The sequence below is a fragment of the Mirounga angustirostris genome, unplaced genomic scaffold (assembly GCF_029215605.1).
Source record: "Mirounga angustirostris isolate CCGP_5_RB_7025 unplaced genomic scaffold, mMirAng1.0.hap1 SCAF_8, whole genome shotgun sequence".
Classification (NCBI taxonomy): domain Eukaryota; kingdom Metazoa; phylum Chordata; class Mammalia; order Carnivora; family Phocidae; genus Mirounga; species Mirounga angustirostris.
The window spans coordinates 90,398,775-90,526,982 of NW_026991716.1; the positions used below are offsets into that span (position 1 = coordinate 90,398,775).

Consider the following 128,208-nt stretch of genomic DNA (forward strand, 5'->3'; position numbering starts at 1 on the left):
AATTGCCTTCCAAAGAATTTGTACCAATTTATACTCCAGGGTAACATTTCTGATCAATACAGATTCTTTAAAGCATATTCCAATGCTGTCATTAGCCAAGAAGCTAACACAAATGAGGGAAGCAGGATGGGGTAAGAAGACAGTAGACTGAAGAGCATGAATATTCAGTCACTGAAAGAAGTGGCTTCTCCTCAATTGCAGCCAACTATGCCTTCTAGGAATCAGTGCCCAATACTGTTAGTGTCTTGATCTCTCAAAAGCCTAAAATCTAGACTTCTGCATGAAACCTACAGATTTTTTTTTTTTAAAGATTTTATTTATTTATTTGAGAGAGAGAGAATGAGAGAGAGCACATGAGAGAGGGGAGGGTCAGAGGGAGAAGCAGACGCCCTGCCGAGCAGGGAGCCCCGATGCGGGACTCGATCCAGGGACTCCAAGATCATGACCTGAGCCGAAGGCAGTCGCTTAACCAACTGAGCCACCCAGGTGCCCGAAACCTACAGATTTTTTAAATGTTGACAACTCATTTTAGATTTTTAGAATTGGCACGACAAACAAAACTGTGAGTGGAAATCATCTACTGGGCCTCCAAATTGTGACCTACACTTTAAAGCTTTCATTTCTGCCCCCATATCCAACCAACAAAGACTGTCATGGCTGTAGGCTGCGTTTAGCCTACGGTTTTAAAGCTGGGATTTCCTTAGATTCATTTTATTTCTGGACAAACTAGAAGATTTTATGAACTACATCGTCACTATTCCCTCAAACTATGGGAACAATTTAATCTACTCTTGCCCCGATGTTTTTATTAATGTTTCCTACATTATGGTCCTTTGCCCTATACTTTTATTCCTTTAGAGTGCTGCGTTCCTGTTTTCTCCATTATATGGAATCACTACATGTTTTAAGGGCAGAGTCATTTTCCTATGAGCGTAATCTTTTACCCAAAGGGGATAAAAATCTCTAGTCATTTTTCTGTACTACTTTGCATTCAACATATCCATCTACCTACAGAAGAAATTGTGGGAATAGAGTATATTAAAAAGACTTGCTGCCTCTCACTTAAATAGTATTTTTAATCTATAAAAAATATATTAACTACATGCTTATAGTTAAATAAAGACAACATAAAAAATAAACCCTGAAGTTGCTAAATCTGTATCAAAAAATATTCAAATTCAGGGGTAAAATACCATGAAATTTTTAATATTTTATTATCTCTTCTATATAAATACTTGCAAAAGGACCAATCTGACAAAGCCCAATGCACTGCACGATTATAAACAGAAATGTTTGTAAACATTAAAATTATAAGCAATATATGAGGTCAGTTACCTATCTGAAAATTCAGAAGGCAACAATCTCTTATACAAATGAATTTTGAAAATCAAATTTTAAAAACTATTAGCTTCATTTATTGTAAATATGCATGAGTCTTAATTTTAAAGCTGTCATTTTTAAAGAATTCCTAGTTTTAATATTAATTTGTTCAGAAATTTTTATACATAATATATAAATATAAATACATATTCTATATAAGTAAATATATGATATATAATATATAAATATAAATATAGATATACCTGCAATAACAAAAGAAGACCAAAAGACATGTATTAAAGAAGCTTTATAATGCAACAAAGCTTTCAATATATATTGAAAATATGAAAGCTACTCATAGGAAAAAATCTGCATGAATCATTTTACCAACATTGATGCCACTGTGTGTACTTTTAGTTTCCAAAGGCAAAGTCCTAGACATTACAAGTTCCTCTGTTAGCACTTCTAAATAAGTGAGTGTTCCTACTTCCCCTTAAAAGGTATACTGTAACAACTCAAGTGTGTCCTTTCAAAAGAAAACTGATTAGGTCACCCTAAAATTTAAAAACCCAAAGCTCTACATTAGGCACATGTCATTTATCTCAACATTCTAATCATGAAAAATAAACAAGAATAAAAAATTACATATTTAAATTGTAATGTGCACATTGGATTACTTCTTCAAATGTGTTATCAGAACTCACAGATAAAACAAAAGTAATAAAAAGATTGTGTTAAAATATTACATTTAATTTTACCTAAAATATAAATTAAAATAAGGCATAAGAAAAACTTTGAGACCACAATACATATATGGAAAACTGACCACTGAAAGATGCAAATAATTCATACAATATAAGCTTTAATATATAAATTAAATGTCATTTCATCAGCTGTTAGTCACATCAGTCTAAACTTTACCTTATATATTAAAATATTAAAAAGCTAAAAAACATCATTGCAATATAGATTCAATATGGGAAAATACATATTTGTGGCTTTTATACACAATCTAAATTAATCCATTCTATACAATAGTTTTCCAAAATATAAACGGCACTTTACATGCAACAGAACATACCAGGCTGGGTGTCCTAATATAATTTAATATAGAGAAAATAAAGAGAAAACACCTTTTTAACAAGACAGTTACACAGTGGAGGTGGAATGTAGAATAAGATTTTGCCTTAACACAATCTTGGGTAAGAGTAAAGAAATATGAAAAAGGACAATTTCTACTACTTTCAATTAGCATTTTTTAAATTGAAGAATACTGTGATTTTATATTTTCTAACTGTATCACAAACAGAAAACATGGAAGGTAGGGGAGAAAGCATGATCCCCTTTATGAATTTTAAACATCAGCCCTGCCGCCTATGGGCTGCATTTAGGCTCCTTTCCTGTTGACAGTTTCCTAAATTATTTCTGCCACTCTTGAGTTGCGCATCAGTAATCAGATGAATTTCCCAGACTTCTTTATGCCATTGTGTAACCATAGCTGCCACAATGTAATGCCACAAGAAGTCTGTCCTTGAGTATTTCTTTACTTGGGTATTCAGGTAACTTGAGCATGTTGATGCTTTAAAAGACAAATATACCACCATTAAATGGGAAATCTATGAAATTTCTGATTGTTTTGTCTAGCAGTGAAAACACTACTCAAAATTAACATAAAACCACCCTCTCAAATTTGCATTCAAATTGGAAAACCCTGAAGTAGTATTTAAAAAGAAAAAAGAAAAAAAAAAACAAAAAACTGCTGCATTGCAGTTTCCTTTAGCATGCAAATGTAGTGGAATAAAATAAGTTCCTTTCAGCCTAAAATAAATAAGCAATAAGGGAATTTAGTTTGAAGTGATGGTGTAACTCAGTGATACTTATGACAGTGTAACTTCAGTGATACTTGAACTACATTCAATTAAATTATAGGTAGTTTCCTCAAATATTTTCCCTACCAAAAAAGGGACAGGCAAGGGATTATGTTGCTACTTATTTATCAGTGATTCCAAAATGCTGCAAACAGGTTACTGTTGAGGTTTTCCTCTCAATGCAGCAGTCGTCAGACCTTTAATCTTTCAAAATTAATCAAGACACTTCACAATGCATTTAAATAAACAATTTAACATACCATGTGCTTGAAGTTGGTAGGAGATTTGGGGTATATGGCACAGCAGCAATTGTAAAGTTCTGCAATCCACTTCCACCCATGATATTAGCAAATCCACCATGTGGGACCCTGGAACTAAGAGTTCATATCTTAGTTGTAATCATGAAACAAAAATCTTTGTGATAGATAAAATATATTCAACTCTAGGGCACTGACAAGGTGACATTTTTGGTTCTGCAAAACTCCAGCTCATTATTAAAAGATACTTTGTGGCCAGTTAGCAAGTTTCCATGGAGACTCTCCTCCACACTTTTTTTTTTCTTTTTTTTTTAAGATTTTATTTATTTGACAGAGAGAGCACAAGCAGAGGGAGAGAGAGGGAGAAGCAGGTTCCCTGCTGAGCAAGGAGCCCGATGTGGGACTCGATCCCAGGACCCTGGGATCATGACCTGGGCCGAAGGCAGCCGCTTAACCGACTGAGCCACCCAGGCGTTCCTCTCCTCCACATTTCTATAAGCCATACTGTGCTTTCAATTGGCCATTGCACATACCTCTATTATTGCACATAGCATACTGCATGTACAATTGTTTTCTTCTATGTGTCTCTCCCTACTCAACTGGGACTAATTTGAGGACCTAAATGTGTGTCATATCTGTATTTGTACCCCTGGGGTTAGCAAAATGACTGGCATCTAACATTCATTCATTAGATATCTGCCAAATACATGAATGTTTGCTTGATTAATTCAAGCAATATAGAGGCTCATAGACATAATCCAAACAATTTCCTACATGTGAAAAATATCTAGGGTCTGATGGGGTTCAGGGCAGGCCATCCCCAAATATGCCACTTAGGCATACTAATTATTTCAAATTAAAGTTACTTAAAAACAACCAGTGCAAAAAGGACACTTTAACCTTCCTCTGTCTCCTTGAAAGCAGGAAATAAATCTCCCATGTGAAAGGTACTCTCCCTGTACCAGAAGGTAAAGAAACATCCTATGACCAGAGATAGGGAATTCAGGGCTGAGAAGGCTATAGAAACAAACCTCATTACTTCTTCACCAATTTACTATCCTAAGCATAAACTTCTTTGTCTTTTCAATTCTTCAAAAATGTATTGTCTCTTTGTCTAAAAGGTGTAAACCCTACTTACTTTGGTCACTTCTCTGAGACTCATATTTCTATAAGCTCCAAAACATATGGATTAAATTTGTTTTCTACCTGTTAATCTGTCCATGTGAATTTAATTCTTAGACCAAGAAGAATAACTTTAAAAGGAAAATTTTTCCTCCCCAACAGGTCACAGGGTTTTTGTTTTGTTTTGTTTTTCACTGTGGGAAAACTAGAATATTCTTTGTATTTCTGTTCCAAAGATTCACAATATCAGATGTATTTCTTTTTTAATGTCACCTAACATAAACATGACAAGACCACATTCAAATTCGAAAACCCCAACAAAATGCATAAAGAGTACTAGAAAATTTAATCTTGGGTACATGGCTACAGAGAATATAATTGCAACTTCCTAAATTCTATTGTTCACATTTGAAAGACATTATTTCAAATTAGCTTTTGTATGTATCATGATTAAACAAACTGATCCTGTAAAACATTTTGTTTTTAAACTGAGATGCTATGGTGTTTTTTAAATAAGAATGATGACCAAAAAAAAAAAAAAAATTTAATGTATAGGTACTAAAGGTATACTCAGAAGTCTGACTAGTATTAGAAATGTCTTCTAACATAGTATTCTTAGTACAAAGCATAATTTAGTTCATTTAAAAAAAAAAAAAAACTGTTGAACCTTAAATAGCCAAAACAATCTTGAAAAAAGAAGAATAAAGTTAGAGGTTTCACAGTTCCTGATTTCAAAACTTAAACTACAAAGCTATGGTTATGAGAACAATGTAGCACTGGCATAAAGACAGATATACAGAAATGGAATAGAATATCCCAAATAAATTCTTGCATATATGGCCAAATGATTTTCAACTACAGTCCTAACATTCAATGGAGACAGTGTGTGCAGGGGGAGAGGGAAAGGGAGAGGAAGAGAGAATCTCAAGCGCACTCCCCGCTGAGCATGGAGTCCAACATGGGCTCTCAATCTCACAACCCTGAGATCATGACCTGAGCCAAAATCACGTTGGATGCTTAACCGACTGAGCCACCCAGGCACCCCTAGGATGACCATTTTAAAGAAAAAATACAAAAATTAAAAAAACAAAAAACAAACAAACAAACAAAAAACAGAACACAGTAAGTATTGGAAAGGGTATGTAGAAACTGGAACGCTTATGCATTGCTGGTGGGAATGTAAAATTTACATCAGCTGTGGAAAACTGTATGGCTGTTTCTCAAAAAACAAACACAGAATTAGAGTATATAGCCCAAAGAATTGAAAACAGAGACTAAAAAAGATTATTTGTACATCCATGTTCATAGCAGCATTATCCACAAAAGCCAAAAGGCAGAAGCAACTCAAGTGATCATACACGGATGAAGGAATAAGCAAAATGTGGTATATACATAGAGTGGGTTATTATTTATCCTTAAAAAAGGAAAGAAATTCTGACATATGCTATAATGTGGATGAACCTTGAGGACACTAGGCTGAGTGAAATAAGCCAGTCACAAAATGACAAATGATGTATGGTTCCATTTATATGAAGTACCTAGAGTAGTCAAATTCATAGAGACAGAAAATAGAATGCTGGTTGCCTAGGGCTGGGGGGAGGGAGTATGAAGAGTTAGTGTTTAATTGGTAGAGTTTCAGCTGCAGAAGATAAAAAGGTTTGGGAGCTGGATAGCGGTGATGGTTGCACAACAATGTGGATGTGCTTAATGTCACAGAACTGTACTTAAAAATGGTTAAAACGTTAAATGTTATGTACTTTCTGCCACATACACTATAAAAACTGTGGAAAAATGGACCAAAATTTTCTGTTTAAAATTATAAATGATGGGAGCTTGGGTGGCTCAGTCGTTAAGCATCTGCCTTCAGCTCAGGTCATGATCCCGGGGTCCTGGGATCGAGTCCCACATCGGGCTCCCTGCTCGGAAAGAAGCCTGCTTCTCCCTCTCCCGCTCCCCCTGCTTGTGTTCCCTCTCTCGCAGTGTCTCTGTCAAATAAATAAATAAATCTTTAAAAAATATAAAATCATAAATGATATCTACACATTCACAGGGGGAAAAAATAACAATCCAATATAAATAAATCTCTAAAAAAGAGCAGTTTTCTTTTATAGCTGGGAAGTTGTTTGGTTGCTCTTAAATGCTTTACTGATGAAATGCCTGAACTTACCTTAGAAATCCAAGTGAATATTAAAAGTCTTGTTAATAAACACTAATTGCATGAGCAATTCCTACCTAGGGCAAAAGAATAGCTAAAGAAGATCTGGACATGTGTGTAAACTGAAATAAAATTCAACATTAGTCTATGCCTATTAAAAAGGCAACCAAAAATGAAAAGGGATAAAAAGCCAAGCCGTTCTGAATTTCCTGTAGAGGTAGAATTTAAAAGTAAGTACACCACTTTATCAGGATAAGATGAGAAAATGAGACTTGATACCGATTCTTACACAAATTAAATACAGTATTTCAACATCTGAATGATCAATCTAATGTTTTTCATGTCACCAAATTTTGAAAAATAAGCTTAAAAATCTAAAGATTTCCCAATTTTAAGATCTAAATTAAAATTATACTGTAAACTGATATTCACAAACAATCTCTGAAACTTTATTCCTCTTCTTCTAAACTACAAACAAATATGACTCGGCTCCGTACTTGAATAATCAGTGAATCTTAAGATCATGGCTCATCAAGCTTAAGTATGTATGAGAAAAATAAATGAAATGGTCTTTGGTTGAATATTATGACACTTGGATTATACAATGTAAAATTACACTCAATAAAAAGACATACTTCTATTTTATACACAAAGAAATCATCAAGTCTGATCTTCATTGTTCTTAAGGGGTAACGAAACAATAGCGTAGTAAGTCATTTAATTAAGATGGTCTTATAGACCAACAAAATAATGTTACACCATAAAACACTTAAAAATTACTTTTGGCATTGATTCTTGGTTCTAATAACTGGAACACATTTGACTTTTCAGTAAGGTTGCACTAAACTATGGACACAGAGTAAGGCAGATTTTAATATCTAAATATAAACAGATAATCAGAATTTTCCAGAAAGTGCTGTTGAAAAAAAAAATACAAACTAAGTTCAGAATGGCAAATACTATACCTACACTTAAGCCTAATTAATCGAAAGTTAAGGTTTAAAAAGACTTAAAATTTACTCAGTCTGAATTCAAAACAAGGGCTCTGTAGACTTAAGTGTTGAAAGGTGGCTTCTTTGGCATGATGGGAAAGCTTAGCTCTGTGTTGTTCCCCTCAGCTTCCTTGGCTTCTATTTTTTACTCACATCCCTCACACCTCAGTTTAATTAAGGATTCACAAGCTACACTTCATGTCCAGTTAAATAATAAACAGTGCAATTCTTTTCAGTACTGCTAACAATGACTATATGATTGACCTGGGAGAGGCACTCTGTATTACTAATACAAGAGCTTTTTATTCTACAAGAGCAGCAACTTAACAGACATTTTTAGTACTAGAGAACTTGAGTAATTGTAATTGTTATCTGCACTTTAAAAGACTCATACCAACCAAATCATGGTGGTGGGGATACAATAACCCATTAATTGGTGTTTAGATATAAATCATTTAGAAAATAGTAAGAGCCCTACCTCAATACATAAACCAAAATAAAATCCAGATGGCTTAAAAATTGGAAAGTAAAAACAGGAACTATAAAAAGTTAACAGAAAAAAAATGTAGATAAACATATAATCTTGGGAGTGGGCAAGGATTTATAAAAACCACAAAGAAAAGTACTGATACTCAACTTACAAAATTAATACTTTGATTTTATAAATTTTATAAAGTAAATTTATAATTGAAAATACATGGAAATCTGCATATTTAACTTAATGAAGTTAAAAGGCAAATGATAAACTGGGAAAATTATTTGCAGAGTTAATGTCCCACATAAATAACATTTAGAACTGAATTTTTTAAAATGACAATGGGGCACCTGGGTGGCTCAGTCATTTAAGCATCTGGCTCTTGATTTCAGCTCACGTCATGATCTCTGGGTCATGAGATCAAGCCCTGTGTCTGACTCCATGCTCAGCGGGGAGTCAGCTTGGGATTCTCTCCTTCTCCCTCTTCCTCTCCACCCGCCCCTCCTCTGGCTCTCTCTCTCAAATAAATAAATCTTTAAAAATAAATAAATGACAATAGAATGCATAAAAATTAAGACAGGCAATAAAAATAAAAATAAATATATAAGAATTATATAAATAAAAAATTATATAAAAATAGAAATGAGGGCGCCTGGGTGGCTCAGTCAGTTAAGCATCTGCCTTCGGCTCAGGTCATGATCCCAGCGTCCTGGGATCAAGTCCACATCGGGCTCCCTGCTCGGCAGGAAGCCTGCTTCTCCCTCTGCCCCTCCTCCCTGCTTGTGCTCTCGCTGTCTCTTATGCTCTCTCTCAAATAAGTAAAATCTTCAAAAAAAAAAAAAAAGAAAGAAAAGAAAAAGAGATGATTACATCCTGTACTGATGGGAGTAAAAGGAATAGGCTCTCTCATTCCCTGTTGATATGAGTACTGGTATCTTTCTGAAGGGTAAATGAACAATATGTATCAGGTTATAACAATTTATATACTTTCGTATCCAAAAATTTCCCTCCTAAGAATTTTTGCTATATAAATAATCAAACTAGCCCACAAGTGTATAAGTGCAAGAATTCCTTATTTGTTTAGCATTATTTATAAGCAGGAAAATTTAGCAATGAAGGACAATATCAATGAAGGAAGGTCCATAAACTGAAGAATAGGTAGCCATGAAAAAATCAGATCTATAAATGGAACAATTTTTAGTAATATGTGGCTAAATTCAAAAGTTATAAAAGAGGAACAATGTTTTTAAAAAGTAGAAATTTAGGGCACTTGGCTGGCTCAGTTGGAGAGGCATGAGACTCTTGTTCAGGTCATAAGTTTGAGCCCCAGGTTGGATGTAGAGATTACTTAAATAAACTTAAAAAAAGAAAGTAAAAAAATTTATGTATGTGGGAAAAATTCTGGAATCTCAGACACTTGAGATTAGAAGTGATTTTTTTATTGAAATTGTCTAATCCTCCTACATAGAATATATAATTTTTAATTCTTTTCATTAAATTACCCAAATCTCTGGGTATTTCTTGGCATTAAGAAGCCAAAAAAAACAACACAACACTAAAACAAGGTTTTCTTTCATATCTTTAGCCTATAATCTGTGAATATTCATGTTCTCTCTTCTTTTTTAAGATTTTATTTTTAAGTAATCTCTACACCCAACATGGGGCTCAAACTTACAACCTCAAGATCAAGAGTCTTATGCTTTCCCAACTGAGCTAGTCAGGTACCCTAAATGAATATTCATGTTTTATTTATTGTTTAAATTTAGATTATAGTGTGATACCAACTATTTTTCTAATTATGTAGCTAAAGGACTTAGAAAATAAAGCAAAATGTTAAATTATTATCTCTGAATAGTGGAATTACTTAATGAATTTTCATTTTCTTCTATCTATATTCTTCATTTTCCAAATTTTCTATAATGGCTATGGACTACTTTTAAGATAAGAAAATACTGGACTTTAAATTACATATATATTTTATTAGGGCGCCTGGGTGGCTCAGTCGTTAAACGTCTGCCTTCGGCTCAGGTCATGATCCCAGGGTCCTGGGATCGAGTCCCGCATCGGGCTCCCTGCTCAGCAGGGAGCCTGCTTCTCCCTCTCCCACTCTGCCTGCTTGTGTTCCCTCTCTCACTGTCTCTCTCTGTCAAATAAATAAATAAAATCTTTAGAAAATAAATAAATAAATAAATAAATAAATAAATAACATATATATTTTATAGAGAAATACACTCACAATTATGTTTTTAAAATAGAAAAAATAGACAAGTAAATACACAAATTGTTTATAATAGTTATTGCTGGCAGGGAGTGGTGTTCCTTATTTGTTTTAATTTTATGTGTGTTCCAACTTTCCTAGAAGAACCATGTACATTTATAATGGAACAAATGAACTATATTTCCATAAAGAGGAGGGCACAGATGAAATTCTAAGATGCTAAGAATGAAAATCAGATTTTTTTTAAACATCTTTCAGAAATGTAACTTAAAGGAGGTTAAAATCATCTAGTTTCCTAGTATCTGTGATATTTAATCAGTCCAAAAGTAGACTTTTCAAAGATATGTGGTATCACAAATTATTTTTTAGGCCATGAATCTTGAAATTTTAAAATCTGGTAAGAGGGCCGCTTTGGTGGCTCAGTTGTTAAGCTTCCGACTCTTGGTTTCTGCTCAGGTTATGGTCACAGTCAGGGTTGTGGGATCAAGCCCCACATCAGGCTCTGCACTCAGCACAGAGTATGCTTGGGATCCTTTTCCTCTCCTTCTGCCCCCCGCAATAAATAAATAAAATCTTTTAAAAAATTGGTAAGAACTGGAGAAAAACAGCTGAGTACGGATATTATAGATGTCATGCGTGCGTGTGTGTGTCCAGCAACACACAAATATTAAAAATTTGGCACTACCATTGATTTACCTACAGAATGAAAAGATTACCAAATTATAAAATACAATATATATGCTGATTGTCCTGATTGGAACAGTTTTTTTTTTATACAGTAATATACATTAAATAAACATTTGAGCACTACCACAGATTTTATCGTTAATGGCTAAATAAATCTTTAATACCTAAAAAATGGAAAGGGAGGTGGAAACTGACAATTCCAAGTAATAATGCATTTTGGTTGTTTAAGCCATCAAAACTGCAACACATTAAATTCTTTCCACCTTAGCATAAAAACACTTCTTACCTGCCAGTAACAAACTGCAAGAGAAGAACTCTCTCCTCTGGAGTAATGTCTTCCACAACTTCCCAGAACCACTAACAACAACAAAAAAACTGTAATTGTAGACAGAGTAATTGTAGACTTCTTAATACCCAAGAAATATGTAATATTCATAAACATATTTTATTCTATGAAACTCATTTATCAAAAATGCTTTCATACAAAGCTTTCATATGCAATATTCCCAGGAGAAGAATTTAGGGGAAAATTTCACTTTGTTAATTAATGTAGGTTTTCATCCAATAGTGCTGAAAAGCTTATAAAATTAAATGGCAAACTTAACTTCATTCTAAGCTCTGGAGAGATTTTACCTGAATAACTGGATCTTCTCTTTCATAGCCACTTGTGTATTCTGTATTTCTTATCCAATCACTCACATCAATTTCTGGCATGCCAGAAAGCAGTAGCTCCTTTGGGGAAGAAGAAAAGTATTTCATTAATCTTCATCAGGAAAAAAAAGCTATTACAATAAAACAGTAAATTTGCCTTAATTAGAAACTAATCCCATGTAAAACTGATTTATTTTTGTGACAGTTTCTGCATGTCATCAATAACAAGAACTTTTCATATTGATAATCTCAAATATTGCTGAGATGTGGAAATGTCTCCACACGATACAATTTCATTAAAACATGAGACAAATAAACACATGCAACAAGTTTACATTTGCAACAATTTTATGAATGTTATTATATTTGGTTTATGTTTAATTGTATGAATTTGTTAAATTCTAAAGAGACCACATATGCTCAACATATGAAAATGATAACAAAGACCTGAATAAGTCCTGGGTTAATAAGCAAAGGAAAAAATCATCAAGAAACTCTAGTCACTAGGAAAAAGAAGTAATATAATAAAAAGAGGTAATATAATAAAAATGGTTGTTTAAAAAAAAAAAAACAACAGATTCAGGCCTTTCAAGAACTCTATTTTGGAATGATTTGGATCCTCTAAAGCCAAAATTCCCCAGTGTGAGAAAAAAATGCAATTTCCTAATGACTTTTGGTAGTCTTTTTTTTATTAATGTGAAGATCATCAAACACAGTATTAATCAAATAAATAAAAATGAAATTAAGAATGTCAAAAATACTTACCATTATGTTTTCCAAGAGAAAAGAGAACATGGAAAGAGCTTGTCCAGATGGCTCAAATGAGCCCATATCTCACGACTGGATGTGTTTACACAGACAGATAAGGCAATGACCATACTACACTTAACCAAATACTGACAAGCCAGATCAGAAGAGTTTGGTGTCACAGACACAGATACAGTGTGGTTCAAAATCACGTCTCCTACAACAACTACTCATGCATACACCTGACTAGTACAGAAGTGTGCTCTGAAGAAAATTAATGAAGGCTAGTAAGAGGCTCTGACAACTCTTGTAGTTTCTAAGATCTATTCAGAGTCTACAAGGTTCTCCCTTTTCCAACATATCTGAAGCTGGATTTTCTTCATTTAGTTCAAGCAAACAACATATTACAACTGATTATACGTAGAAGGAGATATGAGAACCTACTTGTCTTCTATTAAGTAGATATTAAACCTACAAAAATGTAAAATACCACTCTTCTCACTATTTTTAGCTTTATCCTGGAAAATGCAATTTTCAATCTTTAAATGCTATTCATATTAATATGTAATGGATTGTTATTTCTACATTAAGTAAATATTTTACATTTTTGTTTTAATTTCAAATGCAATATATATCAATATAACCCACATGAACAAAAACGTTTGTTGTAAGGGTGTCCTAAAGCCAAAAAGTTTGAGAACTGCTGGCCTACGGTATATTTTAATCCTCCTTTCCATAGTATTATAAAATACCTTTACTAGATGGACATTCTGATTGTCTCCATTTAATAATCCAAATATATTCTCCACCATTCTTTGCACTATTCTGAGCCTCAGGAGACCAATTCTTGCAGACTGGCTTTCTTGCCTATCAGCTTTAGGTTGGGCTCCATCACTGGGAAACAGGCAGGATTCTGGAGGTGAGGATATTTCCTGCTCCCACTTTGCTTCAGCACATCTTTGCAGTAGCCATGTATCCTCAACTATAGCTATTATCAGATTCCCCCTCATTGGTATTTCAGGCTCTCACTGGGTCCTCGCAATACAATAGCCCCCCACTCTTACCCACAATTTCGCTTTCTGTGGTCTCAGTTACCACAGTCAACTGTGGTCCAGAAGCAGATGATCCTCCTTCTGACATACCGTCAGAAAGTTAATAGTAGCCTAACGCTAGGTCATGATATAGGCTATGTCATTCCCCTCACATCATCTCATCACATAGACATTTTATCTGACATCATCAGAACGAGGGTGAGTACCACACAATAAGATATTTTGAGAAACCATATTCATATAACTTTATTATAGTACATCGTTATAATTGTTATAAATATTATCAGTTTTTATTATTATTGTTGTTAATCTCTTACTATGCCTAATTTGTAAATTAAACTTACCCTAGGTATGCATATTTAGGAAAAAACATAGTATATACAACATTCAGTACTATCCATGGTTTCAGGCATCTACTGGGGGTGTTGGAACAGATTCCCTCTTGATAAGGGAGCACTACTGTAATTCCTCCACCTGTTTCTTCAATTCTACGGATGATAAAGCTTTCCACAATTGCTAGTCTCTGGATGCCTCCCTATACTCTTGTTATTCTTAACACTGCCACACCTCTGTAATAGCCCCTTTGTTAAAGTTTCGATCTGAGCCATCTGGGGAAATTCTGTTCCCTGGCAAGACACTGATACAGATCTGCCTAAAGGGAGTAAGGGATGAATTTTACACATTTCTTACAAGCCATGAGAGTTTGTTTAATCCTCTTCCCTTCTAGACTGAAGATAAGCTTTTAATAATATTAAGTATGCTTTCATTATTAATAATTATGAATAAAAATGACTGAGACTATATTCTCTCAAGAAATTTGAAGCATTTCATGAATATCATATTATTATGATTTTTGTGAAGAGGATGAAAGATCTTTATTATCCCACTTAACACCTGGGCAAAAAAAAAAAAAAAAATTATTAAACTGACTAAAAACAAGTAGATAAAATGGAATTCCACAATCAAAAGAACATACAGCAAGAAGATTTCAAGTCCCAATCAATAATTGTTTTTTAAAAATATGACAAAATAAATGAATTAGTCTGCTGGCAATGGCTATAACATATAAATCCCATGCGAATGGCCAGCAATGGAACCATGCAAATGTTCATAGCCATTAGCTTACCCAGTATTCATAGGGCTCAGTGTGTTAATACCAGATGCACATCTAGCTTAGATGCCTGTGCCAACTTTTTAAAAAAGTTTCCTATCCTAATGTAGCACAGCCCTTTCCTATGAAAGACATAAAGTCATACAAAAGGTTCTAAAACCAAGTCCCATTTATAACTTATGCCTCTGAGAGACAGTTTGGCAATACTGATGAAGACAGACCAGGCTCTAGGTCACAGAACATGGGTTCCCAGTCTGGCTCTAACACATACTCTATGAACAGGAGGAAGTTCTGTACCTTTTTTGGATTAGTTTTCCTCATCTATAAAATGAGAAAATTATACCTACATCAGAGGTCTGTTGTAAAAATTTTAAAAGTTAATAAATATAAAGTGCTTGGCAAATACTGCGTTTTTAATAATAATTTTCATCACTGCATAAATCAGGATTATGCTGACAACACTGCTTTTCCCAAATAATCCCTCCATCTCAATCAGCTCAACGTAGTAAAGCCAGAGTCTAAGAAAGATGAGGAATCCTGACCTAACTTCTAATAAAACCACAACCGAAGACTTAACTGTAGCAAACCTAAATATGAAAGATAAAAGAATAAAGAAAGCTTTTAGAAGAAAACATGGGGAAACACCTTCATGACCTTGGAATAAGAAACAGGTTCTAAAACACAAAAAAGGACACAAAAAAGATCCATTCATTAAAAAAAGAAAAAACAGGGGCGCCTGGGTGGCTCAGTTGGTTAAGCGACTGCCTTCGGCTCAGGTCATGATCCTAGAGTCCCGGGATGGAGTCCCGCATCAGGCTCCCTGCTCGGCAAGGAGCCTGCTTCTCCCTCTAACCCTCCCCCCTCTCATGTACTCTCTCTCTCTCATTCTCGCTCTCTCAAATAAATAAATCTTTAAAAAAAGAAAAAACAAGTAATAAACTGAACTGTGTTAAAACTAAAAACTTTTATTCACTAAAAGATAACAGAGCAGAAAATATTCACAATATATAAATAATAAACACTCCTATAAAGAATCCTATAAATCAGTAACAAAAAAACAGAAAACACAATAGAAAAATGGACAAATTACTTGAGCAAACACTTTAAAAAAAGAGTACAAGTGGCCAATGAACACATAAACACACTAGGGAAATGAAACACCACTACTGATCCACAAAAATGGTAAAAATGAAAAAGAAAATATCAAGTGGTAGTGAAGATATGGAATACCCAGAACTCTCATACCTATTGGTGGGAATATAAACTGACACACCACTTAAACTATTTGCAAATATCTATTATAATACAATAAATGTACACTCTATGTCCCAGCAATTCCACTTCAAGAATGCATACATATATCCTTCTAAAGACATGTACTAGAATGTTTGTAATAGCATTATTTCAAATAACCTGAAGCTGAAAAGTACCCACCAAATGTTCATCAACAATAGAACAGACCTCTCTCTCTACATATATATATACATACACACATACACTGACAAAATGAAATACTATAATACAATAAAAATGAACAAATTATAACTTCATCAATAATACGTATGATTCTCACAAAAAGTTGAGCTAAGGAAGGCAGATCTATTCTAGGTGACTATTCCACTTACATTACGTTCAAAAATGGGAAACCTAATCTATGGTATTTTTAGAACTCACAAGGGGAAGCCCGGGTGGCTTAGTCCATTAAGCATTGGACTCTTGTTTTTGGATCAGGTCAAGATCTCAGGGTCATTAGATGGAGCCCCACATTGGGCTCCGTACTCAGCAGGGAGTCTGCTGGAGATTCTCTCTCTCCCTCTGCCCCTCCCCATTCTCAGGTTCTCTCTAAAAAATAAATAAATAAAATCTTAAAGAAAAAATAGACTGATGAATCACTGAACTCTACCTCTGAAACTAATAATACACTATGTGTTAATTAACTGAATTTAAATAAATGTAAAAACAAGAAAAATAAAATAATGTTAATGGAAAAAAAAAAGTCTGAAGAGCAGTTCCCCATGAAGAGGGATAGTGACTGGAAAACGACAGGAGTGGACATCTGGGGTGCTAGGATTTCTCTGTTTCTTGATCTGGGTGCTGGTTTTAGGGGTGTAGTCAGTCTGTAAAAATTCATCAAACTATACATTTATGATGTATATACTTTTCTCTACATACATTGTAAATCGATATCATAAAACCTAGCAGTATCAGTAAATTAGGAGGCAAAGTTTTTGTCAATTATTACATTGTTGCTATCTGTTATTTTACACAAAGGTCCAGAAAATAATGTAAAATTCTCTGTTTTGAACGTCACAAGGCCAATTTAATGTAAGTATAGTACAGGAAAAAGTCAGCTTTCAATCATGTTTAATAATAGTTCATAAGTACTCCTCCATTTTTAAATGCTAAAAATAACTTATTGCTATGCAAAAACTAGACAAGTCTATACTAAACAAAACCATTAATCTTAAACCTAAAAATACAAGCAAAAAAAAAAAAACCCTCAAAACTGACATTTAATGAAACTAAGTCACAATGGACTTCAAAATTAACTTGCAAATTTTATTCACTACTATACTAAGATATACTATGAATGATAAGCCAAAAATACTGGTATATTATGTAAAATTAAGAGGTATAAACCAGTGTACTTATTCATATAGTAAAGTGAAAAGCACAGGGTAAAACTAATTTTAAAGGAAAGAATAAAAACCAAAGGATACTTTTCCATTGATCTAAAATTTATTATTCTAAATTATAATTTTTTAAATAAAAAATTAGCTATACTCTATTTAAAACAGTGGGGGTGCCTGGGTCTGGGTGGCTCAGTCAGTTAAGCATCTGCCTTTGGCTCAGGTCACAATCCCAGGGTCCTGGGATTGAGCCCCACGTTGGGCTCCCTGCTCAGTGGGGAGTCTGCTTCTCCCTCTCTCTCTGCCTCTGCTCATGTGCTCTCTCTCAAATAAATAAATAAAATCTTTTTTAAAAAATACTGTGTTTAATTAAGGAGTTAGACAACTCAAGAGTTTGAAAATAATTTATTACCAATCATAAGAGAGAAAAGGGATATGAGGGAAAATGTAAACATAAAGCATATAAAATTAGAAATCCTGTGAGGTCATAGTAAAAGGCAGGCAAATTAAAAGTACAAAACACTTATTAGAAACTAGAGGCTGACAGAGGACTCCACATAGATTTAAAATGGAAAATGACAATTATATATATGGTAAATAAGAAGCTAGAGAAAATTAAACACAATTAAGAAAAAACCCCTAATTCTTCTTTTCGGAATGACAAGAAGTTAGTAAGTTATCATTATCTTGTACCTCATATGGTCAAATAAAAAATTCACAAGTACAGTTGATTCTTGCTTGAATAATGCAGGGGTTAGGGACTCTGACCCCATGCAGTCAAAATCCACGTGTAACATTTGAATTCCCCCAAAACTTAACTATTAATAGGCTACTGTTGGCCAGAGGCCTTACTGGTAACATAAACATATTTTGTATGTTATATGTATTACACATATCCTATTCTTAGAATAAGGTAGACTAGAGAAAAGAAAATATTATTAACAAAATCAAAAAGTGTCTGGGGTGGCTCGGTTGAGTATCTGACTTGGTTTGGGCTCAGGTCATGATCTCAGGATTGTGAGACTGAATGAACCCCGCTTTCGGCTCCACGCTTGGTGTGGAGTCTGCTTGAGATTCTTTCCCCTCTTCCTTCTCCCTCTCCCTCTGTTCCTCCCCAACTTGCATGCATGTGCCCGCTCTCTCTCTCAATAAATAAATCTTTAAAAAAAAAGAAAAAAAATCAAAAGAAAGAGAAAATTTACAGTGTTATACTGTAAAACATCCATGTTTAAGTTTGAACCCACACAGTTCAAACACGTGTTGTTCAAGGGTTAACTGTAATATGATTATTGCTTTTGAGAAGACTGGCCTTCAACATCTCCCATGTAAAATACTTTGAAAATGTATTCCATTTTTGTTTTCATTTCACACTAAGGAATTGTTACTCTGGTTATTAAGCTTAAGAGACGCACAATCACAAATCTTGTAAGAAATCTCTAAACATGAACATTAAACCATAATGTCTTATTATACATTATTTTATCATAGTACTCCAAAATTATTTCTGAATTATAGCAAATGGAGTTTTGTGTTGTTTTGTAACCACAAATGAACTGATGTTTTTCCTTACCAATTCATATTCATCAAAAAGCTGTATGAGGGAAGGTGGAATGAACATATGAAAGCCCTGTAAAAAAGCATTGATCTGAGGCTGAATGGCTCTTGTCATTCGAAGTTCAGTAACAAGTTGAACATACTCCGCCTATTAAAAAAAAAAAAAAAGTGATGATTTTTTTCAATTTCACATACTTAAGATATTGTTGATATGATCATTCCTCATTTAAGAGGTAAAGGTTTGGAATTAATTTGGCACCATCATTCAAATATCTCAGTAAACCCATAATCTACCAATCACTAACTACTTAGGCCAAAATCCTAGGAATCAATCACCCATGATTTTTCTCACACGCTGTATCAGTGAGTGCTATCAGAACTACCTCCAAAAAACATTCTCAATCCGACCCTGTCTCACCATCTCCACTACTACTACCCTGGTCCAAGCCATCATCATCACCTTCACCTGGATTACTGTAACATGTGGTGTCCCAGTTTCCATTTTTGTCTCTGTACTGCTTCTTCCATACCACCAAGTGATCTTTTAAATATATAAATATATATTTTACATACAATTTCATATATAATTCAGATCACATCACTCCTGCTCAAAACCCTACAGTGAGGGGTGCCTGGGTGGCTCAGTCACTTAAGCACCTCTCTCCCTCCCTAAAACAAAACAAAACAACTCTACATTGACTTAAGTAAAAAAACAAATTATAAGGCCCTAAATGATCCAGCCTTTCTTTGCGCTCTCATCTCACTTCTTTCTTCTCTCCCCCTTGTTCATTCTCTCTATTCCCCAAACATAAGCTTGTTCAGGCCTCAGTGTCTATACTTCCTCATGTCTCTGACTCAACTATCTCATTAGAATGTAACCTCTCTGCAGGCAAGGGCTCTGTTTTGTTTTCCAGTATATATTCCCAGCTCCTAAAAAACTGGCTGTCACTTTGTAAATGTTCAACAAATACTGGATGAATGCATACATTCAACAAGTGCATTTAATACAGACCTAGAACTTGATAAAATGGGTCACTTAAGCATAGTTATTTGATTCTGAATTAAGGTAAACTATTTTTACACGTCATTTTAAAATACATCATCACAGGGCGCCTGGGTGGCTCAGTTGGTTAAGCGACTGCCTTCGGCTCAGGTCATGATCCTGGAGTCCCGGGATCGAGTCCCGCATCGGGCTCCCTGCTCGGCAGGGAGTCTGCTTCTCCCTCTGACCCTCCTCCCTCTCATGCTCTCTCTCATTCTCTCTGTCTCAAATAAATAAATAAAATCTTTAAAAATAAATAAATAAATAAAATAAAATAAAATACATCATCACAGAAAATAGTGTCACTCAAAATTTAACTGGTAATAAAGAATATATTTTGGCTCAGACAAGAATCAATTATTATATTTATCAATCAACTCTATCAATTGTTATCATTTATATATTTTAAATTACATCTAAGTGAAATTTTGTGACTTAAAAGCAATAGTTTTTACTACCAGTAATCCAGGTGAAGGTGATGATGATGGCTTGGACCAGGGTAGTAATATACCTCCTAATATAGTTCTTACCTCCCAGGTATGAATGTTCTAAAGAGAGTAGAGAAAGCCAATTTTAGGTTCCTTCCTTTATTTTTTGAGGGGGCACTAATCTGAAACTCTGCCACCTCCCACTTTCTAACTCTACACCGGGGGGAAAAAACCCACAAGTACTGAGCTAGAAAGTTATATATAACCACTGGCTATGAATTCTCCATCCATGTCAAAGCTATAGAAGTGTCATGGTGGCTTCCCCATAGTTCTCCCCAAGCCCCACATAGCCCCTTGTGCAATCTAGCACAGGGAAAGCGGTCATCTCTGCTATTCAGTCTACTCCCACGCCCAAATCACACTCCCTACCACCCACAAGTTTTTCCTCCACTGTACAGGAATTATCAGTTACTACATTTAGGTAGTTACCAGAGAGAGGGAGACAAAAATGTGTGCCAAACAATCAAACAGAAACATAAACTAGATTTTCACATCCAAGAAATAATATATATAGCACACTTCCAAGTGATAACCAGCAGTGATTTCAATATTAGCACATCATTATCTTTTACTTTATGTCTGCTCTACCTAAACTTACTCAACTGCTACAATTTTTCTGCTCCACTTATTCACTACTGTTTAAGATGCTATATGAGACCCTATGTTCCCTTAGTAAGAACAGCTTTTTCCCAAAAGGTTTTGCTCTTAGAATCTTATGGTACTATTCAACAATCATTGTTCAAGACCTTAAATTATGAAGCATAAAAGTAAAAGATTTGCGGGCACCTGTGTGGCTCAGTTGGTTAAGCATCCAACTCTTGATTTCAGCCCAGGTCATGATCTCAGGGTTGTGAGATCTAGCCCTGTGTCGGGCTCCACACTGGGTGTGGAGCCTGCTTAAGATTCTCTCTCTCCCTCTCCCTTTGCCTCTGCCCCTCTCTGCCCTTCCCCCACCATTCAGATGTGCACACGTGCTCTCAAAAAAAAAAAAGGGTAAAATATTTGTGAATTGCTCAAAGTACACTTTACCAATTTTAATTGGCCATTGCATTCCGTATTTACCAGAGTAGTACACATTCTGTTTTCAATCAGTTAATTCCTATTACTTCCTCACACGTTCTCTTTTTAAAAATTAATTTCTACAAGTATACTAATCTTTCCTTCCATGTTCCCTTCTATTCTTCTAATATGGAATATTATTCTAATATTCTAAATGTTTTCCACATTTATTTCTATAACTTTGACCCATAGTCACTGTATACCAATTTGTGGAAATCAGCTCCTTCAAATACCAATTTCCATGTTAAGTTAATTTAAATGTAGATGAATTTTGGTCTAAATTATTTCTCAGAAAAATAATAAAATCCTAGCCATCACAAATCCTGCTGAGATGTTTAGTAAAATAAAGTTTTCCATGTAGCTGAAATATAACTGTAGTTAACAGAAGAAAATATAAACCAAGTGAGCTAAAATGTTTCCCTGCTTCCTTAAACACTATACATCCTCAAAGAGAGTAACACAAATTAACATTTTCTTGATGATACAATTATTACTATGAACATCCACTATTATTACACACTAACTTTTTGACTATTCATACTGTGCAGAAATATACTGGCTACATTCCCATTATACAGGCATCCAAGTGACTCACACCTCCCCACGCTTTATGCTCTGCGTAACTACATCAAGTATCTTACATGCTTTAATAAGGAAACAGTGGATATGCAGATGACAATCAGTCCACAAAACACCGGCATAAAGACTTGCACAATCAAACATTAAATATAAACCAAACCTAAACTATCATTTCCTTTTAAGTTATTACAAGAGATTGATATAACTTGGGTCAGGGGATCTTCTTTTATCCCTAATAGATGGCATATCCTAGGAGTCATGTCTGCTCCCACCTGAGTTTTATTGTCTATTCTTTGAAGGCATTAAATAATACCAGATGCCAAAAAATTAAATTGAAGAATTAATCATATTAAAGAATCTTAGTACTTGTACTGGTGAAGTAATTATGTTAATACATAGAAAGCTTTCAACTTAGAAAGCTTCAGCATAGAAACAACAACAGCAACAAAAAAGAGCCTCAGCAACTTTTTTCTGGCTTAACCTCTGACCCTTGTAACTGATATAAAATAGTTAAGTAAAACAGAAACTGCAAAGCGAAAAACATAAAAACACTGAGATTAAGAAGACTGAACTTTCAGGCGCCTGGGTGGCTCAGTCATTAAGTGTCTGCCTTCAGCTCAGGTCATGATCCCAGGGTCCTGGGATCGAGTCCCACATCGGGCTCCCTGCTCGGCGGGAAGCCTGCTTCTCCCTCTCCCACTCCCCCTGCTTGTGTTCCTGCTCTCGCTATCACTCTCTCTGTCAAATAAATAAATAAAATCTTTAAAAAAAAAAAAAAAAAAAGAAGACTGAACTTTCGGACAGTATGTTCCAGTTAAATTATATGTCTACATTTACAGAAACATTTTGTTTTAATAATCTCTAGTCTTCTGAATTTGTGGAATAAATATTCATCTCTCCGAAATCTTCCTTAAAATTTTAACTTCTCTTCAGGCTTTGAACCTAAATTATGTCTTCTTATAAGAAATGGTGGTGATATTGAATATAAATGCATTTTTAAGCTATTTTTCTTCTTGAAAATCTTTTCATTATTTCTTGAAAGATATCTAAATAAACCATATTTACTTAAATAATAGTTAACTTTTACTAGTGAAAACAAGAGTTTCTTTTTTTCCCTCCTCTAAGCAGAGGAATAAACTGGGCCACATTTGTAAAACAATTTGGAATAGTTATTTTTTTAGTAATTAACAGTCTAAATGGCATTATTATTGACATAATTCAATTTACTGTTTGAATATAAAAGCTTCTTTCCTGAGTTTATCCACTTATTACTGCTCTGGTATGTAAGAGTTCTCATTGAAAATTTTTCCACTGAGAACTCCAAAGGATAACCAGGTTTCTCTTGTAGGAATAAGCAGATATACCAAAAAGGCAAGAAACTATCTCATTTTCTCCATCCTCACTGCCTTTGTCTTATAAAATCCTCATGCATGCTCCCCAGACCAATACCACAGCCACCTATCAGTTCCCTGACTCCAGTATTGCCCCATTTCAATTCATTCTTCACACTGCAAGCTAAGTTTGTTTTTGTGTGTTTTTAAGAAACAGAATCCATTGATGGAACTTACCTCTATAACAGCTACAGTCATCCCTACAGTCTTCAGAATAATTTTCAAATTCTTAATTGTGGATACAGTCCTTCAGAATTTGGCCCCTGTCTACTCCCCTCATTTTTTACCACTCATTTACTTTGCAAGCTAAGATCTACAACTCTGATCTACCTGTGGTTCCCTGAATACATCATGCTCTGTCATCCTTAACTTCCTCTAAGCCCAGAACATTTCCTTTTCCCCCTCCTTACTCCTATCTGACCACTTAATGCTTGTCCTCTATAATTCAGCTTCCATACCACCTCCTCCATTCCTTGATACCCTGTCTTACCCACTCCTATTTCCCTCCCAGCCTGAATGAACTTCATGATTAGTACTACAAAAGTGTTAGCATTTAAAGCTCATGTAGCTTACTCTTCAGTTCTAGGAGATAGAACAGAAGATATAAGAAAATCTGTCACTTCTAACTCAAATTTTATGGTTCCATGATTCCAGCTTTCAGTCAAGAATAAAAAAAGAGGGGACACCTGGGTGGCTCAGTCGGTTAAGCGTCTGCCTTCAGCTCAGGTCATGATCCCAGGCACCTGGGATCGAGTCCTGCATCAGGCTCCCTACTCAGTGGGGAACCTGCTTCTCCCTCTGCCTGCCACTTTCCCTGCTTGTGTTCTCTCTCTCTGACAAATAAATATATAAAACCTTTAAAGAAAAAAAAGGAATAAAAAAGTGAAAAGTAAAAGCAAAACTTCTAAAGGAAGATGAAAATACTATTTAAATGTAAATGCTCAGCTCCTAGTAATTCAGCCATTTTCAAAAGTGAAACCAGAGTTTAGTTTTATTATTATTTTTTAAGATTTTTAAACAAATTGATAACAATATTAAATTTAAAAGAGCATTATATTTCAAATGTGGAATGTACATATATTCTTCTGCCTACATCATTTGTGTTTATTTAATGTACTCCTTTTTAAACAAAGGTATTTTCATCTATTTGGTTTCCCTCTATAATTACCAAAGCCTTGGATGGGAGACCAAAGCCTTTCCATAAAAATTAGGAATAAATGACTCCCCCACGTGGAGATCAGCTTACACAGATTTTCTCGTACTAACAAGCTTGGTAACTCATTTAAGCTTCAACATGCTTACAGATTTTGAAGTTGAACTCCAAACGTGACAATTTTAACTTTATACCTATAGAGATAAGTAAGTAAACGGCTAACCTTAACGTAACAAAAAAGTTCATGAAAGAAATGTATGTTAAAAAATAACAATATCTCTAAAAATTGAAAATTTTACTTGTAAACTGAATACTTTAACAGTCTTAAAGCAAGGGATCAATTTAAGATGCAGTTATGTTTCTACAGATTTTTATTTTTAAAAATTAATCAGGTTGCTTATTGAGTGAGCATTAATTGTTTAAACATCAACAATTTGATATACAATTATACTTGACTCAAAAAAAAAAAAAACAATTATACTCGACTCTTTCTGGTAATACTAGAAAATTATTCTGAAAAATGTTTACATCACAAAAATGAAAGCTGAGAAGAATTAACATATTAGTGATCAAGATCCTGCTTTTATTACCCAAAGCTAATCATTAAAAAAAAGGTTCAGCCTATAATCAACCAAACAATTAGTGACTATAGTTAAATAAAAATATTTAACTTAGAAGCAAAAGTTTCAGGCTCTCTAATATTACAATAGTAAGTATTCCAGTCTCAAACCGGACTCACAATGAAAGGTACACCCTCAATGGGTGTGTATACTCTTGATATTATTTACTATCTTCCTTCTTTCTAGATTTCATTTTAAGACACAAATGCCAAAGAACTAATAAAATGTCTTTTTAAAAATCTAAACAAAAACCATGTGATAATGGGAGGGAGAGCGTTAGGAGATACAAGTATAAATATAGCTATACATCATGCAATTGTTAATGGGTCTTTCCACTTTGTCATATAAAACATATCTGAGAGGGTGACAAGTCCATTCACCATAGTATTCACAGATAAGAATCATGTTTGAGTTTCTCTGGTGAAAAACAATCACCTTCTTATAAAAAAGACTCTATAGCTTCATTACCCTTAATTGAAAATAGGTCTCCAGTGTAAAATAATAAATGCACTATAGGGTGCACAATCTAATAATTAGAAGATTTTAAAAAGTATTTTCATTCACTGGCAAGCTTATATATGTTTTAAAAATAAAGCATTTTACTCTTTTCATCTTCTAGAGCTTAACATGACTCATTATATTAAAAATCAAGTAAGATCTTCCTTAACATGATTAATTTTGTGAAGGAAGAACATGAGACTTGAAACTAGGAGACCTGGGTTTTGGCCCCAGATTTACAATTCTTTAGGCTTCAGTGTCCTCATGTGTAAAATGAGAGGGCGAACTAAAAAACATCTAAGTATATATGTGCAAAAACAGCTTCTGATCTTATTTTCAAAAATTAAACTTCATGTTTTTTTTATATGTATAGTACCTAGAAGTCGCAAAAAATAAAACTATATAGCATAATATAACTTTCCAATACCCTGTACATATCTCATACTAAGAGCCTCTTTTTACAGAGCACTAGCCAATAAGAACTAACTTTTGTGTTGTGGTTTTCAGTTTGCAAAATCCTAGTAATGATTCTGTATGGGAGCTATTATTATCCCAATTCTACAGAATAGAAAACTGAGGCTCAAAGAGGTTAAAATGCAGCCAAGTCTCCTGGTCTTTAAAAAAAAAAAAAAAATCTGTATTTTACTAAATCAATGGACATTATTCCTTAAAGTTAGTTGCTTCTGAAGCTGTCTTGGAATTATAATACAACTAATGGAAAGGAAAAAGGTTTTAGTCTTGTTTAACCAGAAGTTGCTACTGGTAAATGACAGAAGTGGAGTTCCCACACAAGATTTCCTGACTCCCAATTTCCTACATATCAAAATATAACATAAAACTGAATTATATATTAAAATAACATATTTTTCAATAGTGACATTTAAAACATATGCCAAAATTTAAAACTAATATGTGCAGCTGTATGTCAATTATTTCTCAATAAAACTGGGGAAAAAAATTCACAAACAGAAGATAGAACAATAAATAAAAATAATCAAGTTATAAAGCTTAAAAAAAAAAAATCAAGTTCAGAGGTCTAACAGATTTACTGGATCCCAAAAGCATGTACAAAGTTTAACACAGGAAATTCTTCTTTTCTCTAGTGGAACTCTTAACATCGTACTTCAAAACATGAAACAGTGACTAATGCAAATATGATTTTGATGTAAACTTCTATATCTAATCTAATTTTTCAATAAAGAGATGCCCAATTTATACAATCGACTGAATTGTGCTTTAGGCTGCTTCAGGAACTGCCTCAGCTATCTAACACAATAATGAAATGACCCTTTCTAACTCAAAAGTTTGATACTTGATGTTTTAGTTAATTTAAATATTTTATCTGTTAAAAAATGTTACAAAACTCTGTAACAGCACAAGTTTTTCTAGCTAGTGTCAGGAGGCTAATCAGCAAACTATCAGGGCCAAGTTACAATGGCTAAGATAAATATTCAAATACTCACTTTATTATTCTGTGTCACAAGAATACTTCCACCCCCAGGTTTCAAAGGCACCTCTTCCATTGCTCCAAACACATCAGTTTCAACAGAAAAGGTTAGCTCTAGACCCAGATCACTAATGTCATTATCTAAAATCCACTGCAAATTTTTGGCATATTCTGGATCAATGGATGCCACATCTTGGTAATTTACAGGAATACCTAAAAATGCAAACATAGAGCAGTTATATTCTAAATGTTTCTGCCTTTCCTTGTTTGTTTAATGGTAAAATACTGCCCTCTACAGATATTCCATAAAACTGCAAAATATAGTCCAATTCACAGCATGATTTAAGTAGAGGCTAATTCCTGGATTTGAAAGTCTGTTAATTTAAACTTGTGGTTTTTTTCCACATTTTTATAATGTAATCTTTCTCTGAAATAGCTATACAGAAAAATTATATATACTTCAAAAAGTGCCAATTCACTTAGGTATATCCATATTAAAATGCACTCTTAGCATAAACATTACACACTAAAATGATAATTTTTTTAGCAAAAAAGTAGATTTTTTTTTCTCTACCTCATAGGCTCCCAAATGCCTTACATACACAGACAGTTTCCAATTGAAAGAAAAATTACCTCAATCAAAATGCCTCCACTTACCTATTTAGTTTTTCCTAAAGATTCTAAGAAAAACACTTCAAATAAGTGCCTCTGGAAATAACAACAGAGCCATACCAAGAATGTGCTTATAGAATGATCTTGTGAAGTAAATGTTGACAAGCTGCCTGTGGTTCAAAGCTAATCCCAAGATCTGTCCAGCAAACCGGAAATAGTTCAAGTGATCAGGATTTACATAGGAGTTGCTATTAGGCTGAAAAGTTGTTCCTATTAAAATAAATACAAAATAATTTATTTCTAAGAATCTAGATGCAGAAGAAAGATCGCTTCAATGCAGAAACTGAATTTGAAATTTTCACTATTTTTTGCTCTTTATGGAATAGAGCACTACAAGAGAATAACTAAAATTTTAAACGTACAACTGTTCATATACAACTTCAGCAAAACCAAGGTTACATTATGTATAAACTTCCACCAGAATGTTCTTTGTGAAATATATAACAGACAATGGAATTGTCAAAAGATAATCATTAATTCACACATACTTATGAGAGTAAGTCTTTGCAGAGAGAAAATTACTTTTAACTGAAAGTAGTTGGAAGATGTGTCAAAGAGATTCTGGAAATAATATATTAAAAGATAATATACATAACATGTTTTCCTCAGCAATGTAGAAATACTAGGCTGTGAATTAGGACAGGCATTGTTTCATTCATCTATACATGCCCAGTGCAGTATTTTCACTACTTTTTGCTCCTTATGGAATAGAGCACTACAAGAGAATAACTAATTTTAAATGTACAACTGTTCTTAAGTGATGAACTCGATGCCTTTTACCAATTATCAGAAAATCACCTAAATCCACAAGTCAACCAATTATTCCTCACAACAAATAATCAACTTTATTTTTCTTAAGATTTTATTTGAAAGAGAGAGGGAAAAGTGCACGTGCAAGCAGGGGGAGGGGCAGAGGGAGAGAAATAATCTCCAACAGACTCCCCACTGAGCCTAGGAGAGGCCAACTCAGGGCTCAATCTCACAACCTGAGATCATGACCTGAGCTGAAACCAAGAGTCTGGACACTTAACAAACTGGCCACCTAGGCACCTCACAAATAATCAACTTTCAATAAGCACCACTGAGGTATAAAAGTAAAAATGGCAAAGGCAATAGTTACCAATTACTGTCAAAACCTAGTATGATTCCACTTATATGAAAAAAGGTCCGGAAATAGTGGTGATGGTTACACAACACTGTCAATGTATTTAATGCCAGTGAATTGTATACTTTAAAGTGGTTAAAATAGTAAATATTATGTTATATATTTGATCACAATGAAAACAAACGTCTAAAAAAAATCTAGTGCAATGGAAAAACCTAATACCAAGACTTCAACTTTAAAGAACTTTTTGTACTGTTCTGTGATGATCACTAACTCCGAAGACAATTGTTATTCTTTCAACAAATATTTATTGAGCTCAAGCTATTTACTACTCTTCTAGGCACTTACACTAGAAGAAAGAATAAACTGCTAAATCTAATGAAATAGGATCCAAAAATAAAATAAAATAAAGGAAAAGTAGAAAGTTTTGAAAAATGAGATGTTTGATCATTTCGTATACATATTTTGACAATGATTCACTTTGTTCATTGAGGGTCTTTGATTTCTCACTGTTGGCACTAGACTACACTGCCATGACCAGTTTACTTAGATACAAGGTACAACTGTGGAAGCTTATGGTTGAACGACTTAAAAGGGCTACATGAAGCTAGTCATTCACTGTCAAGTACCTTTTGAGAATAATTCCCAGTCATGGGTAAGACTGGGTATTAAAAGTCACAGGAAAGTTTTGTGAGATGAAGAAAAACTTCAAGGACAAACATAATAATTCCAAAGATATAAATAATCTAAGAATAGTCACAAATATTTTTACCTATTAAAATAGTGAATGCTTAGGGCGCCTGGGTAGCTCAGTTGGTTAAGTGGCTGCCTTCGGCTCAGGTCATGATCTCAGGGTCCTGGGATCAAGCCCCGCATCGGGCTCCCTGCTCAGTGGGGAGTCAGCTTCTCCCTCTCCCTCTGCCCCTCTCCCTACGTGTGTGCACATGCTCACTCTCTCTCAAATAAATAAAATCTTTAAAAAATAATAATAAAATAAAATAGTGAATGCTTAGGGTTACTGATGAATCAATCAGCAAAGATTTTTGATGACCCAACTTTCCACCCCTAGGTCTGTAATTTATAATTCCTTTGCTAAGTACTTTCTGGGAAATCTAGGTTATTAAAAAGAACAGATAAGGAGAAATCAAAAACAAAAAATAAATAAGGAAACAAATAGGGAAAATAATAATAGTTTTTAATTTGAAAACTACTTAAAACAGAACACAAAGTTTAGGTTCTGTTTTAAGTTCAAAATAAATGTAACTGTGACACAGCTATTTTCATCACCTCAGAAAAATCCTAGTGAACAAGAAAATACCATTTTCCACATAATAATAGCTTCTAATAATTAGTTCTACTTTCTATATTTCTTAGGCACTAGGCTAAGCATTTTTTACATAACGGCTAATTGATTTCTCTCTTACCACATTACAAAACATACATTATCACCATTTCAAATGGAGAAACTGAGGTCCAGAAAGGTTACATTTATTGGCCCAAGATGACGACAACAAGAGGAACAGAGCCAGGACTCACATCCAGTGTAAGACCAAAGACCAAACTCTATGGTAAGCATCTTAATTTAATTAGAAAGCAAGTTTTAAAGAAATTATTATAGACATGAGGGCTACCCAAACATTTCCCACATTCAGGAATTTTTAATTCAAAATTTCAGCATAATTCCCTTCGTGTCAATTAAACATAAGAACAAGGAAATATTTCACCAAGATTTTAATTTATAAATACTGTAATCCCAAAGAGAAGGCTTACAAAAAGGACAAATCACAATCTTTATGATCTCTGTGCATTAGCATATGCTCTACTAATATATTCATAGTGTTAGGAATTACCTTGACTCATAATTGCACATCAAATCTGTTTTTCAGCTATGAAACTAAACAGACACAGAATAATGGACTATAAAGAAATGAAATAAATCTAAAATATAATGCTCTAATGCTAAATCTTGCTTCAAAGATTAGGCCTAACTAAACCCAGCACCTCATCAAACTTGTCATAAAAACAACAAAGACAACAAATTCACCTCAGAGCAAAAAAATCAGAAGTTCTAAATTAAAGCAGACAGTCCCATATCCCTAAGTAACTTCAAATACACCATGTGTGAATACATAGGTGCATACCTACAGCTCCCTAGCATCCCTGCAGCCCACCGCCCCGTTGCCTCTCTCCTAAAGTCATCCTTCTTATTCAATGGAGATTTGCCTGCCGGTTTGGTTGGAGATAATCAGAAAGTACAATTAATGATGCACTCTCTCCTTATAAAAAAAAAAAAGAAATTTAAACACTGGGAAAGAAAAGATCTTCAGGAAATAAAAGCAACTGTGTAAAGCATTTAAAAACTGAAATCCCGCCTTCACTTGTGTGTTTTTCTTAAGTTAGAGAACTGTCAAGTATTCTTCACACAGATGAGGCGGTAACCATTTCCATTCAGCCTACAATATCAAATTAGAATTGTGCAGGTCCAAATTACCATTTCAACAAATAGTTTATTTGTATTATAAGATAATAAGAGCTTTTTAGGTTTTAATCTTTTAAAAGGACTGAAAACTAAGTTACTATACATAGATTATAAGTTAAGATTTAACACCATGATTTCTAGACTGTTTTTTATATGACCAATAAATTTTAAGACTTGGAAACTCAAATAGGGTTAGCAAATTTTAATTTTTCCAAATAAGTATTTTTCTAAGTCCATCTACTAGCATTATTTCACAAAAGGAAATTTTAGCTCAAAAAAGTCTAAGGACAATGCTTAAAATTGTATAAATTTAGTTTTATTTTACAAAGGACTGATGAAAACTTCCGTGGAGCCAGCACTGGCCCTTGAGACAAATATTTGAGAACCAACTATCTAGAGGAAAGAATGCTAGACTGAATCAGGTTCCACTCATGATCCTACCACTCATTAACTGTGTTAACAAAACCTCTGAATTTCAACTTTCTTTTCTAGGAAATGGGACTATGCCACACCTAGCTCACACGATTACTGTGGGAATCAAAGGAGAAAATGCACTGCTGTAGTTGGAAACTATGAGAGCCACAGAGAAAGTCCTGTAGACTGTACAACTTACCGTCAGCTGACTGGGTGAACAATGCGTAATCAGGATTGACGATCTCATTAGACAGAATATCAAACCACTCACGCACAACACCTTGACCCTGAGTTCAAGAAAATAAAATTAAGCATCAACAGAAATACATGGGAAATTTTTTCTGAGTAATAACAAATTAAAATCATTTCAGATGTCTTCCCTTATCAGTTATGCAGCACACTGCATCCCCATCTTTCACACTGGGTGGCGCCCAGCACTGATCTTTATGCCCACCATGCCTTCTTCTCCGTGGAACCGCACAGCAATTCCTTGCTTCAGCTTTGCACAATTTGCTCTTGACACAACTTCACAGCTACTCCTGAAAATAGAATCTAAATATATAGCATTAGTTAATTTCATGTATGAAAACTTACAGTAACTACTATTTGGGGCCTCACACACATCAGTTTCTTAGACATACCTCTGTGAACCAGCAGGATATCATTTTCATTCACTGGCCTGTGCACCATGTCGGAATCTGGCTGTCCTGAATGCAAATGTTCATAGAACCACTCACAGCGATCTTTAAACGGCTAACCCAACAAAAAACGGTAAAATATGTTGGCAGTTACCTATCAGATTACTTCATGAGCCTGCTAATGCCCTTTCTACAAATAATCATTCTTAAACCTTTATTTATAATAAATAGTTCTAGATAATGTTCTGACATTTCAAAAACTATTCACAAAAAGGTAGATCTTAGCCGAAATACTTTGATTACAAAGAGTATATTTTTTAATTCCCATTTTAGCAGAAAAGACTTGATAAATCAGGTTATATCTAAACTTAATTATCAGATATGAATTGACACAATTTACTCCTAATTTCTTTTAAGCCCAACAATGCTTTTAAGAATGAATTTCCAGGGCGCCTGGGTGGCTCAGTTGGTTAAGGGACTGCCTTCGGCTCAGGTCATGGTCCTGGAGTCCCGGGATCGAGTCCCGCATCGGGCTCCCTGCTCGGCGGGGAGCCTGCTTCTCCCTCTGACCCTCCCCCCCTCATGTACTCTCTCTCATTCTCGCTCTCTCAAATAAATAAATAAATCTTTAAAAAAAAAAAAAAAAAAGAATGAATTTCCAAATCCAGAAAAATTACATTGCATGTTATATTTAATTTTTTGTGAAAATAGTCTTCTAGATCTAACTTTATTCTTTTTTTTTTTCTTTTGAGAGAGAAAGAGAGAGAGAGAAAGAGCATGTACGAGAGCTCCGGGAGAGGCAGAGGGAGGAGAGGGAATCTCAAGCAGACTCTGCACTGAGCCCAGAGCCTGACGCCGGGCTGAGCTCATGACCTGAGCTGAAATCAGGAATCGGACACTTAAAATTGATTGAGCCACCCAGGCACCCCTATCTAACTTTATTCTTATTTCTATCCTTTGAATATGTAGTGTAAACCTTGACAATTGGGGTATTTTTTCTTATTTTAATGTAAGTGCCTGACTGAAGCTTTGATTGCCAAGGCAACCACTTCAAAGAGGCATCTACTTCAAAGATGGCTATCTCAAATAAATGGAATGCCAGCCACATAACTTAATAAAGAGCCAGGCCACCTTCCCACAGGGAAGCTCCTCTGTTTTAGAAATCTTGGTTGATTTCTATAACTGACCATTTGGCCCACTTGTTGTTCTTCCTCTTCCCGTGCTTTAAATTCCCGCTCTTAATGTTTTAAATTCACCAACAGTGAGCTTGTGAAACCCTAGGCTCCCACCTCAACCCCAATAAAAGCAGAACCTCAGGCCCATGTGCGTTATCATGCTCGCACGCACACACTCGCCCACTCCCTCACCTCCACCATGTGTGCTGTGTAATACCCAGGTCCCATAAGTAATAAACCTTTATTTTTTTCAGTTTCCTTTACTGCTGAAGGGCATCTTGCAATCATAATAAGAACCACAAGGGCTGGTCTAGGCACAAGACCGGTTATCGAAAGGCTGAGACCAACACACAATTGGCATAGATGGCAGGACTGCATCTGTCAGGCCTTGCAATTAACCAAGGGGAATGTCTTTACCTGCAACCTGCCTACTAACTGCCAAACTCACCATCTGAGAAAGGAGCACCTTTAGCTGGGGGTCTGCCATGCTGCTCTGTGCTTTCACACATTGCTTCTGTCGTGTGTTGCCTGCAATATCCAACCTAAAAGGTCACAGCTGCCATAATAATTCAAGAATCTCCCCAGAGCAGCATGATCAAGGCCATATGATCTAATGAGATGATCAGACTACTAATTATAAAGGTCTTAATTGACTATCAATGTGTATAACGGACCTCCAAAGCCAAGGAGAGCAAGGGAGGGTGGATTAGACTGCAAGGCTACTGCCACTGCCAAGGAGGGTTCTGGGCCAAAGGTAGATAGAAATGATTCCTTAGGTGAGAAGGATTGGAAATTTCCACTTGCAACCACTGAGTCAAGTGGGTTGTGCCCAAATCACATGTCCTAACCCAGAAAAGAGAAATAGCCTTGCAAACAGAAGCCAATGGCACCACAGAGGGAACGTACAGCAGAGGCCTACAGTCTGTGTCACCACTTCACTCACTACCATTGCTACTTGTCCCCTGACCCAATAGGATACTATGGGTCCAATCCCTGGTGTGGTATGGCTAAAAAATTAATGGACAAATGTAAATGTCCTGAACAATCTAAGAACCCTGAGGAGGCACACCAGCTCCTTGATAAATGTAAAACCCCATGGGTGCTTCCTAGGTGTTACTCAATTATGCACACAAAAATGCCAAGGCTCTGGCTTATGCTCCAGAGGCCTAGGGACTTTTCCCAAGACCCCGTGTATATCATGCTACTGAAGGCAGACTCCAATCCAGGAGAGGTTTCCTGGGACATCCTGAAAAGTAAAGCAGCCACCTACAAAGAGGGCTGACAGTGATGTCATCCAAAATTTTCTGGTAACAACAATTTTCGAGTAAGATTAAGGCAACAGGATAAAAACAAGTAGTAGAAATTGAGATGAAAAGCTATACCTTAACTGAAATTCAAACCTTTCTTAAATATTTTATGCAGCAGGTAGGAGAGAGGGAACTAACTGGTTATTGCAGGTTTTCTTGGTTGTCTGGATCAGGCTTTTAATTGTTACACATGGCAGCTAAAATGCATCAACTAGCTACCATCTCTAAAGACCCTAAAATCCAAAACTTTCTTACAGATCCATCTGGACTATAATGCTCCTTCCTTCTGAGATAGCACATTTTCTAAGCCCCCTCAGCTTTCTACTGAATGGGGGCATAACTACAAGCACACCTCACGAGGTATTCCTGCTGCCAAGGGAAGAGCAGACCGGGTTATCGAGGCCTCTCCTGAGGAAGATGGAATTGGGAAGACAACGGTTGCTAAAGCCACTGATACTCATACCCGAGCCCTCTCTCTCCTCACTTGGATATACACTACCTGGCACTGTACTCATCCTTCCATCGCAGTGATCACTGCTAAGGCTCACAGAGGAAGCCCATCTCCTGCTGCACAAAATTCCCGCAGTCCAATGGGTACATCATTTCCATGACCACAGTGATCCAAATAACCCCTTCCAACCTGAAGAGGACTCATCTGACCTTGAGTCCAGAGAATTACTTTTACAAGGCACTCCCCCAATTACAGGGTGGCACTACTACATTTTATTGTGACCTCGGAAACCATCGTAAAAGCCCTAGAACTCCTAGGAGAAAACTTACATCCTTTCTCTGTCCCTTGAAGATGTAAATCCTTCAATGTCTTTGAAAAGTAAACACCCCAGGAGGTAACTAAAACTCTGCCCACGATTGCCTGAGACTAAAGGAAAAAGAGGGGAAAGAGGCCTTTTAAAATACAAAATGCTATAAAAAGCTCTTTTGCCCAAACTCTAGTCCACAGACTCCTTAAAGATTATTTGTTAAGGATAAATACAAATCTTCAAAGTCTTCTCCACAGGTATTAGTAAAAAGCTTTAGCCACTGGAGCAGGCAACCTTAACTTATTCTGTCTGCCAATTTGGATTCAGCTGTTATTTATACACTAGTGAGTTTTATATTGTTGTACCTGATTCATGACTAGAATGCTGGAATTGAAGCTACAGGTCTCTGTGTCTGTCTGCATATTTATGCATGTCTATGGATATGTTATATATGTGATTTTCTTCTCTCAACCTCCAGATGTACTGCCAAAATTAATCTGTAAAAGAACTCTATTTAATTGGCTTAAAAATAAGCACTTATGAATTAAATATTCCTAAAACTCAAAAATATTTAAGATTTTATTTATTAGAGAGAGAGAGAGAGAGAACAAGCAGGGGGAGGGGCAAAGGGAGAGAGAGAAGCTGACTCCCTGCTGAGCAGGGAGCCCAATGCGGGGCTTGATCCCAGGACCCTGGGATCATGACCTGAGCCAAAGCAGATGCTTAACCAACTGAGCCACCCAGGCGCCCCCAAAACTAACCCAAATTTTTACAAGTTCACATGATCTGGGATAATCTTTGGGAAGTAAAAGCTAGTTTAAATTTGGTGTAATTAAAAAAAGTAGGTCTTCAGATATATATATATATATTTAATATAATGCAGATTATATGTAACTAATATATATAATAATCTATAACATAATATTATACACATGTAATACATATTATACGTTAAATATAACAGATCATATTAATATAACTAATTATGCTAAATAAAATGCAGATAAAAAAACATATTCTACCAGGGTTTACTAGTCAAATAAATTCATGTTATCTCTATTACAAAATTTGTCAGCAGGAAAAACAACTTGGGATGATGCATGAAGTTTTTCATGGTCGTCTAAACATAATTGCTGTGATCAAGAGATTTAAATAAATGTTTAATGGTATAAGAGTTTCTAGGTGAACTTTTTAGCAATAATTATGTGTTATGATATGTCTACTTAAAACCAGTTTCTAAAATTTTTGTTAACTTCCAGCCCTAGAATTTTGCTAAGTTAAATGAAGGAAATTCATTGAATGTCTAAATCATTTCCAAATAAGATAAAATACTGAAACAGTAATTGCAAAACTAGTTGAAGTTTACCTACTTTTGATCACTTACCACAGAGGAACTAAAGATATTTGGGTCTGTTAGTACGCATGTCTTGTGACACACTGAAAAGCTGTACTATGAGGAAATGTATGTTGATAGAAATTATAAAATATGCTCATAAATTTGCCAGTGTAAAGAATGCTGGTGTCACAATTCACAAATTTTACTTTTTGCTTTTCGTTAGAAATTAAGGCTTCTAAGGGCTAAGAATTCTAATTAACATATGTAATTACAACTACTAAATATGGGAAACATCTCTGCATGCAAGGAAAGTAGCATGTGTCTTTAGCTAAGAGAAAGTATGAGGTATGAAGATGTATTTTTGTTAAGGGAAAAGAAAGTAAATTTGTCCTAAAGTAAAACTGGTTATTTCAAAATGGGAAAGAGAAAATAAAAGACAAAATGGTATAGAAAGTTGAGAAGAAAGAGAATTTTACCTTGTGTGGTTGAGTTAGCTAAAACAGAATCGTTGTTATAAGGGTTTGTTGTTTTTTTATAAACTTTAATATCAATACTATGCTTATATAATTTTCTTTCCTCTGCTAAAAGGACAACGTTTTCTTGGGAGTATTGGTCGGCTCTTGAAAACAGATTATGAAAGGTTTTGCCTTGGGGCACCTGGGTGGCTCAGTCATTTAAGCGTCGGCCTTCAGCTCAGGTCATGATCCCAGGGTCCTCGGATCAAGCCCCGCATCGGGCTCCCTGCTCAGCGGGGAAGTCAGCTTCTTCCTCTCCATCTGCCTCTACCTGCTCATGCTCTCTCTCTCTCTCTCAAATAAAAAAATAAAATCTTAAAAAAAAAAAAGAAAAAGGTTTTGCCTTATCTTTTAAGTAATCTAGCTAGAAAACAAAGATTCTGTGTTTTATCAAAATAATTAACCTGTGTTTCATATTGCTTTAACCAGGTCTTTGATTACTTAAAGCAAACTGAGTCTTCTCAATATTAGAGGAGCTGAATTTTGCTCAGAACTATGTAATCTGCTGTATATGCCTTTAAAATCTTTTGTCGCTTTAAGTAGATAATTAAGTATTGTTTCATAATTAATCTGTGATCCTATTTAGTCAAGTGTCCAAAATCCTCTGATGTTTTTGACTAAGTTCCCAAAATCAAATTCTAAATAAAATCTTTTTGACCTGGAAATAACTCTGGGATTTTCTAGAGAACCCTGGAACATCTCAAAAGATCTGTTCACTCTATAAAAAGAGAAACATTTAACTAATTAGGCTTATTTGATAGGCAAAATTATATGAGAAGCACTGTCAAATAAGAAACAATGCTAAACCTTCCTCATGGATATCTTTGTATGGATATGTGCTATTAATGTAAGTGTTCCAGAAATTCTATCAAATTCCTAAAAATTTGATACAAAATGTTATCAGTCATCATTCCAGTTATCATCTTAAAATGTGTGTCTAAGAAACAGTCAAATTTCCTTGTCAGCTGTGTTATAATTAACTCTCATCAGATCTTTAAACATGGGCATTTTTAAGTCTTTTATCATTTACAGACAGTTACTGTTTCACTCTGATGTTTTTGCACAAATGCTTCATCTTCAAGAAGATTCCTGGAAAGGACTCTGACAAGCCCAGGTTTCTGATAACTTTCAGATCATATACTGAACTGGGTAAGAAATGACAGAACTCTAAGGAAAAACTAGATTCATAAAACTGCTAACAGAAGATCAAGATCAAGAATCACTAGGACTGGATGAACTGATAAGAATGATTATAATTTTTTACGAGTTTTGTTCGAAACATTGCTGGTTCTTTAATCTTTTGTTTTCCAGATTTAAGGAAACTTTTTCTCTTAAGATAGCTATGACTTACAGCAATTTGGTAAAGTATACCTTTGTGAACCAAGATGAAACAATCACTTATTTCCCCCCCATCTGATCCCTCCAGAATCTGGAAACTCTCAGTGAGTATTCTTCTATTTTCATAGCAGTATAGTTATTTGCATAATTTCAATGGACAATCTGTTCTCCTTGTACCAGGACACAACTGGAAACACTGGTTACATTACCAAGGCTTTGAATGGAATGTCGTATTTGAGAGATATGCACAGATTCAGATATGACCAGACAGCTTAAAAAAAATAAGGCTGACTTTATGGAACCAATTAAGCCCCTTAGGAAAAATCAGTCTGGTACCTTATTTATAGGGTTCCCAGCAGCCTTACCAGGTGAGTGAGGAAGGTCACTTCCTGGCAGGCCCAGGAATATCAGAATATTTTAAGAACCTGAAAAAATGAGGAATTCACCCAAATCTATAGGTATTATAGATGAAGTCTGACATCAAGTCTTTAGTTTGGCTTCCTAGCCTTGAGCAGCTTTTAAAAAGTTCAATCTGAGACTCCTTATGAAAAATTCCAGCAAAGCTGACTTAAAAGAGTCTAGAGGATCAATCGCGATTCATGCTGCACGTACATAAATAAGCAGGCCAAGTTTAAAGAGACTGGACTTATTTTACAAACACTTTAGCCTTATTTTCCTTATCTCTGATAGAAATGAGGATGACTATATACAGAACAAATTATGTTTTGGTAATACACCTTTGTGGATATCAGATTTTAGTGCTTTTAATTGTGCTTGGGGTTTTGTTTTTTACCTGTAAACTAAACCAGATCATGAATTCTAGTTTCTTCCAGTATTTGGCTTCAACTCTCCAAACTAACACTTCCAATTTTTCTCTCACCCTTCTGACTTGGAATCAATGAGAACTTAAAAGTACCTTTTTCCTAAAGCCACAAGAGGTAGAATGAAACAACTCGATATAAACTTCAGAGAAATCATCACAACACCTCACAGACAGACAATCTTTGTCCCTGTTGCTGAGTGGGCAATAGCGAGTTTACCTGAACACCTGAGGGCATCAACAGAAAAATTCAAACTGCAAAGCTGCTTTGAGCCTAACATCTTGAAATCCTGCCCTCAGGATTCAGATTTAGTTTATAATTTACTCCGGCCATTAGCCTTTATTTTTCCTTTGTTTCCATAGAAATGCCTCTTATTAAATACCTGATTTCTCGCAAATACAGGCCTAACTTTGGGAATCCACTTGCAAGACCACCTCCTGAAATGAGATACAACTGTTTAATTAACTGACCTATTTTCATGGCTGGACCTTTCAAGTTTGGGACAATAGCTACAGACTGGATTTCAGACTACTACCTGTATAATTATTAAGTTTTGCTATTATAATTCTATTTAGGTGTGTACATTCCGGGTTACAACATGCCCTGCAACGGATTTGAGCATTTTTTTTTTTTTGAAGATTTTATTTATTTATTTGACAGAGAGAGAGAGAGAACAAGTAGGCAGAGAGGCAGGCAGAGGGAGAGGGAGAAGCAGGCTCCTCGCTGAGCAGGGAGCCCGATGTGGAGCTCGATCCCAGGACCCTGGGATCATGACCTGAGCTGAAGGCAGCGGCTTAACTGACTGAGCCACCCAGGTGCCCCGGACTTTGAGCATTATTATCAGCTACCCAGGCAGTTAAGGTCCTCACCATTGACTCTGATGCCTCAGAATGGGCTGTAAACACTGACAGTTGTTTGGGGTTTTTTTCTTTTCATAATGCAGGTGCCTGACTTAAACTTCGATTGCTGTGGCAGCCACTTAAAAATGGGCTATCTGGAGGAGGGAGATTGGGGCAGGGGTGGGGGGCAGGACACACTGCCAGCCACAAAACTAGATAAAGAGCCAGACCACCTCCCCACACTGAAGTTCCTTTGTTGTAGAGATGTTGGTTAATTTTAGTAACTAACCATTTGGGCCATTTGATTTTTCTTTCTCTTCCCATGCTTTAAATTCCTGCTCTTATTTTTAAATTCACCAATAAAGACTGAGCCCTCAAAACCCTAGGCCCCCACCTCAACCCCAATAAAAGCAGAACCCCCAGCTCAGGAGTGCTCACTCGCGCTCTTTCTCTCTACCCATGATCTCAGTGTGGCCCCAGGTATGCTGATTAATTTCCAGGTCCTGTAAGTAATAAACCTTTATATTTTCAAAGTCTCCTGATGGTTATTGTTGAAGTGTATCACTCAGAACCACAAGAGCTGGTCCAGCCACAACACTGGTTTTTGATAAGCTGAGAATGACACACAACAGAATACATATGGCAACTAGAAAGGAACAATTACCCTGTTTTCTTCCTTTCCTCCACCCTAAAAACTGAAAAATAGGATCTCCTGAACAGCAAAGAAGTCTCTATCTTTTGGTCATTTGACAGATAAGCAAACTGCAAGTGACTTGTAATTTTTATGATTAATCAGGAAGTACTACATGCCGAGTAAGTGCTAACACTGTTACTGCAGCTAACATAAGAGCTTTAAAATCTCAATTTCATTGTTAAAAACTAATACAGCTAAAGAGGTAAGACTAACAGAACAAACAATATGTATATAATATCAAGTTCTAAATGGTGAAGTACAGAGTTCCACTATTGTGGTATAGTGCACTAAGAATTTAGAGACTGGAGATAAGGAGAGTACAAAGCTTTCAGGAGGTCACAGTGTGAACCAGGACATTAAGCTGGGTAAGACTTGCTCAAGCAGGGAGAGAAGAGAGCACACCAGGCTAAGGGAGTCAAGGAAAAAGGCACATAAGGTAAAACTGTATCTCTCTGGAAGATGCAGTGAAGGTAACTGCCATAACCAGAGTCCTATTCCTACAGAGAACGAAGGGGCTTTGAAGCTTGATAAACATGGTTTGGAATCCTGGCTCTGTCACTACTAGGTTTGTGATCTTAGGGAAATTACTAAACCTCTCAGAACTTTAGTTTTCCCATCTATAAAATAAGAAAATTATTTCACGGGCTAACTGTAAGGATTAAATGAAATAATGCAAATACAGAACATAATAATCATAATTACAATCATTAATTAGCTAACAATTATTAAAGCAACTATAAGCCAGGTACTGTTTTCAGCACTTTACATGCATTTTCACACGTAATGCTCACAATACTATGAGAAAAAGGGCCTCGTATCATCCCCACTTCATAGAAGAGAAAAATGCAGTACCAAGAGGTTAAGTAACATGTGGAAATACTCAATACCCAGAATGCTCAATAAGTAGGTTTTCTTATTATCACTCAGAACAATGCTAAAATTATTTAACATGACAGAAAATGACAGGAAACTTATTCATAACCGTTGTAAGTTATTAAACTGTATCCTTTACAAAATGTGAACCAAGAAATAAAAGCAAATGTCATTTTTTAAAGTAATTCAAATGGAACATTAAAACGTACACAATGTTACCTTCAAAAGCTAGTTAAGACATGTAAGATCAAAACATCCACACCCATTTATATACACCTAAAAAGCCAAAGGGCATGTTTTTGTATGTAAACTTTCTGAGTACCTGCATTTCCATAAAATAATTCGCAAAACAAGACTGATCACAGAGGTTCCTCTTAATGCATTTGTACAGCAATACAAAATGTCTCTCCCTTTAACTACAGGCCACCTGAAAGCCACCAATAGAAGAAGAAATCAATCCCTTACCACAGGTAATTGTTTTTGTTCTTTTACACTTTGCTTTTTTGTGAACTGCTTCCAAGTTACAGAAAATTTCTAAGTATAATAGAGTACAAAGTATTTTTTCCTTGATATGAGAGTAAGCTGCCAACATGATGTCCAGTCACCCTTAAATACCTCAGTGTGTATTTCTTATAATCAAGAGAATTCTACATAAGCAGATACCACCAAAATCAAGAAATTAACCCTGATGCTTTACTATAGCTAATTCTTAGACCCCCGTGTCAAGCTTTGCCCGTTTCCTAATACTTCCTTCACAGTGTAAGAATGGCACTTAGTTGTCCTGTCTCTCACTCTGATACAATTCTTCAGTGTGTTCTTCATTTTCATGACCTTGACTGATACTTTTAAAAACTGTAGGTCAGTTATTGTGGAGAATGTCCCTCCACCTGAGTTAGTCTGACGTTCTTCTCATGATTAAATTCGGATATACATCTTTAGCAGGAATATCAAAGAAGTGATGCCATATTCTCCTCAGTGCATTCTATCAGCCAGCATGCTGATATGTCTGTTTCGGTCACTGCCAAGTTTTCCACTGTAGTTTTTCATCTTTGTAATTCTGAAGTATTCTGTGAGTAGATACTTTGAGACTGTAAACACACCCCACCCCTCATCAAACTTCCCATTTATTCATTAATTGTTTCAGTATAGTACGACTTATGGGTTCCAATTTTATTTATAGTATTTTGCCATCATAATTTATTTGGATGTTCAAATTGTTCAGCTTTGGCCAGTGGAGTCCATTCAAACTGGTTATGCGTCATGCTGACATAACCCTATCACTCTCCGAACAACTTATCATATCATAAGAGGTTCCAGGCTCATTTGTACTTACCCTGACCCGGCCCTGAAATTAGCCATTTCTCCGAAGAGCCCTGGTTAACTGAGAACAGGCCAAGAATTGGGTGCCAGATTTGCTATATCTTTCAATCCACCCTGAAAACTTTAGGTTCACACTGATATCTCCAATTCTAATCCAACAGCATGGTTCATTCTATTCTCCTCCATTCTGTAACTTCTTTCTCCAATACTGAGAAATCAGGCTCCCATAATAAGTATACTTCCTTACTTGATGAACTGCCGCACCCTGTATATAACCAATCTCCTGTCACTGATATGGACACATTACTGCATGGATGCCCTCTACCCTACTCGGGCTCTGTCAGTCTACCCTGAGCAACTGCCACCATCCTCTACACTGGACATCCGCCAAACGGTGCTCCAACTCACATACTCTACTACACAGACAACCTCCTTGACATACCCAAGCTCCAACCCCCACACTAGGCCACCACTATGCATGTGAACACCCTTCTCACCCTGGTCAGACAACAAAACCTCCTATGTGGGTAAAAAAAGGTGGATAGCTTAATGCAGATGCTTTTGCCTAATTGTTCAGGAAGGGAAGAGGAAAACAGAAGTGAAAAGCAGAGATAATATTAAGAATAACAAACTATCTCTTTCAAAAACTAAAAGCTTCTTTCACATATTATCTCATTTGCCCTAGAACGGAGTCACATAGTTTAGATTAAGAAAATGAATTTAAAAAACAGACACACTCTTAAATTCTGGTTCTCCCACTTGGTAGCTGAATGACTTAAACAAGTTGCTTAATCTCTTCAGTTAAAGAGTACCTATCTCACATGATTGCTATAAAAATAATCCATGTAAAGCAAATAAATTTATGGTAAGTGACCTAAAATTAGCATTTAATAAAGGTAAGTTACTATCTCTACCTTCTCGTTTACATTATCATTTTTAACAGATGCCAAAGGATATCTATACATGTGTATAATTTTATAAAAATTAGTTCTTAGTTTTAACTTCTGAATGGATGGGTGTCCCTAAAGACACTTAAAAACACCTATAGTATCTATCTTACAACTACTAACCAAACCAGAGCCTCCAGTCTATCCTACACTTTAGACAAATTATTTCCTAAACTTTTGCCAAGGTCATATCATTCTCCTGAAGCAGTTATCAGGGGCTGCTAACAGCCTAAAAAACAAAGAAGATTCTTCAATCTGACAATCAAGGCTTAACACAGTGTGACCCCAACCCACCTTTCCAGAATTATATGTCATTCCTCACCTACACAAAATTTCTGCTTCAACCACTGTAATTTTATACACTTTTCCATTTACAAGCCCTGGCCTATATGTTGACATAGAATGTTCACCCTCCCCATTTACTCCGAACAAAATTTTGCAGTGCTTTTCAAGGTCCAGCATAAAATCCACCTCCTCTTCAAAATTTTCCTTGACTATACAGCAGCAAGGTCTTCCTCCCTTAAACTACTAAACAACAGGTAATTATGTAATTAGTATTTTATAGGTACATTTATTATCTCCCTTGCTAGGGTGAATTAAGATCTTTTTGGAGAAAAGACATATGCTTTCTATCTCCAAATAACTACCATTTATTGAACATATATGTCAGTTACTATTTAAAATTTATTCCATGGGGCGCCTGGGTGGCTCAATCATTAAGCATCTGCCTTCGGCTCAGGTCGTGATCCCAGGGTCCTGGGATCGAGCCCCGCATCGGGCTCCCTGCTCGACGGGAAGCCTGCTTCTCCCTCTCCCACTCCCCCTGCTTGTGTTCCCTCTCGCTCTCTCTCTCTCTCTCTGTCAAATAAATAAATAAATAAATAAATAAATAAATAAATAAATAAATAAAATCTTTTAAAAAAATAAGATAAAATTTATTCTTCACAATAGTTTTGTGAGTTTGGTGTCATTATGTATATTTTATAGATGAAGAAAGCAAGGCTCAAGGATGTTGGAAATGTGCCCCAAATTACATAGCTGGTAAGTAGCAAAACAAGCTTTTTCCTAGCATGTTTCATGAAACATGAGATATGAGGAATGAACCTTGCCGGGGAAAAGACTCTCAGGTTAAATAAATTTGGACGATTAACAAAGTTAAATCACTGTTTTTAGCAGAGGGTTTCTCAAAACCTTTTAATAAGTTGCTGATATGCTTTATAAATCTCCAACAGGGATATTATATTTTCCAAATGCATTTGGGGATAAAATCCTTTTCTCAAGGATTATAGGACTTATGCTTATCAGCCTTATAGGACTAATGCTCCAGTAAACTCGTTTCAGGAAATGTGACAATGTATTCTGTTGTCTTTGCAAACAGTGGGCACTCAATACACACTTCCTTTAAGATTAAAAAATGCTCCTCATACTTAAGTAACATACTGAGGCACCTGGGTGGCTCAGTTGTTAAGCGTCTGCCTTCGGCTCAGGTCATGATCCCAGGGTCCTGGGATCGAGCCCCACATCGGGCTCCCTGCTCCGCGGGGAGTCTGCTTCTCCCTCTCCCACTCCCCCTGCTTGTGTTCCCTCTCTCGCTGTCTCTCTCTCTGTCAAATAAATAAATAAAATCTTAAAAAAATAAATAAAGTAACATACTAATGTAATTCCACATACTAAAGTAAAGAATAAGGTCATTTCACTCCTCTTATAGCAGGAGGTCTCAAGTATAATAATTACTTCACTAAACAGTATTCAAATTAAAAAACTTAACTTTCATCAGACAGAATAAAAACAAGATTAAGAGAAATCTCTACCTGCGCTTTTATGATATGCATGAATCTTGACATCAACTCAGGACATTCAAGGAGGAAGTGAAAGTGGTCAAATATAATTTTGGGATTTCTAAAAGAAAAATATAACTTGTTTAAATGGATAGGAAGAATGAGTTGCATTAAGTGAAATGCAAATTCAGATATACAGATACTGAAACAGAAAAAAATATTAATCCACACCTACTATACTTTTACTTGTCATGTAGTATTTTTTGAATAGTAACAGAAATAACATTATTTTTGTTGAGACAAAAACTGTAAGTAAAGAAAGAAAAGTCTACAAGGGCAATCCATGAATCCAAGAAAGCCTTACCTATTAACAAAGCATTTTAAAACTTCATCATGTTTGCAGACAAATTCAATGAAACGGGGTGAAGTCATTCTGTGGAGGATAAAAAAACAATCAGAACACACAGAAATTGGTGATACAGCAAATTTGATAACTATGTATAGAATTGGACTGGCTTCTAGACAGGAAAAAAAAAAAGATTTGGGTTTGGACTAAATTTGAGAAACTGAGGCATGCCCAGTCAATTTATAAGGTTAAAAAATAGATAACTTTTCTTTAACAGAGGATATGCCCAGTGACTTTTTAAAAACCTTGAAATTTTTTTAAAACCTTGAGATTTTAAACGTCTCTGCTCTATACATTTTGAATACATAAGTAATCCTATACAAAGTGACACTCACCATTCTACATGTTAGTAACTTATATAATGCTTAAAACTCAAATATTTTAAGAATAGTATGTGTCCTACAACAAGATCAAAACAGAACCGAAAATCCACAAATTATTATTTGTTGTTACTGAAATTATAAAAAAATCATAGCTTTTCTTCATCTATCAGAAAAGGAAATAATAAGCAGAAACCTTCTTACCCTGGAGGCATCTGACAAGAACAGCACATGTAAAAAGCTTGAATGACAGCACTTAGCCGGTTAGCTGTCATAGAAATAACATCCTGACAGTCTGCACTGGCTTCCTGTTTCCCTCCAAGAGCATCTGGTTTAGATTCCCCTGTGCCAGTGGATAGATTTTCATAGCTCCCAGGTCCTGGAGGTTCAAATGGAGGAATGGAAGTACCATCTTGATCTTGGCCTTTTTGTTTCAGTAAAATAGAAGTGATATCCGTTGAGTCCTTTTTGTTTTTCATCAGTTCTGTAGCTATTAAAACTAGCCATTCATCTAATGAGTGCCAAAGCAATTCGAGAGGCTAGGAGGAAAAAAGATGTGTTTTTTAAACATCATTCTTAAACTCCAGGAAAAAAAACTCACACAGCCAAACGAATAATATAAAAGAGAAAATTTATCCTAGATACTTCTATTTTCCCATGTTAATGTGATAGCAATGCCTAAAGGTAAGTAACAAAAACATATGAATGCCACATAAATAACAATTTCTTTGCTTATAGCAAAAATTTAATTTGCATTTATTTATTCCTTGGAATAAAAAGGTAAAACTAAAATCTAACAAAAAAATTTATAAGCAATCTTTCCTCTTTTAAAATTTTCAAATATTTAGCTTTAAAAACATATACTACTTTTATATATACAATCCCCCAACCTTTACTATACTCATGTGTTAACAATTTTCAATTATAAATCTTTTCTCAATTAAAAAAACTAGAATTCCAAAAAAAAAAAAAATTAGAATTCCTAAAAAGCTTAATAAACAGCTTAGTTTTGGGGTGCCTGCCTGGCTCAGTCAGTGGTGCATGCAACTTGATCTTAGGGCTGTGAGTTCAGAGCCCCACACTGGATGTAAAGATTATTAAAAGAAATAAATAAACTTAAAAAAAAAGTTTACTGTGCTCTTTTCTTTACATGTAATTCAGGTTTTGAAAATGTATAGTACGAAATTTAAAAATATGATGTAGTATTTATATATATACATATATACATGTTTTCACACACATATACACAAAATCCATCTCTAATAACTAGTAACTATCAAATACTGACTAGCAAATTCTTAATTCCAACTAAAGATTAACAGCTTAAAAAAGAAAAAGGGAGGGAGAGAGTAAACTATTTCTTATTTCTACACTATTTAAAATATTCCTTTTAGGAATAATGAAATGTCTTTTGTAAATAAACAGCAAATGAAGTTTCCTTTCTAAAATATTATGTAATCACAAAAGCTACAAAAGGACTAAGTACTGAAGAAGATGAAATATATGCATCATCCCTAATAATTAGTAATTTTTAACAAGGAGAAATATTATCAAAAGATATGCTACCAGGGATCTAATATACAATATTAGATTACTAGTTATCAATACTGTACTGCTTACTTGAAAGTTGCTATGAGAGTAAAGCTTTAATGTCCTCACCATAACAACAGGAAAATGGTAATGTGAGTTAAGGATGTGTTAACTGACCTTATTGGGGTAAACATTTTGCAGTACACACGTGTCAAATTATCACACTGTACACCTTAAGCTTATGCAATGTTATATGTCAGTTATATCTCAATAAAACTGGGGGAGGGAGGGAAGGACCTGCTAGAACATTTTTAACCCCAAATAAAAATTAACAGTTATCGGGGGGGGGGGGGGGGCAAGGATAGCAGTTAAATGTTCCTTCATTCCTACACTATTTTAAATATTCCTATTGACTCCGAGATCATAACCTGTAACCAAAGGCAGACGCTTAACCAAGTGAGCCTCCAGGTGCTAAATACTCCTACTGAGAATATAAACTGTCTTTCTGCAAACGAATGTAAAAGCTAATCTTACTTTTTGTTTCTTATAGGATCACAGAATGCTACAAATTAGACTATGTGCTTCAGAAAGACCCATGCCTACAGTATTTCAACCAAAAGAAATAATGTTACTTTTAAAGATTAAAATATTAAAATCTTACTTCATGGAAACAGATTCCACAACTATATTTGGAAGTTTAGGAAATACTTAAATAACCTGTTCTTCCAGGAAATTCTTCACAATTATTTTCTAACAAATTCCTCTGCTATATGTTCACAGTCTTTCTTCAGGTTTCCAGAACATTCTCTTTGAGAGCATTTGACTTACTGAATTTGCAAACAATTAAATCAGCCCTAAGTCTTCACAATAACATTAAACCAAAAAGCAGAAAACAAAACAAAATAAAGCAAAAAGTCCGCACTATCACCAACAAAAACCTACTTCTTTCATTCAACAAGTATTTAGTTAGTACATACTTGGTAACAAGTAAGCAGAGTGAGAAACTAATTATACTCTCTCTGAGGTTGAAATAAGCACCCCTGCCCCCCACAAAGAGGTCTTTTCCATGGTTAGGCAAAGCAGTTGGGAGATTCAGGATCCCTGAGCTGCTTAAAGGAAGGGCAAGAAGCACCACCAGCTGCCATAAACACTGACATGCACCAAAAATGTCTTAATTCTCCTCATAAGCAAAGCAAACACGCTGTAAAAGGTGAAAAAGAACTTTTTATGTCAGCAAAACTTTCAGTTTTACATCACAAAATGAACTTCCAAAACAGAAAGAACAGGTGGTAACTTCTTGAAACCCAACACACTGGATAGAGATGAAGCCTAAGGCAGGAAATGATAAACCTGCTGCTCACACAGATGAGAGAACTGAGCCTGAACCAACAGCAATCCTATTTTTAAATACTGACAATGTGTAAAAATTAAAGGCAAATTTTGAATAATCCAAAAATAATTTTTTTAAACTCAGATCTGTGTAAAAATGGTAGTTCTAGAAAGAGTTTTCAGTAAAGGAACACAGCAAAAATTAAAAAGAGAATAAGGGAAAAAAAGAAGTAGTAAGTCATCTTAGGCCTTTCTTTACTTTTCTCTTTTTCCTATCTTTTCTTTCTTCATTCACACATGCATTAAAACCAAATTCCAACCTCGAGGTATTTTTACCTAAAGAGTTGTCCCTTGGAAGATTTGTTCAGAAAGTTCATGCCTCAATAACCAAAAGAATACTGTGAAAATAGCTTTAATTTCTAACTGTGGTAGCAGCCACAGATAAAAAGGATTAAAATAAATTTTTAAAATAAAAATAAGCCATTGCAAAGCTTATCTATGATGCTTTCTATATCCATAAGTAATAAAAGAAAACTTTAGATAAGATACAAAGCAACATATGTATCAACTATTACTGAAAAATGAGTCAATGACTATGGAAGCCATTAGCAGGCTTCTTGGCATTGTGAAATATTGCTTCATTTCATATTACTGAATGGTCTTCACTACAGAAATATATTCTACACATAGTAACAATGTTATAACAATCATACACAGTTCTCAAAACATTTTAAGATCTATTTCAAAACTATAAATATAATCTCAGACTTAGCGGACAATTTTAAAAAATTTAAAATCCATATACCAAAGTGAGATACAAATTTGACAGGAAAGTATTACTAACTTAAGTTCTTTAATAGTAACTTGAAGTTTTCTGTTAGTCTATTCTCAATTTGATAATGTCAAATGTTATAACCCAGAAGATAAGATTTTAAAGTTAAAAGTTTCTCAATCTTTCCGGGCTTCCAAATTTTCCCCAATTATAACTCTACAAAAGTGTTAATAGTCACAGCTTACTATTCACACACACACACGCGCGCACACACACACAGCATATCAAGATTCAGGAAACCTAAATTGTCTTCCCCATGCTCACACTGCTTCAATAATCATAACTACCTTCTCCTTCAGATGCCCCAAAGTTCCCAAAGCACTAGATAAAAATCTCTTAACACTGAAAAAAATGGCTGAGTGTTAAGATTAACTTAAAGGATTTATAAGATAAATCAGAAAACTAATAACAGGATGTTAAACAATTTCACCTACTAAAACCACATGGCCTATAAACCCACTCATTCTTAATGGAAAACCCATTAGTTAATCCTAACAATAAAGTGACATGTTAGAGTACCGTTAATGAAATGGAAAGTAGGGATCAATTGCTACCTTAGACAAAATGTGGTAAAAATTAAAATGGTATTTCCAGTCTAGCATTGCAGGAACTCAGGAAATGGTTATGATCTTTACAACTGTGAATCACCCCACAATGAACAGAAGACTTTATATAAATAGAGGACAATGTAGTTTTTCTTTTTTATCCTTGTAAGCTGGAGGGCAGATCATTTTGTCATCCTCGTCTACATTTAATTCATAAAATTATATGAAAGAGACTATAAGTTTTTAATAGTAACAGCTAATGTTTTTTAAAAAATTAGCTGAGTTATGGGCACCTGGGTGGCTCAGTCGTTAAGTGTCTGCCTTCGGCTCAGGTTATGATCCCAGGGTCCTGGGATTGAGCCCCACCTTGCGCTCCCTGCTCAGCGGGAAGCCTGCTTCTCCCTCTCCCACTCCCCCTGCTTGTGTTCCCTCTCTCACTGTCTCTCTGTCGAAAAATAAATAAAATCTTAAAAAAAAAAAAAAATTAGATGAGTTTTGTAATAAAAATATTTTACCAAAGTGAAAGGTCAAAATTTAAGAGAAAATAAGTGGTCAGAGGCAAAAGAAGTTGTCAATAATGCAGAAAGCAAAAGCTTAAGAAAAAAAAGAAACTAACAAATGAAAAAAAAACAGAAAAAAAGAACTTTTGTATTATATATGTCATTGATATATCACAATCAAAACGGAGTTTAGATACCATAAAAGAAAAGCTCAAAGAAAACCAATGACACCCTTTCCTACTCTGTTATACCTGTACTGATGGGCCAGATAGAAAACTAACATTTTAAATCAAGCACTAAATTCCTATACAGAGGCTACGAATTAGCACAGTACTTATTTTCTGATATCATTAGGAAACACACAGCAGACTTAAATTTTAACAACAAAAAATCAGACAATAGTATATATAATCTACACGCAATTTAGGTAAGAGTAACTGTATCTACACCTGATTTGATTTTCTATTCATCATTACAGATAAGTAGAAAGGATAAGCAGAAAATCCAATCAAGCCTAGATTTAAGTAACTAACAGCATGGGCCACACCAGAATACATTAAGAACAACTGCAAGTAATGTGAATGTTTAAGCAGTAAAAGTCACTTAAAACAGCACTGACAAAACAGTAGATCAATAATTAGATTCAAATTTTGCAAAGACAGTAAATTATCACTCCAAACTAGTGCTGAAGAAGTGTTATGTGAAAAGCCAAAATTTGAATTGCAAGAAGATGTATAACTGACTTCTTCCAGGAGGTGGCACAATAGGGGAAAAAAAGGAAGGAAAAAGAATCTCTCTCACTCACTCACACACACAGCTGAAAACTCTTTCCTACACTAATTCTTTAAAAAACAGTGAAGCAGACAAACAGATGCAAGACACTTACACATACCTTTCTAAAAGCCTCTCATACCTATTTTAGTAGACTCTATTAAAGAATCTACTAGTGTCAAAATGCTTACAAAGCACTTATTTGTGTCTGCCAAAAAAATTTCCATGTAAGAAAAAAATCATTTAGCAAAGGTCATTAGTTTTACTTCAAATTTTAGAGACAGTAAAGCTGTCAATCATAACTAGTTTTTGAGGAACTGGCACATAAAAATAATTGTATCACTTTTTGGATAGACAACCTATATTTATACTCAAAAGACTAAAGAAATATAAGCCTTTGTGAACCCAAAAGCAAATTTTATACGATGAAAATCTCTTAGGATAAATTACCTTTAAAAAAATAACATGAAAAGTTATAAAGTTACACATTTGTCCAACATCTGAGTTATTTAAAAATATAATGCCACCAAAAAAGCCTTAACAATAGCAATTATAGCCATGTTCATTTTGCTTAATTCATAAAATTGTAATTTAATTTGGGTAGCAACATTGTCTTGGGTCTTACAGGAAACAGCTGAAGCAATACAAAATATTTTAAGAAAATATGGGGCACCTGGGTGGTTCAGTTGGTTAAGCATCTGCCTTCAGCTCAGGTCATGATCTCGGGGGTCCTGGGATGGAGCCCCGCCACAGGCTCTCTGCTCAGTGGGGAGCCTGCTTCTCCCTCTGCCTCTGCCCTCCCGCCACCACCGCCCCCCCATTCATGCTCTCTCTCCCTTCAAAAAAAAGAAAAGAGAAAGAAAGAAAATATCTCAATGATTTTTCCTTGAAGTGATCTCAAGAATTAACTGGTAGTAAACCTAGGAAATGAAAGTAATCTTACTTCAAAAACACATACACAGACACACACACATACCATACATATGATAATAACCTCTAAATACAAACTAAGTATTTTCAGAGGGGAGGTGGGTGAAGGGATGGGTTAAACAGGTGATGGGGATTAAGGAGTGCACCGGTCATGATGAGCACCAGGTGATGTATGGAACTGCTGAATCACTATATTGTATACCTGAAACTAACATTAACACTGTATGTTAACTAACTCGAATTAAAATAAAAAACTTAAAAAATAAATGGACACAAGGAAAAAAAAGAAAACTAGATATTTTCTTTCCTTCTGAAGAATTTTTTTTTAAAAAAAGCATGACGCCGCATACGGTCACATTTAAAACCTTTAATCCAATAAAAATGTAGATTTAAATAATAAATATCTTTACCCTTTAGAATACAACACTAATAGAATTAAAATGTTAGTTGTAAGAAAAATATAGAAAACTCACCACTTAAGATTGCTGCTGATTAGACAGAAACAAAAGGGGAAAGGTGTGCCTAACTTAAAAGTGGTATGAGTATGAATCGAACTTTGTGAGGTTTCTGACTAAGAATGCATGTTTTATCAAATTCATCTCTTTTTCAGTTATCTTCCTAACAACATCATGTACTTTTCTGACCTTGAACACCTGGCTTCTTGGAGTTTTATTCCCGTTGTAGCTCAAATCGATTCCATTACTGGGAGAGGATGGACCAATTCGAAAGACATGACAAAATATCCTCACAATCCTTAAAAGGCTCTTCATTTGAGCATCATAATTACTAGATAGGCTGAAAATAGAAATTAAAATATGAACAGGTTAGGTGGAATAAAACAAGTTATATTTTAAAATACTTAAGACCTTTTTGTCACACTGACCATGGGTTTCCTAACATAACTAGCAAAATTCCTATCATGATAGGGTTCGAATGTTTTTTTAATAGGAAGTTGCTATACATTACTTGAATTGCATATGAATGAATTATTAATGTTTAAGCAACCAGAATATAACTGATAATCAAAGCATAAAAATATGAAGTAAAGAACCACTGTTAAACAGTTTCTTGAGGCACCAACTTAAGGCAATCTCCAATTTCCACTTCCAAAAGTATATATGTAAATTATACTGAGTCTTTAGAACTCTGAGAACATTTCACAGAGAAACAATGATAGAAATGTTATGCTCTTAAGTCAACCCACAACTCAACTGAAGCTGAACTTTCTACTCTCCTATCCATAACCTCATTTCCCCACCTCTCCCCAGAACAGTAACCAATTGTTCATGTACAGTAGAATATTTACAAATTGAATAATCTTAAAGTTACTATCAGCAAGGGTGGTTCTCTACATAATGGGGAGTCTTATGACTCTACATAAATATAGGATATACATCCCACTATGAAAAAAAAAGAAAAACTCAAATCCAAGTGACTATAATATCGACCTTCTTTGACAAATCAAAAAGCCCTTCAGAATCTTATAGTGCCTGGGGATTGTTCATCATTACAAATATCAATCAACTACCCCTCCACAGAGAAACTGTAGGAGTTATGCTAAATCTTTACTGAATCTAATGACAGATCTTAAAAAAAGTATTCGTTGTTGCTCAGAGGGTGGTTTTATTTTGAAATCTCTAACATCAGTTATCTTGGGTTTTTTTTGGGGGGGTTGTTGTTTTTTAAAGATTTTATTTATTTATTTAATTGACAGAGACAGCGAGAGCAGGAACACAAGCAGGGGGAGTGGGAGAGGGAGAAGCAGGTTTCCCGCTGAGCAGGGAGCCTGATGCGGAGCTTGATCCCAGGACTCTGGGATCATGACCTGAGCGGAAGGCAGCTGCTTAACCAACTGAGCCACCCAGGCGCCCAAGCAGGGAGAGTGGGAGAGGGAGAAGCAGGTTTCCCACTGAGCAGGGAGCCCGATGCGGGGCTTGATCCCAGGACTCTGGGATCATGACCTGAGCTGAAGGCAGCCGCTTAACGACTGAGCCACCCAGGCGCCCCTCTAATCAGTTATCTTGTATTACAACAGTTGCTCAAAAGCAGAGTAAAGAGTTACATAAACTTTTGGGCAGAATGGTATGATTGTCTTTGTATACATTAATTATCAAAGCTTACCCTATCTTTCCCTAAGTGTATTTTACTTAGCTCACTAAAATTTTCCTCTACGATATTTTTAGGTATCCTTTAACATTAAAAAAAGTTAAGGATTAAACTGAGAGTTCTAGAGGGGAGGGAGGTAGGGGGATGCGTTAGCCTGGTGATGGGTATTAAAGAGGGCACGTACTGAATGGAGCACCAGGTGTTATACGCAAATAAGGAATCATCAAAAACTAATGATGTAATAATGTATGGTGATTAACATAACAAAAAAATTTGAGAGAAAAAAAGTTAAGGATTAGGTTGATGGGGAGATGGGCAAAACAGATAACAGGGATTAAGAGGTACGAACTTCCAGTTATAAAAATAAGTCAAGGAGATGAGAAGTACAGTATAGGGAATATACTCAATAATATTGTAATAACGTTATATGGTGACATATAGTGACTATACTTATGGTGAGCACTGAGTAATGTACAGAATTGCTGAATCACTGTGTATCTTGTACACCTGAAACTAATATAACGTATGACAACTACACATCAATAATAATAATTAAAAAAGGAATTAATAATGTGGAAATAGCAAATGCCTACTGCTAAAAGTATTCCAGTGTGGTAAGTGCCAAATAGAGGGTATTTTCTATCCTGGTGACATGTGAACCCAAAATTTTCTGACATTTTCACTTCAATATTCATGTTGTTTCTCATTGTAAGAATAATGAAATTGTTAAAAACGGTCAACAAAAATTAGCTAACAGTTACAAGTGTTAGTAAAATGTAACAGTTACTGCTATCCATGCTGTATTGAATTGGAACAGCTCTATCACATTAGCAAAACTTGCTTTAGTAACTTTGAATCAAATGGGTATAGAATTACTATTTTAGCTTGCACTGATTTTTACGTATTTGTCTTTATGAAGTGTTTCTAATTTTATATCCTAAGATTGATGAGAATGACAAAATAGAAACTATTTCCTTCTCTGTGTTGTGACTCTTGGAAAAGTTAACTATGATGACTCAAATTCTTCCATGAGAAAGAGGTGAATCTGACTTTCCTCTATAAAATTACCATATACATAAAGATTTAAGTACTGATCTAGGAAACACATCATGAGTTATCTTAAGTATTTTCTTACACAGCGGAATCTGAATATCACTATCAATTATTAATACAGTTTAATAATTTTATTTACTGTACCCTTTAAACTTCTTCCAAGCTGATTCACTGGATCTAAAAAATGTTATTTTTCACTTTACAACCAGTGAAATATCTCTTTAGTATTAAACAAAAAGATCATAAATCCAAACATTATATCCTTCTCCAATTGATTATAAAATGATAATTTCTTCCCAAGCCGTGAGGTGTCTGAATGTAAAAGTTTTAACATTAGTTTCCTAATGCAGAGCCCTATCGATATACTTACCTTTGGTTTACGTTAAGAGTATACTTTCATTCGGTGTCTCACTAAGCAAACAGCTATAATTTCTCTGTTCATTTGCACACTGATAACTATCTTTATCTTTAATCAAAAGTATACAGAAAGCAAGATAACTAACTTATTTAGTGAAACACAACATTATGTGCAAAAGGGCCTTCAGTAGATATTTATTATCTTTAGTAAATATTCCTAGAATCAGTTAGACAAAAGGCTCAGCTTTCTCAAGAGTAAGCTAAATAACATCTGTTATCACTAAATACATATTTGAATCAGTTTCCTTAATTAAAATTTCTATTAAAGTATGTGGCCAAGGGGCGCCTGGGTGGCTCAGTTGGTTAAGCGACTGCCTTCGGCTCAGGTCATGATCCTGGAGTCCCGCATCGGGCTCCCTGCTCGGCAGGGAGTCTGCTTCTCCCTCTGACCCTCCTCCCTCTCATGCTCTCTGTCTCTCATTCTCTCTGTCTCAAATAAATAAATAAAATCTTTAAAATAAATAAATAAATAAATAAAGTATGTGGCCAAAATTATATCACATTGTGAGTTAAGAAACATAAAATGATTCACAAATGAATAAACAAAAGGGAGACAATTTGCTGAAGTACCATGAAACATAAACTGGCAGAGGAGAATAATTTATATTTGAGATCCTCTTAAGACTATACATTGGCAATTGTGAGATAATAGAAAACATATATATTGGTCTCTACTCCTGGTTGCTGGCACAGAGTTCCTAAAACCCTCATAATTTCTTAAGTGATAAGAGCACTAGGAGCATCTTTTGTCCTAATATTTGATCTTTGACCCCATTTCCTGACACAGAGTTCCTAAATCCTTTGTAATTTCCTGGGTGACAGCAGTGTCTTTTGTTCTACTGAGGTGACTCTTTGTGGGCTCCTGGATGAAGTCATGATTAGAAGCTTGGAATTTCCAGCGCCACACCACATTCTCCAAAAAGGGGAGAGGGCCTGGAAATGCAGTTAATGACCAACATGCCTACAAGATAAAGCCTCCACAAAAAGCCAAAATACGGGGTTCGGGGAGCTTCCAAATCTAAGAGGAAAGAGGTCATGAGAATCTCTGATTTGAAGTGAAGTCAGACAGAAGGTGTGGGTAACCTGGGGACCTACTACTTGCAATTGGCATCTGAAAGTGGGAGCAGTCTCACAGGAATGAGCCCTTAACCTATGAGATCTGATATATCTCTAGATGGACAATTGTCAAAGCTGAGTTAAACTGTACACCAGCTGATGTCTAAAGAATTTCTTGGTATGGGGGAATAAAAAACCCACACATCTGGTGAGCACGGTAGAAGTGCGAGAGTAAAGGAGAAACACAGGATTTCCCAAAAGAGTAAACAATACAATAAATTCTAATAAAATACTAATAACCAATACTCACTACCAATCTCAAAAAAAGATATTTAGAGCCCCAAAATGGCCATAATTAACAGATTTCACAGAGCATACGAAAAGTAGCACTATAAGCAGTGAGGCAAGTACATATTGGCAAAATAGTTTTAAAACCTGTTATGGTCATGGCTCCCTTTTTCCCATTCTATTTCCATTCCACTAATCTCCTTGTTTCTTTTAAGAGCTAGATTGTAACCCAGAATCTGCTCTCTATTAGTGAGAATAGGAATCCTGGTTCTTCTATGTGTTAGCTTGGTAAATGGTTAAACTTCAGTTTTCTTCTATGTCAAATGGAAAACTATTTTCTTGGGGGAAGGACCAAAAAAAAAAAAAAAAGACTCCTAAACTTGCTTGATTATTTTTCATGTACAATTTACTTAGGACTAATCTATCATTTTATAGAATTTTAGACACTTATGTCCAAATCCACTTAAGTAACTCTCTACTTTTAGTCCCTCTAGAGAAACTAAAGTCTCTCAGTAATACTTGATTGCCCTGGTCTTTTAAAACGAAACAATAATAAATCAGCAAATTTTTAAAACACCTTAGCACTGACAAAAACATCAAACAAAATAAACCATCCCCAGAAAAGCCTGAAAGGAGACAAAGGTGACAGATACCGCTACCTATTGATTTGCTTATATTTTGAAACACTTACCTAAGCAGTTTATGCCCATTTGTTGTGGCAACTTCAGCAAGGCTTGTTAGAATCTTTAGGTATTGACTTTCACTTTGCTGAGACAAATGTTCCAGAACTTGCCGCAACTAAATTTTTTACAAATAAAAAAATGTGATTATACAATAATCCATTAAACTTTATTAAGAAATTATATACCTATTAGTTTAAAAAGTATCCCAAAGCCAATTAGCTGAAATCAAGTCCTTTACAGTTATTTTGCCTTGCATAAATTCAAAAGCTAATATAGACATGACATAAAATCCTTTCAAAATCACCCAGTTTTTAAAGCAATGAAAAATGCAAATAGATAGAAATCACCAAGTTCAGGGGCGCCTGGGTGGCTCAATCGTTAAGCGCCTGCCTTTGGCTCAGGTCATGATCCCAGGGTCCTGGGATCGAGCCCCGCATCGGGCTCCCCACTCAGCGGGAAGCCTGCTTCTCCCTCTCCCACTCCCCCTGTTTGTGTTCCCTCTCTCACTGTGTCTCTCTCTGTCAAATAAATAAATAAAATCTTAAAAAAAAAAAAAAGAAATCACCAAGTTCATTTACAGAAATTTAATTCCAAACTTCTAAAATATAAGAGAAGTATAAACTCCGCAATTTTTCAGAGTAAAGATATTATAATACAGAGCTCAATAAACAAGTGATTACCAATGACATTATGATATTCCTCCTCAGATTATTTTCCCCTACCTATGGGGAAAATTCCAATTATTTTAAGCAAAAACCAAAGACCTCGGGGCACCTGGGTGGTTCAGTTGGTTAAGCATCTGACCCTTGGTTTCAGCTCAGATCATGATCTCAGGGTTGTGGGATTAAGCCCCAGGTTGGCTCTGGGCTCAGTGCAGAGTCTGCCTGAGAGTCTACCCCTCACCCTCTCCCCTTGACCGCCCCCCAACGCATGCGTGTGCGAATGAATGAATGAATGAATGGATGGATGGATAAATAAATAAATAAATAAATAAAATCTTTAAAAACAAAACAAAGACCCTGAGGGCAGAAGACTCGTAGGGCTAAATAGCAGCACAAAGTTTATTAGTATATAATTCATACTTTCCTATAACGCAGACAAGCAATCTGAATCATTAAAATATTTATAATAATAAAATTACTAGGCACATTTTAAAATGCCATATATGCCAAACATGAACAAAAAACCTGTTCATTTACAAGCTACTAGTACAATTACATTACCATGTTTTCTCGGAGATCTTCATTCTGTGTCATTTGAATAATTGTCTGGAAAAGCCTAGGGTGATACTGAATTAATACTTCACATGTCTCTCCATAACCACCCTAAAAAAAAAAAAAAAAAATTTTTTTTTAATTATCTAGGTTCAAAAGAAGTTCCTAATGGAAAACTTATTTCCTCTACACACCAGTCTCACACTAAAGGTGTGGGTTTTCCACACCAAGCAATTCTCCAACTCTCTGTGGACAACAACTAAGTGTCATAAAATTTAATTCAATTCTGACGCTAACCCAGAGTTAACACAGACCCCACAGGTTAGGAGCTCAGTCTCATGAAAGTGCTCCCACTTCAGAAGACACTCACAAGGGCGCCTAGGTGGCTCAGTTGGTTAAGCGACTGCCTTCGGCTCAGGTCATGATCCTGGAGTCCCTGGATCGAGTCCCGCATCGGGCTCCCTGCTCGGCGGGGAGTCTGCTTCTCCCTCTGACCCTCCCCCCTCTCATGTGCTCTCTCTCAAATAAATAAATAAAATCTTAAAAAAAAAAAAAAAAAAAAAGACACTCACAAGTCCAGGCCACCCATACTTCTAACTAACCAACTTTAAGTCAGGAGTTCCCATAAACCACCCCGTCAGGTTTGATAATCTGCTATTTGCTGTTTGATAACAGCTCACAGAATTCAGGGAAACACTTTATTTATTATAAAGGATACAACTCAGCAACAGCCAAATGGAAGAGATGCACAGGGTAAGGTATGTGGGAAGGGGCACAGAGCTTCCATGCCCTCTCTGGGCATGCCACCATCCCACAACTTTGATGTATTTGCCAATCCAGAAGTTCCCTGAGAACCCCACTGTATACAGGATTTTTATGGAAGTTCCATTACATAGGCATGATCGATTAAATTATTGGTCACTGATGACTGAATTCAACCTCCAGTCCCTCTCACCTCCCTGGGTGTCACATGACTGGCTTCCCAGGCAATCAGCACCCATCCTGAAGCTCTCAGAGGCTTTAAGCCACCAGCCATCTCATTAATGTACAAAAAGACATTTTTATCACTCTGGAGATTCCAAGTGCCTGAGAAGCTCTTGTGTTAGGAACTAAGATGAAGACCAATATATATTTCTTATACTATCACAGTTCCTTTAAAAGATCATATTCTTTTAAAAAAATCATATTCTTTACAGAATAAAAATCTTTGCATCCACCCTCTCATTTGAGGAAAAAAGGTGATTTTACCAGTCTCAGTCTCTATTGTAAAGTAAAGGGCTAAGAATATACATTAACAACATACCTGTACACATAAATCCAGAGGCGTTACTCCATTTTTATCTGACAGATATTTAGCTCCTCGTAACAGAAGAATCTGTGCTGTGTCTCTCTGACCATGACTGTACAGAAGTAAAACCATGTTAAAAAAATTTTTTTTTAATTTAAAGTCTTTCTCTATGAATTATGGACAGTCAATATGAATCAAGAGAAGACTAACAATTTTTAAAAATTGAGAGGAAGATCTGAATTACATCCTCAACATCCAGGAAAACATTTCCCAATGTTAAATCATACCTTCACCATGTAGATAGGAAACTGACTTATTAAATCTTAGAACTGAACTTAGAACACATTACCTACAATAAATCATAACATTTAGGGATAAACAGCTACTACTCAGGCTTATGCTCCATTTTTTTCTTTCAATCATTTCCAACCTTCTTCCTACCACACCCATCCAAGTCTCTAGACCTCTTAGTCAAAAAAAACCTCAATATTCAAAACAAGAGTATATTTTATGGCACTTTAATACTTGGCAAAAAAATAAATAAAAAGAAAGGAAGGAAGGAAGAAGAAAATACAACTATCAAAATAAGAGAATGAGGGAAGGGTAGGGATTAATTATCCAAAAATACTATCTAGCTTTCAACCTTCATTTTATCAACCCACTCAGTTTGGCTTCTGTTGACAGCTATTTAATCTGATCTAGAATGAACAATGCTCTTATCCACATGCCCATTCTACTTATTCTCTTTCTAGTAGGAGTAAAATTAGTAACCATCATTCTTTCAGCTAGGAGGAAGCTAATTTGAAGACGGTAACCACTAGACTCTAGGTCTCATTATTCAGTGAGCTAATCTGATCCAAGATACTCTAGACAATAAAAAATAAAGTTACAATCCACAGACACTACAGTTTGAATTTTACGAAATGCCCAAAGAAGTCATACGGTTTAGAAGAGTATCTAATCAAAAATTTGTATTTTGTAGATGACAAAAGCTACTAACTCAAGCACAGGTGAAACTAGAACTCAGATCCCCGTCTTCCAAAACAAGACTCTTCGACGATACCATTACACCCAAACCAGTATGTCATTTCCCAAAGAGAAAGACACACAGACTTCTCAGAGTTAAAAAAAAAAAAACCACTCATTCTTTACCACAAAATGACACTGCATAAAGTGTAATTTATAACCAAATGGCATTAAACAATTTAAAATTTTTTAAATTTAATAAACCCTACTATGAATGTGATGGCAGATATTATAGATACATCACTCTCCCAATACTTTATTGTCATACTGATTACTTAGCTTAATACAAATATCAAGAGGCCAAAACTGGCTTAAGAACAGTACCTAATTTATTCCAGAAAACCAAGAAACCAAATAAATCAGCAATCTCTCCAAAAGAAACAGTAGGTAGTTTTACTATTGTACATCAAGAAAAGTCTTCATCGAGCATCATTTGTCATTAAGCTGGGAGTACTGGTCAACACATTATATATTAAAGCTAACAGCAAGAGTTTATAATTAACTCCATTCTATTCTTTGTAATACCTAAAAATGAAAGCTAAGTGAAAAGAAACTAACTTATTAATTTATTTAGAGAGAGTGTTATCTTTGCTACTATGCTTGGTTCTGAAAAACCCAAAATTGCAAAGCTAGTCTGCTCAACTTTAATGACATTTCTTCTATAATTATTTAATATCCATGTGTCCAATCTTTCCAATTAAACTATAAACTTCTTCACAATATATTTGTTCCATAGCACCAAGCACAGTAGTTGGCTTATAACATATATTCAATACATATGTTGAATTATAGTTTTTAACTTCAGGTACCATTCATTTGACAAATAAGCATTAAATAAGGTAGTGTACTACAGAAAAAAAAAAAAGACCTGAATCACAGTTTATTTAGGATCTACTAAATGACAAGCATAATGCTCAGTTCTTTGTACAAAGTCTGACTTAATCCTGACACTACTATAAAATAAGTATTCATTCCATTTTTCAGTTGAAAAAACCATGACTTGAGAAAACCACAGTTACTCAAGATCACAGTTACATGACAGAGGAGAATTTGAATCTAGGTCAGTCTAACTCCAAAATCTTTCATCTACATATTATTCAACCAAGATGAATAAACAGAGTTTGCCCTCAAAGAGTAAACAATTTAGTACTCAAGAGAGTATGGTACAAGGTGCAAGGGGATACATGCTATGAGAAAAATAAAATGGGGATCACACACAATGGACAGACAAGATCACCATGTACAAATGGGACATTGTTGAATATATGTGGTTTTAAAAAGTCTCCAAATAATTTTATTTATCATATATAGCAAAAAGGATAATTATCATGAAGGAAAAAGAATACCATTTTGACATTTTTAGAAAGCTGGAGTAATTTCTAAAACTACATTAAAATCTCATCTACGATCAGGTAACATTTCATTTCAAAAATAAATTAAAAGCAAGAAACAAGAACTAAAATATATATAAAATCTGCATAACCCAATTAGGGCTTCAAGTGCCTCACCGACAATATTGCACGACATTAAGACTAACCTATAACAGGGGCGCCTGGGTGGCTCAGTTGGTTAAGCGACTGCCTTCGGCTCAGGTCATGGTCCCAGAGTCATGGGATCGAGTCCCGCATCGGGCTCCCTGCTCGGCAGGGGGTCTGCTTCTCCCTCTGACCCTCCCAATCCTCTCCCCTCTCATGCTCTCTCTCTCTCAGTCTCTCTCTCAAATAAATAAATAAAATCTTTTTTTTTTTTTAAAGATTTTATTTATTTATTTGAGACAGAATGAGAGAGAGAGAGCACATGAGAGCGAGAAGCAGGCTCCCCGCCGAGCAGGGAGCCCGATGCGGGACTCGATTCCGGGACTCCAGGATCATGACCTGAGCCGAAGGCAGTCGCTTAACAGACTGAGCCACCCAGGTGCCCCAATAAATAAAATCTTTAAAAAAAAAAAAAAGAAAAGAGGAGCTTTCTGGAGAACTCCATATCTGCATTTAAGAGCGTAAATAAATACTGCACTTCATATAATCTAAACCAAAGACAAGAAACAGTGGTTTACTGTAAGCTGCTTCTAACTGCAAACTACATTTATATAACATAGTATGTATATATGTGGGTGTGTATGTATGGGGTGGAGTACGTGTATAATTGTTATGTTGTTAGTTCCTTATGGACTTAGGTTTATTACTGTATCACTAACGCCATAATATATGGCACACACAGAGTGCTAACTAAATGTCTGCTTATTACATGAATGAACCAACGAAAATACATGCTTCAAGAAAATGAACCAAGACAGAAGCACAAAAACAACTTAATGCATAATTTAATATCTAACAAGACAAATTCAAAGATTTTTTTTTTAAAGTTACAAATCCAAAGAAAGCAAAGACATGGATGGCTCTGGTCCAAAACATAGTTTAATAGTTTATCCCTCTGGAACTGACCTAGTACTTAACGGAAATTACTGGATTATAGAGATGTCTTTTTTCATTACTTATTAAGTAATTAGTCTAAAATTTAAAATTTAAATAATCAAGTAAATCAAAAGCTCCCACCTATAACATATAAAAACACTGGCAATATAATAGAAAATGTTTTTCCTTGTGCAGTTAGGTGAACACAGTATTTGTGGGAAAACAAGAGAACTTTAGAAAATATACAGAAATGCTTGTGTTTGGAAATGCAATAAATACATTAATGAGAGCATCTGCAAATAGAAAATATCCTACCTGCAAGCAAAGTACAATGGAGTAGCTCCAGATACATTTGGCCTGTTAATATCAGCACCACTGTCTAGCAAGCACTGCACTGTCTGGAGGAAAAAGAAACAAAAAGTAAAGCCAGAGAAGTCAAACAAAGACACAATTATCACAATTTAAATAGATATGAGGAATGCTCCTGCCACTACCTGAAATTTTAAAGTAGAACAAGTAGGAACATGACAATTATGATGGCTGAACTTCTTCAACATTTTGGTTAACTCTCTAGAAACAATATATGTGGAATTATCAATGTAATATAACCTGTGTTAACCCGGGAAGGCTCTAGAAAATCGCTGACACACGTAGCTACCAAGGACTTGAAAAATGGCTAGAATAACTAAGGAACTGAATTAATTTTATTTTATAATAATTAACTTAAGTTTAAATAGCCACATATTGCTAGTAAAGTTAGCACAGCTCCTCTAGATATTTGAATTTAGAAACCAGAATTTTGCCTCTAAAAACAAAAAATAGGTACCAGAACTATCACTTTCTTAAACTCAAACATAATTATTAATCATAATTATTAAAGTTCAAAATGTTAAAAAGCTAAGAAGTCCTTTTGCTAGTACCAGTAACCAGTTTCTGGTAACTCAGTTTCTCTGATAGTCTCATTTATACACACTCTGACTCCTAAGCTCACTTCTGCAACCATCTGAGTCATATTAAGAAAAAGCAAGTTAATGTAAAATCTTAATGTAAAATCACATATTTGGTAACTAGATCTATAGAATGTGGCTCTCCTGAAAGCCTTAAAAAAAAGAAAAGAATCTCTTCTGGTTCTATTCCTTTGATCTTCATTTGGGTTTCTCCTGCAAAAAGGAAGAAAACATGTAAAAACCCAAAAGTTTTTGGAATTACACTGTTTAATATTACTTCTGGACTGAACACATATGTTCATTATTGCTGTTCTAAAACCTAATACAATGTCAGTAAAATAATAAGGCTATAAGCCCACAAGGAAGAACAGGAAAGAACACAACAGCATACAAGACAAGTCAGTAAGTTTTGGGAAAGTGGCAAGCAAGTGGAGGAATAGAAACCAACTCAGCAGATCAAAAGCAGCTGAAGTCTAAGTGCCTGCAAACGTGGATTCCAACACACCACCAAATTCTCCCTGTAGAACACACATACAAAATACAGGGACTGGAAGTACCAGGTACCTTCTAAGACAGGAATAGTTACAAAGAGCCCTAAACAGGAATATTAGTGAAAGCCTATAAAAGAAACAGCTGGACCTTTCCACTGGACCCTTTATCCCCATGCCACAGAGTTAGCCACTATCTCTCCCTACAGTGTCTCAAAATAGTGAGGTTTATCATCTGGACAAAGTGAGTAGGGAGGCTCTAGACTGACAAGCAAGATACCTAGGTAAAGCAGAGATAAGGAGCCACGATGAACACAGTTAAGTGAAAACTTCCAGCCCCCACATTCCACTAGGCTCCCAGAAATCCAGTAGCCAGGCTAAACCTGAAAGGGTGGAAAAACTAAGAAATTCCCAAGTTAAAAAAAAAAGGAACTGATACTATCTAATGAATCTTTCTTTGTAGAAAATAGTCCTGAGATATTCTGTAGGAGCATATACAAAAAATTACTAATTCATAAAAAGAAAATTGAACAAAGCCAATTATTAACGTTAAGAAAAATAGTCACCCTTGGGCGCCTGGGTGGCTCAGTTGGTTGCGCGACTGCCTTCGGCTCGGGTCATGATCCTGGAGTCCTGGGATCGAGTCCCGCATCGGGCTCCCTGCTCGGTGGGGAGTCTGCTTCTCCCTCTGACCCTTCCCCCTCTCATGCTCTCTCTATCTCATTCTCTCTCTCAAATAAATGGGTAAAGTCTTAAAAAAAAAAAATAGTCACCCTAGACAGAAAATGTTATAATTCATTACTTGACTCAGCAGTAAACAATAGTTACCTAACTATATATACACCTAATCTTTTCTGTCAAAATTTACAATTTAATTTTAGAAATGGGGAAGAAGGCATGGGAAGAGGATTTAAATGAGTTAAATCCTCACTCACCAGGACAAGAAATGATTCAGCGATATCTGAAAGTTAAGAAAGAGCAACAGAAGCATATTATTTGGAAATAGATACCAGAAAGAAAACTAAAAGTGCTGAAAATTGTTGCCTGGCATTCATGACTGGACAAAAAAGGATGGTTTAAGGGACTATCGTTTATTGAAAAGATTCTGATAAAAGTGAAATATTTTAAGATATAGTATTTATGTATTACTACTTGAATTCACTTCTAACCCAAGAGGAATAGAAACACTGTTACATAAAATTTTATTATCAGCTATAGAATTCCTTTAAACTGAGGACAAGTGGTCAAGCACAGCTTTCAAATATAAGAAAAATACTATTTTATAAGACAAGGCCTACTTGAGCCTTTTGATTATGGCCTTCTCCTTTCTGAGTTTTGACCTGGAAGCTGTGTCTGCATGGCCCAAAACAAGAATGAGATGGACAGCAGCAATAATGTTCATTAGCTGTTATAGAAATTAGACAAAAAGCCGTAACTCAAAAGGCTCAGGAGAGATGAAAGCACTATATATATTGAAAACATATACTAATATGCAATTAAAACCAAGCAATTCACATAGAAGCAAAATAAATTATTACTATTAGCTTAAAGACTTTTTTTTTTAAAGTAATCTCTACACCCAACGTGGGGCTTCAACTCACAACTGCTCGATCAAGAGTTACATGTTCCACTGACTGAGCCAGCCAGTTGTCCCAGAAGCAGAAATAAATTATTAAAAAACATACTATGCATTTACAAAAATTATATAGTTGTTTAAAATACATAGTGATATAATAATATGAGTAACCTTAACATGTGCCTGGACACTGCGCTAATAAATTTAATACATCCTGTGAGGAAACATATTCTCTCTACTCTTAACGTAGGAAACTGTCCAGTATCTGCCCCCCTCCCCCAACAAAAAACAACAACAACAAAAAACTATTCTCCTATTCCTAGATAATCTACCGGCGGGAGGCGGGGGGAGGGGGGGTCCTTCCTCCATACAGTATAAGAAACTGCTAGGAAAGATCCTTGAAAGAAAAGCACTGAAAGGGTATTTTCATATGGCTTCAAGAAACCCTTGAGAAGAAACAACACACTTTCAACAGACTTCGTGACCCTTCAAGTGATAAAACAATATTCTGAGTGGAAAACTAATGTGCAAAGCTAATGTTTGGGTCAATCTCCAAAGTCATTTAATTGAAGGCAGTGACTAACCAAGACCACCTGTGCCCAATACACTGAAAAATTACAAAGCAAGAAATCCAAGGCAGATCTATTTTATCGGCGTCAACTCGCTAAATAACACTGATCCAAGTAAAAAGGAACAGATATTCAATATTAAAATTACAAGTAAAAATCTGAGTTGTGGTATTTCTACTTGCTAAAAGACAAAACAACAAAAACAGCATCTTTATCTTTTATTAAAAATAATTCTGATATGACTTGACAGCAATGCACGAATTACTTATCCACTAAGAAAAATAGCCAACTCACTAATCAATGACTGGTTTAAATAGGTTTTTCTATAGAAACCTGTCCACCTAAACCTATCAAAACTTTGAAGTATTATATAACATCTAGTAAAAATCATTTAATAATGATTGTTGTGTCTAAAATTACAGTAACAGAACTATTATTTGCTCACATTTCCCAGAAGTGATTAAAGGAGAATTCTAACATTAGAATAAATAAAATTACTCTGAACATAAAAATACAATCCAAAATGTTAGTCTATCTACCTTTGTGCCTCAAGGCTGAATCCAATGAAATGTTTTTGCAAAAGCTTTCAATTAAGTTTGCGTGGCTGTCCTGTAATTCTCTGGATGAAAAGCTTGAATGCTTACTAAAAGGTATCAGGAGAGCTGACTGAACATAGGTAAACACTGTTCCTTACCAAGTTTACAATTTCAGTAAAACATGCAGTCAGTTCTTTCAAAGACAGTGTATGTAATACCAATGTCAAACAATTCTTTTAAGTTTCAGGAGCTTAAATATACCCTAAGCAGGGTTCAACTATCATTTTATATTGTTTGTGAAGCTTCATATTTAGCTATATAAATTTAGCAACATCTAATCCCGCTGTGTACTCTAATTTACACAAACTATGACTAAACCATTCAACAATTCACTAGGGTTTTTAAATCCAAGTTATTCTAGGAAAACAATAATCAACCATTTGTGGCAATTTAACACATTAACAAATCTTAAAGAACTAATAACAAACGAAAAAGTCACCAAAAAGTAAGTTCAGTTTATGGCCAAAATAATTGGAGTCAATTATATCCATGTAGAATAATATTAGGTTTTACCATACTTTCTAAAAATGAGATTAAAAATCAAGTAACACACTGGTCCTAGCTTACTGCACAAGACTAAATGAATTAAGGGTCCAGATAGAGTGCTCTCTGTACTTTCCTTGCAGAATCACATCATACACATTAATAATGGTGGAAGGAAGGAAGGAAGGAAGGGAAGGAGAGAGGGAGGGAGGAAGTAATAGTACCAATACTATTATTGCTCTTAAGTGTCTTCCAAAGTGTTCACAACGCTTTACTTAATTACATAAACAGTAAACAGAATATACCATAGGAGGTAGGTATGGGCAGGGGAAGAAAAATTTGCCAAAGACTATATAATAGGCCAGCTAAATAACCAAACTCTGAAGTGATTTTTAAAATCAATATCCCAAGACAAACCATAATTTTTGCTATTGTAAAGCTAGTAACAGCTGACCTAAGGAAAGTTATAAAAAATTAAATTCCTAAGGAGTTGTTATGCTCATTTCTTTCATCTGATCCTTTTTAAATAGGAACAGAGAGTAGTTTAAAATCTACTGGGGCACCTGGGTGGCTCATTTGGTTAAGCATCCAACTCTTGACTTTGACTCAGGTCATGATCTCAGGGTCATGAGATCTAGCCCCGTCTCTCAAAAATAAAAAATAAAAAAAACTCATAGTGCTATTATGTTGCAAGGACATAAAATGGTCAAAATGCATTCTCAACTACCCAAACCACTTCCTTTCAACAAGACCTTTATCGTGGTTTACCTCTAACAAAACCAACACATCTATATTAAATCATGGCAAAGATTATTCAATTTCTTAGTTACAACTAAACTGCATTTTTCTTCTAAATCTTTTGTCTTTTAAAATATAATGTAAATCTGAACAGCACTTCTTGTTACCAAAGCGAAAATAGCAGTATTCAGTTACAAATTCTACAAAGCTTTAGAGCTCTTAACCAGTTGATCAAAATCTTTTCATGCACTCCTGAGATTTACCCTAAAGTGATTAGAAAGTAAATTTAAGAGGATTTATCATATCTCTTTAATCTGAAAAGTGCTACTAATTAATACCTTTTAAAAATATTTTTTTAAGATTTTTTATTTATTTATTTGAGAGAGACAGAGAGAACACGGGCAGGGGAGGGACAGAGGGAGAAGAAAAGGGACAAGCAGACTCCCCGCTGAGCAGGGAGCCCAACTACAGGGCTTGATCCCAAGACCCTGAGATCATGACCTGAGCTGAAGTCAGATGCTTAACCGACTGAGCCACCCAAGAATCCCTCTTTAAATGGAGCTTCTTTCTCCCTTTAAAGTTTTCTATTTTATTTTGTAAAACATATATAATCAATATGCAAGCTTTTAAGCTTAAAAATAAATCTTGAAACCTATATGCACTGCTACATGTCTATATGGAACCAAGTTCTGAAGACCTTTTAATGAATTTATGCATGAACTGACTTTGAGACAGTAAAAAGGCCATTTTTACTTGCAGCTAAAGTAAGTCAGTAGGATACCTGACAAAGCATTTTATACTCAGTGTTCAACTTATGGAAAGATATACAAAGAGTTAAAAAAAAATCAATAATCCCTATCCTGTAATAATTTATCATATCTATGCTCATCCAATGAGATTTGAACATGTCCCAGAAATACATAAGTAATTATAAGGCATAGGTAATATTAGCACAACTACCAACAAAGATTTTTAGGAGTATAATTCAGCCTGGAGGCTAAAAGATAGACTAATTTTTCAAGATTCCTTCCTGCATCGAGGAAGAATTAAAGATGCATACAATGATTCATAAAACACTAAACATACTCTTTATCTGTTCATGATCCTCACAGATAACTATAATTGACCAACTATAATAAAATGGAATCTCACTCACCAATACAATCAACCACAAGTCAACTTTTTGTACCCTTCCTCCTCTACTATATCTGCAAAACCTCACTCTGTGAAACTCATCATCGCAGTGAAGTCAGGCCCCCTTATAAATCTTTTGAGATTATAATTCTTCAAAGGCATCTGACTATGAGGAATTCTCCCTTACTTCACCACACCTGCTTTAGGTTGTAAAGCATATGGAGTATATTATACTCATACTAACTATTCTTCAATGACCTCAGAAGGCAATTCTAAATTTTCAATGCAGCCTGTAATGCACATGTTTTGAAATAGGGTTTTCTTAGTAATTCTTGTCTCTTCACTGGCTCAAGGCAGCTAAAATTAGTTTTCATAGATCACTTCTGATCTGAATCCCAGTTTTTTGTATAAAAATTCTTGGCCAACAGGTAGGATTTATAATCTTATATATGACACTCCACTCCTGTTATGGCAAAGTGTTTATATTAAAGTGGGTGCTTTTCTGTCCTGTAACAACTACCAGCAGGACTCATCCTCTAATGTGCAACCATTGTTTAAAAACCTGGGCCATTCAAGATTAGGACATTTCAGATCATTTTTTTTTCACACAGAATACTTTTTAAATTAATACTGCTGACTCTCAGAAAGTAAAAACTAATGAGAAGGAAATACTACTTGAAAACATTGGGTTAGTTTTCAGATGATAAAGGACAAAAAATAAAAAATAAAAATGAACAACTAGTTTTCAGAAGAAATTCCAGGGAAGAAAAAAAACCTCTATATCCCTCCTCTTATGCAACTCATTAAACATAAGACAATGTTACTCTTGGCCTCACTATCTTAAAGAAGTGCAATACTCTAAATTATAATCACATATAAATCCATTTAAACATGTAGCATCCTACATCCTGAACCCAGATTAGGAAAAAAGTACAGAGATGAAAATCAAGATTCCAGTAGGAATTCTCAGAACACAAAGATAAGACTCAGAGAGAGTGTGTCCAAAACAATACATATTGGGCGCCTGGGTGGCTCAGTCGGTTAAGCTCTGCCTTCGGCTCAGGTTATGATCCAAGGGTACTAGGAGCGAGCCCCACATTGAGCCCTGACATCACATTGGGTTCCCTGCTCAGTGGGGAGCCTGCTTCTTCCTCTCCCTTTGCCTGCCACTCCCCCTGCTTGTGCTCTCCACTGTCAAATAAATAAATAAAATCTTTAAAAAAAATACATATTAAACACACAAATTTCTGTATCTGCCGTTATTGATGGTGATTTTTTTTGTTTTCGGCTGGTTTCTGTTGTTCTTGTTATGGTTAACAAGTAAATAAATTTCTATTAACAACAATGTTAAATGTGGGGAAAAAAAAAAACTCAAAAGTAACCAGGACAGGAAACTATAACAAGGCAGATTTTAAATTTTAAACTAACAATTTTTATATAAGGCAGCAGTCTCCTAATAAAAGAAAAACTATTAGCAACTTTTAAAGTTAAATGTTTGTACATGGAAGCAAGAGGAAAGTACTGACGTAAAACAAATGCATGATCTTAGAAATCAAAGTAAGAAAGAAAACAACCATCACTCCAGTCTTGCATCATATTCCAAGACAGCAGAAAAATATGATAATCTAAGCTGAAATATTTAAGCAATGTCCGTGCTCACTTTCTTACTACCTAATCCCAGTAACTGAGGCATAATGGTAAAAAATAAAATATAAAAAAGTTATGTGATAATAAGATTGAGAATAAGAACATTATTAGAATTACATGTGATAGACACTGAGGAGGGTAATGTGCTATGGTGAGCACTGTGAATTGTTTAAGACTGATGAAGCACAGACCTGTGCCCCTGAAACAAATAATACATCATATGTTAATTAAAAAAAAAGAAAAAAAATTACATGTGAACATACATTTAAAATTTTAGTATATTCAGCTATCAAAATCTATGAATCAGAAATAAATTTGAAATCCAAATACTTTAAACAGATTTAAAAGCACTATTTTCTATTCTTTTTATCCACAAATATATATTAATCATAAGTCCATATGATGCAAAAAATGTTTTAAGATTTTGCTACGATGCTTCATGTTCCCAATTATGCACAGTGAAAAACTTTTCATTAATTCAAAGTTTTCAAAAATAAATACATGCAACTTAAAGTCCTCATGGCTGAATTTACCGTCTTGTGACCGTTCTGGCAAGCCACATGCAGCGCTGTCTGCCCCATCGCATCCTCAACATCGACGTCACTGACGTGTTGTACAAGGTCATGGAGTAGTTCTGTCCGCCCATTCACGGCCAGCCAGTGTATCTGTACAGCCATTTAGTTACTTAACATTTGTGCAAGGAGTGTTTCATAAAAACAGCAGATAAATAACGCTATTATTTCTCAAACGTGAGTATGATATACACACTAAAGATTAAAATAAAAGCCCATATATTTTCCTATTTTTTATATGGGGAAAATATGCATCAAGATGTAGATTACACCACCATGTACTTCAAAATCAAGCATTTCATGGATCACAACAGTTAAATACCCTAGACTTAGGATCACCAAATACCCTGCTTCCTAGATGATCCTGGACTCTATGCACAGCTTGTCTCTAAAGAAAAGGTACTGGATACTTTTCCTTCCCCAGAAGTAAACATGAATAAAAAGGTAATTAACACAACAGACATCATATTCTTTACTTCTTGTATTTTCCAAATAACTCATGTATCATACATAAATAGTAATACATAGGGAGGATAAAATATTTATAACTCTACCACTCAAAGATAATCAATGTTAAAACTCTGGACTATGCTATCCATGCATTTTTCAATTGACTGTTTTCCATTAAAAACTGTATCATGAAACTTATTTTAGGATGGCAGCTTAAACACATGCATCGACTTCTATTTCTTCCCCAAACACCACTGAAATGACAATAAAGAGTACTTTCCTTAAAAGACAGACCCATTACGATAAAGATAAAAAGATACTATAATAGCAACAAGTTTTCCAAGTTAAAAGTTTTTGTGTGACTTGTCAGAACAAAAAACTGAATCCTAAACCAGTAATAGAAAAAGCCAAGGAAGGTGACTCAGATCACTAAAATCCCAAAAGGCTCAAGAATCGGTGATAAGCAACTTGCATCTCTTGAAGTAGGGATGAAAACTGGTGGATTTAGACCCTTATATCTCCAACCCTCCCCAACTCTTCCAGGCCAATAACTGCCCCTTCCCAATCAGAGAGAACACAAGAATCTTGAAAACAATCTCTAGTAAGTGACAACCGGCACAATGAAGCAAGAATATCACATTGCAAAAGGGAGACAAAGTCGTTTACATACTGAATACTGAAATCCCAAAGAATTCTCCTCGACCTAACATCGAGAATGCTAACACCCTCCTGGCAATTGTTAGAGGTTTCGCTGAGGAATCTAACCAGCTTGAGAGTAAATGCCTAAAGAAATTGGTATCGGGAAGGATCCAAAAGGCAAATGCCCAAGAACACTGAAGCCCATAGTGAATAAACCTCATTCATTCAAACGGGGCTTTCAAATAGCTTTTTCCAATTCCACCAAACATTTGACAAATGCATCTAGTTTGAAACACAAAATACAAAAAAAAAAAAAAAAAAGAAAGGAAAAAAAAAAAGCAGAGAAGGAACCATGAATATTCAAAGAAAAAACTTCAAAAGAAAAAGCTATATTTAATACTCTCAGAGAGGGGCGCCTGGGTGGCTCAGTCGGTTAAGCATCTCCCTTGGGCTCAGGTCATGATCCCGGGGTCCTGGGATCGAGCCCCATATCGGGCTCCCTGCTGAGCAGGGAGCCTGCTTCTCCCTCTGCCTCTGCCGCTGCCCCTGCTTGTGCTCTCTCTCTGTCAAATAAAAAAAGAAAAAAAAAAAAATACTCTCAGAGAGAAAACATACTGACTGCATCCTTCAAACAAGAACAGGCTATTATTTTTTTTTAAAAGGACAATGAAAAGCAAACAAACTCCTGGAACTTAATACTGTGACAGAGATATGCAAACTCAAAAAAGATTTAGAATATTGAGGAAGCCTTCCAAGAAGCACAAAAAGACAAAGAAATGGGAGAAACAAGAGAAAAGGTAAGAAAATTAAAAGGTTAGCCCAAGAGGTCCAATATTCAAATAACAGGAATTCAAAAAGGAGAGAACAGGCAAAACAGAAGACTGAAATCATCAAAGAAGTATTTTACGAAAATTTTTCCTGAGTTCCCATTACATGAGCTTCCAGGATAACACCTCAGCATTACCCAGCCAAATGGATATAATTAAACCAAACCTAGACCTATAATCCTAAAATTTTAGAACTCTAAAGACAAAGTAGGTTCAATAAGTTTCTAAAAAGGAAAAACACAACAGGTTTCATAAAGAGTCAAGAATCTAAATGGTGGGGCACCTGGGTGGTGCAGTCGGTTAAACATCTAACTCTTGGTTTTGGCTTGAGGCCTGATCTCAGAGTTATGAGCTCGAGCCCCACATCCCTCTCTGTGCTCAGTGAGGAGTCTGTTTAAGACTCCCTCAGGCGCCTGGGTGGCCCAGTCGGTTAAGCGGCTGCCTTCGGCTCAGGTCATGATCCCAAGGGTCCTGGGAATGAGCCCAACAGCTCCCTGCTCAGCTAGGAGACTGCTTCTCCCTCTCCCTCTGCCTGCCACTCCCCCTGCTTATGCTCTCTCCCTCTCTGTCAAATAAATAAATTTTTTTTTTTAAAAAAAGACTCTCTCGGGCACCTGGGTCGCTCAGATGGTTAAGGGTCTGCCTTCGGCTCAGGTCATGATCCCAGGGTCCTGGGATCGAGTCCCGCATCGGGCTCCCTGCTCCTTGGGAACCTGCTTCTCCCTCTGCTTCTCTCTCTGTCTCTCATGAATAAATAAATAAAATCTTTAAAAAAAAAAAGACTCTGTCCCTCTTCTTCTGCCCTTCCCCCACCCCATGCAAACACTCTCTCCATCTCTCAAATAAATAAATTAAAAAAAAAAAAATCTAAATGGCACCAAACTTCAAAACTGAAAGCTAGAAGACAATGAAGCAACGTTTTCAAAATTCTAAGGGAAAACAATGTGCAGCCCAGAATCTTATTACCAGCTAACTCATTATTAATGATTACATAATCAGACTCAAAATTCAAGTAATGCGAAGTATAAACGAATTTACTTCCCATTAACTCTTTGTCAGTTAACTACTGGAAAATGTGCTCCAGCAAAGTGACAGAATAGTTATCTGCAAAGGCAGACACAGAATCCATATAAAAAAGAACCCAAAACAAGAGAAAGGCAAAAGAAATCTCCAGGATGATGAAGAGATATTCTAAACAAAAACTGTGAAGGAGGCCTAGAAATCACCCAAACCAGCTTAGAGAGGACAGAAGTCTCCATAAAAGACTCCTTTCAAAATTAATCAAGAAGATGAAAGACACTGAATACTTATGAGGATATTTACAAAGCTCAGGTAAAGTTTCACAATGAATTAATAATAAGTACTTAGAAAAGTTTTAAAAAAAATTTAAGCTGCAATAAGACAAGAAACAAAGACCTAGAGATTAGAAAGGAAAAGATAAAATTATCTCTATTTGCAGATGACATGACCGTCTACATAGAAAACCCTAAGGAATCTATAAAAAACTCCTAGAACTAATACGTGAGTTCAGCAAGGTCACAAGAATACATGATAAATACACAAAAAAGGAATCGCATTTCTACAAACTATCAGTGAACATGCAGAAACCAAAATTAAAAACATACTACTATTCAGTATTGCTCCAAAGAAAATGAAACTTAGCTATACATATACACTTAAAACATGCACAAGATCTGTATGGTGAACAGTACAAGAGGTAAAATTTCATTTACAAAAAGAAATCAAAGACCTAAATAAATGAGGAGACATACTGTGTTTCCAGTAAAGATATCAATTCTCAAACTGATCTATATTTAATACAATCTCAATAAATATCCCAGCAAGGTTTTTTTGTCATAGTCAAGTTTATTCTATAAATAAGTTTATTCTATCTATAAATTTCTGGCAAAGAAACCAGAATAGCTAATATAATCCTGACACAGAAAAATAAAGTGGGAGGAATTACTCAACCAGATATTAAGGCTTACTATTTAGTATATAGCTACAGTAATCCAAACTGTGGTATTGGCAAAGGGACAGTCACATAGATCCCTGAAGCAGAATTAAAAACCCAGAAAAAAGTCCATATAAATATGCCCCATAGATTTTTGAGAAAGATGAAAAACCAATTTCATGCAGGAAGGATAGACTTTTCAACAACAGTGCTCGAGTAAGTGGACTTGATGAGCAAAAAAAGGGATGCCTGGGTGGCTCAGTTGGTTGAGCATCTGCCTTCAGGCTCAGGTCCCAGAGTCCTGGGATCGAGTCCTACATTAGGCTCCTTGCTCAGCAGGGAGCCTGCTTCTCCCTCTGCCTGCCGCTCCCCCTGCTTGTGTTCTCTCTGACAAATAAATAAATAAAATCTTAAAATAAAAAATGAACCTCAACTTAAGCATCACATCTTACACAAATATTAGCTCAAAATAGATCATAGATTTAGATGTAAAGTATAAAATAATAAAAATTTAGAAAAAAAATCTGAAAACATCTTCCAGATCTAGAGTTAGAGTCCTTTAATTTGATACCAAAAGCATAATCCATAAAAGGAAAAACTGATATACTGGCCTTCATCAAAACTGAAAACTTTTATACAAAAGATCCTGTTAAGAATTAAAATGGCAGAGGGGCGCCTGGGTGGCTCAGTCATTAAGCGTCTGCCTTTGGCTCAGGTCATGATCCCAGGGTCCTGGGATCAAGTCCCACATCAGGCTCCCTGCTTGGCAGGAAGCCTGCTTCTCCCTCTCCCATTCCCCCTGCTTGTGTTCCCTCTCTCGCTGTGTCTCTCTCTGTCAGATAAATAAATAAAATCTTTTTAAAAAAAAAAAGAATTAAAATGGCAGAGAACTGGGTGTTATATACAAACAATGAATCATGGAACACTACATCAAAAACTAATGATGTAATGTATGGTGATTAACATAACACAATAAAATTTTAAAAAAAGAATTAAAATGGCAAACTAGAGATAGAAGAAAATATTTGCACATCACATACCTGATAAAGGACCCGTATCATCAGTATATAAAGCACTCTCACAGCTCAAGAGTTAAAAGTAATCCAATTAAAAAATGAGCAAATGACATGAATCAACCTTTCACATAGAAAGATATACAGATAGCAAAATTACTCAAAGAATACAAAAATACTAATTCAAAGGGATACATGCACCCCAATGTTTATAGCAGCATTATCTACAATAGCCAAACTATGGAAACAGCCCAAGTGTCCATCAACTGATGAATGGATAAAGATGTGATATATATACATAAGAGAATATTACTCAGCCATAAAAAAAAGAATGAAATCTTGCCATCTGCAATAACACAGATGGAGCTAGACAGTATAATGCTAAGTGAAATAAGTCAGTCAGAGAAAGACAAATACTATATGATTTCACTCATATGAGGAATTTAAGAAACAAAAAAAAAAAAAAGAGAGGGGAAAGGAGGGGGGGGGAAGGCAAAACAAGAAACAGATTCAGAAACTGACAGCTACCAGAGGGGAGGTGGGTAAGGGGATGAGTTAAACAGGTGATAGGGATTAAGGAGTACACTTACTGTAATGAGCACTGAATCACTATATTGTACACCTGAAACTAATATAACACTGTAGCTTAACTAACTGGAATTTAAATAAAAACTTTAAAAAAGAAAAAAAAAGATACACAGATAGCAAAAAAGCACATGAAAAGATGTCAATTAGGCAAATGCAAATTAAAACCACAATGAGATAGCAACTACACACGTATTATGGCTAAAATAAAAAACAGTAACAACATCAAATGCTGGTGAGGATGCTGAAAAACTAGATGACTCATATATTGCTGCTCAGAGTATAAAATGTTGCAGGCACTCTGGAAAAGTTAGGTAGTACATTTTAAAACTAAACATGAAACTACGATACAACCCAGCAATTTCATTCTTGGGCATTTATTCTAGAGAAATGAAAAGTTTTACATCCACACAAAAACCTGTACACTGTTTACATTTATAGCAGCTTTATTCAAGATAGCCCCAAACAGGAAATGACCCAGATGTCCTTCAACAGGTAAATGGTTAAACCAACAATGATACCTCTACACCAAGGAATACCAGTCAGCAATATAAAGGAACAAACTATTGATACATACAGTAACCTACGTCAATCTCCATGGAATATGATGAATGTACAAAAGCCAATCCTAAAAGGTTCCATACAATATAATTCAATTTATATAACATTCTTAAAAAGACATAATCTTAGAAATGGAGAAGAGATTAGTGGTTGCCAAGGGTTAGGCATGGGGTGAAGGGGAGGAAAGGTGTGGTTATAAAAGAACAACACAAAACATCTTTGTAGAGTTGGAAATGTTCAGAATATTGACTATAGTAGTGGACACATGGACCTATACAGGTAATAAAACTGTATAGAACTTACTATACATAGACTCACACAGATAAAACTGGGTACAAATAAACACGTAACACTGGGGCAATTGGAACAAGACAAATTATATCAGTATAAATATCCTGGCCATGATATTATACTATCGTTTTGTAAAATGTGACCATTGAGGGAAACTGGGCAATATATAGAGGGCATTCCTCTGTATTATTTCTTACCGGTACATATGAATGTAAAATTATCTCAATTTTTTTAGAATGCCATTATTAACTACATGAAAATCAAAATGCTATGTAATAAAGTAACTATAGCAAACTATTTGGCCTAACTATGAACAGTATGTATATAATTTTTTAAAAATCAAAATACTGAAAAATGATCTAATTAAAATTACAACTATATTGGAAAGGTGTGAGGGAAATGTGATTGTACATGATGGGATAAGGGGAGGTGGGGCTGAAAAAGAGAGCAAATAACCTTATCTTCCATAAAGTCAATTGGTGATGCCTAAAACTGAAAAATCAAAAAATAGCAATACTAGCATGTTATTTAGATGTAAGGAAACAGTATTTTTACATCTATTAAAATAGTTGAGAAGAGCTAACTACAGTTACAAGTTTATAGAGCCTGAGGAAGAAAGTCAAGAGAATATGTCCTTTTTGTGGGGTGGGATCACAATACAGATGTGTATTTATTTGAGGTATAATGTCATACAGTTCAAATGCCATACAATCCATCTATTTAAAATATACACCTTAGCGGTTTTGGTATATTCACAGTTGCGCATTCATCACCATAATCAATTTTAGAACATTTTCATTTCCCCAAAAAGAAACCCACTACCATTAGCAGTCACTGCCTATTTCCTCCCTTGTCCTGATACAGATAGGTAAGATACATGTCTCACCCTGATTAAGTCAACATTGCCTGCAGTATTTTTTTACTAATGTTCTTTTCTTTGTTCTTGTAGATCTCTGTTAGAGGCAATGAATTCTCTGACAGTTGTTGGGGGATGATATAGGCGGCATCGCCAACCAAATATTCCATCACTCCCACCTCTTCACTTTTATAATTTTGCTGAGTTCAGAACAAACCGAGTTAAGTCTAATGACCTTACCCCTAAAAGCAATATGTATAAGGCAGGGAAAAGTCTACGAAATCCTACCATGATTTTATGGTTTATGGTACTGAATGACAGCCTTTGCCGACACCAATACTTTGAATTGTTCTTTTGCTTGTCACTATCCCCAGGCCATCCTAGACAATGTGCCTTAGTAATACTCAGGATGGATAAGCATAAAATGTACTTCATTCAAAAAGCAGCAGAAGAGGGGCGCCTGGGTGGCTCAGTGGGTTGGGTGTCTGCCTTCGGCTCAGGTCATGATCCCAGGGTCCTGCGATCAAGTTCTGCATTGGGCTCCCTGCTCTGTGGGGAGCCTGCTTAGCCCTCTCACTCTGCCTGCCACTCCCCCTGCTTGTGCTCGTGCTATCAAATAAATTTTTAAAATCTTTAAAAAAAAAAAAAAAAGCAGTGGGAGAGGGCACCTGGGTGGCTCAGTCGGTTAAGCTCAGGTTGTGATCCCAGGGTCCTGGGAACAAACACCATGTCGGGCTCCCTGCCCAGCAGAAAGCCTTCTTCTCCCTCTCTCTCTGCCGCTCCCCCTGCTTGTGCTTTCTCACTCTCTCTCCCCCTATCAAATAAATAAATAAAATCTTTAAAAAAAAAAAGTGGTGGGAGAGCGATTTTGAAGGTGAATGTGGGAAGGGTAGGCTCTCTACTGCAGGATGTTCTTGAGCATATCATCTTGGGGAAAAAAAGCACATCTAGAAGCTAAAGACCTGGAAAGTGATCCCTGTAACTATCCATGCCAAAAACCTTTGGAAAGTCTCCATGAACCCCTGGGGTACCTGAACACCAGTTAAGCTCACCACTCTAATGTAGCATGCCTTCTTTCACCTCCAAGCATTCACGAATCTATTCCGTAGAGCCAGAACTCTCTTCCCGCCCCCCCCAGCCCCACAACCACCACTTTAACCAGTCTAACTTCTGTTTGTCCTGGCCTCAGCTCATGTGATATGTCCCTGGGATGCCTCTTCTAATGCCTTAAGTGAGGATGGGTCCCCTGCCAGACTTCCATAGCATCTCCTTCTCCTATGTTGACATTCATTACACTGTGTTACCACTGCCTGTTAACTTTCCAGTCTTCCTGTAAGGAAAAATAAGATAAAAACATGGAGGGAGGCAAATCATAAAAGACTCTTAACTACAGAGAACAAACTAGGGGGGGTGGGTGAGGGGACATGCTAAATGGGCTTTAAGGAGAGCACTTGTGATGAGCACTGGATGTTGTATGTAGTGATGAATCACTAAATTCTACTCCTGAAACCAACACTGCACTAAATGTTAACTAACTTGAACTTTAATAAGAACTTGAAAGAAAAAAAAACTTCCCTGTCTTCCTTATACGTTTGGGGACAACAAGGACCATATTCATGGCTCTATCCCACAATAGCAAAGTGCCTAGCCCATAGTAGGTATTCAAGAAATTCCTGTTGAAACAACAAATGAAGAAATATGAGGAGTCCTTTGTGAGGATAACCAGCCTAGAAAGCATGCACTCAACAGTTCTCTCTTTTTGTAAGAAAAATCCTGGGGCTCTTGGCTCCTCATTGAAAGTTTCTTCCAAGTCAGGAGCCATTGGCTTTACTGTCCCACATGTTTGGTGGCAACTATTCAGTTCTGCAGCAACACGTTTTCACCATCCCAGCTTCCTTTAGCTGATCGGGTCAATGGGCCCAGCTGTTGAATTAACTCCATCATGGTGGTCTGGGACTAGGAAGAATCATGTTGGTGGCCAGAATAATTTCCAAGAGGTGGCAGCACACTATACCATTCAGGCCATAGGAGAAAACACCAAGGTTGGTCCCAGGCAGAAAGAGTGCAGAAACTATTTTTCTACAGTAAGCTTTGTAGAATCATTTGACTCTTTAAATAGATGCATTAATAATATTTTAGGTAAAAAACTTTTCTACTCTACTTCTCCTAAAGTTCAGGAGTGAAAGTGAGAAGTTAGCAGATAAAAATTTATGTGATTAGATTATGTTAATATTGAACATCTTATCTTGCCTATACTAGATAGTGTCCTAAAGATAGGTCTATGTTAGTTCCATAATTTTATAATCCTCAGTAGTAGGTAGCATATCACTAAGCATCTTGTAAATATTCATTCTACAGTTTTTCTTTACAGAACAGATGGCATTATGTTGTTAATATATTAAAAAATCAGGGCGACTCGTGGCTCAGCTGGTTAAGCATCTGCTTTCGGCTCAGGTCATGATCCCAGGGTCCTGGGACCAAGCCCCGCATCGGGCTCCCTGCTCAATGGGGAGCCTGTTTCTCCCTCTCTCTCTGCACCCCGGCTCGTACTCTCTCTCATTCTCTATCTCAAAAAAAATAAATAAAATCTTAATATACACACACACATATATATAAAACAAAATCTAGATTATCACAAGAATTGTGGGTTCCATATTAATAATGATTGAGCTTATTCTTTATCTTAAATAAGTCATTCACAGAGAACAAAGCAAATCTTAGGGAAGCTGTTTTTTTATGCCCAGTATCCCCACCTTCATTTTAGTCAGAAAGCCTTGAAAACTGGCATGGTATGTAAATAATATTCTTTATCCACAAATTAAAAGATTCAGAATCTACAAATACTACCAAGAAAGGTAAAAAAAAAAAATTTTTTTTTTTCAAACCAAGAAACAGGCTCTTAACTACAGAGAACAAACTAATGATTACCAGAGGGGAGGTGGGCGGGGGGGGATGGGTGAAGTAGGTGTAGGGGATTAAGAGTACACTTATCATGATGGACACTTAATAACGTATAGAATTGTGGAATCACTATAGTGTACACTTGAAACTAATAGAATACTGTATGTTAACTATACTGGAATTAGAATTAAAAACTTAATAAAAAATTATTTCAACTTTATTGAGGTATAATTGACAAAATTGTAGGATATTTAAAGGATACAACATATTGATTTGATAGGCATCATGAAAGGATTCTCAACATCCACTTAATTCATACATGCGTAACCTCACATACAGGAAGGTAAAATTTAATATATAAAATTTAACATCCACAGGGCGCCTGGGTGGCTCAGTCGTTAAGCATCTGTCTTCGGCTCAGGACATGATCCCAGGGTCCTGGGATGAAGCCCCGCATCGGGCTCCCTGCTTGGCAGGAAGCCTGCTTCTCCCTCTCCCACTCCCCCTGCTTGTGTTCCTGCTCTCGCTATCTCTGTCAAATAAATAAATAAAATCTTAAAAAAAAAAAATTTAACATCTTCTGTCACAACTTCAAAATAATTTCTCAATAATCACATAATTCTATTTTATATCTACTTCTAAAATGAATAAAGCTCCATTAAATAATGATAATGATTAATATTTTTAGATTTCATGTATAGAACTCTTGAATCACTATTTTGTACATCTGAAACTAATATAACACTGTATATTAACTATACTGGAATTAAAATAAAAATAAATTTTTAAAAAATTTTTGGATTTCAACAATCTTTTCAGAAATATCCCACACTACCTCCAAATAACATCTACATGGATCAAAAATATATTAACTTATTTTTAAAAAGAAAGTGACACAGCAAAATGGATAAAAATACTAGTTTAGGTAAGATATAACAAGTCTGAAAGATATAGACCAAAATATTAACAGTGATTATCTCTGAGTGCAGAGGATATAGTGAGTGATCATTCCATTCATTACCTTTTTCCTTTCTACCTAGCCATCCAATTTTTCTGAAATGTACATATTAAAATAATTTTAAAGGACATAATAAAAAATAGCTCTCCTATAATGAACTCATAACATGCTTCTAAAAAATCACCTGAAAGTCAGTGACAAAAGCTAGAGGAAAAAGGCTTCAAAATAAATGAAAGGTCACAAACAAAAAGGAGAAAGGAGAAACATAGTGAACCCATAACTTCTCTTAATAAATACAGTAGAGAACTATGTCTCAAATCTTTCTACAGAAGTAACCTGCAGAAACATTTGTACTGCACTTTGCATTACTATCACCTTCAATATTATTTTCTAAAAAGTATTTTAAAGCTCTCACATAAATTCTTAGCACTTACTGCTGTAAGGCCTTCATTATTACAAATGTTGACATCAGCACTGTATTCTAATAATTTACTCATGCACTTCTTCTGCCTGAAAAGAAAAAAGAGACAGAGATAACTGGTACAAGAAAAATAAGCCAATGACAATTATTTTACTGAAATATTGACAACACTCAATACTAGTTGATGGCAAGTATCAATCTATAGGTTTTTAAACAAATGTTTTAACATCTGAAATAAAATGAAAAAACTGTGACATATAAAAAATATGTAACAGTGTATATGTAATAGCGTATTATATACCATATGTTACATATACAGTATTAACATATGGATATACTACATTTGTAGTACTATATATGCTATATACAAAATAGATAGTATATAATAGAGTATATATGTTTATGTGTTACCATTCACTCAATTAGATCATAAATTTCTCAAGCCATGGGGCACCTGGGTGGCTCAGTCGTTAAGCGTCTGCCTTTGGCTCAGGTCATAATCCCAGGGTTCTGGGATCGAGCCCCGCATCAGGCTCCTTGCTCCGTCGGAAGCCTGCTTCTCCCTCTCCCCCTCCCCCCTGCTTGTGTTCCCTCTCTCGCTGTCTCTGTCAAATAAATAAATAAAATCTTAAAAAAAAAAAAAATTTCTCATGCCATGAATTGTATACTTCTTTAATAAACTCAGTATTAAGCATAGCTAGGTGCTCTCAATGAACTCAGTAAAACTTTATTGACTGATTATTAATTATTCAATCCTTTAAGTTAATAGCTAAAATTTTTATTAACTGAAAAGATCTTTTTAAAAGGGAACAAATTACTTTTCTAGCTTTGCTTTTTGTATCTGAAATGAAATTAAATGTAATTTAAAATCAGCATTATAGTCAAAGAAAAGAAAGAAAAAGTTCTGAGAAACTTGTAAGTTCAACATTTATAAAGCTTATCTAATAAACTGTTCTGAAAACCATAGGAAATAAATCTTCAACAATCCTGAGACAACAGACCAGACAGCCCTATTAAAATGAATACATTGTTCAAAATATGTGTATGTGTGCCTATACCCATATTGCTGGATTTCTAAAACATCTTCAAGAGCCTCTTAGACCACTTGCCTATTGCCAAAACAAACACTTAGGTGGAAATGGGCCAGGGAAATAGTCCCAAGGAGGTGTTTAGAGGGAGCTGCTGAAGGAAAGCAAAAATCCATAATGCTTCCCAAACCAAAAATGAACTGTAAAAGACAGACAGCAGTATGAGAAATGTATCCTTTTTTTCTCATTTAACAATCATTATTGATATTTTATAGAATCTCAGGATGTCAAAACAATCCACTAAATGAGCACTTATTTTGCCAAGAATTAGAGCTAAAATATTAATTAACACATGGGCTCTGCCCTTTATGAGGTCACAACCTAGCCCAAAATATAAAGCAAAAAATCGTGTTTCAAATCTGACCAACATGCAACCTAAGAATACACAACAATTCTGAAGTCTTTTATTTTTTTTTAACAATCTCATATAATCATGAGCAACACTGGATCCTCCTGTACAGGAAGCAACTATTTTCCTGCCCAGATATTGCAACAATTACGGGAAGCTTATGGTAACCCAAATGACACAGGGGCAAATCATCCTAGTGCTCTGTGGTAGCTCAATGGGTCTTCTACTGGGAAGGAGGGCAATTCAGTACCAGCGCACCCAGTACTACCAGTTAATGAGAGGAATGATAAAGCAGGCCAGGAGAATTCTACTACTCATCTAACGGTAACTGAGGGAGCAAAACAAAAAACAAACTCCCAAACACGGATGGACAAGCAAAAGGGGCATAAGTCCCCTGTGACTTCCGCTTCAGCCTAGACAAATTTGAACTCATAAAGAAATTATAATAAAAAGCTATTTCTGAAAATATCAGAAGCTACAAGGAGTAACATGTACTCAAGCCACTCAGTAAACATTTATGGAGCCACTCTAAGTTGTACAAGGCACCCAGTAACAAAAACTAGAATAGTCAAGTATTGAATATCACAATCTTTATAGAAACAGAAAGGTATCCAAATTAGATGTTATGTTAAGGTTACAAACTCTTCTTATTCCTTCTCTCCTCACTGACTTGCCATGTAAATCAAGCGATTTCTTGGAGACATTAAGTCTCCAACTTAAATGTTCTCACACCTCCACCCAAAAAAAGATAAATATGTAAGGTGATAGTAGTGATGGATGTGTTTACTAACTAAATGAAAGGAATCCTTTCACAATGTAGATGTCTATCAAATCTTAATGATGTACACTTTAAAAATCTTACAATTTTGTTGGTTATAGCTCAACAAAACTAGAAAAAAAAAAGTAATGATCTCCTAAATGACTTAAGTCTCTGACTACAATGGCAATAGACATTTTATCCCCACTGTGCACCAATCTCTCCTTTCACTTACAGTCGTTGATCTAGAGTACTGAGCTTTTTTTCTACGTGTAACTTTTTGAAAGAGATTTGTCACTAGCTTACCAACCCTTGGGATAACGTATCTAGATCTGAGATCAATTCAGCAAGGAATGAATTCAACAAGATCTATGACCTTGGGTGTGACACCCTACAAACATCACCAGTGTGGCTATTATAAAAATAGTTGTTTAATTAGCACATTGTTACCTTGTTACCTATCAGAACAGTGGACAACTGGTTCACATGCTAAATCAAGAACTGGATCAGACCAAACAGGGTCAAAGGAGTATGCCTTTTCCCTGTCCAACCTAGATATCACTATGGTTCTTTTATTTTTGGTTCCACTTTAATCCTTGTATGCAAAAATTTGGTCTCAGAATGATGCAGTACACAATTTTAGCCCCATATCTCAGTCAGGCATCTCCCTCAACTACCTAGAATCTCAGGTCAAAACAAGAAACAAAAATATTTTCAAGAGTAATCAAAAGAAGAGGGGCAGACGGGTGGCTCCATCAGTTAAGCTTCTGTCATCGACTCAAGTCATGATCCTGGGGTCTTGGGACTGAGCCCTGCAGCAGGCTCCCTGTGTGGTAGGGAGTCTGCTTCTCCCTCTCCCTCTGCCCCTCTCTCCCCGCCACTCATGCTCTCTCTCTCAAATAAATAAAATCTTTAAAAAAAAAAAAAAAGTAAACAAAAAAAAGAGACATAGGAATATACCTTTTTTTTGAGAGACAGGGGGAAGGAGAGATAGGGTAGGAGCAAAGGGAGAGGGAGAGAGCGAATCTTAAGCAGGTTCCATGTCCAGCACAGAGCCCAAAAGCGGTCTCATGACCCTGAGACCATGACCTGAGCCGAAATCAAAGAGTTTGAAGCTTAACTGACTGAGCCAACCAGGTGCCCTAGGAATATACTTTTATATATTTGAAACATGTTTATAAATATAAGTTCTTCAAGCCCTGAGTCAAAAACTACTTTTTTCATTTTAAACATAATTCCAGCCATTTGGTATGGTTTCTCAGTCCAACAGAATTTTTTTTAAAGATTTACTTATTTTAGAGAGAGAGCACACACACATACACACTCCCGCACAAGAGAGGGGGGAGGGGGAGATGGGGGCGGGGAGGGACAGAGAGAGAGAGAGAGAGAGAATCTCAAGCAAACTCCCTGCTGAGTGTGGAGCCCAATGTGGGGCTCGATCCCAGGCCTCTGAGATCATGATCTAAGCTGAAATCAAGAGTCGGACGCTTAACCGATTGAGCCTAGGTACCCAGGCACCCCTCAGTCCAACAGAATTTTAAGACATAAAAAAATAGGGGCGCCTGGGTGGCTCAGTTGGTTAAGCATCTGCCTTTGGCTCAAGTCATGATCCCGGAGTCCTGGGATCAAGCCCCGTGCTGGGCTCCCTGCTTGGTGGGAGGCCTGCTTCTCCCTCTCCCTCTGCTTGTGTGCTCTCTCTCTCTGTCACGTAACTGAATAAAATCTTAAAAAAAAAAAAATAGTAAAAAATAGTAGTAAGTAGAGGCAGACACAGAGATGTGATATCTGAAATTCTCAACAAAAAAGTGAGAAAGAAAGCCATAAAAAAGTATAGTTGCGTTTAAAATACCACACAATGGAGCACCTGGGAGGCTCAGTTGGTTACGTGTCTGATTCTTGGTTTCGACTCAGGTCATGAACTCAGGGTCCTGAGATGGAGCCCCATGCTCAGCAGGGAGTCTGTCTGATATTCTCTCCCTCTGCCCTTACTCTATCTCTCAAGCATCTCTCTTTCTCTCTCTCAAATAAATAAAACTTTAAAAAAGTAAATAGAGCTTTTTTATATTACATATATTATATAAAAGTGTATATATATATATATATATATATAATATAAAAGTAAAATAAACCAGCATAGAATAACATAAAGATGTTCATAATGAAGACCAGAGTTATCAGGAAAAAGCAAAAATATATTTACATTTTAGAAACACTATTATAAGGGGAAAAATTATTTAATAAAAAATTTCAAAAGGAAGGGTAGTAAATACATTATTTATTTAGAAAACTTTTTGTCATAATTAAAAGGAAAGGTAAGTTTTGGTACTGAAAGGAGTAAGTTACCCTAATTTAGAAAGTTTACTACAGTATAGCCCATTCTCAAAAAGATATAAATAAGCTGGGTATAATATATTTACTCCGTCTTTAATTCCATTAATAAAATTAACTGAACAAGTGATTTGGAAAATAAGGTATGGAAATAGATGTGAAAAAGAATGAGCAGGAAAAAGGACACCAAAACAAAGAGGGTGACAATGATGCTTTTTAGAAAATAAAATATCATTATAATACAAGTAAAAATGAACTTAAGTATATTTTCAAGAAAAAATATTAGTAAACAATTTAATAAATTATTAAATATGACAGTTATTTAAATATTGAATACAATGACCCACGACCCTCTTCCCAAGGCAAATATTGGTCAAAAAAAATCACCAAATCCAGAAAGCCTTGAATACTGTCAGTCATAACTGATAATACAACTTAAGCTACTCAAGGGACAAAATATTTACCCATTTCTAGCTGCCAAATGAAGGGGCGTACAACCTGAAATATCTTGATAGTTAGGATTTGCTCCTTTCTTTAATAGCAGGACCAAGCATTCCACCGAACCACAACTAAAACAATATTAAAAACAGTTCAGATACATTCAACAGTCAGTTGACATACACCTCAATTAAAAAAACAAAAAGCTCCATTAAACACATTTTTAAGGTCCATTATTAACCTACAATTTGATTTAACTTGTCATAAATAGTAAATATCCTCTACTTTCAAGAAGGTACATTCTACTATGAAAGCTATGAAGTATTTGAGATGTTCAAATAAAGCAAAATAAAGTATTAATACATAAAAGAAACCACATAGTACTCTCAATTCTTTGGCCTTCCAGAAGCCAAACTCATTATGAAAAATTAATTTTAACATATCTACCTAAGTCCTGAAAGGAAGTTAGATATCAATTAATTGATTGATTACATATGTAACTGGAAGATTATGGATTAAAATCATTCTCATACCTAAGTAAAAAATATAAAGCCAATGGCTTCATGTGCAGTTAACATATAAAATTTCATACTGGTTGGATGAGAGAAAATTTTCAGTGAATGTACTCTCTCAAGTACATCCAGGAAAGATAAACTACTGATCTGACCTAGAACAAGCTAAGATAGTAGATGTGAGACTTGAGTCTGATCTCAAGGTTGACGTATCTAGAAAAAGAATGCAAACACAGCACACTATGCTCTAAACAGAATAAAGAACTGTTCAGCAGTCTATTCTCATCTCTTCCCATAACTATTGTGGGACAACACTGATCCAAAGCTTACTGATCACTGTGCTAGACCAGACTTTAATCCAAAATATCCTCCTTCTTACTTTGCTGCAATGTGAAGCAAGCTTCTTTTCACACGTCCAAATGCATAATTGACATCAAACTTTGAATTTGATAGTAGCTCAGAAACAGACCTAAGCCAAAAGAAAATTAAAAGAATCAATATGTTAAAAAAAAAAAGTTTTAAAAAACATAGTAACTCAAGTTAATTGCCCTTTAGTTACTCTAACCAATTATCCAAAAAGTTCTGTCCCAAGTCAGTCAAAAAACAAAGCACTATTCTCTAAGCACAGCATAGTAGCCAACAGTTTCATCCAAAAAACAACTGCACTGGGGTGCCTAGGTGGCTCAGTCAGTTAAGTGTCTGATTTTCGGCTCAGGTCATGATCCCAGGGTTCTGGGATGGAGCCCCACATCAGGATCCCTGCTCAGTGCGGGGGTCTGGTTCTCCCTCTGCCTCTCCCCCAGTTTGTGCTCTTTCTCTTTGTCTCTCTCTCACTCTCTCTCTCTCTCAAATAAAATCTTAAAAAAAAAAACTGCACTGACCTATAAACTGGTGTTGAAGGTTTCCTCATCTGCTGATCTATATCATCTGCTCCGAAGATACCTAAGTTGGCTTCAGTTCTCCCTAGATTCTTGAGAAACAAAGAGAGTTGGGCTAGCTGCTCCCCTTGCAAAAAGTATAGCCTCCCTATATTAATTTTGGCCAATTAAGAAAATCAGATTTAGGGCGCCTGGGTGGCTCAGTTGGTTAAGCGACTGCCTTCAGCTCAGGTCATGATCCTGGAGTCCCGGGATCGAGTCCCGCATTGGGCTCTCTGCTCGGCGGGGAGTCTGCTTCTCCCTCTGACTCTCCCCCATCTCATGCTCTCTCTCTCTCTCATTCTCTCTCTCAAATAAATAAATAAAATCTTTAAAAAAAAAAAAGAAAAATCAGATTTAAACATGTTTTAGTTGTATCACACAGGAAGTTTAAAGCAAAAAATTATTTATATTTTAAACTTGTTTCAAAATAGTTTCCTTGTCACCTTATTATACCAACTACCCAATGGCTAACCACAGCAGAGCTGCCCGCTACAAGTATAAACATCTCATCACCCAGCCAGATAACTGTATCTCATATGCGCCCTGTAAAGAGTGTCCACACTACATCAATAAAAAGAACATCAAAGCAGAACATTAGGAAGTAAGTTTCCATCAGCCCTAACCTTTTGCAATAAAGATCAGTAGTGACCTCTAACTGAAACCATCACAATGTTGTTCTAATTGTCAGTGACCAACCAAATAACTGACTTAATATCTGATAATTCATTCAGAACATCTCTTACCATAGAATTTTACAGTTGAGATGGATCTTAGAAAATCTTGGTTTTTATTTCACAGACAATAAACTATAAAAGAGGTTAAACAGCATGTCCCAGGACAACATCTATGTCCAAACTATGTTTGTGCATGTATATGTATCCAACATAGGTAAATTTATACTTCTCTTGTATTTTTTTTTTTTTTTTTTTTTTTAGTTTTTGAGAGGTTTTGTTTGTTTCTTTCTTTTTTAAAGTAGGCTCCACATGCAGTGTGGAGTCCAACACGGGCTTGAACTCATGACCCCGAGATCAAGACCTGAGCTGAGATCAAGAATCGGATGCTTAACCAACTGAGCCACCCAGACGCCCTTCTTTTTTATATTTATACAAAAAGCATAAATTTGAAATAGGCACTCACCTGTGTTGATCAGCCATAACCATTGGCATTAATGTATAAACAGCAGTTTCATTATCTGAGTAAAAAACAAAACAAAACAAAAACTAAACAAAAAACAGAAAAAGAATTTATGTCCTATGTTTTTCCAAAGGGTGAAACTTAAAACTACTTCAGAGTTTTCCTAATTCCATATAAAAAGTGAGAAGAGGAGAAAGATTAAAGATAGTGTGGAATACCAGAGGCATTTCAAAATCTGCAACAATGCAGAATTTCTTATCCTAATGCTAGACCCCTTTACATCATCACCAAAGTGCTTAGCTTCTGGATTTGATGGGGAAAATGAGACCTAGTATTTTCCGTAGCTTTAACAACAGAAACTTCTTTTACTTCCAAAAAAGTGTTTACCGAGTTCTTGTTTTATCAAACTTACATGTAGTTTGGGGGAATTTTAAGCATATATAGCGATTATAGATATATATATATATGCTAAAATAATTTTTAAACATTAAATATACATAATACTTGCTTCTTGACAATATTATAACAAAGGGAATTATTTTAGAAGCTTTTACAAAACAGCATTAAAATCTTACTTTTCCACATTACTTTACACTTACGCACATTTTCCTTCATATCTTTTATGAAGCTCACAGAAATATGATCCAAAAGAAAAGGTTAAAAGTCAACAATATCTATGATATTGGACTATACTTATATAAATTTCAGCTTTGTTTGGATTTATTTTTATATATTACTAATGGTCATCTCAATTCAATGCATTTTAGAGGTTTATGGGGTTTTTTTAAGTTATTTACAGAGAAGTAACTCTAACAACTCTTAAAACATTAATGCCAATGCTAAAATTAAAGTTTTAGGAGGAAGTTTTTGCATAGTATCAAGGTATCTCCCCAAAATACTAATTACAAAGGGAAACAGTAAATTTACAGTGGAGAACCCAGCAGATACCACCTTGATCAACTGATAAAGGATAATGTCACCAGATATAATACATATTGATATCATGTAATATCATGTAGCCTCTGATACGATCCACCAGGAATAGAAAAAAGATCAGACAAACCCAAATTAAGGGGAATTCCACAAAAATACCCAAGCAGTCCTCTTAAAAAGTCTCAAAGCCAAGAAAAGTCTGAAGAACTATTACAGTGTGGGGAGGCTAAGGAAACATGGATGACTAAATGCAACGTAGTAACTTGATTGGATGCTAATTAGAAAAAGGACATTAGTGAGAAAACTCATGAAATTTTAATAAAGTCTGTAATGCAGTTAATAGTATTATGATAATGTTAATTCCTTAGTTTTGATAAGTGTACTATGGTTGTAACAAAATGTGAACATTATGGGAAGTTGGGAGAAGGATGCATGGGAACTCTGTACTATTTATGCAACCTTTCTGTAAGTCTTAAATTACTTAAAAATAAAAAGTTTTATCAAAAGAAGAAAAAAGGGGGAATTGTTATCATTAAAAGAGTCTTAAGAGATGATCAACCAAGTAATAATATGTGGACTCTGGGTACTGATCCAAACAAATCAACTGTAAGAGGATGTTTCTCGGAGAAGAAAACTCAATAGGGACTTGATGATAATAAAAATCACTGTCATTTGTGCTGGCTCTACCAATAGTATTGTGGTTATGTTTGAATAAAGCAGTTTATAGATTTAGAAATATATACTGAAGAAATATATACCAAAAAGAAGGAAAAAAGTTATCAACATTTCTTCACATCTTTGTTCATTACTTCACTATTTGTAAGTATATTCATGAAAAGCAATTTAGTCCTAGTAGAACTATTCTGAAGTTTCAGCATGCAGAGGCAACAACTCTTTTACTACAAAAAAAAAAAAAAAAATCCTAGTCCTAACAGCCCACATGTTTTAAACCATTATCTTACAGGCACTGTTCTCAATGCTTTACATGCATCATCTCTTTTATCCTCATAACCACTTTATGAAGTAGGTACTATTATTATCCCCATTTTACAAACAAAAAAACTGAGCACTAAATTAAGTAACAAGCTGTGTGATGGTGGCACTAAGTCGTTAAGCTTGAATTCAAACCTGGCTGATTCCAGAGCCCACACAATAAAAATCTTACAGTACACCCAGTATACTACATATAGTATCCAAAAGGTCTACAATACAATAGTCTTTTATGTGCAAAACATTCTAATTTGTTTTTGTTTGGGGGGGGGGGTTAAAGATTTTATTTATTCATTTGACAGAGAGAGACACAGTGAGAGAGGGAACACAAGCAGGGGGAGTGGGAGAGGGAGAAGCAGGCTTCCCGCCAAGCAGGGAGCCCGATGCGGGGCTCGATCCCAGGACCCTGGGATCATGACCTGAGCCGAAGGCAGACGCTTAACGACTGAGCCACCCAGGCGCCCCTCTAATTTGTTTTATTCTCTTCTATTTCCTTTTTTAAAATGCTGACTGCAATAAATTGTTCTCATTAACTACCGGTGAGTCACCACTAGCAGTTGAAAAATACTGCACTTAAGCCTCCCTGGGCATGGCAACATTTTTTCTCTCTCATATGATACACGCCCCAATAAACATCTGAACTTCCAAGCCATGACAATTTCATTAAGTCTCTCCATAATAAGCAAAGTCATAAACAAGAAGGACCCTTATTTTTAATTTAAACTTATAAATCAAGTTCGTACATAATTTTAAGTGAGCATAAGCTTCATAAGGTTCGCATGGGTTTTAATAGGGTGTTTATTTAGACAAAATTTAGATATATATCTCACTTTTTAATTCACAAATAACCCTATAAAAATATAACTCGTACACCAAATGGTATGAGGAAATAAATAAAACCACAACTATGATGCTACAAGGAGACTATCCAGGAAAAGGTATACTATGAAAGAAGAGAATAAAATTTTTTCTCACTTGCTTCCTTCTCCACGCTCAGGAAGACACCTTAAGAACTAGGTATATAATTAAAATCTTCCAGAGTGATAAAAAAAAGTTTAATCTCTCACTTTTTCACATATGTTGGCCATTTGATTAGTTGATAAAGTTCCAGAACTCTACAACTAAAAGGAAAACCTTGAAGAACAGGGAGCTCAGATTCATTATAACATATACTATTTCTCTTTAAACCATCAAATGGGAACAATTTTTTAAAAACTGATTATCACCCTAATCATCACTCAAATATATGCTAATATGGGCTCAAGTTCCATTATCTTATGAAACAAGCTACATTCACTGTAAATTCAGTAATTTAAGACTATTTTTTCCACATAATCAAACAATATAAACCAATTTTTAAAGTCCACTGAGAATCCATATCCCTAGAGTAATTTATTTCTCTTCACTTCCTCTCTCACAAGAATATTCCTATGTTAGCCCTGCCTAGGATGACTCAACAACCTGCACTCCATTATTTAGTGATAATACTTGGTGGTAATACTCAGGTTTTCATCATCCCAAAGAAATATAAATGTGCTCTACCAGAATCCAATTCAGTCAATCAAATCTGCAGTTTAATCCTATGCAACAAAGTTAATTTTAGAGTAAAAGCTGATTAAAAACTTTCTAACCTTAGTAATGTGTTCCAATCAGATGCTTATTAATCAGTGAATTCTAACATGGCAAAATAAGTATCTGAATATTTCCTAAATTTAGAGAGATCTCAGAACTTTTGTGCAGTCTAAAATGCAAGCCCAACAATCTGGATTTTTATAACTAGATTTTTATAACACATACACATACGCACTTGAAAAAGCGAATCTCAGAGAATTCAAAAAGAAAGATCTATCAGAACTTAGGGACCAAGACAAATTAAAGAAACAAGATGAGCAAATTCATTATAATTTAAAAAAAAAACAAATGAAAGCCAAGATGCCACTTTTGCCTAGCAATATGGGACAATGTTTCATTTTTACTTACTATTCTAGTTTCCAGGGACTCTCAAGACTGTTGGTGGAACCTTCTAAAAAAGTAAGTTGAGAGGTTGATACTCAGAGCTTTACAAATGTTGACATAATTAGATCTATAATTCTTCTTCCACTTATTAATCCTAAGGAAAGACTTAGAGAAAGACTAAGACTTAAAAACTACAAAGCTGCTCCTCATAAAATCTATTATCAAAACAAAAATTAAATTCAGTATTTGTTACATGTATCCTATGAAAAGCTGAAAGGTTATTAGGCATATTTAAAGGTATTTTAAAAGTGATGTTTTCTAAAAGCAAAATAATAGACCATATACCGTATGATCTTAATTTGGTAGAGAAAGACAGAAAAAAATAATAGAAGGAAATAAAATACTAACATTGTTTATTACTAAGTGGTAGAATAACCAATTTTTGAATTTTTCTTCTTGAAATTTTCTACAATGAAAATATATCACTTAATTTTAAGACCAGGAAACATTATCAAGGTCTTCTAAATCATATTTTTGTAAAAAATAGTGGGATATAAACTAAGCAACACAATTGCCAAGTCAATGAAACTGCACGCTGTGTTCTTCACTAACCTATACCAATAATTTGTGGAAAATGAATGAGGACAGCACTTAAGAAATGGACGCAAAGGTAAAAGTTGGAAAGAAAACACAGAAAGAAGTTCAAGCTGGAAGTCTATAGTTACTAAAATCGTAATTATTTTCAGTCAACTACTTCATACTAGCAAAGTACCAAGTAGAAAATTATTTTTCAGAAAATCACATAAATCATCCCTATTCTTAATCCTAAATAGAGACTAGGGGGAAATTTTTTCATGAAAATTATCCACAAAGTTCCCATTCCCACATTTATTAGATGGCTCTCTCCTAACGTCTCCTATAACCTACAAATCACCTCTCCAGCAGCAATTCAAAGAAAGTTTTGAAAAATTAAAGATACACTAATACAATGCATTAAAAAATATATATATATCTCCAGCCTTAACCTCCTACACCTTCTCTCACTGGGGCAAATGGAACGGAAAGCCTCCTAGAGGCAGCAAGGCCATATCCCACTGCCACTAAAACGTAGCAATTCGTGAGGCTGCAAACAAAACGGCTTTATTTCTCACCTTCTTTATTGCTAGTGCTTTCTTTGCCTGTTCTAAAGAAACCCTGGCACAATGAGCTAAAATTCCTGAACTACAAGGATCATGCCTTATTCCTCTTTGTGGAAGGTCCCCAACCCACACTTATGTCTGACGAATAAATGAAGACAGGCAGGCATAATTTCAAAGTGTATATATACACACACGCACAGTACTTTAAGAGTACATACTTGGTATTTAACACCCTTTTATTTGTCTGTTTATTGTCAAAATATCAAAATACAGTACTCTCCATTTCCGAAAAGAAAAGAAAGGCTACTTAACTCCCGCTCTGCAGCTTAAAATAGAAATACTATTTTGGTGCATCTCTCTAGCCCCGGCTAGCAACGACTGTACAATGACCCACAACTGTAATGTTTTCTGAATCCGGGTCTCCGCCATCCGACTGATATTTTTGCCCCTTTGCCAAAACCCCAGATCCACACTCGGGAGATGCTTCTGTCCTGCTTCTTCCAGCACCGGGGCCCGCAGAACCCAGACCCTCCAGCAAACTCCCACCTGCCTTGGTGGGAGCAGCGGTAGAGGGGTAGCCGGGGTTCCAGCTTGGCCCCTCCCAGCTAAAGAAAGTAAATGTGGGCGTTTTCTCGGCTTCGGGTTAGCTTACCCACCCGACCTCGCCGCAGCCCGAGCCCCGCCCCCGCCACGCCACGGCTGCCCCAGACACCCCTAACCCCTCGCCCAGCTCACCGTCGGGCAGCTCGACTGTGCGCGCGCGGCGCAGCGAGCGCGTCAGGCGGTTGAGCTGCTCCATCGCTCTCTCCATCCTCGGCGCGCCCTCCGCGCCCACCCCGCCGCGCCGGCGGCCTCCGCGCCTAACACCCTACATCCCGCCCCGGGCCCGTTCGGCGGGCGGAGGCACCGGCTCGCCCCGGATAACGCCCGGAGCTGCACGGGCCGCTCAAGGCCGCGTCCTCCGCCGGGGGGTCAGGGACTGCCGGACCGACCACTGACGGGACACCCGCCGCTGCCGCTCGCGCCCTTCCTGCCACTGCCGCCGCTTCCCTCCCGGTTTCGCACGGCCTTCTGGGAACAGTAGTTCAGAGCCGGCGGACTCTCGCGCCTGAGGCGGGGCCACGCTGGGTGCGCCGGTGGCTCCGCGCCCAGACGACGCAGACGCCGTGGTAGAGAAATGAGTGCGGCAAGCGAGGCCGAGACTGGGCGTACCCCCAAGTTCGAGGAGAGACTTGCTGTGTGGCCCCACGCCCTCTCCGGCCCGCCAAAGTTGTACAGGAGAGGAGCAGCTTCTTTTAATTCTGTCACTCTCTTATATAGCAGATTGGGGTTTTGCACAGTTCTTAAAATAAATCCATCCTCTAATTCATTCTAGTTTGGGTACATTTGTTTTCCAGATGCATGAACTGCTGAAAGAGTATATTTTTATATGTCAAACTTAAAAAAGAATAAACTCAAACAAATGCAAAGTAGAATACACATTTTCTCTCACCGCAAGTAGCTTAATTATTTGTCTCCCCTTTTGGGTGACTTCATGAGGGCAAAACACCACTCTATCTTGTGTCTTGTACTCCCATACTTACCACCTGACAAAAAGAAGAAACTTTAAGGAAGATATAGATGATGACACCCTGAAAGAAAATTATGGTTTCTTTGGTACAGTGCCGAAGCGTCAAGGTGATAACAGATCCCAGTGGGGAATCCAGACTTTTGTGAGTTGCAAAAAATTTGACAATACCAACAAAGTGTGGAAGAAATGAATCATGAGGAAATGAGTGGGGAAAAATCGTGTTTGTCAGCTCTGCACAGAAGTTGAGCATAAGCCAAGGTAAAAACAGAAATTTGAGCAGCTGAAACATGAAAGAATCCAATCCAGGTAAATACAAATCTGGCTACACGCTGACAGTGAAAAGTTATGGGAGGAATTTTCTTGGATGCTGAAGTAATAAAAAAGCAAAGAGCTTGGACTTTCTCAACTTCTCCTTCAAAGAAGCAAAGCTATTCCCAACAACAACAACAAAAAAAAGGCATTGTTCCTGCAATGAATGGGCACATGTGTGTTGATGATATGTGTTGGCTGACCAAGAGAGTCTCACCTGCCCATCCAGGATATGCAGGGGCAGATGGTAGCTGGCATGGTGTTCCCTGCCAATGCCAACCTAAATCAGTTTCAGACTGCAGCTATTGGTCAATTTTGTCATCACTGCAACAGGCTCAGGGCAGACCTCCTAACTAGTTAGTTCAGATGAGACCTAAACCAGTCTAACAAGATGGGGAGGTCAAAGCTTCAAAGGAATCCCAAATGCTACAGCCCAGTCTGGGTCATGCCCAACCCTTTCAAATGGAAATGCTTCAGCCTTTCTTGGCCTCCCCATTACCATTCAGATCAAGACCACTACCGTACAGAAGTTAAAACCTCAGCCCCTGTTATCACTACCACTCCCTAAGCTGTTACTCCATATAAATTATTTCCAATGTCCGGTGGGCATCAAGCCTGAAAGTCTGGGTACAGGGGCAGGATTGCCCAATAGTCTCCATAGGGGGCATTGTTCCCCATGCTGGTCACTGCTCTACATAGGAGCAGAAGATGCTGGAAGAATGCTGCTATAGATTGTCAGGTCTAAAGTCTGCAACATGATGCAGTCTCTTAAATAGCTCCAAGGTGTATGAAGCTACAGTACTATTACAGGATTATCACCTCCTGTCCAGTAGAATTTTCTACAAAGATAGAAATGTTCGGGGCGCCTGGGAGGCTCAGTTGGTTAAGCGTCTGACTCTTGATTTGAGCTCAGGTCATGATCTCAAGGTTGTGAGATCAAACCCTGTGTCAGGCTCTGCTCTGGGTGTGAATCCTGCTTAAGATTCTCTCTCTTCTTAAAAAAAAAAAAAAAAAGATTCTCTCTCTCCCCCTACCCTTTGCCCCTCCCCCCCAAAATAATAAATTTAAAAAACAAAGATTGAAATGTTCTATAATCTGCGCTGTCTAATGTTGGGGTTAATGGAGAGCATGAAATCAGCCATAATACCTGGCTTGCTAAAATGTAACACAGAAGCTGCTGGGGACGATGGAAGGTTTCAGAGAAGGGCATAGGCCTTTGGAATGCCGAGGCCTGCATGACCACTCTGCCTTAGGAATGCCACGGGGAGTTGCCTTCCCCGAAGCTTTCTTAGCCCAAACAGCCGCCCTGTGATCTAAGAGACTTATGCATTGTCCCCTAGGCTATGTTTAGCAGAATTCGGAGAACACACAGATTAGCATATCGTATCTTTCCTGTAAACAGATCCTCCTAGTTCCAGTAAGACCCCTCGTCACACATCACGTGCCTGAGAAACAGTGATAAGGATTTGTGATTATTCTGAAGGACCAATAAAAGCGGGAGCAAAGACGAGCAAAGGATTTTCGTCTCTGAGCGTTGACCCCCTTGCCTTCTCCTCTCTTTCCTTTCATCTGTTGATACAGGGATTGCTGGCCCTTCCCTGCAGTCTAAAATAGTAGCCACTAACCAACTGGAGGTACAGAGTGCATGAAATATGACCAGTGCAAGTGAATTTTAAATACATATTTAAGGGGCACCTGGGTGGCTCAGTCGGTAAAGTGTTTGCCTTAGGCTCAGGTCATGATCCTGGAGCCCTGGGGTTGAGCCCCACATTGGGCTCCCTGCTCAGCAGGGAGTCTGCTTCTCCCTTCCCCTCTGCCCCTTCCCCCACTCTTGCACACGCTCGCTCACTCTCAAATAAAATATTTAAAAATAAATACGTATTTAAATGTAATTAATTTAATTAATTCATTTAAACTAAATAGCCACATCTGCCTCATGACTACCATATTGAACAGCGCAGCTTATCACACCAGGAAGGAGAACAACAACAACAGAAAAATCAAATTAGCTGAAGAACTAAAGATTTTCTCACTTGTCCTGTGGAAGTCAATATCAAGGATATCAAATGAAAAATTTTAAAAGTTCATTTTTTAATCAAAATTCTATTATTAAAGCATAGAGTTTTTAACTTATAAGAATCTGGATTTTTTTCTTGAGGCAAAAAAAAAAAAAAGAATCCAGATTTTTGGGGCACCTGGTGGCTCAGTCGGTCAAGCATCCGACCAGATTTTGGCTCAGGTCGTGATCTCAGGGTTGTGGGATCGAGTCTAGCATCAGGCTATGCACTGGGTATGTAGCCTGCTTAAGATTCTCTCACTCTTCCTCTGCCCCTCTGTACCCCTCTCCCTCTCTAAAAAAAAAAAGCCAGAATTTTCTGTGGCCCCGTTTTAACTTTCTTTTTTCTATTTCTGAATTTTTTTTTTCTCCCTGGAAATTGGTTTTATTGGAGATACCCAAGCTTAAGTTTCTCCATTTGAAATAAGAAAACAATCAATTTGACAAAAAACAGGAAGAGAGCGGGGGGAAAAAAAAAGCAAAGAACAAGGAACATCATTGTAAAAACAAAATACAAAAACAAGACGGTAGGAATCAGTCCAAATATCCATGGCATAGTCACAGAAAATATAAACAGAGGAAACCTTAATGGTTAAAAGACAGAAGTCTTAGATTGCATGAAAATATAAAACAAAATACTTATTTGCTATTTCTAAAAGACCACCATTTGGGGTGCCTGGGTGGCTTTGGCTCAGGTCATGATGCCGGGGTCCTGGGATCGAGCCCCGCATTTGGGCTCCCTGCTGAGAAGGGAGTCTGCTTCTTCCTCTCCCTCTGCCCCTCTCCCCTGCTCATGCTCTCTATCTCTCTCTCTCAAATAAAATCTTTAAAAAATAAAAAAATAAAAGACCACCATTTGCAGGAGACCACCGTTTCCAAGAGGAAAAAAGATATACCTAATAAGTTTTAAAGAACTGGTATTGTTATGTATTAGTCCAGGTTCTCGAGGGAAACAGAACCAATAGGATGTGCGTACATATATAGAAAGAGATTTATTATAAGGTATTGGCACATGTGATTAGGGAAGCTGTCCAGTTGAAAATCTGCAGTGTGGGCAGGGAGGCTGGAGACCCAATAGAGCAGATTGTGCAGATCAAGTCTGAAGGGAGTCTGCCAAAGAATTCCCTCTTGCCAGTCTTTTCATTCTATTCAGGCCTTCAAAAGATTGGATGAAGTCCACTCACATTATGAAGGGCAATCTGCTTTATTCAGAGTTCACTGATTTAAATGTTAATCTCATCCAAAAAGATCCTCCAAATGGACACATAAAGTGAACCATCACAAACACTATTAATATTAGCAAAATAAACTTTAGAGCAAAAAACATTATTAGAGTCAAAGAGAGTCACCAAGAAGTTTATAATAGTCCTGAATCTATACCTGACAACATAGACTAAAAAAATCTACACTTGAATTACAAAAATAAGTTCTACCACCAATAGTAGATTTTTTTAAAGATTTACTTATTGGAGCGCCTGGGTGGCTCAGTCGGTTAAGTGTCTGCCTTTGGCTCAGGTCATGACCCCAGGGTCCTGGGATCAAGTTCTGCATCAGGCTCCCTGCTCAGCAGGGAGTCTGCTTCTCCCTCTGCCCCTGCTTGTGTGCTCTCTCTCTCTCATTCCCTCTCTAATAAATAATTATTTATTTATTTGACAGGGGGTAGGGGCAGAGGGAAAGGGAGAGAGAGAAACCCAAGCAGACTCCCTGCCAAGCACAGAGCCCAACGCAGGGCTCTATCCCACGACCTTAAGATCATGACCTGAGCTGAAATCAAGAGTCAGACACTCAACTGAGCCACCCAGGCACCCCCCCACACACTTTTTTAAGATTTATTTCTTTATTTTTTGGGGGGGAGAGAAAGAGAGAATCCCAAGCAGACTCCCAGAACGGTAGATTTTTAATACTCTTCACTCTGTAACTGATAGAGCTAGAAGAAAAAGATAGATAAGGAGATACAAGATTCAGAAAATTGAAATACAAGCCTCATCAAGGGCATGTGTGAAACATTCACTCCCCTAACATAGAAGGACTACACATTCTTTTAAAGTACCTAAGTTACATCCACAAAAACACAAAGGGCAGTAGTGCTTGTCTTCCAAACAGTATCAGTCAGGGGCAACTAAGGAGACCATGAGAGAAGCCAGGCTAGGGTAGGCTGGTAACCCCAAGGAATGGAGTGCACAGAGGCAGCTATCAAAGGAAAACAAAGAAGGCTGTGGGTCAAGGAAGGCAGGGGACACAGGAACCAGAAAAACTAACTGGAGCTGAGCCAAAGGAAGCAGCTATAGGTCTCATTAAACCACACTCTCTCATTCAGTATGCAAGCAACAGAATTTTAATTTTTATTTATTTTTTTAAAGATTCTGTCTATTTGAGAGAGGGAAAAGAATCACCCCTACCTATAAGCAACAGAATTTTTATTTTATTTTTTTTATTTTTTTAATTTTTTTTTAAGATTGGCTTACAATCTGGTTTCTGCCCTGACTACTGTTTTGTTCTGTTTTGTTTAAGATTTTATTTATTCATTTGAGAAAGAGAGAGAGAGAGACAGAGCACAAGCAAGGGGAGAGGCAGAGGGAGAGGGATAAGCAGACTCCCCGCTGAGCTGGGAGACTGACATGGGGCTCCATCCCAGGGCCTGGAGATCATGACCTGAGCCGAAGGCAGACACTTAACCATCTGAGCTGCCCAGGGGCCCCCAGAATTTTTAAAGTTCAGGATCTGGGGCACCTGGTGACTCAGTCGGTTAAGCATCTGCCTTCAACTCAGGTCATGATCCCAGGGTCCTGGAATTGAGCCCCGAGTCAGGCTCTGCACTCAGCAGGGAGTCTGCTTCTCCCTCTCCCTCTGCCTCTGCCCCTCCTCCCACTCATGCTCTCTCTCTCAAATAAATAAATAAAATATTTTTTAAAATTTTTTAAAAATTAAAAATAAATATATTCATTTATTCATTCAGAGGTATGTATTGAGTATGTCCCACGATCTAAGCACTATACCATATATCTTAAATAATAGTTTTCAAATAATTACACTCATGAATATACAATTACAGCTAGAGATAAATGCTCTGAAAGAAAGGAAAAGCATCCTGTGATAGACTGAAAACATTTAGAAAGGCTTTCCCAAGAAACAGTCTTTTAAGCTAAGAATCAAAAGATGAATAGGAGATATCTACGCATAGGAGAAAGGATGGTGAGGAACATTCTGGATGGAGAGAAAGGTATTTGCAAAGATCTTGGTGCATGGAATGTTTAAGAAACCTAAAGAAAGTTGTCTTTCAGTTACATAACTAAAAGCTAAGGAGTAAAAGGGAGTACACTGTGAGATGACACATGAGAGGAAGCAGTCCACGCTGGGCTTTGAAGGCCATGGTAGGGCCTTTGCCATAACAGCAGTGGAAAGGCATTAAAGAATTATAAGCTCATGGGAGAATATGATCAGGTCCATCTTCCGAAGGAAAAAAAAATCTCTCCACCTAAAGTATGAAGAATGGATTAGACTCATGGTAGAGTAGATAAGGAGAGACGAGGTGGGGGTAGCAGTTGGTCTAAAAGAGATGAAATTGTCTTTTGCACTAGCATGATTACTCTGTCAGTAGAGAGAATAGGCTGGATTGAGAAATATTTTGCTGATAAAATCAATAACAAATCATGATGGATTGATATGGGAAATAAGAGAAAGGTGGCTCATGCAATTGCACGATTGATGGCACCATTGCTTGGAACAGAAAACACTGGAACAGAACGAACTATATATCTTTTGTAAGATTTTATTTATTTATTTGACAGAGAGAAAGACAGCAAGAGAGGGAACACAAGCAGGGGGAGTGGGAGAGGGAGAAGCAGGCTTCCCGATGAGCAGAGAGTTGGACGTGGGGCTCGATCCCAGGACACTGGGATCACGACCTGAGTTGAAGGCAGACGCTTAACAACTGAGCCACCCAGGCTCCCTCTGAACCAACTTTAGAGGAGGAGATCATGTCATGAGAGTTTGAAGTATCCTTGAGGTAGTGAAGTGGGGATATCAGGTAGATAATTGAACATATATGGCTATTCTGGGCTAGAGATAAATATTTGGAGATATCACTGTATAGATGGTGTTTGAAACCTGTTAAGAGTATAAAGTAGAAAAAGAAAAGAGTATAAAGTAAAAAGTAGAGTTAACTTGTCCAAGATTGATCCCTGCAGGTTGACTTCCCAAAGGGAGAGCAATCTTTGCGAAAAGCTCAATGGAAACTGGACAAATCTGAGTGGTAAAGGTAGTCTATCCCAGTAGAATATTGAGGTGTTGCATCAGGGTGTACAGGAGCGAAGAGTAATAGAGAGGTAGCTGGAGTGGGATGTGGGGTTGAGAGGTTTTCTGTTTTGTGTTTTCAAGTAACCAGATAATCGAAGATGTCTTAAACACTCTGGTTGAAACTAATTGAATATTCCAGAGAGAAAACAAAGTCTTAGTCCAGTCAGGCTGCTATAACAAAAATCTCAGAGAGTGGGTGATTTAAACAACAAACAGTTATTTCTCACAGTTCTGGAGACAGGAAGGTCAATATCAGGGTACCAGCATGGTGGGGTTCTGATGACACCCTCTTCCAGTTTCAGACTGCTGTTTTCTTGTACCCTCACATGGGCCCAGATTGCTAGAGAGCTCTGTGAGGTTTCTTTCTTAAGGGCACTAATCCCATTTACAAGGCTTCATCCTTATGACCTAATCACCTTCCAAAGACCCCACTTCCTAATGCCATCACTTTGGGGGTTAGGATTTCAATATATGAATTTTGGAGGAATACAAACATTTGGTCCATAATAAGGAATAATCAATGATGTAAGATCTAAAGCACAGGAAGCTTTGTAAATAAATAAATAAATAAATAAATAAATAAATAAATAAATAAGAACTGCTTAAATGTTCAACAATAAGAAAATTGTTCAATAAATTGCAGTATGTTTACATAATGCAATGTTTTGCAGCCATTAAAAATGGTATGTATGGGGGCGCCTGGGTGGTTCAGGCGTTAAGCGTCTGCCTTTGGCTCAGGTTATGATCCCAGGGTCCTGGGATGGAGCCCCATGTCGGCCTTCCTGCTCCACGGGAAGCCTGCTTCTCCCTCCCCCACTCCTCCTGCTTGTGTTCCCTCTCTCATCGTTTCTCTGTCAAATAAATAAATAAAATCTTTTTTAAAAAAATGGCGTGTATGAGAAAAGGATAGCATTGATCCTGGGAAGGGCAAGGCAGGAGGGGGGCTCTGGGGATGGAAGACTGAGTGACAAGGACCAGCAATGAAAGGGAGACTTACCACTGTATACCTTCGCAAATCTTTCTAATTTTGACCTCTATAAATTAATTTCTTATTCAACACTGTGAAAATAAACATAGTAAATAATTTTAAACAACAAGAAACAATGATCTATATTAAAAGTATTAATAGAGGGGGCACTGTGGTTGTCCCCAAAACATTCAGTCTCCCTGTTCTTTTATGACAATCCTTATTTAATTTTTTTCCAAGGTAGAGGATTTTAAAAATTTTATTAAGGAATTTTTTTTTACATAAAAGTAAGGAAAAGAGCAAAATAAAACCCAGTATACTTATCACCCAACCAATCTTGTTTTGTCAATATTCCCATTTACTCCCCCACCCTCACAATGGATTACTTCCCCCCTCCCCCCCCCACCATGGGATTTTTATTGGGGGCTGGGGGTGGACATGGGGGTATCATTAAGTTCTTGGCACAGGAGCAGGGGTATAGGAAATTTTAGAGCCCCCTCCCAGGGCACAGCCACAGAGGAGAGGGGCAGCTCTCCTGGTATTCAGGAGAAGGTAGTGTTAAGCCGCTCCCTCACTTTGCTGAAAGTATCCAAAAACCAGTTCCTGGTCTTCACAGGAATGTCACTCTGCTTGATGCTCTCAATGGCTGCCTGGGCCTTGTCCTCCAGGGCACTACCAAACTCCTTCAGTTTACCTGGGATGCACTCCAAGGTCTGGAGGTTTGTGAGGCCGCCTGGGCCAGGGCTGGGCCTTCCAAAACCGATCCACAGAACCACCACCAAAACCAGGAGAGACAGGATGAGCTTCCTGGCTGGGCCAGAGAGACAGTCTGGATCAGTCTCAGGACAGCATGCGGTTACACTGGATTACTTTAATGTAAATTTCAGACATCATAGCATTTTATCTGTAAACATTTCTCATGTATCTTTAAGAGATAAAGGACTCCGAAAAATAATTATACTACTACTATTATATATAAAATATTTGCAAAAATACATTGATATTGTCAAATATCTGGATGATGTTCAAATTTTCTCAATTGTCTTAGACATATCTTTTATTTTTAAAGATTTTATTTATCTATTTGAGAGAGAGAGAGAGAGGACGAGCAAGGGGAGGGGTAGAGGGAGAAGCAGACTCCCTGCTGAGCTCGAGGGGATATGGGTCTCAATCCCAGGACCCCGAGATCATGACCAGAACCAAAGTCAGATAGTCAACCAACTGAGCCACCCAGGTGTCCTTTAGACATAACTTTTTAACTGAAGTTTAGTTGACATATAATATTATATTGGTTTCAGGTGTACAACATAGTGATTTGACAAATCGATATATTACCCAATGCTTGCCACGATAAGTATAGTTACTGTCACCATATAACCTTATTACAATATTATTGACCATATTTCCTATGCTGTACTTTTCATCCCTGTGACTTATTTTATTAGTTTGTAACTCTTAATCCCTTTCTCCTATTTTACCCATCTCTCCCTCTACCCCCCCCGCCCCCGGCAATCACCAGCTAGTTCTTTGTATTTATGAGTTTGTTCTGATTTTACTTGTTTGTTCGTTTGTCTTGTTTTTTTAGATTCCACATATAAGTGAAATTATATGGTATTTTCTTTCTCTGACTTATTTCACTTAGCATAATACTCTCTAGGTTCATCCATGTTGTCATGAATGTCAAGATTTCATTCATCTTTATGGCTGAGTAATATCCCATCGTGTATATGTATAAATAAAATATCTTAGACATTTTTAACAATTGGGTTTTTTTTTTAAGATTTATTTATTTGAGAGAGAGAGACAGAGCATGAGCAGGAGGGGCAGAAGGAGAGGGAGAGAGAATCTCAAGCAGACTCCACACTGAGCTTGGGGCCCGATGTGGGGCTCGATCTCACAACCCTGAGATCATGACCTGAGCTGAAACCAAGAGTCAGTCACTTAACCAACTGTGCCACCCAAGGTGCCCCAACAATTGGTTTATTTGAATCAGCATCCAAATAATGCTCACATATCACATTTTGTTAATATGGTACGAAAGCTTTTATTCTATAGGATCCCCTTCCTCTTTTTTTTTCTTTCTTTTTCCTGAAAAATTATTTATATAATTCCTAATTTCATTCAGATGTCCATACTTCTGTGCAGCCCATGTGCTGACACCATCCCTGACTCTAGAGGCATGTGGCTCAGATGTAATCTCATCCCAGGCCACTAATGATAGTTGATAGTTCAGAATTCAGACCAATGAGAAATAAGAAGTTGCCAAAAACTTTCAGGAAAGAAGCTTCCCCACTCTTATAAGGAAGCCTCGAGAATGCAAGTGCTCATGTATGCTTTCTTTCTCCACACCCCATCCCCTTCTCTTTCTCTGGTATCATATTTCTGGGCAAAATATTTATCATTTTACTACTAAGATCAGGTATAAGGCAAGAATGTTTGTTTTAATCACTTCCCTTCATTATACTAGAAGTCGTAATCAGTGAAAACAGTATTGGAATAATTTGATACTCATTTGGAGAAAAAAAAAGAATCCCAATCTCTATGTCACATCACACAAATTAATCTAGGAAGGATCATAAATCTGCATAAGAGCTAAAACTATAAAGCTTCAAGAAGAAAATATAGGAGACTATTTCATGACCTGGGAGAAGGCAAAGATTTCTTATATAGGACACTGAAAACAAAAAAGCATAAAAGCAAGCGTTTGATGTTTTCAATGTTAAAAACTCATGTTCATCAAAAGATACCATTATGAAAATGAATAGGCAAGTTATCCATGGGAGGGGCACCTGGGTGGCTCAGTCAGTTAAGCCTCCATCTCTTGATCTCAACTCAGGTCTTGAACTCAGGTCGTGAGTTTGAGCCCCACGCTGGGCTTCACACGTAGCCTACTTAAAAAAATAAAAAAATAAATAATAAGGGGCACCTGGGTGGCTCAGTCAGTTAAGTGTCTGCCTTCAGCTCAGGTCATGATCCCAGGGTCCTGGAATCAAGGCCTGCATTGGGCTCCCTGCTCAGCAGGGAGCTTGCTTCTCCCTCACCCTCTGCCTGCTGCTTCCCTGCTTGTGCGCTTGCTCTCTCTCTCTCTCTGTCAAATAAATAAATAAAATGTTTAAAAAAAATTATCCATGGGAAAGAATACTCAAAAAGCACATATCTCATAAAGAATTTCTTTGTTGTTGTTTCTTGTTTGTTTTTATTTTGAGAGAGAGAAAGCTGGTGTGCCCTGGGTGGAGGAGCAAAAGAAGAGGGAGAGAATCTCAAGCACGCCCAGGCTGGAGCCCCACACAGGGTTCAATCTCATGACCCTGAGATCATGAACAGAGCTGAAATCAGGAGACAGAAGCTTAACCGACTGAGCCACTCAGGTGCCCCCCTCTTTTTAAGTAAGCTCTATTCCCAATTTGGGGCTTAAACTCATGGCCCCCGAGATCCCCAAGATCAAGAGTCATGTGCTTTACAAACCGAGCCAGCCAGCCACCCCTCCTAAAGAATTTCTATTTAAGGGCACCTGGGCAGCTCAGTCGGTTAAGCATCTGCCTTCAGCTCAGGTCATGATCCCAGGGTCTTGGGATTGAGTCCCTCGTTGGGATCCCTGCTCAGCAGGGAGTCTGCTTCTCTCTCTCCCTCTGCCTCTCCACCCTGCTCGTGCTCTCTCTCTCTCTCACAAATAAATAAATAAAATCTTAAAAAAAAAAAAGAATTTCTATTTGAAAAACTCCTACCATTTAAAAGACAACCAGTAGGGATGCCTAGCTGGCTCAGGCAGTAGAGCATGAGACTCTCGATCTCAGATCATGAGTTCAAACCCCATATTTGGCATTAAAAAAAAATCAATAAATAAAAGACCGAATAAATTGGAGATATTTGTGATATAGTACTCTCAGAAAATTCACCCCTGAGATAGAAAGACATTCTTATATCTTTTATGACCCACAATGTTAGTATTTATTCTAATAAAGCAGGAGCCTTCTTCTCTAAGACTAAAATGAAATAATACAGGAATAGGGTGGAAGATGTTCTCCTTTCTAGACAACATTCATGCTTAATATATGGGAGAGAATTAGTCCTGTAAAAACCTAACTGCAGTAAAATAAATTTTTTTGAGTCCTGAGATAACAAACTACAAATATTGAGGACATATATATTAAAAATCCATACCTACCTCTATGAATTCAGAGCACTATAGATACCAATTCTCTTCTTCACATATCAAACATGGTAAGTACATGCCAACAGCAGACATTCCTTGTGGATACAAATTGCAAGGCACTAGAACTTTCTTGGGAGTAGATTATTGCAAGCCTACATGAAATTTAGGATTAAAAAATGTATTTACTCTTGGGAGAGATGTAAATCATGGGATTTCCATAAATCCCATAAATAAATTGTGACTGTGTAACATAGAAATTTTGGCTATGACTAAAATAATTTTGATGTTTAAAACCTTCATATAACTGTTGCAAAAATGTCATGGTTTATGCTAATATTAAAAGCAGTCCTATGTCTTCCAAAGTGAGGCATTAGGATATAGAGATAGGCAACCTCCAGAATGAGACATTCTGAGAATTTTAAAATTTTAAACTTTTAAAGCATTTGCATAAATAAATGAAATCAGTAATTAGTCATATGAGAGAATTTTATGAATTTTGTAGTAAGTTTAATGGCCTTAGTGATCACTTGAGAGCCTGAAAGATCATGTTTCCTACCAAAAACAATAGTGTCAAGAAAACTAGTATCATTGAATTTGTGTATATTTGAAACTATTTTTATACTTATTGTTTTTTCCCATTTCAGTAAATTTCTGCCTTTTTTAAACATTCAGTTCGGGTTAGATAAAAGATGTTGGTGAGTTCATGTCATCATCAGCAACTTAGTCCCAAATTTGATGCAAGTAAATATTATATGCAAGGTGAATGTGGACATACAATAAAGAATAAGCCTTTTTAATTTTACTCTTAAGGAGTTCAACTTCTAGAAAGTTCTGACATGTGCAAATATGATAGTAATATGTGGCAAACTCTGGAGAGTCCTTCAAGTTGTGCCAAAAACCCTGGAGATGTGAGGGGGGAGAATGATCACTTCATAGCAGGGAGGGAATGGAATCAAGGAAATTTTCATGCCCAAAAGGAGGTCACATAACACATGGGAAATAGAAACAAGCAGGACAATCTGATTAACAACAAATAATAACAGCTGATAATTGTTGAGCATTAATAGCTGATTTAGCTGAGGCTTAAGGACAATTGGAAAATTAAGGCTAACATGTGTTAGTCAGATTTTAGTTAGCCTTGATGCTGTGTGTCAGAGCTTGAGGCCAGTTCTGCAAACAGTGAGGAGCAACATAATTAGATGGTAGAAGAGAGTGGCAACAAGTGAATGCGTTAACAGGCCCTACAATTATACAGGTGAGTGGAAACAAAGCACTGTATTAAGGTGGAAGTGAAGGAAAAAGATGAATGTGGATACTGCGGATTGACAGGATGCAGAATCTAGAATCTAGAGGGGTGGCAGACTAGATGGGGAAGAGTTAAAGACGACTTCAAAGTTAGTGGTAATCAGAAGTAAGTCCTTTTGTGGGAGAAAAGCTTGTTCAAAAGTTAAAACTAGGGCACCTGGGTGGCTCAGACGGTAGTGTGTACAACTCTTGATCTCTGGGTTGTAAATTTGAGCCCCACATTGGGTGTAGAGGTTACACCCTGCTCGGCAGGGAGTCTGCTTCTCCCTCTCCCTCTCTGCCTCTCTCTCTCTCTCTTTCTCTCTGTGTCAAATAAATAAAATCTTTAAAATAAAAATGAATGAATGAATGAATGAATGAATGAATAAATAAATAAATAAATAAATAAATAAATAAATAAATAAATAAATGAGTTTATTAATACAATAGGATGGCTTATGGACCCCCAAGGGAGGAAGCATCATTAGAACTCTCTGGTCTCTTTCAGGTTTATCTTTCTAGAGAACAACTTGAAACATTTCGCTTTCCACCTCAGAATCTACGCAGTTTTCCCCATTCTCCATAATTTAAAGTCTAAACTCCTAAGCATGCTATTCAAAACCTGACACAATCTGTTTTCAAACCACCTTTTCAGTCTTTTTTAATAATTGCCTGCATTTATCGAGCACTTACTGCAACCAGGATTTGTCCTAGAGGGAAACAAGCTGGGATTAGAGTTCATGGGTCAATCCCTACTAACTGTGTGTCTTAAAAAAACTTTCCTAACCCCTGGTAGACTTCGTTTTCATCATTTGCAAAATGGGAGTAATTACAGTATCTGTCTTATTTCACTTACTTCATTCTGTATTTCACAGTTGGAAACATAGTTTCACATCTTACAGCTTTCCTTGATGGACCATTCTCAGACCAGGGTGCAGGGTCAAGCTATTTTAATAGGCTACTCTCTTAGGAACCATGTGCATGAGAGATGTTGTTCCCCAAAATACAGGAGCCGAGAGATACAAAATAATTTGGCCAATACAGAGGATGTGGACTTATTTATTCAAATCTAAAAATCTGTGTCTGGGAAATAACATCTTTTTTTTTGGCACATCCTTGACATCTATTCTTCTGAAATGTTCTATAAATGTTTTGCTTCTTTTGTTTGTACTTCCAGCCTTGCATTTATCTCCTGAATCCTTCTTCATTTTTAGCATTACCATGCCCCCAGGAATTCTCAATTAATTTAGTATCTTAGCACTTGTTGCCTTTAGGAAAACAGGTACACTGAACTGATCTACCAGATCTCTTCTCCACGATAGCCACTATGGAAGACTGTGCCCTCTCACCACTCTCTTGACCCAAACTGGCCATTTGGGACAGGGTCAAGAATACTTGGTTCGCTTCTCCACTCTGAGCCTTGGAGGTGGTACATTTCATGTTATCACGGGAAGAGCAGAACTTGAGCTTATACCTTTATTTTACCTGGACGCATATCACAGCTCCAAAGTCCTTATTTAACCTCAGCTCTACCTAATTAACCATTGACTTCTATGCCCCAACCTGCTTCCTACCTAATCCCACAATTACAGTTTATCCCAACCCCTGCATTTCAACATTTTGGGCACTGGTTCTTCAAATTACATCTATAACTTAGTATGCCTATAGCATTCACAAAGGCAGGGCTTGGCTTCATGTGGAAATCCTGGCAGAAAAACAATAAAGATGATTGGATCTATCTTTTCTTCATAATTACCTAAAATGTGGATACCTGGGAATGCATGTATATAGATTTAGAAATAGAATGTAGCAAATCTTTGATGCTTAACGGTACTTTCTTAGCAGATCACTAAATCAATTGGAGAGGGGTGATTTTTTTTTTTCATCTTCCTAAAAAAAAATCTATGAAGAATCTTTAGTCTCTCGGAATTTCAACACAAGAGATCTAGTTATACTTCCTAGGTCATTACAGAGAAAGGTTTGGTGGGATGGGGGCAGAAGGCAGATAAAGGGGGAAGTGGGTGCTCTAGACCAGATGCCTGAGAAATAGTGGGGGGAGGGGGAGATCATCTGCATTCCTATGTTCAGACCTAGTGATACTTGGAAGAGCTTCCTGTTAGAGGATTGCATGGCCCTGACTCTTTCATTTTGGGAAGGAATTGTTCCCAAGAGCATTGAAGGGGGAACTAGGTCTGATTCTCACTGAGGGACTCACATGTACTACTTAACAGTGATACTCAGATAAGTGCCACTAGGCTGGCATTACTCTATTATAGCTATTAGAATAGCTACTATACTATAATACTATAGCTACTATAGTAGCTATAGTATAGTAACTAGTCTATTCTGAATAACTTTTTATAATTGGGTTGATTATAACTTCAAACATTTTTGGAAGACATCATCAGACCGTAAGGCTAAAAGAAATAGCCTTTCATCCTTTTGACACCTCCTTATTTCTCTAAATCCCTATTTCATCAGGTGTTCAACAGATAAAACAAGTGCAGAGCCTTGTGTTTCATGCTGAAAGAGATCATGATAAATATAAGTGTTGTCCTAATCTGTAAAAAAAAAAAAAAACAAGGGGCGCCTGGGTGGCTCAGTTGGTTAAGCGGCTGCCTTCGGCTCAGGTCGTGATCCCAGAGTCCTGGGATCGAGCCCCGCATCGGGCTCCCTGCTCTGCGGGGAGCCTGCTTCTCCCTCTCCCACTCCCCCTGCTTGTGTTCCCTCTCTCGCTGTGTCTCTCTCTGTCAAATAAATAAATAAAAATCTTTAAAAAAAAAACAAGTGAGAACTGGTGGTGGAGACAGGGGAGAGGTCAAATACACGGCAAAAAACAGATTAAGACATGCACATTTTAATTCACTGAACACCTTTTTATTGTGCATCAGTTCCATTCCAGGTGCTACTCTAGGTACTGGGGATATAGCAATAAGCAAGACAGATAATATTCCTATCCTCATGGGTTTACACTCTAGTAGAGAGAACTTAAAATACAAACATAAAAATAAATAATATGATATTTGCTATATAAAAGTGCTGGAGAAAAAAGGCAGAAGGAACAAGTATAAAAGTCATTAAGTGGAAAAGACCTTGGGGTGTTTGAGGAATAGCACAAAACCCAGTGTAATTAGAATACAGTGAGCTTAGGAGAAAATGTAGGAAATAAGGTCAAAGACATATTGGGTGGTAGAGATAGTCTGATGAACCAAATGGTTTGGGTCAATGGAGTGATATAATCTCATGTATATTTTTAAAATATTTGCCTAGCTACTAAGTAGAGAGCAAAGTGTAGGAGCACAAGAGCACAAGCTAGGAGGTCAGTTAGGAGACTGTTGCAACAACTCAGTAGAGGAACGGTGGTGGCTTGAACCAATAGTATTTCGGTGAAAGTGGTGAGATATATGTTTTCTGAGATTTTGCTGGTGCATAGGATGAGGGGCTTAAGACAAAGAGAGAAGTCAAGAGTCTAAGATTTAGAGCCTAAGGATTTTGGCCCAAGTCATTGGGTGACTGAAGTTGCTATTTATTGATATGGAGGACACTGGAGGAGGAGCTGGTTGGGGCAGGGAAGAATCAAGAGTCCTTTAAGTTTGAGATACTTATTAGACATCTAAGAGGAAATGTCAAATAGAAGGTAGATAGATGAGTCTGGCATTGAGGAAAGAGGTCAATATTAGATACATTCCATTTTTTACTATATTTACATTACCTATCTCATCAGCATTGTAGTATTAAAACCACAGAACTGAATGAGACCCTTTAAGAAATGACTGTAGATAGAGAAATTTGAGGTAATAAGCCATGCAACATGTACAGATAGGAAGGTGTAGATAGATCTAACAAAGCAGTCTAAGAAGCAGCAGTGTGAGTTGGTAGACCAGAAGTCAAGTGAAGAAAGTATTTAAAGTGCACCTGAGAGAGTAAAAAGTCTGAAAATTGACTACTAAATGAGGTAGCATAGAGGTCATTTGTGTTCTTGGTAAGTGTAGTTTCATTGGAGCGACGAGTGTGAAACCTGATTGAAATGGGTTTAATGAGAAATAGAACATCTTTCTTATATTGCTGAAGATAGTGTTTGTTCATATAATTCATTTAAAGGACAGTTTGGCAATAACTAGCAAAATTCAAATGAACATGTCTTTGACCTAGCAATTCAACTTGGAATTTATCCTGTAGATATGCTTGATTATGTGCAAAATAACATATGTAAAGGTAACTTTTAAAGATTATGGTAAAATTTATATAACAAAATTTACCACCTTAACCATATTTAAGTGAATGGTTCAGTGGAATTAAATAATCCACCTTGTTGTGCAACCATCACCACCATCCATTTCCAGAACATTTTTCATCCTACAAAACTGAAGCTCTGTATCCATCAAACAATAATTCCCATTCCCCTCCCTCCAGCACCTGGCAACACTCTTCTATTTTCTGTTTCTATGACCACCATCTTATATAAATTAAGTGTTAAATTAATTAAAAAATAAGGTCATTAGACTGAGGTGGTTCTTATGCCTTAGCAGCCTATCTGTGTAAGAAAACCAGATACTAAGACTGTAAATGTCCCAAGGTTAAGAAATCAAAACTTAAGGACAATCAATCATGAACAGCCAACTAAGCTGTCCCAAATAAGGCAACCATTTAAGCTATAGCCAATAAAATTTCCTTGCTTTGCTTCTATGTCTTCTCTATAAAAGTCTTGCTAACTAACTCCTGTTAGCGGAGAACTTCTAGCCACTTCCAGTTGGATGCTGCCCAATTTGAAAATATTTTTGCTCAAATAAACCTTAAAAAAAATTTTTTATAAACCTTAAAATTGTAATACACTTCATTTTTTTTAAAGATTTTATTTATTTATTTGAGAGAGAGAGAAGGAGAGAGAGCACATGAGAGGGGGGAGGGTCAGAGGGAGAAGCAGACTCCCCGCTAAGCAGGGAGCCCAATGCGGGACTCGATCCCGGGACTCCAGGATCATGACCTGAGCTGAAGGCAGTCGCTTAACCAACTGAGTCACCCAGGCACCCTGTAATACACTTCATTTTATCTTTTAACAGTACCCATCCAACCCCTCCTACCATTTTCTAGATCCTTTATCCTGTTTTTCCTCATTATCTTTATCTCCACCTGACACATATAGTCATTTATCTGTTTACCTCCCCTGCATACATGAAAGTATGCTCTGGGGCACCTGGGTGGCTCAGTTGTTAAGCGTCTGTCTTTGGCTCAGGTCATGATTCCAGGGTCCTGGGATCGAGTGCCACATCGGGCTCCCTGCTCAGTGGGAAGCCTACTTCTCCCTCTCCCACACCCCCTGCTTGTGTTCCCTCTTTCACTGTGTCTCTCTCTGTCAAATGAATAAAATCTTAAAAAAAAAAAAAAAGAATGTATGCTCCTTGAGGGCAGGACCTTTGTTTATTTTTGCTCTTTGCTATATCCTTAGAGCCTAGCATAATACTTGGCAAGTGTAGGAGCACATTATTTGTTGGCAAGAACGAGGTTCAGGGGGAAAAGCACTCCTATTCTAATTTCCTGGCTAATGGATTAGCCCTGACCCTGAGGATGTACATTCTCTAGGTGTTGAACCCTTAGTCCTTTGCTATTTCTCCCCAACTATCAATTCTTAATCAGTGCAACTTTTTTCTTAATGCAACTTTGATCCAATTTCTTATCTTTTGCCACCACTTTAAGTTCATAGTCCCCTGTCCTTCCTCAATGACCTCCTGAAAACTGCTACTTCCAGTTCATCGATGTGTCCAAGATACATGAACATATTGACTATTTCTTCCTCTCTCTGTGTTTACTAATATTATCCTCAACACACACACACACTAGGTTCCTAGAGTAGAGACAGATTGTTATTATTCACTTAAAAGCAAATAACCCCCTTATGGTGTCCCATGTCCCGATTCTTTCCCCTGGAATGATACAACAAAAGCCAGAGATGACTCTACAAATACAGGGCTTATATTGTCGGAGAGTAATGCCTCCCCCGCCAAAAGAATCTGGACATTTATATAAAAGAGAGAGGCAGCTGTCCCCTTCCCTACTGAAAGTCTCCTTGGAGATGGGATGGAGAGGATCCTGGATTCTCTTATAAATAAATTTCTCAGGGGAGGGGCGCCTGGGTGGCTCAGTTGGTTAAGTGACTGCCTTCGGCTCAGGTCATGATCCTGGAGTGCCTGGATCGAGTCCCGCATCGGGCTCCCTGCTCGGCAGGGAGTCTGCTTCTCCCTCTGACCCTCCCCTCTCTCATGTGCTCTCTCTCCTTCTCTCTCTCTCAAATAAAAAAATAAAATCTTTAAAAAAAAAAATTTCTCAGGGGAAAGATAAGATCATTGTCTTCAGCTTTACAACCCAGTGATGCCTCCACGGTTCTGGCTTTCACACCCCTCCCCCCCACCACAACACACACACAACTATAAACACATGCCTCTATGAGGTAAATCTCTCTGGAAGTCTCTCATTATCTAATTAGTCATAAGTTACTTTTCAGTGCTTGCTGGAACCATGTTTCAGTAACATTTGTACAGAAAGCCCTGGCTGTGCAGAAACCTAAAAATACTTTCTCTGCAGCCCCCACCATCTTCCCCTCCAAATTTGCTAGTATCCAGCAAGGACCTTAATTGCAAGCATCAGAATCTTACTCTCACTGATTTAAGCTGAAGAGTCATTAGGAGGCATACAGTCAGGCTTGAAAACCAGGCAAGGAGGTCTGATCAGCAACTAGGGTTACAACCAGGTTCATTCCACAGAATGAGTCTGACGTGACTGCTGATGAATGCCAGGCACCACAGCCACACAGCTACTATCTATCAGCTGTTAGCTGCTGACAGCAACCACTGGATGCCACAGCAGAACTTCTGGCTACTGCCACTACTACCATATGAATGGATTAGAGAGTCAATTCTTTATATCACAGGTTTCCAGTTTAAACTCTGGGGCTGGAGCATCTGATTGGGTGAGCCTATGACATGTGGTTCTGCCCAAGCTGCAAAGAAGGCTAGGAAAGTGAGTGTGTCATTTTAGCTTCTAGGGTGGAAAGTGAGCTCTGACTATAGCTTAGACATTTTTATGGGGAGTTGCCCCCCCCCCAAAAGAAGGGAGTTCTGATGCTGGGCAGCCACAAAAACAAGAAATGTCCATTATTTGGCTATTTACCCGTGTTCCTTATCTCAGTCTTTATCTATACCCATCCAAATGCATATGCCAGGAGAGGGGGGGAAGATGGCGGAGGAGTAGGGGACCCTATTTCAACTGGTCCCTGGAATTGAGCTGGATATCTACCAGACCACTCTGAGCACCCACGAAACCAGCCTGAGATGTAAGAAGATCTGGATCTCTACAAACAGAATATCGTAGGCGGTTGGTTTTGAGGTACAAAGAGGGGAGCCATGATTCCGCAGGCAGATATCAGAGGATAAACGGCAGCGGGAGGGTGCCTGGCCATGGGGATCCTACACCGCCAGTGAGCAACAGCCTTGCGCGCTGTGGACGGGCACAGACTCGCAGACCGGTAGCGGCAGGGAAAAGACTCTAGGGCAGCCCCCAGGACGGAAACCCGGAGCGGTGGGGTCAAGCCGGCAAACTGCAGCCCCCTGGGCAGAAACCTGGAGCGGCGGGGTCGCACCTGCAAACTGCAGCCCCCGGGGCAGAATCCCGGAGCAGCGGGGTCGCGCGCGCATGAACTGGGAGTGGCTGGAGGTTTTAGAAGCACAAAGGGCAGAGACGTGCCCCAACCTGGAGGCAGGACTGGGGGCACTGCAGAGGGGCGCATAACCCAGGCCGCTGCAGTTTATAACAGCACGGACAGAAACGGAGGCGGTGTGGCCTGGAGAGCTCACTGAAGAACAGACCGCCATCTCTCTGCTCTGAGGCAGAGGGTTGGAAATGGTCTCTTCTGCTCTGACTCACGGAAGAGATGCGGAAAGCTGCCAGGGAAAGCTGCCAGAGAACAAAAGCCCCCAAAACTGATTTCCACTGAGCCCATCCCCCGCCACAGGGGCGCAGGGCAACTCCGCCCAAACAGGGTTGCCCGAGTAACAGCGTGGCAAGCCCCTCCCGCAGAAGACAGGCTGGGAAAACAAGAGGCCAGCAACCCTAAGGTCCCAAGAAAACAAGTGCATCTTGCTTGGGTTCTGGTCAATAATTTGGACTCTATACATTCCCTCAAACATCCATCAACAGAATGACTAGGAGGAGCCCCCAAAATAGAAAAGACTCAGAGATTATGACTTATGCTGCAGATTTACAAATGGATGCAGATATAACCAAGATATCAGAGATGGAATTCAGGCTAGCAATTGTGAAGACAATGGCTAGAATGGAGAAATCAATTAATGGCAACATAGAGTCTCTAAGGGCAGAAATAAAAAGTGAATTGGCAAAACTTAAAAATGCTATCAATGAGATCCAATCCAATCTAGATAATCTAACAGCTAGGGTAACTGAGGCAGAAGAATAAGCGACCTGGAAGACAATATGATAGATAAAAAGGGAAAAGAGGAGGCCAGGGGAAAACAACTCAGAATCCATGAAAACAGAATCAGAGAAATAAGTGACACCATGAAGCATTCCAATGTCAGAATAATTGGAATCCCGGAGGGAGTGGAGAGAGAGAGAGGGCTAGAAGATGTATTTGAGCAAATCGTAGCTGAGAACTTCCCTAATCTGGGGAATGAAACAAACATTCGAGTCCTAGAGGCAGAGAGGACCCCTCCCAAGATCAAGGAAAACAGGCCAACACCCTGGTATATAATAGTAAAACCTGCAAATCTTAGAACCAAGGAAACCATCTTAAGGGCAGTTAGGGGGAAGAGATTCCTTACAGAGGGAGGAACATCAGAATAACGTCAGACCTACCCACAGAGACCTGGCAAGCCAGGAAGGCCTGGCAAGACATATTCAGGGTACTAAATGAGAAGAACATGCAGCCAAGAATACTTTATCCAGCAAGGCTTTCATTTAGAATGGATGGAGAGATGCAGAGCTTCCACGACCGGCAGAAGCTGAAAGAATATGTGACCACTAAGCCGGCCCTGCAAGAAATATTAAGGGGGGTTCTATAAAAGGAGAAAGACCCCAAGAGTGATCTACAACAGAAATTTACAGGGACAATCTATAAAAACAATATCTTCACAGGCAACATGATGACAATTAATTCATATCTTTCAATAATCACTCTCAATGTGAATGGCCTAAACGCTCCCATAAAATGGCACAGGGTTGCAGACTGGATAAAAAGACAGGACCCATCCATATGCTGTCTACAAGAGACTCATTTTGAACCTAAAGATACATCCAGACTGAAAGTGAAGGGATGGAGATCCATCTTCCATGCCAGCAGACCTCAAAAGAAAGCTGGGGTAGCAATTCTTATATCAGACAAATTAGATTTTAAACTAAAGCCTGTAATAAGAGACACAGAAGGACACTATATCATTCTTTTTTTTTTAAGATTTTATTTATTTATTTGAGAGAGAGAGAGAATGAGAGACAGAGAGCACAAGAGGGAAGAGGGTCAGAGGGAGAAGCAGACTACCTGCCGAGCAGGGAGCCCGATGCGGGACTCGATCCCGGGACTCCAGGATCATGACCTGAACCGAAGGCAGTCGCTCAATCAACTGAGCCACCCAGGCGCCCGAGAAGGACACTATATCATTCTTAAAGGGTCTATCCAACAAGAAGATCTAACAATTGTAAATATCTATGCCCCCAATATGGGAGCAGCCATCTACATAAGCCAACTGATAACCAAAATAAAGAGTCATATTGATAACAATACGTTAATTGTAGGAGACCTCAATACTCCACTCTCAGCAATGGACAGATCATCTAAGCAGAAAATCAACAAGGAAACAAGAGCTTTGAATGATACATTGGACCAGATGGACCTCATAGGTATTTACAGAACATTCTACCCTAAAACAACAGAATACTCATTCTTCTCGAGCGCCCATGGAACTTTCTCCAGAATAGACCATATACTGGGTCACAAATCAGGTCTCAACTGATACCAAAAGATTGAGATTATTCCCTGCATATTCTCAGACCACAAAGCTCTAAAACTGGAACTCAATCACAAGAAAAAATTTGACAGAAATTCAAACACTTGGAAGCTAAAGACCACTCTGCTCAAGAATGTTTGGGTCAACCAGGAAATCAAAGAAGAACTTAAACAATTCATGGAAATCAATGAGAATGAAAACACATTGGTCCAAAACCTATGGGATACTGCAATGGCAGTCCTAAGGGGGAAATACATAGCCATCCAAGCCTCACTCAAAAAAAAAGAAAAATCCCGAATTCACCAACTAACTCTACACCTTAAAGAACTAGAGAAAAAGCAACAAACGATGCCTAAGCCATGCACTAGAAGAGAAATCATTAAAATTAGAGCAGAAATCAATGAATTAGAAACCAGAAACACTGTAGATCAGGTCAATGAAACTAGAAGTTGGTTCTTTGAAAGAATTAATAAGATCGATAAACCACTGGCCAGACTTATCCAAAAGAAGAGAGAAAGGACCCAAATTAATAAAATTATGAATGAAAGGGGAGAGATCACGACTAACACCAAGGAAATAGAAACAATTATTAGAAATTATTATCAACAGCTATATGCCAATAAACTGAGCAATCTGGATGAAATGGAGGCCTTCCTGGAAACCTATAAGCTGCCAAGACTGAAACAGGGAGAAATGGACAACCTGAATAGGCCAATAACCAGGAACGAGATTGAAGCAGTGATCAAAAACCTCCCAAAAAAACAATAGTCCAGGGCCTGATGGATTCCCTGCGGAATTCTATCAAACATTCAAAGAAGAAATAATACCTATTCTACTGAAGCTGTTTCAAAAAATAGAAACAGAAGGAAAACTTCCAAACTCATTCTATGAGGCCAGCATTACCTTAATCCCCAAACCAGGCAAAGACCCCATCAAAAAGGAGAATTTCAGACCGATATCCCTGGTGAATATGGATCCAAAATCCTCAACAAAATCCTAGCTAATAGGATCCAACAATACATTAAAAGGATCATCCACCACGACCAAGTGGGATTTATCCCCGGGATGCAAGGGTGGTTTAACATTCGCAAATCAATCAATGTGATAGATCACATTAATAAAAAGAGGGAGAAGAACCATAGGATCCTCTCAATTGATGCAGAAAAAGCATTTGACAAAATACAACATCCTTTCCTGATTAAAACTCTTCAGAGTATAGGGATAGAGGGAACATTCCTCAAGTTCATAAAATCCATCTATGAAAAACCCACAGCAAATATCATCCTCAATGGGGAAAAGCTGAGAGCCTTTCCCTTAAGATCAGGAACATGTCAAGGGTGCCCACTCTCGCCACTATTGTTCAACATAGTACTAGAAGTCCTAGCAACAGCAATCAGACAACAAAAAGAAATAAAAAGTATTCAAATTGGCAAAGAAGAAGTCAAACTCTCTCTTTTTGCAGACGACATGATACTTTATATGGAAAACCAAAAGACTCCACCCCCAAATTACTAGAACTCATACAGCAATTCAGTAATGTGTCAGGATACAAAATCAATGCACAGAAATCAGTTGCTTTCTTATACTCTAACAACGCAACTGTAGGGAGAGAAATTAGAGAAACGATTCCATTTACAATAGCACCAAAAACCATAAGATACCTCAGAATAAACCTAACCAAAGAGGTAAAGGATCTATACTCTAGGAACTACAGAACACTCATGAAAGAAATTGAAGAAGACACAAAAAGATGGAAAAATATTCCATGCTCATGGATCGGAAGAATAAACATTGTTAAAATGTCTATGCTACCCAGAGCAATCTATACCTTCAATGCCATCCCGATCAAAATTCCAATGACATTTTTCAAAGTGCTGGAACAAACAATCCTAAAATTTGTATGGAATCAGAAAAGACCCCGAATCGCCAAGGAAATGTTGAAAAAGAAAAACAAAGCTGGGGGCATCACGTTGCCTGATTTCAAGCTATATTACAAATCAGTGATCACCAAGACAGCATGGTACTGGCACAAAAACAGACATATAGACCAATGGAACAGAATAGAGAACCCAGATATGGACCCTCAACTCTATGGTCAAATAATCTTTGACAAGGCAGGAAAAAACATGCAATGGAAAAAAAGACAGTCTCTTCAATAAATGGTGCTGGGAAAATTGGACAGCCACATGCAGAAGAATGAAACTCGACCATTCTCTAACACCATTCACAAAGATAAACTCAAAGTGGATGAAAGACCTCAATGTGAGACAGGAATCCATCAAAATCCTAGAGGAGAACATAGGCAGTAACCTCTTTGACATCGGCCACAGCAACTTCTTTCAAGATACATCTCCAAAAGCTAGTGAAACAAAAGCAAAAATGAACTTTTGGGACTTCATCAAGATAAAAACTTCTGCACAGCAAAGGAAACAGTCAACAAAACAAAGAGGCAACCCACAGAATGGGAGAAGATATTTGCAAATGACACTACAGATAAAGGGCTGGTATCCAAGATCTATAAAGAACTTCTCAAACTCAACACCCAAAAAACAAATAATCAAGTCAAAAAGTGGGAGAAGATATGAAAAGACACTTCTCTGAAGAAGACATACAAATAGCTAACAGACACATGAAAAAATGTTCATCATCATTAGCCATCAGGGAAATCCAAATCAAAACCACACCTTACACCAGTTAGAATGGCAAAAATGGACAGGGAAAGAAACAACAAATGTTGGAGAGGTTGTGGAGAAAGGGGAACCGTCTTACACTGTTGGTGGGAATGCAAGTTGGTACAGCCACTTTGGAAAACAGTGTGGAAGTGCCTCAAAAATTTAAAAATAGAGCTACCCTATGACCCAGCAATTGCATTCCTGGGTATTTACCCCAAAGACACAGATGTAGTGAAAAGAAGGGCCATATGCACCCCAATGTTCATAGCAGCAATGTCCGCAATAGCCAAACTGTGGAAAGAGCCGAGATGCCCTTCAACAGATGAATGGATAAAGAAGATGTGGTCAATATATACAATAGAATATTACTCAGCCATCAGAAAAGATGAATACCCAACTTTTACATCAACATGGATGGAACTGGAGGAGATTATGCTAAATGAAATAAGTCAAGCAGAGAAAGTCAATCATCATATGGTTTCACTTATTTGTGGAACATAAGGAATAGCATGGAAGACATTAGGAGAAGGAAGGGAAAAATGGGGAGGGGGAATTGGAGGGAGAGATGAACCATGAGAGACTATGGACTCTGAGAAACAAACAGGGTTTTAGAGGGGAGGGGGCAGGGGGGATTGATTAGCCGGGTGATGGGTATTAAGGAGGGCACGTACTGCATGGAGCACTGGGTGTTATACGAAAACAATGGATCGTGGATCACCACATCAGAAACCAATGATGTATTGTATGGTGACTAACATAACATAATAAAATAAATAAATAAATAATAAATAAATAAAACAAACAAACAAACAAATGCATACGCCAGAAATCATGGCAGCATCTTTGAATTGTTCACCCCTACACCCAATAGGTCTCATTGCATCTTGCTGACCCCCTCCCCTTAAGCATTTCTTCTTTCCCTCCAGGTTTATTGGGGGAAAAAGGATGTATTGCATGCATTAGTTTAAAGTGTACAACATAATGATTTGATATATGTGTATATTGCAAAACGATTACTAAAATAGGTTTAGTTAACACCCATCATCTTACACAGTAACAAAATTTTTTTCTTTTGATGAGAACTTTTAAAATCTTACTATCTTAGCAACTTTCAACTATACAACACAGTATTGTTAACTATAGTAACCATGCTGTACATTATATCCTCCTCAAAACTTTTTTTCTTGTAACCGGAAGTTTGTACCTTTTGACCATCTCCAGCATCCCTGTACCCTCCACCAAGCATTTCTTTTATCTGCCTTTCACTTCTATCCTCATTACCATGGCCACAATTGAGCCTTCATCATTTCCTCTGCAATATACTCCTTGGATATTTGCTATATTGTCCTGCTTGGTTACCTTGAACCAGGCCTTTACTCCTGCTCAATCAGTCTTCCACACTGTTATTACACAAATGTCTTTCTGATATTCAATTGTATCAGTCCCCTAATTAAAATCTGTCAAGTGGTCTTCATCACATTCAGATAAAGTTCAGACTACTGGAATGGAATACAGGCCCTTCTGAGGCCCCATTTTCAGCTTCATCTTCTTTCAACATTCTGCTATATGAACCCTTCACTTCAATCATGACAAAATACTTGTTCTTCAAATACATAGTGCTTTCTCACACATCACATCTATGCATATACTATTGCTTCTCCCTGGAATGTCCTTCCAACCTCATTACTTGCTTAAGTACTATTTTTCTTTAAGACTCAGCTCATGCCTCCTCTAGATGAGTTAGGGGCCCACTCTCTCTGATCACATAGCTTATTCTATACACATATATCAGCTTAATCACCATGTGTTAGGTTACTGTACTGTCTGTCTCCCTTACTAGTGATTTCTTTGAGGTAGGGTCTTGCTATCTCTATATCCTCACTGTCTTAAATATTCAATAAATATTTGGTGATAGAATTAAAAAACATCACTGGAAGCAGAAAAGAGTTTCCATTGGACCGAAGAAACTGAGATATAAGTGGTTTAGATGAGTTGTCCAAAGCTATACAGCTAGTTATAGCAAAACTAAAAATAGAATTCTTTTTTTTTTTTTTAGTAATCTCTAACCCCAACATGGGGCTTGAACTCATGACCCCGAGATCAAGAGTCTCATGTTCTACCAACTGTGCCAGCCAGGTGCCCCAAAATAGAATTCTTTGTTTTGTTTTGTTTTGTTTTTAGAGTTGTGGGGGGTTGGGGGGAGAGGCAGTGGGAAAGGGAGAGAGAGAATCTTAAGCAGGCTCCACACCCAGTGTGGAGCTTTTTCTCACGACCCTGAGATCATGACCTGAGTGGAAATCAAGAGTTGGATGCTTAACCAACTGAGCCACCCAGGCACCCCAATTCTGTTTTAAGTTTATTTATTTTTTTAGTAATATCTACACCCAACTTGGGGCTCTAACTCATGACTCTTGAGATCAAGAGTTGACTGCTCTTCTGACTGAGATAGCCAAGCACTTCCCCCGCAAATTAGAATTCTTAATACCTAACTCATTACTCACTCTTCTCTACTACAACTTCTATTCTACAAGGCATTTTGCCTTTTACAAAAATCTCACTGCAGATTTGATTCTGGAAATTTACCCCTACATATGGAAGGGACCCATATGATTTTAAGTAGAAAATATTCAAAGATATTGCCCCAGAAGCAACTCTTATGATTAAGAGGCTATATAGCACCTTAGAATAAGTTACCCAAATTGTATTAATTTCATATACACAGAAATTCTTTCCATCATAAAGTACTTAAAAGTCATTATCTTATAACATAGCTGATCTGACTTAGAAATGTTTGAAATGACGGTACTTATGTGAAGGCAAAAATCTGGGTTTTCAAAAAGATAAGTACTGTATGACACTACTTATGTGGAATTTAAAAAAGACAAATTCAGAGAAACAGAATAGAGTGGCGGTTACCAGGTGTTGGGTGTAGAGGCCTCTTTTAGGCAACAGGCTTGAACAATGGAAAGTAGAAAAGGTCAACAGTGGCACCCTGGCTGAATACAGACAGGCCCATCAGGCAACCCACCTCAAAATACCCATAGGCCCTACCTGACCAATGGGCTACTTACAACCAGGCAGTTTCCAAATAAGGGAAGATTCCATACATCCCCATACCTCCTCACTTTCCCCCTTTAAAAACAGCCCCTACCCATTGCCTTGTGGCAGTCTGCGCTTTCCTGCCTACACCTCCCTTGTGGTGTATTCAATAAACTATCTCCTTTGTTCTGCCTCAGGTGAATCCTTTCATTGCCTGCACCACCAGCTTCCACCTGATGGAGTTGCCCCACATTTTGGGGGCCCTCATCTGA

The 128,208-nt window shown here is 36.8% G+C and overlaps 1 protein-coding gene across 4 annotated transcripts; it reads right to left on the bottom strand.

The window, feature by feature from the left end:
• Positions 1 to 2,165: 2,165 nt before the first annotated feature.
• HACE1 (HECT domain and ankyrin repeat containing E3 ubiquitin protein ligase 1) lies at positions 2,166 to 98,641 on the bottom strand. 4 transcript variants are annotated; one of them, XM_045865232.3, is made up of 25 exons: positions 98,316 to 98,641; positions 96,466 to 96,508; positions 92,566 to 92,620; positions 90,888 to 90,977; positions 90,023 to 90,127; positions 85,050 to 85,125; positions 73,542 to 73,673; positions 65,146 to 65,228; positions 61,409 to 61,505; positions 60,115 to 60,216; positions 58,900 to 59,006; positions 53,933 to 54,083; positions 47,056 to 47,390; positions 46,490 to 46,558; positions 46,159 to 46,246; positions 32,428 to 32,539; positions 32,241 to 32,338; positions 31,986 to 32,073; positions 27,849 to 27,998; positions 27,133 to 27,329; positions 18,856 to 18,987; positions 11,728 to 11,826; positions 11,381 to 11,451; positions 3,449 to 3,562; positions 2,166 to 2,899 (listed from the first exon to the last, which is right to left on the bottom strand). In XM_045865232.3, the coding sequence occupies exons 3-25, from the start codon at positions 92,592 to 92,594 to the stop codon at positions 2,797 to 2,799; spliced, it is 2,628 nt and encodes an 875-aa protein (XP_045721188.1). In that variant the 5' UTR covers positions 92,595 to 92,620; positions 96,466 to 96,508; positions 98,316 to 98,641; the 3' UTR covers positions 2,166 to 2,796. The 4 variants fall into 4 exon arrangements, with proteins under 4 accessions (XP_045721188.1, XP_045721190.1, XP_045721187.1 ...); XM_045865234.3 differs by lacking the exon at positions 96,466 to 96,508 and adding an exon at positions 91,390 to 91,478 and having other exon boundaries at positions 98,316 to 98,400; XM_045865231.3 differs by lacking the exon at positions 96,466 to 96,508.
• Positions 98,642 to 128,208: the final 29,567 nt, after the last annotated feature.

What these genes read in the sequence shown, in the direction of transcription:
- HACE1 (XM_045865231.3), bottom strand. Translation starts at nt 98,391, where the DNA reads ATGGAGAGAGCGATGGAGCAGCTCAACCGCCTGACGCGCTCGCTGCGC. An exon ending in TATCCTGCTGGTTCACAGAG is followed by an intron (nt 32,339 to 32,427) that starts GTATGTCTAAGA and finishes CTATATATTTAG; the next exon opens with ATTCTATTTTCAGGAGTAGC. An exon ending in ATTCTATAAGCACATTCTTG is followed by an intron (nt 27,330 to 27,848) that starts GTATGGCTCTGT and finishes TTGCATTTTTAG; the next exon opens with GTATTCCTGTAAATTACCAA.